This window comes from Cryptotermes secundus, unplaced genomic scaffold (genome assembly GCF_002891405.2).
Source record: "Cryptotermes secundus unplaced genomic scaffold, Csec_1.0 scaffold463, whole genome shotgun sequence".
Classification (NCBI taxonomy): Eukaryota; Metazoa; Arthropoda; class Insecta; order Blattodea; family Kalotermitidae; genus Cryptotermes; species Cryptotermes secundus.
Genome location: NW_019735561.1, coordinates 630,771 through 774,949, shown reverse-complemented (window position 1 = coordinate 774,949; position 144,179 = coordinate 630,771). Strand labels below are relative to the sequence as shown.

General features: G+C 40.6%; 2 protein-coding genes across 3 annotated transcripts; one reads left to right on the top strand and one right to left on the bottom strand.

Annotated features, from left to right (window-relative positions):
* Positions 1-23,652: 23,652 nt before the first annotated feature.
* LOC111869558 (myb-related protein A) lies at positions 23,653-122,967 on the bottom strand. 2 transcript variants are annotated; one of them, XM_023861180.2, is made up of 15 exons: positions 122,744-122,967; positions 74,439-74,571; positions 67,413-67,562; positions 60,240-60,472; positions 57,460-57,739; positions 55,626-55,858; positions 54,297-54,466; positions 53,822-54,054; positions 49,301-49,408; positions 47,261-47,581; positions 44,328-44,441; positions 43,060-43,236; positions 41,342-41,476; positions 35,998-36,078; positions 23,653-31,339 (listed from the first exon to the last, which is right to left on the bottom strand). In XM_023861180.2, exons 1-15 carry the CDS (start codon positions 122,746-122,748, stop codon positions 31,217-31,219), a joined length of 2,496 nt encoding a protein of 831 aa, XP_023716948.1. In that variant the 5' UTR covers positions 122,749-122,967; the 3' UTR covers positions 23,653-31,216. The 2 variants fall into 2 exon arrangements, with proteins under 2 accessions (XP_023716948.1, XP_023716949.1); XM_023861181.2 differs by lacking the exon at positions 35,998-36,078.
* Positions 122,968-124,387: 1,420 nt separating this feature from the next.
* On the top strand, positions 124,388-130,240 carry LOC111869557 (CDK-activating kinase assembly factor MAT1). Its single transcript, XM_023861179.2, has 3 exons — positions 124,388-124,650; positions 124,748-124,872; positions 128,652-130,240. The coding sequence occupies exons 2-3, from the start codon at positions 124,749-124,751 to the stop codon at positions 129,482-129,484; spliced, it is 957 nt and encodes a 318-aa protein (XP_023716947.1). The 5' UTR covers positions 124,388-124,650; position 124,748; the 3' UTR covers positions 129,485-130,240.
* Positions 130,241-144,179: the final 13,939 nt, after the last annotated feature.

The window sequence follows — 144,179 nt, the reverse complement described above, 5'->3', positions numbered from 1 at the left end:
GGTTTTTCCGAGCCAGCAAAACACATGTAACTTCAGCCAGTAGTTGCACAAATTATGCGACAGTACAATATGGTAATGAGTCCCGCGGGACTCGGAACCAAGAATGACTGTGCTGGCGAAGGCCAGCAGCAATTTACGCGGAACCTGAAAATGTTTGCCCATCTCTGATCTAGACCAAGAACCGTGTATAGGACAATGCAATGTTATGAACACCGGTACTTACCACCAGCTGCCCGACGCCGCCGTCGTGTTGAGCACCAGAGCAAGCGGAAGTGCGCGGAGTAGCAGCGGTGCGCCGCGACGCCAGGCCATTCCGGCACTCGCTCACTCACCACAAGACACTCCACTGCTGGAATATCCAGACACCCTACTAGGCATGACAGCTGCAACTAGACTAGCAGTCCAGACCGGTCCCGTCGACTACCAGCAGACACGCATGTTTTCAGAGAGTGGGGAGTGCACTTTTGGGGGCGGAGCGGGTCCTTCTGACCAGCGATTGGTTGCTTCTTGATCAATCGCCCGAACCTCTTCCTTTCTCCACGTGCTCTGGGCCACATGTTCACAGAAACAGCAAACTCACGGCCCGGCAACACTAATTAATTAGTAACACTTTCAGTTTGCTTTTATTCCAACAATAGAGCTCTCTTCTAGCGTTCCGAAAGATTCATGACTGGTCTTTCTGTTGAGGAAAATATCTGGACCTAAAAGAGAAAAAGACGCAGAATTATGGATTATTTTACACAATAATCTACATTCTTCTAATACTGTTAATGCCATTAATCAAGAACAGGATGGGTGATACATGTAGCATACAAGAGAATACTGAGAAACACATACAGAATTTTGATCTGAAAACCTCGAGGCAAGAGCCCACCTGGGAAACCAAGGCATAGACTGAAGGATAACAGTAAGGTGGATCTTAGAAAAATTGGGTGCTTAAGTCTAGACGTGCTTACGAAAGGGTCAAAAGGTAGACATTTCACAACACCGCAATCAGAATATTTCTTGACAGCTGAGATACCGCCAACTTATTAAGAAAAATACTGCATTATGCAGTTAATTTGTTAACCAATCAGTTAGACTGTCAGATCAGATATGTCGACTGTACTGCGCTGGTCATTTGTGGTGTTAACAACATATTAACACATCGGCTCAGAAATTGATAATTGCTCAAGTTGTCAAGAAATTCCCCTCCTTTTACGGAACCCCAAATTTCAACGTCATGTTCAATACAACTTGTTACTGAACCCTAAACTGAACTAGTTAAATGAAGTTCAAATAGCCATATACTTATTTCTAGTCTAAGATATACCACGCCTGTCACAGTAGCCGACCGGTCTAGGGCATGTACTGTCTTCACTCGCTCGGAAGCCGGAATCATGGGTTTGAATCCCACAGAAGGCATGGATGTTTAGTGGGTGTGTGTGTGTGTTTGTGTACAGGTAGAGGCCTTGCGACGAGCTGATCACCCTCCCAAGGAGTCCTACCCGATGTCTAAAATCTAGTAAACCGAAGTGAAACGGAGAGTTTCATGGAGGTAGGCCAAGGCCCAAATTGGGGCTTTAGGGCCGAAGGAAGATACACAACATAGGCCTGCACTTGAGCCTCAGGATTAATCTCTTTCCCTAGCGTTCCCAAAGAAAATTGTCTACCTACGTACACCTCTTAAATAATTTGAAGTCACTCCGTGTGTTAAGACATAAGGATAAACAGCAATACACATTTACTGAACATAGTAACGCAAACTGACCTACGTACTAAATCGATTACAAAGGCCGCGCCATAGCTCAAGCGGTTAGTCGCTGGCTTCCCACCGCGGCGGCCCGGGTTCGATCCCAGGTCTAGTCAAGTGGGATGTGTGGTGGACAAAGTGGCGCTGGGGCAGCTTTTCTCCGAGTACTTCGGTTTCCCCTGCCAGTCTTCATTCCACCAAATGCTCCACAATCACCCTCACCTATCATCCGGGGCTGGTACAACAGGCCAGAAGAGGCCGCAGCACAAGGGGCTTAGTTCCACCCCACTAGCAATAAAGAAAAACGATTAGAGGCAGCATTACATGGTTCTCCTTGAGGAGTTAATTCTTACGCATCTGATCAAGGAGCTCTTCGGTGTGGAAATCGAAGGTTCACCAGCACCTTACTGGTGTTGAAGCTCTAAGGTAGGCCGCACACCGGCATGCGCCAAGACATTTAACAGTCAAGACACAATGTCTGAGACATGATGCAAAGAAAGGAGGACAATTGAAACGAATGAGATCATGAAAACCGCCGCACACCGGTCTGAGTCATGATGCTGACGTCAGCTTCATGCTGACGAATCACGAATGAAGCAAGACTGTGTCTTTTGTCCCATGGTTTGATGCTTGTCTTGAGGCAGTTGGTGTGCGGCCGCCCTTACTAAGCATCGCGGCAGGGGTCCCTATTCGGAGATCTGAAGACCGGCTATCCTGGCTGAGATTTCTGTATTTTCCTCAGCCCCTCCGGTTCAATAACGAGATAACACTTCAAATTAGGTCGCGAGCGTTTATTTCCGGATCCTGTCTACTTTCATATTCACTAATCACCCTATTATTTGATGCAATATAATCTGAACAGATGTTAGTGTCGCGAGGCAAGTAAATAAATCAAATTAATCGGTCCAGCACGGTCCAGCAGAAAGACACAACGTTTCGGAGACAATTCTGTTTCCGTCTTCATGTAAAACCTACTCAGTTGGGCCCAATCGATAGAGTAGCCCCTATCTCCGGGCACCTATGTCAGTTTCAAGAAGGAGAATATAAATCGAACACAGCACAAACCATCTGCGAGAGCTTAGAAAATATTAAATTATTGAAGCTCCATACATATGAGTCCTTAGATAAAGACTAGACGAGGGATGATGCCAAAAAACAAAATATTTGTACCATCGTCACAAACTTTTAGACCTTACCAGCAGAAAAGGCTAGATGATGCTCATCATGTGACAAGTTCCCGTACCTACGAACTGAATTGAGGGCCGGTTTATATCGCTCAGTACAAACGGCGAAGGGCGCGCGTTACAATCCCGCCAGTCAGTGTACCTTTCTATTTCACCGCCTCGTCTGTCTGAGATAAGGAATAGCCGCTCGTCTTCGTTCTGTGACTTCTTCCATTTCCGTCCCATGTCATCAGCTTACGTCTATCAAAGAATATCTCTTTCCGGATGCATTTTAAGGTTAATACAGCGTGTCCATTTCAGACCTGATCGCGAAGTGGTACGGGTCAGGACGATGAAAAAGAAGAAGTTAGAGAAAAAGGAAGCGGAAGGACGAGGAGGACAGGGAGAAGAAAAGAAGACGAAGCAGAAATACGAGAAAAAAAGAACAGAGGGAGGTAGAGATAAAGGTGAAGGAGAAAAAGAAAGAAAAGGAGAAAGAAGAAGAGAGGACAACAAGAAAATAAGAACAGTATAATTGCTATTCTAATCTTAATAGTATGCACCCTGTTGTGTGTCATAAACAAGGTACATAAAATATATACAAAAGTATGCAGTCTACACAACAATATACTGTATTTCAAACAAAGTAGACACTATCGTTATCAACATTTGTTTTTACTGACGCTACATGTTTCGATACTTATACTGGGTCATCATCAGGCGTACAATGATACCAGACTCAGTTGGTGAATTGCATCTAACAATTTGCATCTAATTTATTCAATAAGGATCCTTATTGTGCACCTGAATGTTTTTAAATGCATAAATTGAGTTTTTCAGTTAACATTTTAACATACTTAGATAATAAAATTTAAAATTTAGAGACTATTTTAATATCGTTTCAATACTCGTAAAACTGGTCACTCCATAAAAATGACCTCTTCGTGGCCTGAAAGAACACTCCATGAGTTTCTAAAGGCGAAATATATAAAGTTATCCCTTGTACTTATTTTTTTATTGCTAGTGGGATGGGACTAAGTCCCTTGTACTGCGGCCACTTCTGGCCTATTGTACCAGCCCCAGATGATAGGTGAGGGTGATTGTGGAGCAATTGATGGAATGAAGATTTGCAGGGGAAACTGAAGTACTCGGAGAAAATCTGCCCCAGCGCCACTTTGTCCACCACAAATCCCACTTGACCAAACCCGGGATTGAACCCGGGCCGCCGCTGTGGTAAGCCAGCGACTAACTGCTTGACTTATAGCGCGGCCATCCCTTGTACTTAAGTGTCTAATTAAGCATTATGCCATGAAGACGTATGGGGCAGTGGAGGTAAAGGTCCACAATCCTCGATCTCGGCAACAGATCGAGGTGAGTGGTCAGTTTTACACTCCTGCCGCTTTACCCCCGAGGACACAACTGGCGGTACCCATTGGATAGGAGGCTGTGCATGTCTCAGAACCGGTCTGGGCGCTATGGAGAAGAGACAAATCTCTTGCTTCAACCTGGAATCGAAGCCCTATTCCTCAGCCGTCCAGCCAGTAGCCAGTCGCCATACCGACTGAGCTGTCCCGGCTCCGGTATTGATATTGAACCATGAAGACTGAGTTGTAGACGAATGAGCGAGAACCTGTTCATGTAACGATGTCTCGTTTCAGATGCGCAGGCTACCTAGAGTTGAACTGGAGAATGAGTTAGAATGAAGAATTGCGAAGCATGTGTAAGGGAGTGGTCATTGCCTGTGTTAAGTCTTACTCCGCCTTTAGCCTGGTTAGACTCAGCATAGACGGCCTCCGGTCTGAGAATAAAATCTCAAACAATATCAAACTAAATTGAACTCCATGGCTTGATTCCGCAAGCGAAGTATAACACCGAGCGACGGCCGCGTGTCGGCAAAGTTAGTGCCAGCTTTAGCGGATAGAGGGTGTAGCGTAGTCAGCGCAACGAATCCCCAAGGCCGTTAATTTCGGTTTTCTAGACCGGAGCCGCTATTTCCTTGAAATAGCTCCTCAATTACCCTCACGGGGCCGAGTGGGCCCCGTTCCAGATCCACTACTTCTCAGAAAATCTGGTAGGGCTGGGAATCGAACCCGGATCTCTGGTTCTGTAGCCAGGAACTCTGACCACTAGACCACAGAGGTGGTCTCTCAAACAATATTTATTACAATAATTTTAAAATGTATATTGACTTATGAGACACCGTGTACAACCCATGACCTCCTGCATACGAAACCATAGTATTAACCACTATGTCGCGACGTTTGGTCAAGAGAAAGTCGTTGCAAAATTTACACTAAGAGTGCATCTGTTTTCCTTTACGTAGTGGTATGCTCTTTACCAAAACAATCTTCGGTACATTCCTGACGCCCACGGCGTTCTCGACGTTCACAACAAACTCACAGTCCAGCTTTCATCGCCGCTCTCAGCATCAAAATAAGCTAATTCAAACTCGAGGTAATAAGAATAACCTGCCTCTACATTTTAATGAAGTTCCTTTCCGACTTTTTAGTCATGATTCCCATCTTTCAACTATTCACTGCTTCATTATCACTTTAGCGAATATCTCTTCCATTTCGAACCTCGGCTGTCCTAAGAGAATGGCTTTCAGGCTTTGAAGAATATTGCCAGGATAGTTACAATTGATTCACGCTGATAGTGGATTGATCAAAAACCCATCTTAGATCGGCGGATCTCTGGTTATCTATCTGTCTGTCTATCTATCTATCTATCTATTTATCTATCTATCTATCTAGGACTCTACAGCCCTTGTGAACATTGACAGCTTTCTCAGTTTTTTAATCTATACACAGTCGGCAGGACTCCCTGAACGGGGGATCAGCCTGTCGCAAGGCCGCTACCTACACATAGAACAACATAACCCCAGAATAAACGCACACAGGCATCCATACCTCGAGTGGGATTCGAACTTATGATTGCAGTGTTCGAGCAAGCGAAGACAGTTCATGCCTTAGACCGTGCGGCCACCGTGACCGGCAGGTAGAAACACACATGTAGAAAAGAACGAGAAGAAATATCCCGCTTTCAGGATAACTTTTAAACCGAGGTTTCCAGTGTAAGTCTAGACAAGCCCATTGCAGTTTACAAAGCGATGACGCAGCCGGTGGTGTCCCGTCTCTGAGGTCGGCACGTTGATCCAGAAGGCATCTGTTTGTTGTTCTGGCCGTCGGAGCAGGCATTTCTATTAGCCGCCCCACAGTTAACATGCACTCGAAAAAGTCTTCTGAGCAGAGCAAATATTGAATCTGAACCTGGCAGTATTCAAAACTGTCCGACAGCCGAGTCACGTCTCTAACGGCCCGACGTTAAAAGGAAAATCTGGGAACTAAAAAGGGGTCGGCCGACTTTTCTTGACGAGAGTTTAGGAAGTACACCCGGGAGAAGAGCTTGGTCATCTAGCCGTGGGCCTACTTAGATGTACACGGTAGCTGAGTTCTTGTGAAACGTCGCATAAAGCTTCAACTGAATATTTTCTCTCTTTTTTTTTTCTTACACCCAGTGTGAAGAAGGAACTTTAGGTTTCTTAGGGAATATTTTTCAATACTGAATTTTATTAACGCAACTTTCCGTCAAGATTATTCAGAAATTAAATAACTTAGTAATAAAATTGAAAATGTATTTACACATACATGCATTTTTTTTCCCCACTCTCTCATTGGGTGGGACTGAGTCCACTTGGTACTGCGGCCACTGTCTGACGTATTGTACCAGTCCCAGAGAGTATATGACGATGATGATTGTGAAGCAATCGGTGGAATGCGAGTTGGCAGGGGAAACCGAAGTACTGGAGAAATCCTACCCCAGCGCCACTTTGTTCACCACAAAACCCACATGACCCGGGCTCGAACCCGGGCCGCAGCGGTGGGAAGCAGGCGACTAACCGCCTGAGCTATGGCACGACCTACATGGGTTAAGAAGACCGAATATCTTCGTACTAGTACATGATTTTTAATTCAAAATATGTGCAATAATAATTTCACCAATACTTCTGTCTTTTGGGACATAAGGCCGTGTAGTGCGTTGAAAGCCGAGAGACGTGTCGGAGGGATTTGTCGCTTTCATCTTCAGGGTCGAAGAATAAACCAAGCAAGAAACCCAAACGAATCAGGTAGCAAGCATACGCATGCTGGTTTCTTGCCTGGCTTATTCTTCGACCCTGAAGATGAAGGTGACATCTTCCTCCGAAACGTCAGCTGAGTTTGAACGGACTATACAGAGTTATATCCCAAAAGACAGAAATCGTCATAACCACCGTTGTGAGAACCTCAAATTCTAAATAATTTCACGAGCTATACTATTAGGCTTGTTCCGTCTAACGCAACTCAAAAAATGTATGCCATTCAATTTGTTTTATTAACATGTTTCGACTACTTTTGGTCATTATCAGGTGAATACAACTACTTAACAAATGCTCTTTTGAATTTCAAACCATCTTACTCATATGGGTCTATATTTATAGTGATTTCTGGTGGATGACAATATTGGCATTCGTCAATATTACATATTAATTTACAAAAATTGTAAAATATTAAAATACGGTATAGAGATATATAAATTGAATAATTCTGGAGTGAATCTTTGCGAGGTCCTATCTGACTCAAACAAGGATACAATTCTATATTTGCAGTTGTTAGGTGTTGAGTTGCGAAAATGGGCTATGCAACGCAAGAGTGAAAATCACAGCGTAGTCAGGCTAAAGATAAACCACAATCGGTCCATTTTCAAAGATCATACGTTGCCATATTCGCTTCAAGCCTAATAGAATAGTTTGCAAATACGCAACAATATGCATTCTATAAAAATAATTTCACCAGCTTCTGAGGAAGCTGTGTGATCCAGTGATTTCCCGGTAATTTAGCTTCTACGTACATGTACACAGCGCGATCTCTGACTTCAGATCTGGGCCAATGCGGGATGCGATATGTAAACACGTTAGGATTTTACACAAAGAGAAACTTCTTTTTTGCTCTCAGAGACAACCTAGTTTGCTTAGGACAATAAAATCTGAGAGAATACGAAGGGCTAAACATGCACCACGGATGGGGAGGCAATAAACAGATACAGAAATTTGGCGAGGTACTGCGACAGGCTAGGGTTTGAAGGCCGGGGTTCGATTCGCGGCAGGAACAAATGATCTTTCTCTCCACAGCGTCCAGAACGGCTCTGGAGCCCAGCCTCCTATCAAATTGGTAAAGACGGCTGTTTCCGTGGAGGTAAAACGGCCAATGCATAAAGCAAATCACTCACCTCCATTTAGTGTCGAGGTAAAGAAGGATAGAACTATACCTTCACTCCCCCATACGTCTTGATTGCGTGGTAAAACAAAAAGTTAGGTTGTTAATTAATTAAACATCACGCCACGAAGAGGTATGGGGGAGTGGAAGTATAGCTCCATCCTTCTTGATCTTGGCATTAGATCGAGGTGAGTGGTCAGCTTCACTTCCCTACTGCTTTATCCCTAGGGAGATAGATCTCGGTATCCATTATATACTATTTGGTGTGTTAGATGCTGTGGAGTAGAGAAAAGCCTCTTGTTCTTGCCGGGAATCGAACTCCGGCCGTCCAGCCCGTAGCCCGTCGCTATACAGACTGAGGTATCCCGACACCTACCTTCATGACGCGGTGCTTAATTAATTAATTAAGCACAAATAAAACTTTACCCTTTTCTTACCTGTTACAATGCATTTTAAGCAAATAAACTGTGAAGATGCGAGGTGTACGAAAGTAACTCAGGATCGCATCCGATAGAAAGACAGAAAGAAAAAAATATATTGGTATGAACTGAGTGGGCTATCATAGACCGTCAGTTTGGGGGGGGGGGAGGCCATCGGCCGCGCTTAACCCTGATGTTACAGTACCAGAATTATCGACTTCCTGACTATTATCTTTTTCCCAGGTGCATGAATAAGAAACTTTTCTTTTTATTGCTAGTGGGGTGGGACTAAGTCCCTTGTACTGCGGCCACTTCTGGCTTATTGTACCAGCCCCAGATGATAGATGAGGGTGATTGTGGAGCAATTGGTGGAATGAAGATTGGCAGGGGAAACCGAAGTATTCGGAGAACACCTGCCCCAGCGCCACTAAGAAACTTCTTAGTAATACCTTGAATATGAAATGTTCCGGCACTGACGAAGAAACAGCATCGTGTCTCCACTTTATAGCCTCCTTTAGACAACAGGGAACGGACCCTCACGAGACAGCTGCATAAAACAATGACTGTAAAGCAATCTGTATAAGCTACAAGAGCCCAGTTCGGTCCGGTCATGTTCTTAAAGTCTGCTTGTGTAGGGCGGAGTTACGCTCTGCTCTGTAATTTCCTACGGGTATCGACCCTCTAACATTAAATCAGACCAGGGGATGAATCAGCCCCTACCACTAAGACCTGAGGCAATAACTTTTTAGTGAACTGCTCCGGCTGGGGGAGAGGAAACCTGGGCGACCGAGTCGTATACATTTGATGACCTGGGAGACCGATAGGACCAAGATCACGCTGGCCGCATGGACTAAGAAGCGTGGCGTTATTGATTCATTCTTGGGTTATTTAACCACGCTATTTCAACTGACTTAAACAAAATTTGTGTGTTTTTTTTTATGAATACTGTAATAAGACTCCTTGATCCATAAGAGGAGAGGAATTTCTTGGGAAGTTGAGGGATTCTCAGTTTCTCAAAATGAAATGTGCTCCGTGAAGTTGGTTGCCTAGTTTGTTAGCTAGGCTCAATTGCTGAGAATGAGATCGAAAATGATCAATAATGACGAGTTGATAAGGATTTGGAAGGACGCGTTCGTTTCTGTTTCAAGACACTACGCCAGCAATATAATGAAGTGTCCCCTTCAGAATACCTGAGACACAAACATATGTGTGGGTCTATTTACGGTAGATTTTAAAAAAAGGAATGAGTATAAGGAAGCTAAACTGTTTTATTTTTATAATAAATATCAGAATTGTTTACGATCTTCTGAATACAAGCCCAGAAAACCAACGTCGAGCGACCTTCTCAGCCAGGTGTGTACCATCTCGGCCCGCTCTAACTTTGGGCTCGCGGGTTCATACTTCAACCGGAACGCAGATGTAAATCAGCATGTACGTGTGCTGTGTTGCTCTGGGCAGGTAAGGGCCCAAAAATGCACCGATGAACCGTTCAAGGGATCTTACTACAAGTCTAAAGCAGAGATGATCCTGGATATTCCCGCGGCCACCTTGGTGCCTTCAGAAGGTTTCTTGGGTCCCGGTGAGAAGGTGAAACTATTCATAATAATCCCTTAACTGTTCGTTAATCACCGTATAGCATATGATGATTTCCGCGCTATTAATAGAACCTTTGTTCAGTTTTGAAGAGTTCGAAATGTTTGGATTGTGCTCGGAAACTGTTCTGTAGATCTGTATATCAGGTAAAGCTATCCCTATAACAGGCTACGAAGGCCCATAGGTTTGTGAGACGTCGAGGCTCTCACATTTTCTCTAGCAAATCGGCTCACAGATGGCGGCGAGGTCAGCCTTACGCGCCAGCCGCACTTTGCACCTGGTACTCATTTCTGTTAGAGGCTAAGTCGACCCCGGGGCCATAGTGCGGCTGAAGGATTAGATCAATTGAAAAAATCCACCTCATCGGGACTCGAACAAGCGACCTTCCGGCTTGTAGAATAGTGTCTCAACCAAATACACCACCGCGTGCCCCCTGTAAGTCAGAAGGTACCAGAATTAAGTTCCGGGACTTTTCCTTCGTCTCAGTACTAGTACGCCGGGAGCAGAGAGCGAAATACGAGGGGCGTTCAAGTTCTAAGGTCTCCGATCTTTTTTCTCAGGACTGGGAGCAGATAGACATATGCGGTTTTGTTTAAAATACGTGTGCACTCTTTGTGAATGCGTGACAGAGATGGCAGCATTGTACGGCACACAGAACTCTAGTGGTGGCGATGAGAGTGAGGAGTGTTTTTGATACCTAAAATGGCGACGTTTTCGTTACAAGAACAGCGAGTAATCATTCGTTTTCTCCACTTGCGTGGTGCGATACCTATTGAAATTCATCGCAAGTTGAGTGAGACATGTGGTGATGGTGTCATGAATGTGAAAAATGTGCGTTCGTGTGTGCGACAGTTCAAAGAATGCCAAACGTCGTGTGACAACGAACCAAAACAATCTCGGCCTCACACCAGCCGGTCTGACAACATGGTCGAGCGATTTGAGAAAGTTGTTTTGGAGGATCGCCGGTTGAGTGTGGAAAACATCGCCTCCAAAGTTGGTATTTCCGTGGGATCCGTGCACACAATCCTGCATGGAAACCTGCGAATGCGGAAAGTGTCCTCCAGGTGGGTGCCACGAATTCTGGCAGACGACCACAAGGCTGCGCGCATGGCAATTTGCCAAGCGATGTTGACACGTGATGAAGGCATGAATGGGACTTTCTTTTCATCAATTGCGACAATGGATAAGACATGGATGCCGTTTTTCAATCCTGAAAAGAAGCGCCAGTCAGCTCAATGGAAGAACACAGACTCACCGCCACCAAAAAATTTTGGGTAAGCGCCAGTGCTGAAAAAATGATGGTGGCCATGTTTTGGGACATCGATGGCGTAATCCTTACTCATTGCGTTCCAAAGGGCACTAGGGTGACAGGTGCAGCCTACCAAGATGTCTTGAAGAACAAGCCCCTTCCAGCACTGCGAGAAAAACGGCCGGAAAAGGCTGCACATGTGCTCTTTCATCAGGACAATGCACCAGAGCATTGGGCGTATGCGACGCAGCAGTTTCTTCGTGAAAACAACCTTGAAGTGGTTCCTCATGATCCCTACTCACCTGACCTGGCTCCTAGCGATTTTTGGCTTTTCCCAACGATGAAAGATACTATCCATGGTCGCACATTCACCAGTCGTGCCGCTATTGCATCAGCAATTTTCCAGTGGTCAAAACAGACTCCTACAGAAGCGTTCGCAGCGGCCATGGAATCATGGCGTCGACGTTGTGAAAAATGTGTAGGCTGCAGGGAGATTACATTGAAAAGTGACAGAAGTTTCAAATTTGTTGTATGATTATTGTGTGAGAAAAAAATCGGAGACCTTAGAACTTGAACGCACAACATACTTTGTAGCTTGCAGCTGATCTTTGGTTTTTGTGGCATGGATTTTGTCTCGGTGAATGATAAGTAAAGTAAAAAAAAAGTAAAGCTATCCCTGTAACAGGCCGTGAAGGCCTATAGGGTTGTGAGACGTTGAGGGTCCCACATGATCTAGACAATCGGCTCAAAGAAGGTGGTAAAGTTGTCAGCCTTACACGCCTGTCGACAGTCCTTTAAACTCAGGAAAATTCCTGGCACTCATTTCTGTTAGAGGCTGAGTAAACCTCAGGGCCTATTGAAAAAATCCAAGGCCCTCATCGGGACTTGAACCCGCGACCTTCCGGCTTGTAGCATAACCCCTTAACCAACTACGCTACCGCGTGCCCCACTCAGTGAATGGTTACAAATGAATATGTTAAATAATACAGCACATCTGTATTTAGTGAATATGAGTGGGGCTATATGAAATTTGAAGTGAATATTATTGTCGTATAGAGTGTGACGATGTATAGTCTGTTAGATATTTAACGGAATTTCGGAGTAACGTGCTGCCACCATCTGCAAGGTAGAACTTCTACGCTAAGTATGGAGGCATGACGTTCCTCCGAAACGTCGGTAAATGTCATATCAAACTACACCACCTCACGTCTCAAGAGACAGCATTTTTTATGGGTAGCGCTGATGAAGATTCTTGAGTACTGAATAGGAAAAAGAAATTGTTTCTCACAATTTAGAGAACATTCCAAAACAAAAATACAATTTACCGTCATGTTTTAGAAGTAAATGTAACATTCTATCTCAGAAATATTTCAATGACCAAATAACATAAGGCTGAGATACATTTAACACAACATAAAGGCTTTGACAGACAAGCATACCTTCGTATCTGCAACGAGTGAGGAATGCGAAACATTTAAAAAACATATGTACACTTTTCCACTCTTGTTGAAGTAGAAGATTCCCAGAAACCGTGTCTCAGACTATGATTACGTGCATTCATTTTAACATTTTTGACATCGGTTTCAGATATATTCCAAATACCGTGAAATGCAAGTCTTCAAATCTGCGTTTAATTTATTATTTCAGGATGAACCTACAAATATCCTTCAGCGCGTCACGGTTAGACGCGTTGTGTATGAAATATTAAGGTAAACCCATCAGTATGCCAGTCAACTCTCATAATATAGACAAGCACTCTTGTCAGCGAGTGAACCGAAAAGCTAACTCTGATACGAAAGCCATAAGGTTCAACGCCACTGGACACGATCTTGAGCAATTCCATCCGCCTCTTATCCTCCAAATCTGTTTTGTCTTATACACCAACAGAATCCTCCAATCTCCTTCTCGTTCTTCGAAATGGTTTCCCCCAAATTCCATGATTCCACTATCGCAACAAAACTAAGTGACCTATATAACTCGTGACGTTCCTCGTTATGTAATATCCAAAAACTGTCCACTTAATCAGTCCCACTTCAATTCAATTCTTTTTCCGAAACCCCTCTTTTCAGATATACGTAATTCATGTGTCCCTCAGAGCAAGAAACCAATTGCACTATAAATAACACGCCTTTGCACAATTACCATGCGTATTTGTGCTTTTCCTCTAAAGGTGCCTGGAGTCCTAGACAATACACAGAACAATAAAAATAAAAATAAATAAAAACATAAATAATAAATAATAATAATAATAATAATAATAATAAATAATAATAATAAAAAAATAAATAAAAATAAAAATACAAATAAAAATGTAAATAAGGACAAAGATTTTGCTTCCAACATTAGTCACCGTGGCATAATATTGCTGTCAGCCTAACAGCTTAAATCCGTGGGTATCTATGTTGGTAAAACTGTGTGTTCATTTCGGCCACAAGAATTTAAACAGAGGACAGAAACAAACAAACAGAGCATGAAGAAAAAAGGCAAACAAAAGAAAGAGAAAGAAGAAATTAAGAGGCAGAATTACTGAGTGATTGAAAATAAGTGAAATGAAGAAAGAAGAGAACGAGAGAATGAAAGAAACAACAGCGAGGAAATAAACGTAAGATTAAAGCAACGAGCACATCAATTGTTATGAGATCTGCGATTTTGAAGGCGGTGGACATCAATCCTATGGTCTTCTAGATTATGACTCCGTGTAGTCTGATGGGTCGTTAGCATACCAGCGTTTCGGAGGAACATACTGCTTCCATCTTCACTTCTATCTAGATTATGACTCCGTGTAGTCTGATGGGTCGATAGCATACCAGCGTTTCGGAGGAACATACTGCTTCCATCTTCACTTCTATCTAGATTATGACTCCGTGTAGTCTGATGGGTCGATAGCATACCAGCGTTTCGGAGAAACATACTGCTTCCATCTTCACTTCTTTCTAGATTATGACTCCGTGTAGTCTGATGGGTCGATAGCAGACCAGCGTTTCGGAGGAATATACTGCTTCCATCTTCACTTCTACACTGAAAATGGAAGTATTATTTTCTTCCGAAACTTTGGTGTTTACAGTATTCCACAACAGGGAAGACTACAATATAAACAAAAAATTGCAATCTTACCAGATACAACGGTTACCATGGGTAGCGCCATGACTATTATACTTCCACGATTTGGCACCAGAGGCTCTGCGTGAATACCACGTAAGGGTGAGATTGCCGCCAATGAACGAGAGGTTTTATATTTCGTCCTATTTACTGAATACGATCTCCTTACAAGCAGGTAGTTTCCTTTCTGTGCCCAAATCACAGCAGCAATTTGATTTCCAAGCTTAGCTAAACTTTACACTCAGAAAATGTTGCACAGAAGAACTATAAACATTTACAGTGAAATTGACTAATTGGGCCTTAATTGGATTGATATAACTTTGTAACCCGTTCTCTTGCTGTTTAATTCGCTACTGGTAGGTAATGAGTGGTAATTGGAGATATGTTGAATTACAGTACGAACATCTGATATCACATAATTATCCTTCAGCCATCATCCCCGAGTGAAACACGATAGTCAGCTAATTACTTCTCTCAACCCCTCCTATACACAGAACATATCATGTTCGTCGCTGCGCGTTATTCAGCTGTTCTAATGTCGTTGTTATACTAGTTGCCAGATGGCATACCATGACATCTGCTCATTACCTAGGTGGGGAGTTTCAGATTAATGTCAACGTAGCGAAGAATCATAAGAATATACACATTTAATCACATTACATATTTACACTTGACAACTCAAAAAAGTTATGACCAATTGAATGTATAGAAATAAGTATGTATATCCGCGACTAACCATCTTGGAAAGAAGCCACATGGACAACCGAAAAAGAAAAGGAATATTATCAGAACGGAATGGCAAATAACCTGACTGTCACTTGTTTCAGACAGTTTTCCGTTAGCTTATATTAATAACGAAATATGAGGTTTATAATTTTCACAAACGCGAAAACTCATGTGAGATCTTCTGGATTGTAACACCTTGTAGTAGGAGAACACTAACATTTTGGAGGTATATCCTGCCTCCATCTTCCAGATACCTTGAAAATGACGGGAGTATGTTCTTCTGAGATGATGGTAATTCCTATCAGATTACATGTTATGAAGCAGAAAATAGTGTAAAGTGTTTAGTGAGAAGGCATGGGGTTTTGTTGGTAACTGGATATACTGAACACTTATATATTGTGACTGCAAGTAATTATAGCGCTCTCGCTAATTTACTCACTCTACACTTCACTACAGCACGAAACACAGTATGGAACAAAATTATGTAACAGGACACATACATTTAAAAATATATAATAAATTTTCCTTTTCACTGTAGGTCTATATTCTCAGGACATGAACATTTTTTTTCTGAAAAGGGCAGGTCTCCATTTAAGCTATTTTTCCCCCTTTCAAGGCTTTAAAAATGCATCACATGGAAAGGGGACTGTCAAAATGTAAAACTAAGTTGTCTAGTTGAGGTATGATTAAGGAGATCCTATAAACGCTGTTGAATATTCGGGTTTACTACCCATCTAGTTAGTTTGGTAGTCGCAAGAATGCAGGACAAAATCATAATCCGATAGATAATATGACCTGTATCTGCAGCAAAGACAAAGATTGTGGAAAAACAGCAACAAATGAAGCTTATACTTATCAAGTAATTAAGAGGTTAAATAGAGGCAGTGTTTGCTACCATCAGATCAGAAGCTTCTGTCTTCCCATTTCATACCTAAAAATGTATATACAAATACTAACTATAACTTTACCTTTTGTTTTGTATGGTGTGAAATTTGGACTTACCATAAGCAAAGCACAGGTTACAATAAGTAGACTGAAAGTAAGGATGTAAAATGAGACTAGAGAAAATTACAGTAATGAGCTTCATAATCTGTACTATTCACTGCATACTAGGGTGACCAAATCAAGGAAGGGAAGATGGGTGAGGCATTTGGTATGCATGAGATGTAAAATGCACATATTTTAGTCTGAAAACCTGAAAGCAAGGGACCACCTGACAAACGTACACAAATGTGGGAGGGTAATATGAAAATCAGAACTTAAAAGGGAGCAGACCAGATTTATTTTATCAGGCTAACGTGTAGTGGTAGGTTTTGTGAACCCTTCAATGAACATACAGGTTTCATAAAAGGCAGGGGACTTAACTAGCCAAGCTGCTATTAACTTCTCAAGGACCTGGTTAAATGTACACGTAGTTTGTTAGTTACACGTTATAAAACTCTGAATGACAGCAAATGTACTGGAAAGGGCATTAGAACAAATGGTCACAGGCTACTTTGAAGTCCTTTCACAGCAGATATTTAAATCAGAAACCCCTTAAATACAGTGCAGGAGTCCTAATCACTACACCATGAAGTTTGAGAGGAAGAATGTGTGAATATTGTTCTGGGTAGGAACATAATTCAGATATTATTGAAGCAACACAAGACATGCATTAAGTAATATATATTTCTTGTTATACAAAATATGAACATACACAGATACAAACAATTACAAAAATATCAGTAGCAAAATTAAAAATTATGTATTAGTTTGTGTACTAATTCTTCTAAAATTTTCAGTAATAATCATGACAAATATATATAAACAACATTGGTGTAAGTAGAGCAACTAATTGTCATACTCATGGTTGGGTTACTGTCAATGAAGCCACAGAAAGCTTCATGAAGAGATTCAAAAATGTCAGCCACAGATATATCACAAAATGTAATTACATTTCTACTAGCTCTGCAGAGTATAAAAAAAGAAATCACAATATGTGCTCATTCCATGGTCTCACAATTGACAAAGCATTATAGTCAATGTTGAGTGAACAAGTTGCATCAACAATAGGCCAAAGTAACTTACTGCATCCATATGGATTTCTCCCCACTTCAATAACCTCTTAAATTCCTACATGAATAATGAGCACAATTAACAGATAGGAAAAGAATGAGGCAGGACCAAGTACAACATCAATATAATTAACCCCATGCACAAGATGCCTTGCTTCATAGACACTTTGTTCACAACTCATCTTCTGTTAGAGAAGATCAATGAGAAAAAAAAAAGCAGTAATATCATTAGTTAAAGCTAGCTAGCTATAGGTTTTGAACCAATATATAACATTTGAGGTTTTCATGGTGGTTAATATTCATATTGTAGTCTTCTGGGCTTTGATACCATATAGTTAATTAGTTACATACAAAGGTCCTTTGGTACTTCCATATCCACCTCTCAGACTACATGTTGTAACAACCCATAAGAACACATTATGCACACATATTACATAGCAACATGGAAAGAGTACTAAAAGAATGTTTCTTTAGATAAAAACCAGCATGAAAACATTTAAACTCTGTATTCCCTCATATTATTGTACATAATGGGTAACAAGATATCCTGGACATGGGATGAGGATGCAGGCAGTACACAACAGAACTACAGATCACTGCATTAACTGGTTCTTTAAATAGAACCCTGTTTGTCTTCACAACCACATTTGCATGGAAGAAAGTTTCTACTGTTGCAGAGTTATTTATCTTTAAATCTTTTTGGTGCATATCAATAAATAAAATGCCACAGAAGAGCCCAAGGCCTGTTGGTGACAAGACAAAATACTAGCACAATCTTGAATAAAAACTTTAAATTGCCTCAGACACAGGGTATGGCTGCTTAAACAGAGTAGCTGACCATGTTTCTGAAACTATATTACTCATTAAGCCCCTGCAAGCAGTGTCTCCATAATCTGTATATGCTGCCTGCAAAAGATGTGTTCACAAAAGGGGAGTCTCAAATGTACATAGCCTTTTCAGCTACAAAGAATACAACCTTTGAATGAAGTCACTTCCTCAATTTCTTTGCTTATGGCTCACCTATACATTATTGTTCCTAAGTTTTTATTCCAAAAATTGATGTGGCTGCTTCTGTTATTCATTTTTCTATTCATTGTGAGTTATAGTCATGTGAGCCAAATGCACAGTAAGGTATACTGTGCACATCTTTTAGTTGCTGTTAAAGAGAAAGTAAGAACAAATTAAAGAAAGAAAGAAAAGATGAAGCTGAGAGTAGAGAGAAAGAAGCTATCACCACAAACACTATTTAAGTAGAATGGATTACCGGGTTTAAAGTGGACTCTGCAGCACCGGATTCTCATGACTGATTCTAATAAATACAGGCTGAGGCAAGCAAAATATATACCACAAAAATGTTAATATATTATTATGAATTTTACTTGTTCTTGCATGGTATAGGAATGGTAAAACAAAATAGTCAACCAGAAGATGGAGGGGAATCTAGATTTTAGTAAAACTGAAGATTTAGTATCCCTAGTTACACAAGTTTACAATTTTCTTTCACATCTACTACAGTTCACAATAAGATTCATGACAATTATCATCATCATTGCCTTATGGCATTTGGCATAACTATAAGCATATTCTGTTAATGTGACTGACAGGTCTTTCCTAATTTTTTTTTTACTACAAAACGTTTCTTGTTAGGTTATCTGGCCTGTGACCCTTTCAAATAACACCACCCACATTCTGTATAAAAATAACTGCCCACCCCTGCAATATCATCGGATACTACAATAGGCCAAATGATTAGTAGTCTTGATTAAATGCCAGCCAAGCACTTGCAAGCATTCATGCATCACATGTAGTACAAAATACTTGAGTTAAAATGGGCAACAGAGAGCACTAGATTCCAGTCTCAGCCATACCACTATACTCAGCAGTTATCAGACATACACTGTGGCAATACGCTGACTCCCCAAACACCTTCACACCATGCATGCAACACTACACACACACATGCACACATTACACATATGGAGATAAGTGATCAATTACCAAGACCATAACAATTCTTATCATAAAAAATTATTTGGCCTTTATGACTACTTTTCTTAAGACAGCCACAGACTGAGGACAAATTTGTCACCCTCTGCTAACTCAAAAACTGTTTTTGCCATAATCTGAGCAGAACAGGGCATCAGAGATGAAAGTAACCATGTAAGAAAAAATTAGGTCCCTCAACTACCATGTGAGGTGGTCAGACTATCTAGAACCTTCACAAGCACCTGCAACTAACTTTCACAAGATGAAATGTGGTAAGGTGGATTCATCTGCTCCATGGAAGTTCTGCGACCTCAACCACCAAGTCACAGACTCTAGCCCCTGATAAAATGTGAAAATCGGAGATTTTACAAAATAAAAAGTTTCACTGTAACATCCTCATATTACTTCTGAGAGGCAAGACTTGAGAGAAATTCAAAACTTTTCACTGTCTTTCTACAAAGACTGTGTGTAAGTGCATGCATTCATGCACACGTGCACTAGCCATCAATGTGCAACTTACCATCAAAATCCTTTTTAATCTACAGTTATTAATCCTCTCCAGACAGTGTTATTGGACATTTCATGTTACAGAGAAACATGAAATGTGAAAAGAATACAGTTTATCAAAGGGTCAATCTAACCAATACAGACTATTGCTCTAATTAACACTAGGTGAAGATGCAGTTTCTTTGTACAGTCAACCTACCAATTCTGGAAATATTGTTTACAGCAAACCACCAATTAAAATACAAAATTATGTTGCAGTGTCTACAACAGATATGAGTAGACTCTACTAGACTCTTAAAATAATCTTTTGAAATACACCGCAAAGTTTATGGTCAACTTGTAGGCCACCTTGACCTAAGCTAAACGTTCTGATTGTACTCGTGGATAGTTTACAAAAAAAAAAATGTAATTGTACATATTCAGTAAACGGATGAGGTATTCCTAGCTAGACTGAAGTAGTGATAATGTTCTTATGCTGTGAAAGCATTTCCACAATAAGGAATAAACAAAAATCTGACATGACTTCAAATTAAAATACTAACAAGCTCTGCATTACTTTTCACGATAAAAGACCCCGGTACAAGCTTCTTTCATTGCAGTTCATTTATAGAAATTTTTAAATAAACTTTCTAAAGCACACAATTGCCACAATGTTGTCTCCTTCGTGGTTCATTTCACAACACTTTCTCAATTCACAAGTTATATTCCATCACATGGGAAAGTTATCAGCAATGACAGAGGAAGGAAATGAAGTGATACTATCCTAATATTCTCCTGAAGGGACCAAGAAAGACCACAAAAGATCTTAATCAGAACAGCTGGTCTCCATGCTAAGATTCAATCTTGGGTCTCCCAGACATGAACCAGAAGTCAACCACTCAACCATAATATTATATACTAACATCCTGTTGCATTTTTCACTTGTGTTCATTAATTACAGTCTCATGTGCAACACTATGTTCTATAAAAATCTATTTACTTTAAAAGTTCAGAAGTCCATCACTAAACGTTTCAACCAATATGGTCATCATCCGCTGTTAAATTTTTTTGGTGAGGAAACTGCCATCTTTTGTTACTTATTTTGTTAAATATATAGTTCCTCTCAATGTGCATATATGTTTGAGTTGGTGGGTTGTTCTCTCTTGTTGTGTTTTGTACTGAATGTCTTGTTCTCATATGCAGCTCACAACCCACCAACTTAAATATATATGTGCACCAAGAGGACTTATACATTTAACAACTAAAGCAAGAACAGAAGGCAGCAGTTCCCTCACAAAAAAATTAATACCTGATGATGACCACACATGTCAAAACATATAGTGTTGCACATGAGACTCTAACTAATTGACACTTAACTCAACCATGATGTTCAGCACTTCCTTAATGTTAAATTACTGCAACAATTGCATCATGACAGAAGTAACTTTCAACAATGCAAGGAACATTGCATATGAATAAAGTACTTGTCATTTCAGTCTTTCTTGAATGCCTCATATTTTTATAACTGTTGTGAACATCTGCTCAAGCAACATACTTTCCTCTTCTCTGATATCCTTTTGTGACTGGCTTTCATACAGGGCTCCAGAAATAGGTTTTCACACTTCATATGGCAAGCTTACAAACAGGTGGAAAGAATAAAAAGTCTGTATTTGTATAAAGCACACAGTGAGACTACATGTAGGGTACGACTTTAAGCATCCAGAAGATTTAAGGTGTATTTCTGAAGCCTTACCTTATAATGTTTCTTGAGGCATAAAGTCAGCAATACTAATTATGACAAATTTGTGATGTCATGTTGAACAAAATCACAGCTAACAGATTCTGACTGAATTGTACCACCCAAAGTTATAACATGAATGATAATCATTGCTACCTATAACAGTCAGTTCACAGCTATAGTATTTCCCACTTATTCTGCTGCTACTAACAATGACCTCTTCTTCGAATATACATATATCTGTGGCAAGATCTCATAGCGAGTAAAGATCTATGGAATTATAAGAAAGATACTATCTACACTAGACAGAATAAATTAAGGTATGTGCAACAAGCAGATGCATATAAAATATCAATAAAAATAATATACAAGCATAAAAAAGATGCCAACAGCTTAAGAAACATGTGAGATTACACTTGGTGATGTGCGTAATGTTATGATGCTACATACTACCAAAACACCATTATAACATGCAAAATTAGGCATATCTTCTGTCTGAAAGACCTCATGCATAACTACAAAATTCCCGTGTCAGTAAGAGTACTTTAAAATATATCTATTTACATATATAAGGTGCTTGTTTATATTACAGTACAACTAATACTAATCATATCCATCATACAAGAGGAAGGACAAGATGAAAAGGTGGATATCAATTTCCATTTCACAGTCACCCTTTCCAGATAACATATCAAAGTTCCTGAGTTTAGTTTTCTGAAATATTTTTGGTTTTACAAGTAGATCAACATCTTTGGGCAGATATTAAGGTTCTCACAGCGACTAAATGTAACCGCTTTCTCAGACAATGAGGTCTGCTGGTTCCTAACAATGGAGGCAGTCTCCAAAACACTGGAGTTTCGTTCCACATTGACGTGGCTGGTCACTTCTGAAGAAATCACTAAACCTTAGTGAGAATTGATTTTACACATGAAAAGCAGATCATCTTTCTGATTATATCCTTTAAATTTAGTGACAAAACTAAAAATTCACAAAGTATTAGGATAATATTTGAGGGTTTTCTGAAAGAATACATTTTAAAAACTCAACACAGCACACACTGGGTTGACATAGTAAAGATTCCTTACCCAGCCAACAGAAGCAATCAGGAATGGCAGCAGTGAAAAGGGTTAAAAACATACAAAGTTTTATAATAAAATCACAAAGATGTTTTGGCTGTCTCCCATTCTGCACAATGTTTCATCTCTAATGATAATCAATATACAGGATAAAGTTTGTAAAAGTAAAAAAAGGTAAAGATATCCCTGTAACAGGCCGTGGAGGCCCATAGGGTTGTGAGATGTTGAGGCTCCCACATTTTCTCTAGACAATCGGCTCAAAGATGGCAGTAAGGTTGTCAGCCTTATGCGCCTGCCGCCCTTTACCCCCAAGAATATTCCTGGTACTCATTTCTGTTGGAAGCTGAGTCGACCCCAGGGCCACAGTGCAACTGGAAGGATTAGGTAAATTGAAAAAGTTCCAATGACCTCATTGGGGTATAAAGTTGTGTATATATGTAATATCAACCTTTTCTCCTTGTTCCCTTCAACTTTTCACATCACAGCTCAAGGTTCATGTTTTTAACATAAAGAGCATTATGACATTGTACTGTACAATCTGCATACAAACTGGAAAAAAACATACAAACTTCAGATCATGAAATGGGTCATTACAACAACTGGGCACAGCAGCGGCATTGGCATATTATAGCAATTCTTCAGTGCCACTTACTATGCTACAAAACACAAAAACAAATTCCTATTATGTACCAATGGCACAAAGTGCTTCTTCCTTGCATATAAATTCTGTTAAATTATGCAAAGAAAAAAAACACGATTTCTATTATAAGGTGAAATATTTGTAAATTAGCTACAAATAAACTATACAACTTCAATGAAAACTTAACAACAAATGAAGACATACAATCAAAAGGTCCTGTGACATTCCATAATTTCTTGAAAGGCAATCAACAAGTGGCTCAAAAGTTTTCTTACTAATACAAATACTAAATGGCCATACTAATAAACCCCCGAGTCACCATTTTTCATCTTAATTTGTGCTCAGATTTGCCAAAATTTACAACCCAAATTTCAAATTTGGATCCATTGCTTTGGTGTAAATGATTTTCTTTTCCACTTTCTTCTTTCTCAGTTTGAGATCAGCAAATGTATTTCCATAATTTTTATTGCCAACTTTCCTATTAGCTCCTACAGACAAAACCTGATCTCAGGTGGTCACACAGATGTAGTTATGATTTAGCTCTATCTAACAGACTCAACTGAGGGCCTCCTCAACCTTGCACAAATGAGGGTGGGGACAGATCTAGTTTTCAAAACATTCTGTTCTTTTAGAATGTTAGATGATGTGTAAAGTTCAGAAACTCAGCAATCCCAAGTGTAATACACTTCTGTCAGAATAATTTTGAACTGACCTTATTTGTACTGTTAGAATGGAATTCAGTTTGTGGTAAAAGTTAGCAATATAAAGCTGATTATTAATTTCAGCAGTGTCCAGTGTGCACAGTTCCACACACCTCCTTACTCATGAGGAGAACCCCATAAGAATCCATGATTTAGGAGTGTACCACATATCTGTGATGCTATGAAGTACCTGGATGTTCAAGTATGAAACAGTGACCAGACTTGTTTGCTGCTTCATGACAGCCTTGTTTCTGTTCATTTTATAGTTACTGGTTTTTTAAAACTAATAGTTCTGTACCAAACATCTGCCTGTATAGCTTCCATTAAATTTAGAAGTTGAAAGCAATGTTCAATCATACCCAGAAGGAGATCATAAAGATGCTGGATTTGCCTTGATAGTGACTTTTGCTTCACCTCATATTGCCACTTACCACTTGCCAGGGAGGTTTTATCTGCTATGGTGTGACCTACCCTTGGTAGTTCCTTTTTTCCAGCTGTGTAAACATAACCCTTGACACTTTACAATACAAAACCCTCAACTTGAATTTTTTATAATCATACTGTAAACAAGTAATACATTGTATGTGCAACACACTGCCAAGATTTTGAACTTAAAAAAGGAAAAGAAATGTAAAATGAATGAGAGAAAAAGAAACCTGATCTATACACACTTCACACTAGTCAATGCCATTTTACAAAACCCTGAACTTGCTGCCCAAGTGAATGCAATAGAGAAAAACTGGATAGATGGCTAGTATTATGCTGTTTCTCTTGCATAATGCTGGCATCCAGACAAGAAAATGCCACCTATTACTTTGGTAAAAGTTCCAGCCATCTACCTTGTCATACCAAGAGGTTATACACAACTAAAATCAGAGCGTGTAATGGTATGCCACACCCATTAAGTTATCACTGGTCAATGATGGAATATTGTCATACCCAGCAAAAGGGTTCAATACACTCTGAACACCATATTCTCCTTCATAAATTTGCTGTGAGCTCTCCTCAATGATTCTACTATCCTGCTCCCCAGTCCCTACTGCAACACACACACCGTGCACATCATTAGACAGAAATTGTGTGGAGACACATGCACAGTGGATGCTGGAACCTGAGACATGGTGAGTGGCAAGAAGCCTCAGCCAGCAAAGGCAGCCTCAGAATCAACTAAGTATAAATCATGTGAGGGCATGGAAAAAAAAAACTGGGGCAAGATATTATGTAACAACTTGGCCATAGCTATTCTTTCACAAAGCAGTTCATTATAATTCTTTATGAAAAGGCAGAACAATGTGCCCATGACAGTTTGTCATCTTCCTTCATAATTATCTCTCTCTGGTTTTGAACATTTCACTGCCAAGCACAGAATTTGAATGAAATACATGCAGTATAACATAACACCCTACTTGTCAGTCATAACAATTCACTTTTCACAGACAGGAAAACAAAGGCACTTCTTGAGACTGTTACAACTCTACTTCTAACATCTGTTTCTTACTGCAAAAATTTACTTTTATGCAAGTCACATAGCAATCAAATCTCTCCAGCTGTATCTGTCTTCCCAAACCTTCTCCACCTCCTCCTAAACATCCTCCAACATTCATCCAGCCTTACATGCTGACACCTTTCCTAACCTGCTGTTTCTATCTCGATTTAAGTCTTCTACATGAGCATCTTTCTTTTATTGTCATGTTCAAAACAATGTTTGGGATTCTCTATTCACAATTAAATGCATCCGGACCATCTTATTCCATTATTCATTAATTTAATTTTCTATGCATTTCTCTCCAAATGCTATTTATTTTTATTATTACTTTTTAGCCTCTCTCTTGGTTTTTCTTTCTATAACCCCTAAAATTTCATCTCAGCTGCTGTCAGTCTACACTACACCAACAGCACTAAAACTTATAACAGAATTTCATCATCAAAAGGCTCACAATTCAAAATTACTGTTAACAGTTCCAGTTAGTTATTCATTTGCTGTGTGGCAGGGTTACAATGACTGTCCTGAAAGCACTGAAAACACCACCAAATTTGTATTGGTATAATATTAATAAAAACACAGTTTTTATATAACTACATTCACATAAATAATAGCGTCACTGTGTAGAAGGTATCTGTGTTGCAGTACCTGTTAGCCAGGCACACATATATTGACTAAATTTCACATTGGAAAGTCTGTTTCCTAGAAACCTAGCTACCAGGACAGTCAATAACCACCACTAACTTACTTCAAGGTATGTTTAGAACTCAGTCAAGAAGTAAATAAGGATGAAAAACAAAGTAATAACTATGATCTCATCATTATGTTCAGAACGGCTCTAGAGAGAGAGATTTAGAGGTGGAACTGACTCACTACAGACTGTATTGATGGAAGGCTCCGGCTATCAAAATCAAGAAATGGTCTCGCTGATGACATGCCTAGATCCTTCCATTAGCAATAATATGAACCTGCCCGATATAATCTCATACATAAATTTTTACGTGAAGATTAAAGAGCATATGTTTTGTTTGCATTGCAAACTAACAAATATTTTCATTTCATTACAAAATTTTCAAAACTTACATTTATACCAATGTTGTTAAAATCACACAAACATAGTAAATGTTATAATTCTGACACCACACAGAAGTTTTAAATGTTCTAAACATTCACCTTGGCAGCCATATTTGCATTACTATTACAAAGTCATGGTGTTATGAAGCTCTTTAACATTTCTGGCTCTGAATGGGAAGTGCTTACTTCTTGAACAACTTAAAGACAGTCAAGTCTTCTAATTACACCCTTAACCACAACAGTTCTATTACTGGTTAATATATCTGTTTTGAAGAAAACAATTAAAATCTGGATATGATGGTTTAGTTTAGCAGATGAGTATCTGCAGGAATGTAATTACCAAGCCACTGTCTAGCAATGGCAGTCTCTTCTGATTCCCATTATTCCAGCTTTCAGGCATCATGTCATATGGCTCCCTCGTTAATGCTGCTCATCCAAAGTTGTTAGGGGGGAACACACAGACATATGGACAGCATTATCTCATAAGACTACATCTAATTTTTTTCAAATATAGAAAGTGGGCTAAAAACTTAAACCAGCAATATGTAATGTAGATGGCTATACTAAATATCAGATTAGGTTGGTGGATAACAGCAGCACCATAAAACTGTCATATTGCAAAAATGAAACAAATCAATTCTTCCTTATATATGTCCTCTCACAAGTGCATGAAGTTGATAGGTCACACTACTGAGACATGTGCTGTTTGACTTAACACAGTGAAATATATTATTAGTGATGGCATCTAGCTGGACTAAATACACTACATAATAAGACAGCAGTTATAACACATGTGCAAATGATCAATTCTGTAGCATTTTCTCCCCTTTGTTTAATTATCTTCAAAATCATAAGACAAACTTGTTCCTGTGCTTAACTGATTAAGCAACATGCCATGAAGACATCTGGGGAAATGGAGATACAGCTCAACCCATTCTTAACCATGGCACTAGATTAGGGTGATATGTCATCTTCATGACCTAACTGCACTACTTCCAGCAAAAAGGCCCCCAGTACCCACTGGACAGGAGGCCAAGCAGTCATACAGCTGATTTGGATGCCATGGTGAAGAGGTAGAGTCTCTTGCCTCTGCCAGGAATCAAACCCCATTCCAGCCATATAGCCCATAACCTACTGCTATACTGACTTATCCCAGCCCTCCAAAACTATAAGACTGGAAGAAAAGTAAACTGTGATTAAAACGTGTGCTTCATTTTTCTCTATAACTTTTGCCTGAAACGTTCTCTTCTCTGATAACTACTTAGCAAGTTAAGCTTGAGAAGCGCATACAAATGCATCTTCAAGTAAAGTGTCTGTTATTACTGCCAAATTCTAAATGAAACTGGAATTTGTTGATAAATATTAGTAAAATTTACAAACCTTAAATTCATGACATATTATTCCATATAGATTTTAAAGGGTTCTGTCGATGGAAGAATTCCAAAAACCCATTAATTCTGAATATTATTCCATGGTTCTCAAGTTATTAGACGTGGACAGATGGACAGACAAAGAAGTAGGGAACTTTTGACTTTGAATGCACCAAAAAAGGTTATTTAAATTAATAATATTGTAGTGTGTAGACCTGATACTACGTAATGATTGCAAACAAACAGGATCCTATGGCAATGAAAAAACAGAGAACAGAGGAACTGTTGTAAGTGGTGTTTCTGTGGCCTGTGCCATGACTGTTGCTATGCAACAGCATAGTAAACACTTTTCTGCAGCAACAAATCCCAACACAATAATGCAGGAACTGTTTGAGGTGTTTTCTGTGTGGTCGGTGCCAAGGTGTTATCAATGAGACAAGTTTAGAAGTTAACTGAGAGAACATTTTAAGAAAGGCAATAGTCAGTTGTAATGGAGTCTGTGAAGAGCAGACTTAGTTGGTGCAGTTGAGAGCCAGTGGGCAACAAACTGGGCCTAGAAGCTGAAGAATCTCCACTGTCAGAAGACTGTTATCAGAAAACTAGTGGAGACTGCAACAGGCTGAGAACACTAGTCTGTGTGCAATAGTGATTTGTGAAGTCTAGGAATGAGTTGTATAAGTGGTCAATAAATAGAGTCACCAATTCAAGTTACTCACACACGTGACAATATGATCAGCTGCCAAATATTCTTTGTATTAGAAAGTATGCATGACAAGTTCTAGGGAAAAAAATCTTACAATTATTTTCAGGGCAAGAATGCAACTGTTACTTTAAAATTAGTCTGTTTTCTTTCTAAGTAACTTTGGTTTTCAACATCAACAAAAAGAAATATGTCCTGCCATCTCCTGACACTTAGAGCTAACCATTTGTAATTCCTGCAGGCTTAGTTTCCAACAAAAATACAAGACAGAAGACCTCCCCAATGAAAGGCTCAGCATTAACAACTAGAAAAAAAACAATTCTGCACTGTGCTACATGTAACACCTGGAGAACTGAGTGGAGACTAGAAAAAATGACACTAAATAGAATTATTTCATTGAGAATATTAATCTTTCACATTCACAATTTATATATCATGAATCCAGCATCAAGATAACATGATTTATCCAAGATTAATGTAATTAAAATTCATAAAAATCATTAACAGAACCTACTTCTAACATCAGAAAATTTACACCTACCAAATCCTGATACCATTCGTGGCAAAAAAGAGAGAGAGAGAGAGAGAGAAATAAAGAAAGAAAAAAAGGTTCTTCAAATTCCTTGCATAAGAATCAAGGATATGTTCACTTTTGTAATAAACCTAATTTAAGATCTCAGATAAACACTGCTCATGAAGGTAGTAAATGCAATTAGTTCTGATTCTGATAAGGCAAAGAGTATTTTGTCCAGCTATATAGGGCCTATATTTAACAAATCTAGTGACTCATAATAATATATAAGAATTCAAGAATGAATGAATACAGAAACTTTACATTCTTAACTACTTCAGCTCCTTGAGACATAATCCTCTGATAAGTAAACACACATGATTTATACAAAAATGAAAGGACACATATACAGCACCATTCTCTATATTTGTTTCAGGTATTATGCATGGGCAGTTACGTCTGCTTGAACTTACAACATCAGTCATGTCCTGCTATTTACATTTACTCAGTGGAACCAATTCAAATTTGTATATTCTCTTTGCATTTTCAGTCATTTATGGGAGTCAGTCAGTAAACAGGTCATACCTGGAAGTAAAACATCTTTTTTTAACAGATATATTTGGTTTTCTGTATCACTAGGTAGCAGCACAGTCCAGATTCATAGTCTAGGTAGCACACACACATGTGCATGTTCAGAGACTGGTTTCAATAGTCAAAATGGTGAGTGTGCTCGAGGTGTACAATACTGAAGAGCAGCATTCTGTGGTGCATTTTCTGTGGGAAAAATGACTCAATGCAAAGGACATTCATGAAGAAATGCTTCCTATTTACGGTGGGAAGTGTCTGTCATGTAAAACAGTTCACAACTGGGTGGCAAATGTTTTGCTGATGATGAAGTGGTTGAAACAAAGGTGCAGAAGTGGCTGAGATGACAGTCAAAAGACTTCTGTGCTGCACGTTTTGACGCACTGATAAAGTGATGGGACGAGTGGATCAATGTTGATGGAGGACATGTCAAGAAATAAATGTTTTTTCCAGGTTTGACTATCATACATTTTACGTTTTATATCCATTTGTGATCTATTTACTGACTCTAGCTTGCATATCAGCCTTCTGGTAGCAGCCATGGTGATACAAATGAAATGCTAGCGACCACTGGAGGTTTGGTAAAATTCTCACTAATTTAGAAATGTATGATACAATGGCTACAATATATTAATTTTTCCTGAGACATTCTACATTCCTGCCAATTATAAAAACATGAATATTACATGAAGCCTATAAAATACCGGTATAACAAGGCACAAACCACAAAATCCTAAAAAGCAAGTTTAAATAACATGCAACATTCATGAGAAGCATATATAAAAATACCGTATTTACCTACACAGTTTTCTCTATCCAATTTTGCAAGAGAATTTATATTTTACCTCCTTTCACAATTACCAAAACAATCACCCCCCCTCAAATACAACACTAAAGAAATTACACTACTGCATTTCCTTCTACATATTGCTTTCCATTACATCCTAAGGATCTATTCTTTTTTCCAGCATGCTGTAATACCAATCGCTGCTTCACACCAAAGAATTTCCATTTCATGACAAAATCATGCAATTAAAAAAAATGACCTGACCTCTAACAACTGAATATTCAATCATTTTAACAGTATGTATGCTATCCATACAATCAAGTGTGATGCAAAAGACAACTGACATTTTGAAGTAATACTGGTTGTTTTACATATGTATTATATACATACACACATATGTAAGTCCTCAAAAGGTCAGACTACAGGGAAAATTACTCCTTAATCTTGCACTCTAAAAAGTCACAGACACATTATCTTGTACTTCTAATTCACAGCAGAAGAACTTTCAAAAAGTTCTAAAATCACGCAAGTATATACATTATATCAATGGGTTTCAGTACCACTGAAATAGCTGAAGTGGCACTCAGAAGGCGAAAAGTGAGGTTCAGGTCTCCACAGCTTACAGCTGATGAGGTCCATTTCTTTCTTGTATAGTTATGTGCCACCTGAAGGGCCAGAATCCAGCCTGCAGCCCATACGAACATGTCAGTAAAGAATCCACACAGAGTACCTAAGCCTTCACCTCTGTACTACTGCATGCGACATGAAGACCCCATCCCAATGTGCAGTTCTCTACAGGTTCAGCGAACGAGGTTTGAGAGTGGTGGTCATATTGAGAAGTTTGTGTGCTTGTTCTGTAAGTTCCAACTGATCCTGGGTCTTCCCACAAGCTACCATCTCCCATCTCACGTCGAGCTGAAAGAAAACACTACTTGTCAAGAAAGTGCCAGAATGCAACAAAGGTGAAAAATCTTTGAAACCCCAGCTATTGACATACCTGTGACTTTAGAGGGCGTTTACCAAGGATAAATACAAAAAGATCATTAGAAGAAAAATAGTTTGATACTGATGGAGTTTGGCTGCTCATGAAAAACTACTCTAATTCCTTGCAATCTGGCCCCAAGCTGTAAAACTGTGATACATGTTGACCTTACATCTGGTTGAAGGTTGCATACATAGACAATCAAGACTAGATAAAATTTAATTTCTTAGAAATGATGTACTGGACATAAAAAGTGTGAATATTAAATGTTTCCCTCAGTCACATCTAAATTCTTTCCTTGTTATGCATTATTTGTAAAAAGCATATAAATTGAACATAATGTACAAAGGGAAGGACATACAGGTTTCAATGTTCATCTCTGAAACTACTGAATCAATTCTGATCATACCTTGTACTTGCAAGGTCTATACTTAAGCTATTTGACGAATTTAATCTTGATTCATATCCGTCCAATATAACACCTATTTTACATGAAGTCCAGATCAAACTGCAATGATTTTTGTAAAAAAAAAATTTTCACAACAAATACCCAAACACAAAAATATACACAATTTCTATTTCAAACATGTTTCAGCATGGTAAATATTTAAAAAAAAAACAAAGAAAAATTATGACTAGGCAATGTAAGATGTAGTGTAATAAACCTTGTCACAATGTATTTGTATCTACAAGTAACCATTTCTACAACAGGATGGCTGTTCAGCTAATTTCAGCCATTCACAGGAAAAACATTAACCAAATTCACTGTGCAACATGAAGCCAAATATCTGCAGCTGCCTAACAGTGGCATGACTACATGCTAACATGCAACTATACAGAATGCTTCCTTTCTCTCTGAAAATAAAGCAGCAAGTCCTATCTACTATCCTTACAGCAAACCTCTACAAATAAAATCCACCAAAATAACATTCATGCTACAAATGTTGAAGTGTGGAAAAAATTTCATCATCAGTACTGGTATAATACAAGAAGTTCATCAGAAATACTTCTTATTCAAGAAAACAAGAGGCTGCTTTTCAAACAGGGTCAACTACATGACACTACACAGTATCCTGAAGTTTGGAGAAAAGGTGTATGTTCAACATACAAAAACACATTCTTTCACACGTGTGTGAAAATACCATTCCTCTACAATGTAAAAAGGTCCAAACAAACATCTCTGAATGACAAAAAATACTTAATCCATGAAATGAAAACAAACGACAATGCTTTCATGGCAGTTTGTAAACAATATTGTTTCTTATCTTAAGTGATGACTGTAGTTGGCTGGTTAATATTTAAATTAAATTGGCTGTCTGCATTTTCAAGAGAAATAACACAAACAGTGGCCTCATGCCAACACTTAATAGTTCTAGACAATGACATGGTGTGAGAATTCCATGATATGACTGGGTGAGGTTACAGAGGTCAATCTACACCACAACTTCAGAATGAACAATATTAGCAGCTTAGTCCAGGTAGGAAATGATGCTACAGACTGTTGCTATGAATGGGACACCATAAAAAGGCCTCATCAGTCTTATCTGTGAGTCTGTCCCATTAAGACAATTTAGAAAAGTGGCCTTGAAAAGGAACCTACACTCCCAGCCTCGCATCCACCAACTAAATGTCCACTGTCTTGTGGTTTAAAAGCATGAATATGGCAATATGCCACTGTTAGTCAAATTGCCTTGACAATGCAGGCACACCAGCCACAAATTAAAACTGAAAAGCACTTTAATATATTTTTCTGGCACACTGTGCATTTAATTCCACATTCAGCTGGAATGCCAATTCAAAAATGAAACAGTAAAACAAGCAAAAAGTAACTTAATACAGAATGATTATTTTGTTTTTCAACATTAAAGTCCACGTAATTCAAATACTGTTCTAGATGTATCTGTAACATTCAGGAAACAACTATACACCCTGCAAATGGTTTCACGCAGAGGCCACAGTGAGAGTTACATTCAATTCTACCAAACTTCAGGACAAATAAAACGTTCTTCTCATTCTATAACTTCAACACAAAACATTTTTTCAGTTACTGATTTCAAGCTTTCATGGTGGTTCATTATTGATGTTATTTCTGTTCTTGAGCTGTTACACCATTTGATTGTGAGAACAAATGCCAATGGGATTTCTGCACAACTTTCCTGGGCTACTGGCATTACTGGCCTGGATGAGACACCAATTCCACTCTATCACACAAACACCCACTAATAACAGGAATAATACTGATCCAAACAACAGCAACATGTATAATCAGAGGGGTAATACACTAAAGATTTGGATTCTAACACATCCTTTTCAGTCATCATCAGAGGTACATTTGTATTATTTATCTAAGGACTGGAATTAAATGAAATATTCTATAAACCAGTTGCTTTTTGAAACAGAGTGCTACATACAAACAGAAAATCACCTATCAACACATTTCGACCCTGAAGATGGAGGCAGCACACCTTTGATATGTCAGAGACGTCGTCCACAACCACACAGTGTACGAACCCAAGAACATAAATTTTTTCATTATATTGCAATCTCATGAAAGAACAAAGCAATATACTGCATATCAGCAGATTGTGAGACTGAAATTTCATTTCCCCCTACAATCCTCACCAACATCTTTAGGGACTTCTGAATTAAATGCAGCAGTCATAGATGTTACATAAATGAGGCCATTCCCATGCCTACCTTATATAGTTCTGAGCACAGAATAAAGACAGCCAGTAATGAATAAACACAATAGGAAAAATAGGTCATGAATAGTTTGCAGATACTGAGTTTTTCAACAATTGTAAAATGAACAAAACTAAACAGTGTTACTGTTGTGAACAAGAAGGCCTATGCTATGTGTACAGAATGCACCAATCCTACAATTCACCCACTAAACTTAGTTCACTTCAAGTACATCAACAAATTACTTTCATCAATATCACCAAAATTCATAAAAACATTTTGTAATAATTCTGTTGTGTCCCTTGCTCATGGCCTATCACGTCTGTGCGCTAGATGAGATGCCCAAAGACATGTTTAGTCAAATTTCTTGCATGTCCTTTATTGAGATATCCTTCTGCTTTAGCACTGCCACGATGCATAGGGAACTGGAGGCTAGAATCCACACATTCTTTAATCTTAGCACCAAATGAAGATGAGTTGATCAGGTTATCACTATAGGTGCTTCATCCTGAGGAGTCATTGGTACTCTATGGATTGGACGTTGAATGGTTCCAGGCCTGGTCTGGATGTGATGGCAAAGGGGAAAAACAACGCCCATACCAGGAATCAAACCCATCATCCAGCTCACCATCACTTCACAGAATCAGCTGTCCTAGCTCAGAGTGTAAAATATGGATGACATACAATATTGATTTTATGAAATTCTATAACCCATGCCTAAAACTTTCCATGATTAGTAAAAGACTGTTCCAAGTAAATTGACATGATCAAAACAGAATCATTAAATGTACATATTTTAGACTAAATCTGACATTTTGAAGTTTGAAAATGAATAGCTTAAGATCATACATCCTAACCTGCATTTTGGGGGAACTCCCACTTATCTTCAGGGTAGCACAGTAAGCTGGAAGGGAGGGAGTGATACAGGGAACTGAGACCAAGAACTGGGGCTAAGAGTGAAGGTGAAGGAGCACCATCCATTATGTGCCTCTTTCATCCAGGTAAGTCAACTACTGGTGAACAGGACACTCATTCTTTCCACCACATCCAGATACATGGACCATATCAGCAGACAGGCAACAGAGACTGAGCTCCAGCCTAACGTGAATAAGAAAGATACCCTCTGCTTGAGAAAGTTGTGGAAGCATCTAATCTACTCCCTGGAAATCATAGGATATCTACTTCTAAGGACACTGTGATTTGGGGTCTCTTTACCATGGCTTTTACCAGGGCCCATTACGAACTGTCCCCTTCAGGACCTTGGACAATAGACCATTTCAGGGCTTTCATCCTTTTTACTTCTGTCCCACCTACTGTTTCTTTCCACTTTCCTTCACTGAAACCTGCCATTTTAGTCTGACTTCTACATAACTTTATTTTCTTCTGTTTAATTTTATATCGTGTTCTCAGCTCCTGCCTCTTATTTTTAAAAGTATTTTTATTCTTTCTCATTATTTTTACTTCATTACATTAATTTCAGTTTAAGCTATATTACATATTGTCTCTTTATTTTATTCATCTTTACATTTTCTCTTAACCCCCTTTCCTGTCTGAACCTTTCAGTGCAACATACACGTATTCCTGATCACTTCACCAGTTCACTCCTACTCAACTCCTGTATCACAGACCATTCTTTTTGTGTGCAGCTTAATTTATCTTGAAGATAGAAGCAGAAGGTTCCTCCAAACTGTTGGCAAATATCCACTATACAGTATATCCCACAAAACAGTAATCTTTTTAACTTCAATAATAATCAGCAACTAGAAGACTGAATCTAATAATCAGGCCAATTAACAAACCAATTATAATGGTATTACTAAAAACCACACTTCAGTATAATATATAATAGAATTATAAAACCAAAACAATAAAAGAATAATGAAATAGGAGAAAACTACGAAGGACTCACCTTGGGCAGTTTCCGTTCATGTGTTACGTCTCCAAAGTGGATCCGCTTGACAGCAGAATGCCTCAGGTGAATACCAGGGTTCTGGACAGGGACAATACCAACAACTACATACAACCACCAACATATAAACATGATAAACCACACCACCACCACACCGTGACTGCATAACTACAAGTTTAGATTTCATGTCCTCTATACTATACCAGTCGTTCTGGAACTATTTTATCATCAGAAACCCTCTGTTCTAAAAACAATGACAACATATATAAAGATACAAAAGGCCAGTATGCACAAAAAAGTAACAAGCTTTTTAAGATTTTAAATCTTCGTCTGCAACACACCTTGAAGAAACGTTTTTCAATTTCTTACCAAAAATTTACTCTACATCTATTCTTAGGTTATTAATGGCACTGTTTCAACTACAAAGAAATGGAAGATGAGCTAATAATGCAGTAGCACAGTACTACAACTGCTGAGGCAGTGGGGGTGAAGGATTATAACACCTCAGAATCAAGGCACTTGAAATCTTCAGAAAAAAGTGTTGCAGGCAGATGAGTAAGTGATCCACTATGTCACTTAGGATTAATCACAGTGCTAAACATTAGTTGCTGTAAATGGAGAGAAGAATGGATGAGAGTTGATCAGCATGTTAGTCATAATCCAGTTATTTAGAAAATGTCTGAATTATGGGATCACGTCTCCTACTGCTTATCTACGTACATACACATATAATAATGTAAAAAGATCAACAGCAGTGCAATGAATTACTGAACATCCTACAGTTCCATGAGAATGGGTCATTAGTTACTACCACACAGTCATAACCTCACTTATAAATCCAAAGAGGAAGCGAAGTTATATTAATTTGAAATGTAACTCCTCTTACCCAATACTATCATTTGAAGAAGGCTGGACTGTGCGAATGGTGACTGCAGCACTACTGCAGGAGGTGGGTTTGACTAAGGGATGAGTAGGAGCTACGCTGCTTATGGAAAGGGTCAAAATCATCCTCCATTCAATTAATGTCACCTTCAGGTATGTGTGATTGTAGGACTAACCACCCTCACAGGTGGCGGGTCTGTGACCAGCTTAACTTAGCTGACCAAAGTATGACAACTGGTGACGGTGGCCAATTTGGGTGTACCCAAAGCACAGGACTACTAAAACCACTTACTCACGGAGCTGCCAATTCTGCAGCTACTCAAGAATTTCCCAGCATTTTATGGAACCTGAAGGTTCATTACTGTGTTCACAAAAGCCGCCACTGGTCCCTATCCTGAGCCAGATCAATCCAATTCATACCATCCCATCCTATCTCTCTAAGATCCATTTTAATATTGTTCACCCACCTACGCCTTGGTCTTCCCAGTGGTCTACTAAACCACTTACATCAAATTCTTGCTTCACAGTTTAGTGACAGAAGATTGTGTGTAGCCAACATTTTGTACACTTGTAATTTTAACAATTTTGTCACAGTGTGGACTTCCTGACATTCTACATTAGAGAGTCATGAGACATAATGACTTTCTGGCTTGATTGTAATTCAGCACCATCATTATCAAGATCTTCTGCAGTTAGTATATTTCTTGTTCATCTCTACTTTATAAATTATCATTTCTTTCACTATCAAGTAAAAGGAAAACTGATGATATCACGCATTCTACAAGGTCAGCATGGTGGCAGAATTCACCTTACCATCAATAATTATTGATGGTAAGGTGAATTCTGAAAAATTATAATTTTTCACCTGGTCCAACTGCTCTTATCAGACATCCAAGAAATGAGAAGGGCAACAAGAGGCAATGACTGTGCAGCAAAAATATATTTTATAATTCACAAAATTTCAAGAGGCCTGTCTACTCTTAAACTAGATTCCCTGAATATCAGAAATATGTGTGTAAATTAAGTGAAAATGAATTAACATTTTCAAAGAATGAAAAACCTTCATGCTTAAATTTGTGTGCATGATGAAAGTGATTTTTTGTCAATTCCTACAATATAAACTCATCTGAACCAATTTTTAGCCTACGTGCCTGATGTAGGCTTATGCAATCTCCACGCTGGCTGTGTGCCCATGTATTTCTCCCTATCAAATTTCAATGCCAGAACAAATCTTTATGGCATTTTGTATTTTTTATCATGCAACTGAGCCCTTCTCAACGGCATACTTCATAAATCCTTCCCATCAGTCTGTGTGTCTGTATGTGTCTCCCTCCTGCTGTTGTTAGGCAATGGCTTGGTCAAATATATTCCTCCTTTCAGTGCTAGGCAATGGCTTGGTAAAAATGTTCCCACGGCAACGAATATATGCAACAAGAGCATTGCTGGACACATTACTTTCAACACTGTCTGTGACTTATCAAAAAAAGAGTCTGTGGGTCTGTGTATATCCCCTCATGGTTGCTAGGTAACAGCTGGGTAAAGACGTTCCCATGGAAACAAAGAACTGTTGGAGACATTTTCTATGTGGTCCATGTTGTATCAAAGGAAAGTAGGTGCTTATTTCTTCCCAGAACTTCTTGTTACTTTCTGATGTCTGCAGCATATATGGGACAGTACTGTGTGAAAAAACTAATATGAAGATTTTTATGATTAACGACCCCATATGATATTTTTTGGGAATGTGTGTGTGTGTGTGTGTGAGTGAGTGAGTGAGTGAGTGTGCATGAACGCAATCCTCACAACTGCCTGAACAGTAGGGCGGATTTTATTCATTCTCAATATTTTAAGAATTTATCCATCATATGTCTGTGCCCAGTGAATATTAGGTCCAAAAACAGGGCCCCTTCAGTTATGCTGCAGAACATAAAAATGGCAATTTTGTCAAAAAACTGCTCATACAATTCTGATTATGTAAGATTTGAGGCTTTCACGGCAGTGACTATGAAGAAAGCAGTCTTCTGGGCTTTGGCGCCGTGTATATGTGGTGTTAACCGACGTTTCGGAGGAACGTATCGCCCCCATCTTCAGGGTTGAAGAAAAAGTATAGGTAAATCTGCAAGCGACAACACCGTGAGACACGGTAAAGCAGACCGTCTGCTTTACCGTGTCTCACGGTGTTGTCGCTTGCAGATTTACCTATACTTTTTCTTCAACCCTGAAGATGGGGGCGATACGTTCCTCCGAAACGTCGGTTAACACCACATATACACGGCGCCAAAGCCCAGAAGACTGCTTTCTTCAATTCTGATTATGTTTCAGGAATTTATGGAGAACATCTCCCTAAATAAAATTATATACATGATATCTTCACAAAAATAACAGTACGCACACTGAGTATATAACTGTAAAACAGTGATGTTAAAACCAACAAACTGTTCTTATGGGTTTCTCTGCCCATTGGCATTCAGTAACCAAGAACAGTTTATTCAGCAAATCAATTTTCTAGAATTCAAAGGAATTTTCTGCATACAGCAGACTAAGGGTAACAACATATCAATTTTCTTTGGAATTTCTTAACAACATACACATGCTTTAATCCAAAACTAAATATTACATGCAAAAGTACTAGCCAACGAACATGCACGCACATGCTATCTGGGTTAAACAAAGTTCTGTGTTTAGAAAACAGAAGATGTCTGAGATCTGAGGTACACAAAGCAGTAAAAATTATGGATCTTATGTAGTTACTATAGGATTCTGACGATGGTGTATAACACACAGAGATATTGGGTTTTTGGACTTTATCCATCGTCCTGGTTTTTTAAGATAACTAAGAAAAACACAACATTTTGGAAACTGGATCTGTTTCCGTCCTCAGGTGAGGGAAAAACACCTATTCTGTTGGGTCCCTTAGAAAGAGCTAGCCTCAATCACAGGATTGTGAGGACGGAAACAGATCCAGTTTCTGAAACATTGTGTTTTTCTTAGTTATCTTAAAAAAACCAGGACGATGGATAAAGCCCGAAAACCCAGTATCTCTATGGATCTTATGGGTTATGACACTGTAATTAAGCAGTAGATGAACAAAACCCAGAAGATATGTTGGTATGGTATATGGATCTTTCATTGCTTTGGTTCATTGATTCTCAGTGGATTTGCTCCTGGTTTATTTAGCCCTCTGATTGTCTGCCACAAATTGTTATTTCCCAATGATCACCAAAGAAGTGAAAATCTGACTTCTTCATATTACATGCAACATGTTTTATTCTCACAAGACCAACGCAAGCAACAGGAATGCATAATATTTCTTCCTCTTTCATGAAAACAAATGATAGCTTGACCACATGGTTAAAGTAATTCCATGTTTGCAACACACTGCACCTCCAACAAATAATTCACACAAACAACAAGATGGTAATGGTGAACGATAGATTTCTTCACAAAAACAATGAAAGTGTTAATGATACTATATCACGTGTTTACATTATATAGTGTCAAATGAGTAACACCACAATGATTATGAACAGTAATTTGGAACAGAGGTGGACCAATGCAGTAATGACCTACTATAACCTAGGTTTGCCTAGATAGAGAGAGAAGCACTATTAAAACTTCAGTAATCTCAGCTGCTCTCCCAGAATTACTACCACAGCCTTCAAGGCTTCATTTACAACAAAAATTCCAACCTACAAGTCTTGAAAAATGTATGATGCCTATTTTTCTCAAAAGCTTCAGCCTACATGATGAAGCAGCAAGAATTATACATTCATGTATCCATGATCTACTTCTAAATATAATTAACCGGCAGTTCAGATTCCAGCCATGTTACATAATCCTCATTGTAGCAGTGTTTTACATCACTGCCAATTTGCAACTTAACATAAAAAGGAAGGTTCCAAAGGGAGTCTGCAGATACATTTAAGCTCTATCTCCACACAGAACTTCACATGTATATCCAACATTCTGTTAGGTATCACCATCAAACCAAAAACTACACAGACAGTTTGTGCATTTGATGTGTTAATAACACCCTACAATAATAAATAAATAAATTAAAAAGCTAAAAAAAGGTAAAGCTATTGCTAAACAGGGCCACAGAGGCCCATAGAGCTGTGAGATGTTGAGGCTCCCACATTTTCTAGACAACTGGCTCACAGATGGCAGTGAGGTTGTCAGCCTTATGTGCCAGCCGCGCTTTACCCCAGGTAGACTCCTGGTACTCATTTCTGTCAGAGGCTGAGTCAACCCCAAGGCCACATTGCAGCTGGAAGGATTAAGTCAATTGAAAAATTCAATGACCTCAATAAAGTGGCTATATTTCAGTGACCCATTAGCACACAAAATTTTGGGATCCTATATAAAGTGGTGGGTGAGGTGTTGCTACTTCAGAAGTTCAGAAGTTCAGAAGTTTGTAATCTGTATGCTCAGTAGTTCAGTGCATTCACTAAGAAGTGATGCTCACCTTCGCGACTGAAGAGGACTGCTGCTGAAGCACAGGTGCCACTGCGGAGGTGAGGACTACTTCCTCTGATAGGACGTCTCGCACAATGGAGGGTGGTGAAAAGAGAACTGATGTATCCCCGCCAAGTGACTTGCTCTACAACAAATGAAACTGTAACTACAGAGTCTTCCTAAAACCAAATGATCTTGTCAGTAAATCTACACTTTTTACAGAACTGAGGTTTATAATCATGAGACTTGGAGTTTTCATGAAAGCCCATACTCACATAATCTTGGTGCAATTCTGGACACGAACATTTAGCAGTTTATTAACAAATGACATAATCTAGTTATGTTTATGATCAATATTTTATATACTGTTTTTGCAGTGAACAAGCTAGTTTCACTCAGCCAACAGAGCAAAGAGCTACAAGCTGGATAACCAGGTTTTCGTTTCTGGCAAAAACTTTTCCTGTCACCACAACCCTGGACTGTATTCAGTCTCCTATTCAACCAGTGGTCTAGAAAGGTGTTCTTTCACCTTAGCTAAGCAGGTTGAGATACAAAGCACACCACACACTACCATCTCATGGTGAGATCTAAAATGCATACAGCTTTACCACCATGCTACCAACATAACTTCTTGGCACAGGACTTAAACAGACTCATCTTTTGTAATAGCGATCTTTCAGTTCCTCTATGGAGGAAATGACATACAAAGTTCTGTAGGAAGTATCCTGATAGTACAGCAATGATTCAAAATATTGCAACAAAATTACATTCCATGGGATCAGTGCTGGAAAAAATTAAATCTCTAAAATGACATACTGACTTAAGAAGAAAAATGTGATGATATCAGTACTTGATTTGAAGCAAGCCCAAGTAAGTACATCTTTTAGCTCATCAGTGTGTGCAGGCAAAATTACATTTCACCTTGCTAAAAAGCAGCTAGAGCTACAAATTTAACAAATGATAAACTGTGGCCTTAATAAGATTACAGTTGTATAACCTTTTGCCTCCAAATTGTGAAACAAAAATTTTACACTGCAAATGGTTTAGTAACTGGCATTTAATGCACTTCTTGACTGAAACACATTTTATTTTGAAGAGATATGATTCACTTTAGGTGACTATGTAAACAGCCAACATAACAGACACTGGAGCACAGAAATCCTCATGCTGTTCATGAAATGTCACTGTACGATTTAAAAGTGGGGTTTGGTATGCAATTAGTGCAAGGAAGGTAACTGAGCTCCTGAGTTTTCATAAAACAATAAATTTCAATCAACTTTCTTTGATCAAATGACAAATGAAGAAAAATCATAAGACATTTTATGCCAAGTAATTCAATAGCACGTACTGCAAAAAATCTATGGATATATTAGATGGTTTTTCTGGCCTCCATGATCTCGTAATTCAAGTCTTTGTGACTTTTATTTGTGAGGCATGCTGAAAGAAAGAGTGTATTCAAGCAATCCCCATTCTTTGGAAGAACTTCAAGACAACATTATGCATGAAACTTTTGATATTCCCATACAGCAGCATCAGGGTGTGTATAAAAACACATTCTTGTAATGCAGGCATGCTTAGAAGAAGAGGGTTGGCACTTCAAGGCTGCTGTTAAACTACAGTGGAAAAGCAAGCCATGAATTATATTACTGTGTAAGAAGACAGCAATGTCAGCTATGGGAACCACTACGATAAACTGTGCACCCCAAATTCTGTAAAAGCAATCCCTACCGGTGTCTCCACTATGGAGGAAATGTCAGTGACTCCAGGTACATAAATATTTCCAGGGGTACTCCAAGAAGGTGCCAAAGCCTTTCTTATCCTCTTGTTGGGCTGAGTATTCTCTTTTCCAATGGGAAGCAACACCTTGCGCCTTGCTGTTATATAACCACTGTCCTGATGAACCTCCTGAAACAAGTATATAGGTATGATCTGAATACAGCACATCTAGTTCATGCTGAGACTCAGGATCATATATCCTCCAAAGGACATGGGTATAGCAATAATGAGTCAGGCCCACATTCAGGTGGTCCATGTTTCAAATACTGGCTAGGGCAGCCCATCCCAACTGAGGCATTTGCTGCTATTATCAGCTGGTGCAAATCATGTGACTAAAACTGTATGCTGCAAATTTTCAAACGGACCAAATGTCCTGTATCAGTTAGGATACTTACCTTAAAATAAACCAGAGCTCCAGATTCATGATTCACAATCTTCCCAATGAAATTACACTCTTACCCAAACATTAAAATCTATAAACAGCTAGGTGTACAAACGTCCATAAACTCTGGTTGACTATCAACTTCTGCTAATATTCTAAAGGGCATAACTGCCCTTGAACGACAGCTATTAAACTCCAACAAAAACATAAAATTCAAAACTTCAGAGTTGCAACTTCTAGCATCCCTCAGTTCATGAAATGTAAATTATTCAATGGTCACTCCTGGCATGATCACCAATCAGTTTCACGTCTGTAGAAGTCATCAGAAACTAAATCCAATCACCAATATCCAGAGTATATATCTGAAACTGCACAGAGTGCCATTTAAACCACTGTTAAAATATGATACTTTGTGACAGAGACAAAAGAAAGAAGTGGCAGAAATGAGAACCTTCAATGCATGGGAGACTAAGGGTTTAAAACAGAGTTGAAGAAATTACTACTTATTGAAAAATATGGAAAGACCATGTAGACAGCATGAGTGAAGGTAGGTGCGACAAGACCAGCATGGAATTATACAGAGACAAGGTGAGGAGTAAGGGGCAGATCTAGGAACTGCTTAAAAAATCATTTGTAGTCAGTAAAGGCATTAATCTGCCTATTCTGTAGACTGCAAAGAAAATAATACATAATATCAGCATGATTTGCCCATCTTTAAACTACAAGTTACACAGTACCTCAATGGCTAGAGAGGTTAAACTTCTCTGACACAGTGCTTGGCCTTCCTTTGTGGCCAAAAGATTGAACCATTATTAAAACACAAGAGTTCATTACTCACCTGCTGGTTTGAGTAAAGCAAACTGCTGTCTGTTTCATACTGAGAATCAGACATATCTTGTTCTTTCTTTATAATCTCCGTAAGGTCTTCAACTAGGCCAGTTGGGCTTTGTGGCTGGAAAGAAAAGGAAGAAACATCTTACTGTAGGCTTTCAGAGTCTTGAGGCAATTCCATTCTTGGGTTGTTACATAGCATGGTTGTGAGTACTGTGGCCAGTGTTTTGGACATACATGCTGACTCCACATTCAAGGTCAGAGGGGGGCACACACACCTGTGTGTGTGTGTGTGTGTGTGTGTGGGAGGGGGGTGCACTGCATTGAGTTATTTTGAAAAAGAATGATGAAAGTGGAGACAAAATGGGAATTGACACCATGTCTAGGAGAGCAGGAATGGCACAGCAATTCACTAAACCCACATTCAGCCCTGAAGATGGAGGTATCAGGCACCTCTGAAATATCAGTGACATCACACATGACCACATGCTTTAGCAACCAAAGAACAGAATTCACAACAATAATAAACAAATAATCTCCAACATAACATAAGGGCACAGCAGTCAATGCTTGCCACCTACTTTCATGCTCGTTTCTTGCTTGGCTTATTCTTCATCCCTAATGATGGAAGTAACATGTTCCTCCAAAATGACCACCAACTTAAAACAGACTACATGATGTCATATCCCAGAAAATATAACTCCTCATAACCACCTGTGTTAGAATGTCAAATCCTGCATAATTTGTGGTTTATGTAATGACTGTGCCAGTGGCTCAGACTACTGCATTGATTGACAAACAAAAAACAAACTCCATGCGTTGAGTCCACAAGTGAACTATACCAACCGAGCGACCGCCGCTTATCAGTGAAGTTAGTGCCAACTTTAGCGGATAGAGGATGTTGAGTGGTCAGTGCAATGGATCCCCACAGCCATTAATCTCAGTTTTATAGACCAGAGCAGCTATTTCCTTGAAAGAGCTCCTCAATTATCCTCACGAGGCTGAGAGGGTCCCAATCCAAACACCTACTACTTCTCAGAAAATCTGGTAGCACCAGGAATCAAAACTTGGACCTCTGGATCTGTAGTAAGGAACTCTGACCACTAGACCACAGAGGAGGTCCTGCACTGAATGACAGGAATATTAATAAATAATGCATTGGCAAGGATGCAGAAGGAAATAGTCAGGGCCTAATGTGAAGTCTCAACTTCACATTTGCCTGGAGGGACTAAGGAAAACCACAAAATCCTGTCAGGCTAACAAGTGCCCCAGCTGAGGTCTGAATTTGGCACCTCCCATATGCCAGTAAGCTGGGGAGGTCATGATTTATTATTAAGTACTATTTACGCATTCTCCTAGATATGACGAAGGAACCCACAAAAAAAATCAACTATACACTCAAACCACGTACCTCCAAATACAAGTTTGACAACTAACCACTTCATCAGTCATAAACAACCACAGCAGTTGAGTACACTTTAACCTATTAATCAACCATTCAACCAACCACTTCAATCAATCTGCTTGGACTGAGTTTCAGGACCTCAAAAACTGAGAATCATATTGTCATGCAGACCAACTACCACTTCATTAACACCTTGCCACACATTTAATACTTGCTGATGAAAGCGGAATGAATCTTTCTACAAGCATGTGTTATTATAGTTACAAAAAAATGCTCAGTTCTCAATGTGTTACCACAAATTAAAACACAAGCATTCAGAGAACTTCATTCTGTACTGAATATTTATTCATCAAAAGCACTCTCTAAAGCCTGAATATGTAGTAATCGCATATATCTTCCTGGTGATTTTGAAAGAGGGACTCCAAAGAATTGCTGACATACTCCACTCTTTATTAATTATGAGCCTATGATTGTAGGGAGACACCTGAAGCAAAAAGTATACAGAAATAACACATTTTAGAGGCATTGCAAATCAAGCAACTTATTACGTTAATGTGAGATGTGATGCTTAAGATCACTAACTCACTCATTCATGTTTATATCTTAGCCATCAGTCCATGAATGAAAATGTATATATTCTAATAACTGATCAGAATTTAGACTTCAACAATCCATTAGACAAAGTTTATATGCTAAATTCATTTGACCAATTTTATCCTAACAATCCATTAACAAAACAAAATCCACATCCTAATCGTTATTGAACCAGAATTTCATATTAACAATCAGTCAGTGGACCGAACACAGGCAAGTTATTCATGCAACCAATGAAGACATCTGATGCCATCCTGTTTCCTTCCTACAACAGGATTTCTAGAGTTCACTGCTAGAATCAGAGTGCTAGCAGCTTCTCCTGTCCGAGCCCCCAAAATTCAACATCATGAAAATTCTATTCACTCAAGAATCCTAAAATCGGCAAATTCCTCCTGTCATGCAAAAGCGAGTCTTGGCTCTGTGTCGCCGGATGCCTAAGGAATATGCTACGTCTAAAGGTGATCTCAACTCTGGTTTCTGGCTGGCCAACCTGTGGTTCACATAACATATTTCAATTTACATGACTTATAATCATATCCACTGATAACCTATGGCACAACACCATGCCCAACCCCCAAGCCGGAGGACCAACCCTTGTTGGCTGTCCACGACTGCTTATTCAATATATTCCCAGCTACCCTTCACACCTGGGAGGTGGTGTCTCCTCCAACCACAACCTGAGGAAGTGCCATGCCTACTTGACAAGGGACCCACATAACATGGGCTTAACATAGTCATCAAATATTCTGAACAAAAACATATTCTCACTTAGTACACAGCAGACTCTGGAATTCTGGTAACAATAATGTCAAACAGCCATGAATGGTTCACTACAATGCAATATTTCTGAGATAGGGCCTTTGCTTAGAGACTTGTATGGCCCCAGTCTGCAGAAGCAAATACGGACATGTTCAAATTAAAAGAACAAAGCTTCACTCTACCATGTACTTCACAATGCCTCCATTCTTTTCCAGCTCTGCCAAGGCATTCTTGAAAGGTGTTGGTGTTCTTGGTGTAGGATCAGCAAGACACCGTCTCACTTTGCTCGGGGTGAAATGGTCACGATCACTATTCCTGCTTATCTGGTTTTGCTTCACTGGCTGCATTGGAAAAGAATTTGGCGTGATCAGAAGGTCCGGGCTGTTCTCCTTCTCTTGCTCTACATTTTGCTGGAAAGGTGTAGACTGTGCAGTGACAGTACATCGTCGAAGGGGTGTTGCTGATAAATCCACATTGAAGGATAGGTTCGGACTGTTTAAAAACTGTGAACAGAATACAGCACAACGCCCATTTAATGTTCCTCAATTTAACACTTTCACTCATTTAACATTCAATTTCAATGACCCCTTGTCAGTAATCTCAGTGTTTTTCCCCGATTAAGAATTTCCTCAGTTTAGCCAAATAGTGCGCTCCCCAAAGAACCTTAAATGAGGGTTTCACTGTAACAGCAATAGCACATTATGTCAGCAGCACTTTCCTATTGAGCAGATATAAATATATAGGAGTGTAACCTATATGAAACGTCTGAAAACATTTTTAAAAACACACATCATGTCTAAACTTACTTTCCCTTTGGGGTACAATTTCAGGTACTTAACTCCTAGGATCAGCTACACAAATGGCATATGAGTAACCTCTTTCTCAGAGAAAACAGATATTCAAGGACAAAAGCTCAACAGTCACTACTTTTGTAAAGAATCTTAGCTGCTCACTGGGCTGGGCAGCTACTTTCTCAAGACCTAAGATGAGTGCATAACTCACAAAGAATTTACAGCTGCATCTGTAGTAGTCTCACCTGTACAAAAATCAAGAGTTGCCACTTCAGAGTTATTAATATTCTTTATTCAGTCCTCATTTTGCACAATCCACAAGCACCAAACTATCATGTAATGACATAATTTGTAAGTTCAGGTGAAGCATAAAAAATTATAACATGAGAATCAAAATTTTCAGAATATATGTCTGCACGTCCCTGTGAATTGTGATGTGTTATTAACCTTTAAGAGCCAAAAGACACCATATGGGGACCTTTAAATTATAGCCGAGTGGCCATGCGATACCGTATGGGTACGCGCAGTCCAAGCATGTTCACAGTGTTTTAAAATCTAATTTTAAGATAGAAATTCTTGTTCTACTTACATTATTTTCGGGCACGCACTTTATAAGTATACAGTCTTCCCTCCTGCGTCATCTAACTGAATGCAGATTCCGACGTCGCAATTCATGCACTTTGTCCGTATGTAACTCTGTTTTCCACGCAAAGACACACACGCTACACCAGTCTCGTATTAGCAGGAAGTCAGCCAGTGTTGCCGATTTGCCTTCTCTAATCATAACGCTTATAAAACATCGCAATTTCAACTATCCCCCATGGCCCCATTTCGTATGGAAGCAGCCGAAGTTGATAGGCAGCTGATAAATGTCACCGATTTAGAATGCAGCAAATAAGACTGAAAGTATGTAGAAGCAAGGGCCATTCTAAGAAGCTTAACAGTACTTCTTGTGTGGCAGATACGTGTATACACAGATAGAGTTTCTGAGGGACTGACCTCACTCCTGTATACAGGAAGGTTCTGAGTGCTATAAAGGCATAAAAATTTCCTCCCCTTTGGCCAGATAAGGCAGTAAGAGTATGAATGATGTCAGCAGCAGACATTTATACTGCAGAAATGTTTTGTGCAGAAACTGACTGCATATTTGTGGACAGACGCTTAAAATTTGGAAAAAAACATTTTTGGAATCAGTGTAACAATTTTTACATATTCTAAATTCTGTAAATTACAATATCTGATTCTATATTCTTTCTAGATAAAAGCACCATTTATTGCGTTCGTTTATCACAAAAATTGTAGAAATCACAGCATTTTAAGTAACATGATTACAATTTTTATTACTCTACAATGGTAGGCATTTAAATTAACTCTGGCCCGCCGCCATTACGGGAATTTAAATGGCCTGTCACTTAATCGTTAAATACTCACTTGTGATGGGCTGAACTCCAATGGCTTTATAGGTGATGCTTTTACTGGTGTCTTAAGTGAATCTATGTTAGTGACTGAGAGATATGATGAAAAGATCCCTGTATCATCCTGGAGAAACAAATAGGGAAACAGTAAGCCACTAAGAACCTGTCCAAAACATCAACCTTGAATAAAATGTTTCACATTTTACTGGTACACTAAGAAAAGGAATTTTGATATGGACTGCAAAATGCATAAACAAACAGCTTAGCAGGAGTGTGACGAAATTTCTACAGTATGTACAAAAAGCAATAAAATCTGAAACATGACATTATGTAAATAAGATCTGAAATTAGAAACATTACAAAGACTGCTTTCTTCATAGTCACCGATATGAAAACCTCAAATCTTACATTATAAAGACTCTACAGATCTGAGACAACTGTTACTTCAATATACTACAATTATATTGGACACTAGCAACTGTTCGATGTATATTTGACACACAAAGTTATGGAAGTCGGTTCTACTTCCATTTCCAGGTAACTGGTTGTCATAGTGACTTCATTCATAGGTATCTAGTTTAGAGATTAGGATTTAACCCAGAAACTTCTAAACATGAAACATACATGCAAGCCAAAATAGCTGCCAGGATCAAAGTTCAATGCTCAACAGATCCTGTGTTCAGTCCTAACAGTTTATACTGGTCTTGATAATGATGTCATCAGAAACAAAAAAGGCTGTTATTAAAATGATAATCACTCTTCATGACAGAAACAGAAAACTGATAACTCCTGATATCAAGTATTATTCGGGCAATTCACGTCCAACACAACTGTTAGCATATTTCAACATCCCATTGAGCAGTGATGCATAAACTGTGCCTCACCCCCCTCCTCTCTCGTGCATGCACACTAGTCTTAAATTTCCAACATTCATTTTCTGACTCAATGCCCAAGAGACTGAAAAGTGGTCTAGATCAGGGGTCTCCAAACTTTTCGAACCGCGGGCCACATTAGATAATTCAGCACTTTCAATGGGCCGGATAAAATGAGAAATAATAACTCTAGGTATATGAGTTTTATTGAAAGCACAGAATTTCATAAACTAAATACAAAGTACGTGAGAATAAATTATCGTATATTAATGACAACAGACAGTAGCAGCAATGCCCATATTCTCATCACAAATTATAATAAAACAATTAATGTGAATGATGGAACTCTTTATGCATTCTTAAAATCTGATTAAATTGAGGTTCAAATTTTGAAACGCTAATCACAAGTAGTGACTTTAAATGTTCATCGGATAAATTTGCCGTGTATTTCGACTTCATGTACTTCATCTGGGAAAAAGTTTGTTCACACAGATATGTCGTCCGAAAAATGGAGATAAATTTACAAGCAAATTTCTTTAAATTTGGAAACTGCTCAGAGTTCAGAAATTCCTTCCTTGTATTTGGCTTTAAAATGATAATTTTCCTGAAGTTCAATAATTTCCATTTGAATTTGACTTGGGGCATCTGCAGCATCACAGTCAAACGAATTTTGAAACAATCTAATTTCCTGAGCACTGGCATCCAAATCAGCAAATCGCTTCCGAAATTGTTCTTTCAAATCTGAAATGACTAAATTTGCAAACGATGAAGGAAATTCTGCTTCACTCTTTCTATGCAGCTCTGCACAGTATAGCATATGAATAAAGTTACAATTTTTCACTTGGCTTTCCAGAAGTATCAACTCTGCTCTGAGCAAAACTTGGCATAAGTTGCCTTTAATACAAAAATGGTAATAAGTATGACACCGGCGGTGATGATCTGTTACAATTACAGTGCACCGCCGCAAGAAGTTTTGTGCACAAGACGGCTAGCAACGAACTGCTCGCGCTACCTACATTGACAGGAAGTGACACTGCTGATCGAGGCCGAACAGGTACGAAGAAATGCCACGCAGTATACGGTCCAGAATTAGTAAAATTGTGAATATTAATATTAACATAATGTGACATGTTGACCCCTACCTCCCCAGCAGCACGTGGCGCTCGCGTAATAGGCGAGTCATCACCCCGCCACTCTCCCTGCGGTGACGTCACAAGTGGAGCCAAAGTTAGCCGAGCCCCCGCAACCTGGTAGCTATGCAACGCGAGTCAACAACGGTGACATAACAGGATGACGTGGCACTCATTACGGAACAGGCAAGCACTGCGGCTATATAAGTGAGCTGCACAGCAGCTGCGAGTTAGTTGTAATGTGGGCAGTCGCCGAGTTGTAATGTAACAGTCGCCGAGTAGAGTTGAAAGATGGACATCGCCGAGTTCAGTAGTAGTCGAGCGTGTGTGTTATCAACAGTTCTCCAGTCAGCCGAATATAGTTGGAGTATAGCAGCCGTCGCGGAAAGAAGAACCGGATGTGTGTGTAATTGTGTAATTGGGAGTGTGTGATACAGTGATACATAGCTCCCCTACTGTAAACGTGTAGACTACTGAAGAGAGAGTGAGCTGATTTGCACATAGGGTTATAAATCGTGAAACCCCGCAACAGTGGTAACAGATTAATGCGATTAGGGTTATAAAGTGTGAAACCCCGCATCTGTGTGATAAGTAACTGTAGCCGTTACTTGTAGATTATTCAATAAACAAATTAACGATCTCTACGGCATCTTCAGTAACCAGAAACATGTTACAATAATATGGAATATCAGTATATTTTAAACACAATTTGAATTTGAAATCTATGAACAAGTATTTTTCTTACCAGTACTCATTGGAAAATTAGTTCAATTTCCACATTTCTGCACAATTCTTTTGCGGGGTGGATGAAATCACATCGTGGGCCGCATGTGGCCCATGGGCCATAGTTTGGAGACCCTTGGTCTAGATCATATGGCCCCCCAGTGGGCCAAGCCGTATTTCTGTGGGGCCGCAGACAAAATTTGGAAAAATGGAGGCCCATAGAAACTGTTAAGTGGGCCACAAAATTTTCACTTCTAAAATAAAATTATTAATAATGTAAAAAGAAATAAAAATGCCAAATGGTCAGTACATATAATAACACAATAACTCAATATCCTTGTTTTTGTGTGCCTTACTTGGAAGGGACAGAACCTATTGTACTTAAACCACAACCTTAGATCTGGGAATTCCAAGTACAGGTAAACAGGTACACGCCTTCTCAGAGCAGGTAGAGCCCTAACGAATTATCCTTTATTTTCCTAAATATCTCCCCCTCCTCTCATGAGTTTTACTGCCACCATTTCAGTAAATTTCAGGTGTTCTTCAGTTCAGTATTCGAAGTGTTTGGAAGAAGACATTTTTCTGCGCAAGTTGTATTATTGTGGCAGTTCCCTACTTTGTGGGTAAGTTACAAACTCCAGCTACTATTTTTTGACAAATAAGCATTACATTTCATAATAACTTGAACTTTCATTACAAATAAATTATTAGCTTTCAATAGAATTTGAATGCCTTCCCTCTACAAGAAAAATGTTGTGAATTGATTACAGCAGTTTTGTATTTATTTGAAGTAGAATGGCTTTCAAAGTAATTTTTATGAATACTGGCTTCTAAAATTTTCCACATCTTCAAAAAATTCTCATTGAACTGCAAAGTGATGTAACAGCCCAAGCTAGATTCAAAATGACAAACAAGATTTCTGGATAAGCATTGAAATTGCCAATAAATTTCGACAGCTTTGGGAGAAGGCGAAATTGTTTTTTTATTGGATTTCCTACTTCATATCTAGTTGAATCTGGATTTAGTCGAGTTCTTCATCTGCTATCAAAGGCTCGTAAGTGTCCTGATATTGTGAAGAGAGGTGATCTTCAATTATCTCTAACAACGCTGCTACCAGATATACAAAAACCTGCTTCTTCTCGTCAGCTGCAAGGATCTCACTAAACCTAAGGGACACTAATATTATTGTAATATTTTTTGTCAGGGGCATAATTATATACTGTAAATAAACAGAACATTATATAAGTAAAAATTATATTATAAATAAAGGTTTTTGTTAATAAACCCATTTCTTATTATCAATATTCCTTATGCTATAAACAAATAATTGTTATAAATAAAAGTACAGTTGATAAAGTACACATTTATAATCAATATTACATTTATTACAATTAAACAATATGAGGGGTGAGGGGAGGGTGCCACAGAACTGAATGAAAGTCAGAAATGGGCCACGAGCAAAAAAAGGTTGAGAACCACTGGTCTAGATAAACAATCATCTAACTATGCAAGTGTCTCCTTCATAATCAAGCTATTATCTTTTCAAGAGAGACTCAGTTTCAAGCAGTTAACATAGATGTTGGAAATCTTGATACACAAATGACAACTTAAATTCAAAACAAAAAAATTTAGTCTGGGTGGAGTTTGCAAAATTAATTTGAACCAAACTACCAACTACAATACATCACAAAAACGTTTGAAAATATATGAGATTTAACCTGTTTCAGTCTCAAAAGCCTCTTTTCTAGTATTGGAAGTATGAATGTTAAGAATTCAGTATTATTTATTATTTCACATCTTGCCTACACTCACCATATGCTTAGATGCAGGATGTTCATCAGGCAAAATGAAATCAGATGAATTGTTCGGATCATCTGACGTCTTGCTTCTTCGCCGCTTGTAGCGAAAACCTCGCCTTAATATAGATGGTGGAGATAATTTTGTGCCCACATATGATGGAGTGACTTGGATTAAACATCCATTTGTCACTTCAGATGATGTCGTATCATTATTCATATTGTTGATGGTCTGACCACATATATAACCTGCGCAAAATAAGAAAAATATATAATTAATACCAAAATCTAACAAATTCAAAATTTTTAATATTTTGGGTAACCTTAAAGCATATTGGTTAACTATCCAATTCCATGGAGAATTGCTGAGAAGACAACAGCTGCTCACAAAGTCAATATTAAAACACATGGTGGTAAAACAGTATAAATATAATGGAGAAATATTTACCATCGAACAATGAAGCAAAGGGAAATTTGGAATATACACACACCTATGTTCAACTGCCTTCTTGCAGCAATGTCCTTCTGTGGTGAAAAGGTGGAGGTAATATATTCACTACTAGGTACCAAATCCATCACATTTAAATCTGCAAATCCTTCATCAGGTGATGACACCAGCTTTATCGGACTATTTGTATTCAGAATCTCAAAATCGAACACCCTGTTAACCAAAGGAACAAAAATGCATGAGAAAATTAAATTTACACCTGAAAACCAGATATACACGGTGTGTCCAGGATCCGTTAGGACTCATTTTTTCTTAATTCTGCCCTGCAATGCCATCTGTTGGCGAGTTGTGGCGTTAAGATTCTTGAAGTTTCAGCTGTGGCTGTTTATAATTTCGAAGCTCAAGCATTGCTGCATCATGTGTTCTGATCTTGAATGTAACAGTACTGTTCTGACGCTCGTCCGAAAATGGTGGTGGAACAGAGAGTCAACATCAAATTTTGTTTGAATTTAGGCAAAACCCCCGGAGAAGCGTACAAAATAATGAAAAGTGTGTACGGTAGTGAATATTTGAGTTGCTCAAAATTTTTTGATGGTATGCTGTATTTCGTGATGGCAGGGAGGACATTGAAGACGCTCCACTCCACATACATCAAAACCAAGAACAAGTCGCACTGAAGAAAATGTGAAAAAAGTGACCGAAATCCTTGCATCAGACAGATGTGTTTCTGCAAGACTCATCAAGGAGCTTTTAGGAATATCAGAAAGTATTGTGCATCAAATTTTGACCAAGGATTTGGGCAAATGGAAGGTCTGTGTGTGGTTTGTACCGCACGTGATGTCAGGCGATGAAAAACATGCCAGAGTGGAACACTGCAAAGATATGTTACAAGAATTCTTCGAATTCAACCTGAATATTGAGAGCAAGGTTCCGGATCACTCCTCCACAACAATGCCCCACCCCACAAATCGAAGATCATGAGCGATTTTTTGGCCAGAAAAGGGATCAAAGTCCTTGATCATTCTCCGTATTTGCCAGATTTCTGGTTGTTCCCAAAAGTTAAGTTGATGATGAAAGGAGAACATCATGACACCATCCAGGACATCCAAAGGGAATCTACGGCAGTTTTAAATGCGATTTCACAAAAGGAGTACAGTGACTGTTTTCGAAAACTTTTCAATCGATTCCAGCTATGTAATAATTCAGAAGGAGACTATTTTGAATAAAGAGTGAAATTTTGAAAATAATTTATGTCTTGTATTTTTAATGAACACAGTCCTAACAGAACCTGGACACACTGTGTATACTCAGTATCACTGCTAGTTAACCAACTGTGCCAGTAAGATAGGTCCTGAAGAAGGAAAACACTCACCCTAGTGGTGAAAATGATTGCGATGAATTCTGTGGTGGGGTCGCATGTTGAGGGGACTGTTGCTTATATTCCTGTTCATAATTAGGTGGAATATTCGTGTCAGCCAGTCTCACAGCCTGTGACACTTGGCACACGGCAGGACTTGCTGCTGGTCCTGGACTTGGGCCAGTCTGAGAGAATCCAGTACTTGACTGACTCAATGGCTCATAATATTCTGGAGACCAATCAGTACCCTACAAAAATAAACATAAAAATTAGGTATAATCACAGTAAAAAATTTCCAGCAGTCCCGTTTACTGCGAATGTCTTAACCCACAGCCGTTAATCTCGGTTTTCTAGACCGGAGCCGCTATTCCCTTGAAATAGCTCCTCAATTATCATCATGAGGCTGAGTGGACCCCGTTCGAGACCCACTACTTCTCAGAAAAAATCTGGTAGCACCGGGAATCAAACCCGGACCTCTGGATCTGTAGCCAGGAACACTGACCACTAGACCACAGAGGCAGTCCAGTATATCCACATAGTTTATATTAAAGCTGAACACAACATTCAAGCATACGTGCCATTTCTTGAACACAGTCACCTTAAATGTACTCGTACCTTGGAACAAAACCACTTTTCCTATCTGGAGACGGTGTTCAATGGCACAACAAGGTACAACTGTTGAGTTTGTTTTCTAAACCAATTTTCTGAGAAGCAAAACTGGGAAAAAGAGGGGACCTTTTTTCCCCAGTTTTACTGTTTATTCTGAGGCACTTACCAGCAATAGAAGCTGAGGATGCCCCTCCACACACAAGGCTTTCCATTCGAGAAGCATGCAAAGTGTATAGAGTTTTATTAGTTACCTTATCCACACACTTAAAAAAGCTTTCAACCAGCCTGAGGATGAACATCTTCTATATTCTGTGAACTATGATGTGAACAGAATATTCATCAGTGGGGCGGAATGAAATCTTGTATAATACTGTAACGTGTTTACGTTACTGAATACGCCGTAGAGATGGTTAATTGGTTTATTTAACAATCTACAAACAACGGCTATAATTAATGATCACAATATTACGGGTTTCCACACTTTACAAACCCTACAACAAAATCTCTTAACACAATCTTCACTTGTCTTCACGTACTGATAACGCGGGAGCTATACAAGTCTCCCTTAAATACACACTCCGGGTATAACCGTACTACAGCACTCTCTATGTCTGGAAAGCACACAATAAGTCTTCCGCTCGCTGACTTCTTAGTTGTCGCACACTCGCAGGCTGCTATGTTTCAACTGATGATCACACTGCTGTGGGTCCGCTTATATAGCCTTGCGCTGTTGCTAGTGTGACGTGGCGGATAGCATAGGACGCTGTTGCTAGCGTGACGTCACCGCTGTTGATTAGCATTGCGTAGTTGCCAGGTTACGGGGCTCGGCTATCTTCGGCTCCGCTCGGCTCTCTTCGGCTCCGCTCGTGACGTCACCGCGCGTTGCGCATTGCGGGGTGATTACTCGCCTATTACCGCGAGCGTTACGTTACCGCTGAGGGGTGGGAGGGGAGCGCTGACTTACCCACCGCGTCACTGCTGGTATGGGGGGGGGCTCAGATTTCGCAACATGTCACAATACATATAGACTGCTGCAAGAATGTAGTAGGGTCAAATGAGGAAAGGTGTTCATGAGCTTGCATTCAAGTACACTGCGGAGCAATGTGCTGCACAGGAATGTCAACAAGCTTAAATTAAAACTAATACTAATGACTCCTTCTCAGTAATCTTGAAGCCATACATACACACCTCAGACCTATGCCACATGAACCGGTATATTCAAATTCATAATATGATTTACCTCATACACATCCACACTAACAGCTGCATGTGCTTGATATTCTCCAACAAGGGCTGTCTGTACGGTGGGTTGCTGTGAGCCTTCCGAGAAATTAGATCCACTGGTCTGGTACTGTACACTGTTCATCGGCTCAATACCATTGTACTGGTCTGGGGTACAAGCCTGGGCCCTTGCCTTACTCTTGACACGTTTTCCTTCTAAGGATATTGATAGCTTCTCCTCTGACTCATATTTTCGACGCATTGTAGAGTTCCAGTGATTTTTAATTGCATTATCAGTCCTTGAATCAAAATAATATATTTACATTCAAAATACACGTTACACTGAAGCTTCAGACACAGTTTTAAACCTCTGACCAAGAAGATATCATGACCTGATACTACTCCACAGAAGGGCTTACAGCACGCTCCCATGGACGGGAGACTAGAATAACCACAGCAGTTTCTACATAATGAAAAAGGGAAAAAATCATGATCCCTGCCAGAAATCAAACAGCAGCCATACATTCCATGATGCATAACTTTACTGATAGGGGCATCTTATAACAATTATGCACATAAAACACGAAATGCATCTACAACGTCGGATTTGAGGTTCTCATGACAGTGAAAATGTAGTTGTGGTCCTCTGGGTTGACACCATGAAATCTGGTACACAGTTACCAGTATTTTGGAGGAATCTCATTTTCATTTAACGAGATAACTAGCACAACGTAATCAAAATTGTATGATTCTGAGGTAACCACAATTTTGTGTCTGAGGGCTACTACTTTAAGAGCTGGAATGTTCATATTCACCAGGCACAATCTATGGTCAATAAACCAATATATTAACATAAGTAATACGCACGCACATATACTGTACGTAGCATTTCAAAAGCTACTTTTTTGTATTCAAGGATGCTGAAAATATGCATATCCATCAGAATCTTATGACTAGTTGTGACCGTTCCACTGCTACGCAACTTATTTTAATGTAATCAACTTTATTAATTTTGAAAGCTTAATTGTTCAAAATGAAATGCAGTGAACAAGGGTAGTGAGACATAGGTCAATTCTTGTATGTAAGAGTTAGCGTCTTCCCACGCTTACAACAAGAAACAGGAAGACATCCATCAAAGGTTTATTAGAGGAAAGTTACGTTAAAGAATAGCTAAAGAATTCTTTACTTGGCAGTTTGTGCATGCCATAACTTAAAAAGAGTGAAGTTTTTAGGGCCCAAGCGACGCTTAAGCATTTGTGAAATTGTGACAGAAATATGTTGGAGTAAAAAATCCTTAAACCATTGTAAGCTTTAAACGGAGTGGAGGAATATCTAATTAAAATACTCCTATTTTTCAAATATAACCAATCACTAAAATTTAAGGGTGTGACAGGGTAGAGACACTGAGGAAACAAGGACTTGAAGGTCCAAGTAGAAATCAGTTGTCAAAGTCAGTCACACACTGGGACTCGTTAGAATTAGACGCAAAAAGTCACACACCGGGACTCGTAAGAATCAGATGCAAAAAGTCAGACACTGGGCTCCGAAGCAATTAGACTTAAAAAGTTACACACCAGGCTCCAAAGCAATTAGACGTAAAAGTCACACACCGGGACTCGTTAGGGCTAGACATAAAAGTTACTGATTCGAAGTTGTATCAAGAAGTGGCTAAACAAGTGTTCAATAATATAATTCGTCTAAACTTGATATGTGCTTTTGTAGTTGGTGTTCATTTATTCCTTCTCAGAGTTGTGGCCCGTTCAACGCTCTGAGATAAAGAGACCCTCAGCTTTACCGAATCAACAAACCTCACCTCCTTATAAATTAAATAACCCTGAGATAAAATTTAGTACAAGAAAGAAGTACCTACAAGTGCGACCAACGTGTGTGGGAGAGTGAAGATAATAATTGAGTTTAACAAACGATAAGGTGAGAGAATGACTGTTAAAAAGGTGACTTCAAGAAGAAGAAGAAGAAGGGAAGGAGGTAAGGGATGGCGGTAATATAGTTTTTCCCACAATCACAGTACTTTTCACACTACATATGCAGGAAAATGAAGGCTATTCATATAATTTAAGTACATTCACACATAAAGGCTCATTACTGCACAATGAAGAATCTAATCAAAATGCTGTGTGCTCACTGAAAAGAAATTACATGAAATACATACTACACTAGAATATTCCCCTCAAAAATTCCTTAAACACGTTGCATATGAGACTGGGATTTAAGGTTTCGGGTTTCAAGTTTGGTCTATTTCTGAAAAGGAACTTCAATGCATGAAAGTGAACATTTTTTAGGAAGTGCATAGAATGCATGCATCACAAAAGGGACATTTCTGGCATCTTCTGAGATCTGGATAAGTTTTCTTTGTGATTAGTGTGCCTATGGGCTTATCAACTGCGCTGCAGGTCCAAACACATACGGAAAGAGTTGGTGCTGGTAGTGTGTGTCCCTCCTGCTGGACAGGCTGGCTCTTGGCACACCTACAGTTCTCTTACCTTTTCCATTAGCCAATAACATTATCTATTATTCACACATCACAGGTTACAGAGCATTTAAATGTGATTTAAACAGAACTTTTTAATAATTCTTAAATTATATACTTAAAAAAATCCCTTTTTTTCATACAATAAACTGTTATGCCCCAAGTAAAAACCTAGCTGCCAACTCTACGGCACTGTGAAATTAAAAATCCCCTATTCCCAGATGATACAAATTAAAAATGTCTGAATATAAATTAGCTCTCCTGTACTCGAATCCAAATCTGTTTCCTTAGCAGCCTGAAATGATCCACACCTGCCAGGAAGGAGCTTAGCAATCTTGGCCCACTGGTTACCCCACTGACAGTGGGCTTCATAGATGACCCTGTCTTCATCTTCTGTCCAAGCTGTCTTCTTGATGGCAGGATTCAGATGGTTATGCCAACGTTCGCGACACTGCTTCCCAATCCGTCCCTTCAGATGACGGGCAATCACTGTCCACTTCTTCGGCCCATATCGCTTCACCAATTCAACGACCTTTTCATCCTCCTATCAGAAAAATAAAACAAATACACATGAAAAATGTCCTCTTAAAAAGAAAATGAACCAACTTGTGAATAAACGTCTGTTTTTTCTGGGTTACATATGTAACAGTTTAGGACAGAAAAGGAAAGTACAAGGAGGCTATTTGGCAAACTACACTGGGGTGGCTTTACATACAGTTACTGTGTGGTTGCCACCTCTCCTACCCAGTCTGCTTCAGTGATAACACCATAAAATCAAATACATGGATCTTCTGCACTCCGGTATCCATTGCTGTGTGTCCGCATGTCCAGTCAAATAAAACCAAAAGTCATCTGAACAAAAAGTGAAGTTGGAATCAAAGCTTATCATCATGAAATGACTAGAGATTCCTGTTGAAGAAATTAATGATTCTCATTGGGTGCATCCTGTTGTGCTTATTATATAAAATTCAATGGGATCTGTCATAACACAACAACAAAATGCTGACCTAGACCATTTCGTTGCTGTGTTACAACGGATCCCAATAAAGAATTCTTTACAGAAATTAATGATGTTGCAGGCGCAAAGAGTGAACAACTGTTTTTAAAGGTAATAGTTTCAATTAATTTGTTCCAAGTCTTGTGGTCTTTTTTGATGCTAATTTTTGGTAAATACGTGGAGCAATCCAAAAGTTCCCGAAATATATTATAAAAACTATTACATCTTACCTAGAGCTTATTCTGCACCATCACCTTCAAAGTAGTACCCTTGGGAGCGCATACACCGATCCCAGCCTTTCTGCCACATTTCAAATGCATCCTGAAGTCTTTCTTTGTTAGGGTGTTTAGTACCGTCTGCGTTTCCGCTTGAATTTCCTCAACAGTATCAAATCTTCGCCCCTTCAACTTGATTTTCATCTTAGGGAAGAGAAAGAAGTCGCATGGAGCTAAGTCTGGCGAGTATGGTGGGTGGGGAACAACTGCCATCTTGTTTTTAGCCAAAAATTCCTGCACAATGTAAGCCGTATGCGGTCGTGCGTTGTCATGGTGGAGTACCCAGTCATTCATGCGCCACTTCTCTGGACGTTTTCCCCTCATGTTCTCCCTCAAACGCCTTAGAACATCATGATAGAACTCTTTATTGACTGTCTGACCAGGAGGGACGAACTCCTTATGAACAATCCCGTCAACATAAAAAAAAAACAGATCAACATGGACTTAATGTTGCTCTTGACTTGTCGAGCTTTTTTTGGCCGAGGTGAAGAAGGGCTCTTCCATTGCGACAATCGCTGCTTGCTTTCAGGGTCGTAGCCATAAACCCAACTTTCATCACCAGTGACAACCTTCGAAAGAAAGTTTGGATCCTCTTGAAGCTGTTGCTGAAGTTCCCTGCAGACTTCCAAGCGATGCTGCTTCTGTTCATTTTGCAGCAGTCGTGGCACAAACTTCGTCGCAATCCTCATGTTCAGTTCCTCTGACAAAATTCGTTGACATGTACCATAACTTAGTCCCAAGATGTTACAGAGGTCTTGGATGGTCAGTCTATGATCTTGCAGGATCGGATCCCTAACTTTTGCGACATTTTCTGGTGTTTTGCCCATTGACGGCCGTCCTGAACGATCGTCATCATCAGTCAATGTTCGGCCATTTTGAAAAGGCTTATACCAGTTGTAAGTTTGTGTCTGCCCTAAACTGTTTTCACCAAAAGCTTGCTTCAACATTTTGTGCGTTTCTGCAGCGGTTTTCCCAAGTTTGAAACAAAACTTTATACAGACACGCTGCTCTCTCAGGTCAGCCATCGCAAAACCGCAAACTCACGGAAACACAACAATGGAAATACGTTCACCAACAATAAACCCAACCACTCAACTCGACGCCGCTTGCCACACTGATTCAAGAAGGATGTGTGAGGAGACACCTAGCGGTATTTTGATGTACTCATAACCATTCACGCGCAAAATTCAAATTTCGGAAACTTTTGGATTGCCCCATGTATTATTCATTATCAGCCTTCCCATTACTAAACTACATACACCTGAGTAGAGCTTTATTAAAACAAAAAACTGTAACTGATATAACTGCCTACATAAATAGTCACACCTACTGTCTGCTCACAATGGCAGTTTAACTACATTTACGAGTACTTCAATTTCAGTCAAGTCTCAGATAAAGTTCTACATAATGACTTAACTGAATAAGTTCAACAAAATGATGTTTTGCATTTATAGTGTTACCATGAAGTCGATGAAATTTCACCAGCAGTGCTGGTAAATCTGTTGGCCACGACTTTCTCAAAAATCTTTAATTGCTTCCCAGCCTCTGGCTTCTGGCAAAAGCAGATGTGCAGAGGGGGTTGCATGGATGGTTCAAATTAATGTAAGCTCTAGTTCTTCAACTAGGGAGCCTCCACAAATCCTATGGCCCATGGGCAAGAGATACATAGGCTTCTCACGGTATCTTGTGGTTTAGTCAACAGGCCACCAAATCACAAACAACACACAGCAGATGCCAGAAACAGTTCCAGCTGAACATGGGCATTCCTTCCATTTCTATAAAATGTTCACATTCATGCATTATGTTCCTTCTCAGAAACAGAACAAACTTGAAACTTTAAACATGAAACTTCAAACGCTCATCTCCTCCACATGGGGCCTCATTCATTCATCAGTAATCTGTCAAGACGACATGTCCACAGTCTCTTCCAAAACAGTTCCCCCACTTGATGCGCTCTAGTGCTTTCTCCTTCAAATGAAAATATCATCTTTTGTCCCCAAGGTCATCCAGCATCTTCTTACGTCTTTTTTCCTCGTCTTCTGGTCACTTCTATCCGCCCCTCTATCTTTCCTTCAATAACTTCTTTTAGAAGGCAGTTACCGCGTAAGGTATGACCAATCCAATTAGCCTTCTGTTTTCTTATTTCATGTAGGATATTCCTCTGCTCACTGACTCTAAATAACACTTCTTAATTTCTCACATAATCGGTCCAACTGATCTTCTCCATCCTTCTCCAACACATTTCAAAGCTTTCCAGGTGTTTCTGATCTACTGCCCTAAGTGTCCAAGTTTCAGCTATGCGATTTTAAATAATACTGTTCAAGCCTACATGTGATTTCATTCAATCTCTCTTCATTGAGCACTCAGCATTCTGCTCTCTCTCTCTCTCTGGTCCAGTAACAACCTTGTCCATGAATGTTAGGACTGTGTGAACAGATATTATTATTATTATTTGAAATTGTAACATCCCAAAATTTGCATCGGAATCATTACCTCACTTTTCACGTGGGTACTGTACATCGGCCGTGTCAAACATGCGGCCCCCAAAGCCACAAAGTGCAGCCCCTCAACTTTTAGAGATAATTGATATTAAAACCAATATTAAAATTTTAGTAGAAATATTTTTTTCCTGATTATTGCAGAAGGGTTTGTCCAACTAACGGTTTGTAAAGTTTGTGAAGGACAAACTACTGTATTTCAGAAGGTTAATGCACTAAAACCCGCACAGCCTCACCACCCCAAGTATTTCCAAGAATCCCTTTTGGAGGCGTAGTAAGAATGCAAGGAGAGTGGCAACTGACAGACAAGTGCAAAGGATTTCTACCTTAAAAACTAACTTGCAACCCCCAGCCATTGTCTAATGGGCTGCTAGCAAACTTTCACTTTTATGACCATTGAGACAAGATACACTTTCCTCCTAGTCCAGTAGTCTCTTGTACATTGTCATTCAGTTCATTTCTACACAGCGACTGGTGCTGATGTTACATTGTGATGAACATATAAAGTTTATAATTAAACATTAAATTATCAACTACGAGTTTTCTTGTATATGTACAGTAACTTTTAAAGGGCAGTGTTGTTTTCAAAAAATTCAAGTAGCAAAAAGACAACTACTGAAAGTGAGCGCCATTTTTTTTTCAAGAAAAATGGGAAATCTCTTATTTCTGTTGTGAAATAGAAGGTAAAATTACATGTTTGATTTGTGGGCAAAAAAAGTGTTCCACTTTAGGTAATTATATTGAAATTATTCCTAAATAATAAATAGAATTAAATTTCCTTGTATCAAAATCTAATGTATAATTATATTTTGAAGTGCGGCCCTGGACTACTATTTATAAGGCCAAGGTGGCCCTCTGTACAAGTTGAGTTTGACATGCCTGCTGTACTTGTTTCAATACATAACTTCATGGCATTTCGACACAAGATGTAAAGTGACCCACCGAATGTTTAATACAATATTTGGGGCTTGGAATTATATTCAACATGCACATAATACATAAACTTTTTCCTCAGCAGATGATCAAAAATTTACTGGGGGTAAAACTGGAGACAATGTAATGTGTTTAGGCTATTTTATTTGCCTGTCCACAATGTCATGAGTGTAAATATGTGTAGTGCAAGATGATGCAAGTGGTCTGCGCCCTTCTTTCCCTGCTGCCAAAGGATTTTCTGGACGCTCTCAAATGATCTCCTGTACAATCCTGGCTACTTCGCTATATTATCACTGTTATTGTTGTTGTTGTTGTTCTTGTTGTTGGTTATTACTGCCATCATCACCTATTATTATTACTCAACCATATAGTTCAATCCTAAACTCTGTAGGCCTACTAATGGAAAAGAGGAACTGGGATAGCTTAGTCGGTATAGCAACTGGCCACGGGCTGGACGACCGAGGGGTCGGAGTTCGAGTCCCGGTAAGGTCAAGAATTTTCACTTTTCCACGTCATCCAGACCAGCTCTAGAGTCCACCCAACCTCCTATCCAATGGGTACCAGGGGCTCTTTCCCAGGGGGTAAGGCGGACGGGGCGTGAAGCTGACCACTCACCTCCAGCTAGTGCTGAGGTTAAGAAAATGTGGATCTATACATCCACTCCCCCATACGCCTTCATGGCGTAGTGCTCAATTAGTTAAGCACAGGGCCATCTTCACCTCTACTCATGGAAGATAACCATTTACAACGAAATGATAGTTCACTACACACTGCATGACTTGAAACCGCTGCAAGCAGATGACACCCCACAATGAGCCCCCTCATGCCAAGGTCCAACACGTGGGAATGCGAGTCACTTTCTTCTTGCTTCACGGCAGATGAGTCACGCCCTCTTTCAATATGGCAAACTGTGCAAATTAGCTCAACCCGTAACTGTCTTTATGTAAATATCAAAGCCCATTTAGAAGCTTAAGAATGATACGAAAACATGGCTGGATCATGCATCAGAGTTCTAATAATCAGTGGGTACCTAATGCTCAACAACGGCCATGCCATAGCGCAAGCGGTTAGTCGCTGGCTTCCCATCGCGGCGGCCTGGATTCGATCCCGGGTCTGGTCAAGTGGGATTTGTGGTGGACAAAGTGGCGCTGGGGCAGGTTTTCTCCGAGTACTTCGGTTTCCCTTGCCAATCTTCATTCCATCAATTGCTCCACAATCACCCTCACCTATCATCTGGAGCTGGTACAATAGGCCAGAAGTGGCCGCAGTACAAGGGACTTAGTCCCACCCCACTAGCAATACAAAAAATAATGCTCAACACAACTTCAATTTCAAAATGAAATGAGAGTGAAAATGTGTAACTTAGAATACGCGTTCTTTGCAATTTTCCACATACCACTGGAATGGCCGACAATTTCCTGCACGCACAGGTAACTGTTGTAAAACTGATCACATCTGTCATAAATATTTGTTCTTTTCCTGTACATATATGCACCACACTACGGAGGCTCGTGTAGCGGTAACGCTCTACACTCGTATCTGGGAGGTGGTCGATTCGAATCTTGATCGGAACAGCGGCTATCCTGCCTGCGGCTTTTCGTGGGTTTCCTCAGTCCCTCCAGACGTGCCGTGTTAGTAGTCCGATTCGACCATGGCCGATTCCTTGGAAATCCTTTCCAATTTATCATTCATCCTACCATGCAACCCTACATAACCTTAATTAGGGAATGGCAAGCCATGGCCCACAGGCTGGATCCAGGCCGGGACAGCTTTTCATCCGGCTCTCGGAGACATTGCCAAAACGTACTTTACGATTCACCGCTGCACACGCATTAGGGTTCTCAGTCTTCACTAGTCGCATCCTGGCAACGGATTTATCAGCCTTACTGACGCTTCAAATCACATGTGAAGTCTTCTTTTCTCAACCCAACTCCTTTCTTGACATTATTCTGCAGCTGCCAATTTCGAAAACGCGACTAAATTCCATTCCTCTGTTCCCAAGCTCATATCCCGGCAGGCTGGCGTCCCAAAACTCGACTACTATTCTCTACTCGACCAAAGTCAAAGTCAAAGTCAAAGGCGTATTGCGACTGACGGTCGGTCGGTCGGTCGGTCAGTCAGTCAGTAAGTAAGTCTTGCTGTCGACCCCCTTTTGAGGCTCATGACCAGATATTTATTACTCTTTGACAGTTACGGTTTTTGTGGGGCGTCCTCTCGTCAGAGAGGATGGTTCTGTATATGCTGCTGGCCCTTGCCAGCGCAGTCTTTCTCGGGTCCGAGTCCCTTGGGACTCGTGACCACATTTTACTGTCTCAGATTTGAGACTTCCCTTTTTTGTCGTCTCCTACGACCCTCTTGTTGACGAGGAGTGTTTACCGCGCCGCTGTCTAGCAACAGACGTCCTACTGTCGATCGCGTTGGCTCCCGCGGTAATATGTTTATGGAGTCGTTGCCTAGCAATGGGCATATACGTCAGAATATATAAAGAGTTTAACTTTGTTGACCAGTTCACCATTCATTATATCAAACCAGCAAGCGAACGTACCGAACAGGTTGAGTGAGATTCGATGAGTACTACTAGGCAGTGTGGAGGAACGCAGTAGATGCGGTTGAAGGAGAATGTAGAAGAGTTTCTTGTCTTGTTCTAATCATTTGCCTTGGGAACTACAAGTTTGTGTCACATGAAATTAGTGGACAGTCCCTCCAAGTAAAGGCCATTTGAGAACAGATGATGGGACTTATTAATTGGTGTCCGGAGTTTCGATAACTTTCAGGACTCACCTCTTTGGTCCAAGGTCCTTTCACTAACTCTGGATTGACGACCTTCTGCCAGCGCTGCTGACACTGGATATCGGAACGGTCGGGGAAGTGAAGCGAGATGACGTCCCATCTCTCATTGTAATCCTCCACCAGCTGTTTCAACCGTCCATCCTGCAACACAATCTCCATTTGCTGTTATGTCCCTAAAAATCAATATCAGTTATGCGAAGTCTCCCACCTTTCGGGGCTATGGCAACAGACTGACAGCCCACTTGGGACCAAGATCTCACAATGCCGGCAGCCGGAGAAAAACAAGCAGTGGGTCACACGGGGCCCGAGGGACAATTTCAATGAAAAAAAGAATTTTAAAATGTTCATATTTGATCACTGCTAGGGTACTGCACCCGGGAGACTACAGTGAAATGCAATAAGTCAGGAAGGGGCAGATAAAGAGAATTTTGATAGGGAAACCCCGTAGAAGTCATATTGAAGACCATGAGATGGAGGACGGATGGAACCAGCCCCGGTTATTTCTTATTATCGGTGGAAACCTTCGGGTTCTGCTGCCAGTATCAGAATGCGTCTGATGATCGCTTAGTACTTTCGCTTCTATGTGAGTGGCTCACGTTTCGATTCGGCCGAGAGACGCCATATCCTGAGGTCATGGCTTTACTCAGTTCCTCCGTTCAAATTCAAGGATATCATCAAAAATATACTATGACCGCTTCTTTTCACATCTATTTCCAAGTCACCATCCCACCATCTGACACAACGTGACCAACGCAGTTAAATCGTTCTGAAATTGTCCTCCGTGACCTGTAGTCCTCAAGCGAACTATATTGACCGAGCGACCGCCGCTTGCCGGCGAAGTCAGTGCCAATTTCAGCGGATTGAGGTGTCGCGTGCTCAGCGCAACGGATCCCCACGGCCATTAATCTCGGTTCTATACACCGGAGCCGCTATTTTCTTGAAACACTCCTCAATTATCCTCACGAGGTTGAGTGGACCCCGTTCCAGACCCAATACTTCTCAGAAAATCTGGTAGCGCCGGGAATCGAACCCGGGACATCTGGATCTGTCGCCAGGAACTCCGACCAATAGACCACAGAGGCGGTCACATCTTAAATCCGTACTGTATTCTGAAATATCCCACGAATTAATAATAATCTACGTCTTTTATTGAATGGTTTTTACGTTATTTAAAGATGTTCCAACTTCGAGAGTTAAGTAATTTAACTTGGCAGATGAACGCGAACGGTGAGCAGATGACTTATTCTTTTCGGTTGCATATATTATGTACAGCATACTTTATGTAGAGCGTCTAATGGTACGGATGAGTTACTGATGAACTCGAAAAAGGACCTGAAATGAATCTGCCACGACATGCATGTCAGGAGGGTCTGAAGAAAGTCAGGAACAGATCCGGATAGGCAATATACTAATGCGGTATTCATGAAATACGAAGTAGGAGTGGCAACTACGACGCTGTGACGCTTATTTTAAAGTATGGGTTACACGGGTTCGATACTGATTACTAAACTCGCCCAACGACGTGTAGTGTACACATTTAATTACAGCTTTCGCCAAAATTCCATGAACAGTTTCAGCCGATGGAACACGCAGACATTATCTAAGCATATGAAGTATTGCAGGCCGGACAAGCATGGCTAACTATCACTCTCCAATGCTTCTTCGTATAGTAGTCGCATATTTTTTTATCTTCTGCTGTGAGTATCGGCAGGGGTAACACGCAACCCGGGAAACGATCCTATAATTCTGAAAGGAATATGTGACCGAGCCGGTTTGTCCACTTGCACCATGACACCCTGCAAGAGTGCAACCCCCTCGCCCCCCTTTAGCCATTGTACTCCACATACCCGAACACGCAGTTCTCACGAGAGGGAAGGTCCAGCATCTAAACCTTACGTTACAATGTGCAGCGACGGAAAACCAAACAGGGCCACAGCTGATGTCTCGATCATATGGACCGGTTTCCTGCACCTACAAGGAAAGATTTCAAGATCTTGCCGTATCTTCTGACCGAAACACAATCGTTCCCCCAACATTTTGGTACTGCGGCCATTTTCTTCTGCAGCAGCAAATGGCCGTTCTGAAAGTCTGCGGGTAAAATATTTTTAGCACGGTTCCTTACTTCATAAGGCAGGACAAAGGCTATGGAATCGTGCCAGTGTCAGCCCGTGTGCCTGGCCTTCTCCCGTTACTTTTGAAAACAACTGTCGGATTTTCATCAAACTTCGTATGGTCATCACGCCACTTGAGGTCATTCATTTAGTTTTTGTACTTTCTGATTTCCTGCCACCAACCAACACAGAAGCCTTGGGGACTTTCCGGCACAACAGCCACTTAATACGAGTCCTTGATAATCCGAATTGCAACACATCTTCAAAAACAGGAGTTCCGCAAATAACTCATTAGAGCCTACTTTCTAGCTGCACAGATTTCTAGTTCGGCAGACCTATTACCATCACTCCTGTCGGGCCTGCACAAATTTTCCCGTAAGTCCAGAGACCACCTCCAAAAACTAAGCGCCAGAATAGAAGACAAAATACTTGGGTAAGACATCCGTTAGTTTTTATTAACAAAAGGACAACCAAAACATCTACACATGAAGAACCACTTCACACTCGGAACACCTATCGAGACACTGCTGCACACGCAGAAAATCTGTACTATGTTCTGCTACTTTAGAATACGGGATCCGAATAACGATGGGCTGGACAAGTAAAATGGAAGGGCTTACTACTAAAGTACAGATTCTCTGTATTAAATGTGTCGGACACAACCTCAAGCTTCGCGCTGTCATCGTATTGGTAAACAATAATCTCCCTCCCTCGTGGAACTTCAGATTAACCTCATGGATAACTGTGACGGCACAGAACGACATTTTTGGTGCCAATCCTGGGCTTCACATATCACTGAAAAAATGTATAAAGATATGGGTGTTCAACGTAAAATGGGCATAAACGCGCTACATGAAATTTCCACCATGAACGAATGGGAACGTCCACGGCAAGCATTTGAACATAAGAGGAAAACCGAGTTCAGACAATAATTTGAGCTACAGCCACAGAAAAAGAGAAACGTCCTGCCCCTGTCCGGAATCCAACCCCGGCCGTCTATCCCGTACACCGTCGTTATACTGACTGAGGCATCCAAGCTTCGATACCCGTACATATCGATTATTTAAAGTCCCACTTGCAAGAGCTTTTTCAAGGGAATTAAAACGTTTCGGAGTTTCCACAGAGTTTCCACTTCACAGAAGTTTCGGTGAGCGCCCAGCGATGAGCCGCGGGATAGACATGTGTGTCCTATTTCGGAGTGAAAAGGAGCGAGAAGCCCACACGGGCCCGGACGTAACTAAATTATTTAATATGAATAGTTTCGGCGGTAGGTGGTTACTAGGTCGGCTACAACAAGGAATACCGGGCAGATTTCATGTATTTTTTTTGTATCCCGTTATGTGCCATGCATTAAAGGTCTGTGAGCCGTCAACGCCTAATTTAACTTCTAGCACGTTTGACTATTAAAACATTACAACACTGAATTCGAGGTATGTTCCACATTAAAAACTTAAAATTAAAATTTAGATTATGGTATTGTCTGTAAATCTTAAGAAAATGGTCCATTTTGATAACTCGATGTCATATGTATTCGTTGATCAAGTCAAGGAGGATGGGGTGGGTAGGGCATATAGCACGAATGGGTGATACGAGGAATGCATATAGGATATTGGTGGAAAAGCTAGAAGGAAAGAGACCACTGGGAAGACCAAGGCGTAGGTGGGTGGACAATATTAAAATGGATCTTCGAGAGATTGGATGGGATGGTATGGATTGAATTGATCTAGTTCAGGGTAGGGACCGGTGGAGGGCTCTTGTGAACACGGTAATGAACCTTCGGGTTCCATAAAATGCTGGGGAATTCATATGTATTCGTAAACAACCTCATGATTTCTGCAGGTTGAAACATATAATGGGATGGATATATTAAGACATTTTAACATACGTATAGGTTTATAATCAAGTGTTGACTCCCATTATACCTTTAACAGATCTCACACAGCCCATTTTCCTACCGAACATCATTCCACTCCTACAAATTTGGTGTGGGGGGCACGAGGTAGCGTAGTTTGTTGAGGCACTATGCTACAAGCCGGAAGGTCGCAGGTTCGATTCCCGATGTCATTGGATTTTTTTTTTCAAATTACCTAATCCTTCCATCCGCACTATGGCCGGGTCGACTCAGCCTCTAACAGAAATGAGTACCAGGAATCTTTACGGGAGGTAAAGGGAGGCCGGGGCGTAGTGCTGACGACCTTACCGTCATCTGTGAGCCGACTGTCTAGTAGATGTTGGGAGCCTCGACGTTTCACAACCCTATGGGCATTCAAGGCTTGTTACAGGTACAGCTTTTCTCTTTTTACAATCTCGTGTTTTTGTCATATTGAGGTAATGTAATTCCATGATCGTTTAGAGACGGGCAATTTGATCCACGTGAAGTGCTAAATTCTTACGCGTATGGTCATATGATAGTGAGTCAGATTTTGTTTACTGCATGTATGTAAATGCCGCGTGTTCACATTATCATCACTTTCATCCTTATCATTAAGCGAGGGCTTGAAATGACAGGGCGGTCCGCAAACACTTCTATTTGCCGTGTTCAGACATATGTCTACACCGGGAACAGCCAAGAGAAGATGGTGTGTCCCGAAAGGTTGCGCGTCTTACTCAGAACAACGAATCACTCAAGTGCTGAGCCTGAGTCTGTCTCAGTGATGTTTCCATTAATGATTTAGTTGCGATCCTAACTGAAATCGTACTCAAATTATGGGAGTAAGTTGGTCAACTGTGAAAGGATAACCAGATTCTTGTTACGAAAAATTATAAGGCTTTAATAGCTGACAGTTCCAGTAGTTCAACTCCACATTAGTCAATGACACGATCTGACTGCGTCAGCAGTTCCCAAGAACGAAGCGGTAGTTACATAAGACATTCTATCGGCTGATTTTGTTTCACGTCCTTCGGCTTCAGCTATCTTCGCTAACTCTTATGGGTTGCAGCCCATGTTCGCGAAGAGAAATGAGGCTGGGAAGGCAATTCCCAACACACCTGTTAGGAAGGGCTCCTCACCTCCCCCGTTGTTATAAACAGAGCTAAAATGAAACTCCCTTTCTGTTTCCCGGTTTGGCCTTGATGTTTCTATCACAGACATTTCAAATTCTTTATGAGAGCAATTATAATTAACTTCCTGCGATCCTTCTCACTTATGTCAGTGAGGACTTGTCCTTGGCAATACAAGAATACGGTCCAAGAACTAACTGCTCCATTTAATGAGCTGCTAATTTCACTCGCAACTGGTGCGCCAGCATCGTCTACAAGCATAGAAAAAAAAGGGTCCTATGGTAATGCGAGATCTGAGGTTCTCACGACAGTTAACTAGGAAGATCACACTTGGATGTGACGAGGTGTTGTAGCACGGTAGATATTTAATGTTCTTCTTCAGGAGAGACTCTTAATACCTTAAAGATGAATGTGAAAGACTTCTCTACAAGCTAGCAAATAGCGGCGCGGTTAACGAAGGAAGTTCGTGTCCCTGTGGCTGCTCCGGCAGCACAAACGTGTATAATCCAGTTATTTCCTTATACGTTTCGGCCAAGCTGGCAACAGTCAGGCGAAATCTACTTTCGTTATCCAGTAACTGATATCATACGTATTGGCCAATGTTTACTTACTCATGGAGCCGAGTCCTTCTTGAGAAGCAGCCAACTGTGTAGCTACCCACAACTTCCCAGCATTTTACGGAACACGAAGGTTCATTACCGTTTTCACAACAGCCTCTCCGCTGGTCCCTATCCTGAGCCAGATCAATCCAATCTTATCTTTCTAAGATCCACTTTAATATTGTCCACCCACCTAGGCCTTGGTCTTCCCAGTGGTCCCTTTCCTTCTGGCTTTCCCACCAATGTCCTATACGCATTCCTGCTCTCCCCCATTCGTGCTGCATGCCCTGTCAATCTAATCCTCCTTGACTTCAACATTCTACTTACACTTGGTGAAGAGTATAAGTTATGAAGCTCCTCGTTATGTAGTTATCTCCGACCTCCTATCACTTCATCTCTCTTCGGTTCAAATATTTTCCTTAACAACCTGTTCTCAAACACCCTCAGTCTATGTTCCTCCCTTAATGTCAGAGACCAAGTTTCACACCCATACAGAACCACAAGCAAATTTATAGTTTTGTATATTCTAATTTTTAATGTTTCTGGACAGCAGATGAGAAGATAAAAGGGTCTGCACTGAATGGTAGCAAGCATTACCCAAGTTCAGTTTCCTCTTAATTTCTTCCGGAATCAGGTTTTGATTTGTTATAGTTGTTCCCAAATATCTGAACTGTGCCACATTTTCAAAACATCTGTTTCCTATTTTTATGTCATGATTTTGCCCTGCATTCTGGCGACGAGACAGCAACATACACTTAGCTTTCTCTGTGTTTACTTCTAGACTTCTAGACAAACCTCCTTACCAGCTTCAATTAAAGTTCTGTATTTTTCTTTACGGTATTTATATTATCCAGAAGATTCACATCATCTGCAAAGACCAACAGCTGATGTGTCCCATTTAAGTCCAGTATCACCTGGTTTTGCTGGAATTTCCAAATGGCATATTATAAAGCAAAGTTGAAAAGCATTGGCGATAAAGCGTCTCCTTGTTTCAGACAAAAGGGAGGGCACAGACACAGTATAGTGATCTCACACGCCCAATTTCTCCATAAGGGAAGGACGACAGGCCAAAATATGTCCCCACCAAACTTGTACTTGGAAGACTTCTATGGAAAATTTAAACGCAGCACATTTGTGCGACTCCAGCGTGTGCTTGGAATCTGATGAAAAGGCTCGTGTGAACAGGGTCTATTGTATTCCCAGATGAAAGGGACAGCATGCGTACTCTGATCCCTACTGTACTACATAAAACACGTTTGAACATGCAAGTACAGAGCACAGGTTTTTAAAAGTATGTTTATACTTACTTCATCTTTGCTCCAGCGGCCTTTATTGATGGATTTGCGTCCCCCACTCCGAGCTGTTGGAGGCGTCTCGTCGACAGCGGATTCATCAGACATGTCCTCCTCGCTTGAGCCGCTATCATAGCCGGAGCGGGACCTAAAAACACATACATACACAATCTAAGTACTTGCAGACTGTCAACGAACTAAATATTATCAGCAGGCGCAATGGGCTGAACCTTGTTTGAGAGAAGTATCTTGAGGATTATCTTTGGGGCTGTGCAGTACAGAAGGCAGTGGAGAAGGTGCATTTTGAATTTAGGGCGGTCGAGATGACTGGCACACCTTTTTAGAATGTAGGAGCAGAACTCTTGCAGGAAGTTAGGTCTACATAAAACAGAGAGTAACCGACGAGTAGGCAGACCTACTATCAGGTGGCTGGATTCAGCTGAAGAAGATTTTACGGCAATGGGCGTTAAGAACTGGAGACGAAAGTGAAAGGATTGGCACCAATGGCGAACAATCGTAAAAGAAGCCAAGGTTCATCATAGTCTGTAGCACCCGCAGAAGAAGATTATGAGCCAGGTCTGACTAAATATATTAAAATTAAGAGGATGAAGAGGGCAGGGCATGTCATTTGAAAGGATAATAGTGTGACACCCGGCCAGAAGCAAAAGAAGAAATTGTAAGACATAAAATGAGATGGGACAACAGTGTGGACCAGGATATCACACTTCCAGGAGAGAGGAACTGGATGATCCTGGCATTAAGTAGGGAAGAATGGAAGAAGTTTCTGAAGAAGGCCGGGGTCCACATAGGGTCGTCAAGCTGCTGCTGCTGCTGATGATGATGCTACAATGGGCTGAACAACAGAGGTTCTATTCCCAGCAAGTGCTGGGACTTTCCGTCACTCCGTCCAGACCGGCTCAGAGTTCGAGAAGGTTCCTACCCAACAGATAGCGCACCCCCTTTAGAAGTAGGGCGGCCGAAGCGTGCATATGAACACTCATCACGTAGATACGGTGTTTGAATAAGTGGAGCTTTATCCCATTTTCCATACATAATTATAATGTGCTGAAGCACCGAAACAGTATCACCACTATGGGCACGTAACGACTACATGCACATTACAATATGGGTATTTACAAAGCCGCTTTACCAAACTACATGGATTACAAGTTTAAGAAAAACATCAGTTACAGATGATTTTTTAGAACCTTCATAACGATGTATGTTTAAAAAAATGCGTTCTTCTGAAGCTGATGACTGCTTCGTTGCGATGCCTAAAGTATATCACGTGTTTCAGTGAGTTGTTTAGGCAACAATCCGTCTGTTTAAAGAATTAGTGGCATAATCTTCCTTCCCCTGAAATGTCACTTTTTGAAATCGAACTAACAAGACCTGTACATAATTCCTGTGTTATCTTACATTATGTTTTCTTCTGAAATAAGCAGACATACATTATTTTCGATTTATTTTTACTTTTTATTTATAATCTGTATGTAGGGTTTGTTTTTTGGAATTATTTTATCGCGTCCTAAGAGAGTTTATATTTTATAGTCTACAGTAAGGTACATTTGTAGTGTTGCTATCAGTCTTAAGTTTTATTTATTAATACAAAAGATCGTTCAAATTCAACGGGTATCATTTCTCTCATATCCTTGTCTTTCACTCCCTCTTCTCCTTTCCTTTATCCCTTTCACATCTCTCTCTGTTCAGACTGTGAAATTATATTTTTATCCTTGAAATGACAGTTTCGAACACTGAGTTACACTGTGTTTAAGCACATGAAAACTACTTACTGTTGTTTTCAATAACAAATGCTGAGTTCCCACAGAAGTATACAAACAAAACAGATGATTAATATCTATTATCTACAAAAACTACCTTGAAACAATGTCGTACCGTCTTCTTGAACAATCGATCGACAATCGACTAGTCGAGAAATTCCGTACTTCTATGGTATCTAATGTTCAAAACTATGTTAAGAACGCCCGCTACTGGAACTCGTCCCGAGCCTGTTAAATCCAGTCCCCATAATAGTTCTCTAATCTACGTCCAGAGCTCCCAAGTTGTCTGACCAGAAGTTTCTTGGCACTGCTACATGCCAATGAATTACTGAACTAAAATAATTAGAGTGCCGTAACATTGAATACACAAGCATCTGGATACAATGTACTTATAAGAACACAATCCATTTCTACAGTGTATCACACAGTGACCCGTATCTTTTAGACAAATAATTACATAGCCTGCTGTAATAGGCATTCTGGGATGAGGTAAACAAGAAATATGTTGCGAGTTTTATGGCAGAGATTATGACAGTTACAAAGTTCGCCTGACAGACTCCCAAAATGGTTGTAAACACAGATTAACATAAACAGCCGTCGCTGGTTGCAAGACTATTGTCTCCATGCATGTGCAATGCATACAGTTCCTACAGATTTGTTGGAGTGTCACACCGTAAAGTGTAAACTATACAATTCCATTACTCATCCCTAATTTAAAGTTTCGCTAGTTCAAACGGACTCACTGTTCGGCTGAAAAGTAATTCGCTGATGTTCAATTACAACTAACAATCGATCAAAACTTGAGACAAATAAAGNAGGAACATCAAATGTAAATAGAAAATTCGGTTGCATCTGGAGATCTGAGGAAGATCTAAAAGTTCGTGACGTTGGTACATTAGTACAAATATTGTGTTTCTGGACATTATCCATCGTCCTGTCTTTACCTAAAAACCGTCCTGTTTATTTTGCAAAACACAACGTTTCGGAGACTGGATTCTGTCTCCGTCTTCAGCTAAAAACTGTTAGATCCGGTCCGGAGATAGGACTAACTCCATCGATTGGGCCCAACTGAGTAAGTTTTACTTGGAGACGGAGACAGAATCCAGTCTCCTAAACGTTGTTTTGAGAAATAAACAGGACGGTTTTTAGATAAATACAAAACGATGGATAATGTACAAAAACATAATATTTGTAATAACGGTTGGTCACTAGAAGCTTGTCTATGACACGGTGGGGCTCTCTTTTAAAGGAAATTGAGTCGATGAAAAGCAGAGATTATGTTTTGTCGCGCAATTTTCACTGTACACCTATGAATACAAATTGTCATTGAAATCCGTTTAGTTTCGGGGTTAGAGTGTACTGATGTACTGACTGCTTTCGTACATAAACATAAAATGTAACTTCTGTGTAAAAATACTCTTTTCCACATCCACGACAATAAAACTAAACGCAGAATATTCACAGTAACACGTTACGAATCTGAAGCACGACTTCGGGTTCCAGGAATACGCCGCGTAGAATGCTACAGGTTCTTCCACATTTCGGCAAACATTTCTGTTGTCATCTTCATGGTTACCCCCAAAAGCCGAATACATTAATTCCAGCGGTGAAAATCTAATAACTAAACACTTATAATTTCTGATGTCGTACAATATATGAACTTAGAAGAATGCACCTTAGCTGTATTTATCCCGTAAACAATTATTCGACTTCTATGGACAGCTCAAAATTCCGAAACTGGCCAATTTTTTGTAGCACATGGCATGTGATGCAAACATGTGACGATCCCACCGGAAGTACTCTACCACCGTAACACACACATAACCGCAAGTGTCCATGCTTAGTGGGATACGATTCTCTAGCAAGAGGATATCGTCGGCATATGGGCAGCAACAGATCTGGCTTCGGATCCACACCTGTTCACTCAAACTGCGTTATCTGTTCAGCGGGTTCCAAAACTCTTGAGCTGTTGCAATGCTGCGTTACTTTGTGACGCTGTGCAAACTGACGGTGTAATTTAGCATCTCTGATCTTGTCAAGTTCCCAAATGAACTGAGCAACAAACATTAAATAGCATCTTCCACTGGCAGAATGCATTACTTTCCGAAGGCTTACACACAATGCATAATGCATAAAATTGTTCAAAAGCATGTTTCTGTTACTCTCACATTTTCTTTAAAACATCATTAGAAGGTTCATGCTTGTTGAAGTGTATATCGCCATACACTTCGGAGCTAACGGCCCACTGGCGCTACATAGTGTTGCCAGGGATATCCTGAGAAACGTTGATGCCGATTTTCACGAAAATTTATCAAATTGTTCTCATACTTACTTGCTTACTTCCTTCGGGAGCTGAGCCCTTCTTGAGGAGCCGCCAATTCTGCAGCTACTCAAGAATTTTACAGCATTTTATGGAATCCAAAGGTTCATTACCGTGTTCACAAGAGTCCTCCACTGGTCCCTATCCTGAGCCAAATCAATCAATTCATACCATCCCATCCTATCTCTCTAAGATCCATTTTAATATTGTCCACCTACTTACGCCTTGGTCTTCCCAGTGGTCTCTTTCCTTCTGGCTTTCCCACCAACATCTAATATGCATTCGTCTTCTCCCCATTCGTGCTACATGCCCTGCCCACCTCATCCCCCTTGACTTGATCATTCTAATTACACTTGGAGAAGAGCACAAGTTATCAAATTGTGCTCTACAATTTTTATATTAATATTTCAGTCAAGGGCCACACTGACAGAAAGAAACACAACTCAGACACAAGTAGCTTTGAGAAGACATTAATCTTCAAGAAAACATGGGGTTACAAAGTATTTACTTCAGAAAATAATGCACATTTAATTCTGCTCTGGTGTCTTTTTTAATGTGTTACTTCTTGTGCAGACCTTCAAAGCTTTCTCTTCACCTCAGAGAACACTGTGCCCCAATTTCGCTTCCTGTTTATTTTCATCTTGCGACTGTACCATGCACCATCCCCCTCCGAATCAAAGGAGAGGAAACCCGTTAAGGCATACGATAACACCGGCGAATGAATCACAGCTGAAGCTCTTCCCACGCCCACCGACTGAGACACCGGAACACACGCATTGAAACGAAGATCCTGTGCATTGTGCACAGCACAGGAAAGACAACCCACCAAACCATACATGCACCTATCCCCATGGAAATCACAGTTCTTCAAGAAAGGTACACACCGTAACACATTTTGTCCTAGTGCACAATTACTACATAATTTTCTCGCAGTAGAACTCGAAGGTCAAAAACACCAGTAATGAGAAAGCTCGCCATTGGACATAATTCTGAACACGTTCATCATCCCCCCACAAACCACCTCTCTACGATTAATCTTAATATTATACTTCAATCTGCTTACGTGTTCAAGTTATAGCTTTCCAGGATGTTTCCCATCAAAATTCGACGTCATTATTTCCTTCCTCACCAAAGCTACAAGCCCAGACCATTGGTATAATTTACTTTTTTATTATGGAGCTGAGCCCTTCTGGAGGAGCCGCCAATTCTGCAGCTACTCAAGAATTTCCCAGCATTTTATGGAACCCGAAGGTTCATATTACCGTGTTCACAAGAGCCCTCCACTGGTCCACATCCTGAGCCAGATCAATCCAATCCATACCATCCCATCCTATCTCTCTAAGGTCCATTTTAATACTGTCCACCCACCTACGCCTTGGTCTTCCCAGTTGTCTCCTTCCTTCTGGCCTTCCCACCAATATCCTGTATGCATTCCTCGTATCCCCCATTCGTGTTATATACCCTGCCCACCTCATCGTCCTTGACTTGATCATTCTAATTATAACTTGGAGAAGAGTACAAGTTATGAAGCTCCTCATTATGCAGTTTCCTCCAACTTCCTGTCCAAATATTCTCAACACCCTGTTTTCAAACACCCTCATTGCTATAATTAATGTTAAAAATTATATGCAGAAAAGGCTGTTATGAACTTAGTGTTGGTATACAGAAATACGAAAATTATTTCTCTACTAAGTTACATCGATGTTTCCTGAACTTTTTTCGTGTGTGGAATTATCGCACCGGATACAAAAAAAAACAAAAACAAAGGAAAGAAAGAACAAATAAATTAACCACAAACGTGAAACTTGCAGAAACGTGGTGAGGCAAGGATGGTATAAGAACAACTCGACAGAGCTGAAAAGATTTTAGACATTTTTCCCTTTCTCGCCCTAAATGTACACTATACATTCATACATTTAGGGTGTCAATGCAATGCCCCATTTCTGATTCATTCATGGGCATTTTCTCGTACACAATTATGATACTGAACTACCTGGTCTCAAGAAACAAATACATATCGCGATGGTACACCCTATACACACCCTACAGTACATTCATACGCCAATATGTACGAGTACTTCGCCGAAGACAATCCACCCCGAAACACAGATGATTCACGATCTGTGAGGACGCCCTGTTGGCGTCATATCTGCATATACGTACGTCAAAACTCAGCATGAGTGCACATCCGCTAAGAATTTCCGGAGGAGACACGGAAGGAAAGACACACTAAGTACGGGCCCCTAATGCTTATTCACTTCAGTATGCAAGCAGTGTTAATTCAAAGTGGAGGGCTCCGTCCGGTCGTTCACTACTCGTGAAAATCATATTAAAACGAGTGCAGAGAAAAGGCCATATTAAACTAAGAATTTGTTTGATGGTGAAAAAAGTCCCGTAAATGGATAAAGTTAATTCAGTTAAATAACAAGAGGGGAACAGAGATGAAGTGACAGGAGGCTGGAGAAAAGTGCATAATGAGGAGCTTCATAACTTGTACTCTTCTCCAAGTATAATTAGAATGATAAAGTCAAGCAGGATGAACTGGGCAGGGTATGTAGCACGAATAGGGAAGAAAAGGAATACATATAGGATATTGGTGGGAAAGCCAGAAGGAAAGAGACTACTGGGAAGACCAAAGCGTAGGTGGGTAGACAATATGAAAATCGATCTTAAGAGTGATAGGATGGAATGGTACGGATTGGATTGTCTGGCTAAGGATAGGAACCAGTGGAGGGCTCTTGCAAACACGATAAAGAACCTTCGGATTCCATAATGTGCTGGGAAATTCTTGAGTAGCTGCAGATTTGGCGGCTCCTCAAGAAGGGCTCAGCTCCATACGTAAGTTAATAACAAGAGGTTTGGGGTACACAACTTTCCGCACGTATGATACACGGTTCTGCGTCTCTCGCATGTGAGTCTGGACGGTATCAGCAGCAAACTCATAACACTGTATGTACACAATCTGCAGGAGAAGCTCTCAGCGTTTGTTCTGAACATTACAAACATTAGCACGGACACCAGTCTTCTTAACGTAAAGTTTTCCCTGTGCTTAACTAATCAAGAACCACGCCATGAAGGCGTATGGAGGAGTGGATGTATAGATCCACATTTTCTTGACCTCGGCACTAGTTGGAGGTGGTCAGCATCACGCCCTGGCATCTTTACCCCCGGTACCCACTGGATTGGAGACTGGGTGGGCCCCAGAGCAGGTCTTGAGGACGTAGTGAAGAGAAAAGTTTTGACCCCACCGGGACTCGAACTCCGACCGCTCGGTCGTCCAGCCCGCAGCCAGTCTCTATACCTACTGAGCTATCCCGGCTCCTCTTTTTTAACACACAATGTCCAAAATGAGAACCAAAGCTACTGATGACCCCAAAAGGAAATTTCGATCCGCCAGATCTAAGCAGCTCATGAGGTGAACGATACATCCGCCCCAGGATTAGGCACCGTCATAAAGACGTAACGTGTGAAGACACGGATCCATCCATTCTTAACTTCATCAGGAGGAGATATGTGGGGTGTTTCATCCTCCGGCCGCTTCACGTTTGGGGAAGTGGCCCTCAGCAGCTGGGTGGGACGGTCAGGAAGCGGTAGCAAAGAAAAAAATTTTCTACACCCCCGGGAATCAAACGCCGGTCTCCCAGCCCATACCCTGATCACTATACTGGCTGAGCTATCCCGGCACCTAGAGTGCTCATCATATACAGTATTTACATCAACAACGCTTGTGGCATGTAATTAGTGGGATTATAAAGAATGTGCTGACTTGTATTACGATTAGACTGACATGAACCGGCTCGCCGTGTTCTGTTACGCGAACACGATATGAGAAAAGGGGCAGTCGCACTACTCATCAGCTCGCCTCCTGCGCACTGTATGTATTCACGACATACCAATGTCAGCACCCCCCAGATGAGAGAACAAACCAGCACTAGATCCCACGCCGCAACCAAATTACATGCACTGGAAAACCATACATCTAGTTTCTCAGGGTAGATTTACAGCTTCCTATTCGAGCAGTACCAGGTTCAAATCTCCGCTCTCAAGTAGGTTATCCTTCGGTTTTCGTGCTTTCCCTCGGTTCATCTAGATCAATATCGGAATAGTGCTTCAAATTAGGCCGCTTACCACTTCCTTACTCACTTACCATTATATCAATTACTTCGTTCTGTTATTTTCTCCACATTACGTTCAACTATTATTCGAGAAATGACAGCCAAATAGTAGCAAAGGTAAACAACGTGCAAGTCTATTGCTGGCAAACTAGTCACGGAAAAAAACACACACAAACAAAAGTGTTCCGTTTCGTATCGTGCGACGATTGTTTGCACAATGAGAGTGAAGATGACCACTCTGTTCAGTGTCGAGGTTTACAATGTGTGGCGCTACAACTTAATTTTCGTACGTGTTCCATGAGTGTTCTTAGTTAAGTACAGGGATAAGCGGCCTCCGTAGTCTAGAGGTAACGTTCCCACCTCATGATTCGTGGTACGCGGGTTAAAATACCCGGCGGAGGTCGTCGAATTTTTAAGGGCGGAAAAATTCAGGGAACAAGTCCTCCGGGAGGGACTTTAAGCTGTGTGTTCCGTGTCGTAACTTTACGGCACGTAAAAGAACCTCATATCCCCAAAGGGAATCACTGAGCCAAATTCCAGGACGTTTCCCGCCCAACAATAGTCTCTAAGACCTCTGATAGATGGGGGAAGCATTATAGACACCGCTAAGCAAGTGGCCGAACTCGCTTGCTCGGCGGGACTGATGGTACGCACCATTTATCGGTAGGGTACAGAGACTGGTAGAATATCATAGAGGGAAGCACAATAGATCAAACTGGTCGCGGTGCATGGGGAAACCCACCCTCTCTAAATAACTAACTAAGTACAGGGATAACTCAATCTTTCCTGTTGCTCCCACTTTGGAGCATACAGCATCCGTGAAACGCTTTGTTTCACTCCAGTTTGTTGATCCTAAGATAGTCGGTAGGGCCTTCACATTTTGTACTCCTCACCGAAGATTACTGGTGTGAAGAATCAATGAGTATGGAACCGACGGGGAATACAGCAAGCACTGGCGAGAATATGAGATAAGTGGATACAAAATTTTAATTAAAAAAAACTTCAGATGCGTAAATGGTAAGGATATTATTAAAACACATTTTATATACAGCATGACTTGTCAACTGGAAGAAATTTGCGCGGGACATCATCCAGTGATCGGTTTGTTCCCAGCAGGATAAAAGACGCGGAATTTCTTGTTCAGCTGAGGACTGGTAGCTCTTCAAGCCCGTTGCTCCATGGAGTTCGCTAATTGGGCAAACATGTCTCCAATTTTACGTGAAGCATCAAATTTTGTTTTCTTCTCTCAAAAATCGTTGCTCGACGTAAACAAAACAGTATCACGACATGAACTATAAGTACATTTACTGACTTTTTAACATTATCCGCCGTCTGCTTTTTTTAACGTAGACCTCATTATAATATACAAGGTCTATTTCAAACCGTTTTCGATACAGTGTACAATTAAATAAATGTAATTTCTGGTTGTGGTGTCTTATATGGGATTCGTTTCAGAGAAATACTCGTATGCTACATTTTCATCTGCAATAAATGAAAATCAAAGTCAATTAGATAGAAAAATCTAAAACATTTAGTTTACAAAATGTTTATGCATACTGAAAAGGACTTGATCAACGCGTTGCCAGGCAAAAGCTCTATAAACACGGTCCAACACGCAACAACAGAGGAAGCTGTTTTCCGAGTCCGCGGAGACGTCACAACAGTGGAGAGTGATCACGTGACATGTTTTCTGTACATCCGACCGACGTGCCAAAGGCTGGCTGGATAGCGATCACGTGATATGTGTTTACTGCAAGTCCATGTCCATTCTGCGACTATATAACGGCAGTCGTGAGCTTTACGTTCAGAGAGAACTGGGACTAGGAGTATAGAAGAATTAGAAGTCGACCTGTGAAGACTTAACGTGTGATTAGAATATTTTATGTGTAATATCTGGAATGTGTAATTCAGTGAAAATGTTACAGTTCCTGTGTAATAAAACAGTGAGGACTAGTGCAAACAGACTGAAGAGATCAATGTGGACTGATTGTAAATTGTGTAAAGCAGCAAAAGTGTAATAATTAATTGTAGTTATGATCTATAAGTTGTCAACAATTTCAATTACCAATCTGAACCCCACCTTTAATCACTGTGACACGTGACAATATTTTCACCCTTGTTTCAACTGTATTTACGACTATTCCAGAAATTATTTCAAATAAATCCATGTTTTCTCTATGTTCAGGAAACGACACTTTCAAATACTTCCCGAACTAATTGAAACAGCATATGGCAATTAGAATGGCCTTAGTTTACAATGACTGTTGTGACTATTACAAGTTCCTTTGATAGCCAAATTGGACTCGCATGGCTGATTTACTAGACGCATCGATTGCCGCCAACTCAGCTTAGATTATATACAAAGAAGTGTATGGAGAAGGGAAGGGTGTTTCAACCTTTCCGCACCACCAAGAAATGTCTAGCCACAAAACGAAAACGGCATGGCGTACGTCCGTCGGCGCGTGCTGTCATATGCAGGACGGAAAACATGCCATCCTTGGTTAAGCTAAGAAGTCAGTGAAGCTTATCATAAAACCCACAACCGTTGAAGACAAAACGCGGGAGATACAGCTTATGGTGAAGGGATGTTCTGAAACATAAACCTTCTGGCCTTAATTACTCTGCATTATGAAACAAGTCATGGGGTGAGTACTGTGTCTTCAGGGAGTGCCGCGAAGTGGAACGGCCCGTGCTGGTCCGTGGGTCCGAACCGGACGGCGTCAACATGTCGAGGATCTAAGACATACTGATCACTGCAGCGTGACATGCGATAGCCAGATGGAGTACTGCTCTTGGAAAAGGTAACACTTGCTTCTCCAACAAACCCCTATTAGAAACGAAGGGGAGCTTTATCGTCTCCAGCAGATGTTCATGTCGCATGGCACGAGCCAAAATAACTGTGCCACGTCTAAAAGAAGTGCCAATCTGTACTACAATTAGGACTGCAGAATTTACACGTAAGTTTTCCTCATCAATTAGTCCTGATGTACGCTAACTGCTGATATAAATTTATGTTCCGAATAGGTACTATACAATATACTGAGAATTTGGACACCCAGAAAACAAATTAAAACAAAATACGTCTCAACGAAACCTGGAGCACAATTCGTGAAGACAACATCTAATACATTTTCTATTCATAACGTCAGAGAAAATGAGGGTACTTCACAGCTGCTGCTTTCCAAGTGAACTTTAAAACATTAGAAAATAAAAATAAAATGGGAGGGAATAAATTAAATACATAAAATACTGCTTCGTATTTGCTGATTATTTGGCGAAAACATTCTATATATATATATAATCACAAACAAATAACAGTTGACGCTAATAGCTCCCAGTACGTTGGCCTACAAATGTAAAAGGCAAAGTGCTCCATCAACTTAATTAATTAAGCACCGCGCCAAGAAAACGCGTGGAAAAATGGAAGTACAGCTCCATCATTCTTGACGTCGGCACTAGATGGGGTGGCCAGCTTCACGCCCCTGCTGCTTTACCCCGGGGAAAGAGCCCCCGGCACCCATTGCACAGATGACTGGGTGGGCCCCTAGGCCGTTTTGGAGAAAATCTTATCCCTGCCGGGAATCGAACACACGCTCTCCAGCCCGTAGTTATATCGACTGAGCTATCCCGGCTCCAGTACTCGTATGTTGGTCTCATCATCAGTAATCTGACAAGACGACAGGTCCACAGTCTCTTCCAAAACAATTCCTCCACTTAATGCGATCTAGAGCTTTCTCCTTCAAATGACAGTATCCTCTTCTGTCCCCAAGGTCATCCAGCATCATCTTCCTCGTCTTCTTGTCACTTCTATCCGCCCATCTATCTTTCCTTCGATAGCTTCTTTTAGAAGGCAGTTTCTGCGTAAAACATGACCAATCCAATTAGCCTTCCGTTTTCTTATTTCATGTAGGATATTCCTCTGCTCACTGACTCTAATTAACACTTCTTCATTTCTCACATAATCGGTCCAACTGATCTTCTCCATTCTTCTCCAACACCACATTTCGAAACTTTCCAGATGTTTCTGATCTACTGCCCTAAGTATGTTGGTCTATAACTAAATAAATAAACGCATGTGTTCAAGTACCGCCATCAAAATTCTGGCCAAGATCATACAGAACGAACATGGCAAAGTTACAGAAGGCCCACCTGAAACGACAGTAACATAAGGTTACATTTACGATAAAATGAAGTTACGTTAAGTTCTGGAAACATCTGCTACCATTCACATCCGAATATTTAATCTTCCCGTGCCTAAATATATCGCATTAAAACCTACAACTCCAACGTTACATGTTTTACACGTGAATGAAACTTGGTCTCTTATTCTGAATAAAAAAATGACACTGCCTGAGAACAAAATGCACGGGCAAATGTAACATAAAAACGGTTTAGAAAACTGCATACCTATCTTTATACTCTGTACTGTTCATCTATGGGAAGATCATGTAGCACGCATAATACGAAATTCATAAGAATGTTTTCTTCTGACCCTCCAAGGAGGGGAGAATAATATGAAATGGATCAACTGCTAACTGTTCAAGAATACTCCGTACTAACAAGTTGTATAAAAGATTTAATTCTGGCACAGCTGGTCGAAAACAGGCCTACCTCACTTCAGAGAAATACACTCTGATTGTGAAGTTAACCAATAGTAGTGATACTTCAACTTTATCATAGTCGGATGCTGGACCAGAGGTGAATAACCTTACTCAAGTTCATCCATGCATTCAACACGGGAGAACACGAAAACATTTTTATTTTGCCGCCAGATGAGTGCCAAATAGACATGCGCTCTAAAAGGCAAGACGGGATTTCAAAGGAGGGATCACAGGTCTCTAGACCTGAGAGCCTCAAGCAAAAAATTTCGGTGGCCGAATTTAAAATTTGGAAACGCTGTTAGACATATAATTTAACACGTGTTAACTTTTTAAGTGTAGAATAAGTCCTCTAAAGAGACCGGTCATTAATTTACAGCGTAAAGCGAAGTACGAGGAAAAGGCGATTAGCTTAATTTACAGCAGCTTGCGCTGACCACGCGACACCCTCTATCCGCAAAAGTTGGCACTAAACTTCGCCGACAAGCGGCGGTCGCTCGGTCGGTATAGTTCACTTCCGGACTAAAATCACGGAGTTTTCTTTTATGACGGATGGACTTTCTTCTACAGCTAACCTATTCGTCCGTCAATTTGTTGCGGTACTTTCTGGGGGGGAAAAGAAAGTTCAAAGTTGAAACCAGGTAATATAAACCCACAGCACCCGTAAAATAGTCAAAGAATTTACAGAAGAAAATTCGCGTCGCACTCCAGAATCACTGGTTTGCATTATCTAAACACTCGTTGCCTACCAAAAAAAGAATGAGGTACTTGGGGCCCAGCACGGGGTCGGATAATATACATGGCATTTTGCTGGCATCTGATATTCCGAAGGTAAAGATGTCCCTGTGCTTAACTAAATAAACACTACGCCATGAAGGTGTATTGGAAGTGATGTACACATCCATATTTTCTTGACCACGGCACTAGTTGGAGGTGAGCGGTCAGCTTCGCGCCACGGCCGCTTCACCCCTGGAGAAAGAGCAACCGGTACCCACTGGATATGAGGTTGGGTGAAACCCAGAGCCCGTCTGAACGACATGGCGAAGCGAAAATTCTTGATCCCACCGGGACTCAAAACTCCGACCCTCGGTCGTCCAGCCAGTAGCCAGTCGTTATACCGACTGCGCTATCCTGGCTCATAATACAAAACAGTTCTGAAATATATTTGTATTCTTGCATTTTCACGTTAGTAGAATTTTCCGTCGGATGATCGCTGAAATGGGAGGGATTTCGATGCAAGCGGTCGAGACCTAATCCATGTATTAGCCCAGCATTTGCCTGAAGGGTCTGAGAAATATCACGGAAACAGTCGGGGTAGATGTCCCGGTCGAGATTCGATCGAGCACATTTCGAATACAAGTCAAGAGCGTTACCGCTAAGTCAACCCGCTCAGTTTGAAACAAGTGTCAAGAAAAATAACGTTATCACCTGATCAAATAATGGACATTTATCCTGAATTTCTCGTAGTTTATCTCGCATACAAGACTTTATCTATACGCTTTCAAAGACTTCATTCACACGAACTCTCAAGGTCTTTTCGTGCTTGTTTGCCAATGAGAACATCAAGGATACGGTTTGGAAGAGGCGATCCTAAATAACGTTAAGCAATAATTACAGTTCAAGGTTTATAATCGAAGTTACTCGGTTATCGGTGATTCTGAGAATTCCCATTATTTTCAACGCGAATATGGGTAACGTACTTTCAAATATGAGTGTACTGCGCCCGCCTCCATCCAGATCTTGGCAAACCATTCACAACATTCACACGTCGTTCGAAGCTACACAAACGCACGAAACATGCATCATTAAAAAGTGTGAGAATCAATAATACTTCCATATTTGCCCCAACACACCAGGAAGGTTTGCCAGAAAACTGACATACATAAAAAGTAAAGGTAACCCTGTAACAGGCCGTGGAGGCCCATAGGGTTGTGAGATGCTGAGGTTCCCACATTTTTTAAACAATCAGCTCATAGATGGCGGGAAGGTTGTCAGCCCTACGCGCCGGCCGCCCTTTAACCCCCAAAACATTCCAAGAAGATTCCTGGTACTCGATTCTGTTAGAGGCTGAGTCGACCCCAGGGCCATAGTGCGGCTTTGTAGCATAGTGCCTCAACCAACTACGCTACCGCGTGCCCCAGAGTATAAGGTTCAAATTCCGGCAGAAGAAAACATCATGACCGCTTTATTAAACAATGGGAAGAGGGATACATGGCATCACGAAAAATTCGCTCCAATTAAATACGCACACGAGAACTCCCTACTCCACACTGTAAGTACCCTTGTTCATAAGCCAACTCCGCATTAGAATCCCTTCAAAAGATGTAATAGAACAGACACAATCCGACTGCTGGACTCCCACTAGACCCCTTAACCTGCAGTTGGTGCGTTCCGCTCTGACAGGGCACCCATGTGACACGTCGCAGCTGCCGCACCCCACACCCACATGGCACGTGCCCCATAACACACACCCTCATCACAAACGAGGGTCCCTGAAGAGGCGCTCTACTGTTCTCCCCCACAATGATCAGAGCAGAAAATTACATCCTGAGAAGCGGGTGTTATCTATAGGATTCGAAATCCATGTCATGAAGGACAGCGCCCTGTTTTCTCTAATACACCATTATGAGGCCTTATACGGAACTAGTTCGCAAACATACGTGCAAATCTGGTATGAAGAATTTTACACTTAAAAACCTGAAGATCGAAATGCATGAAAATATATTTCCACTCTGATATGAGTGTGCCGCTTGTCTCGTATTCTAAAGTGTTTCAGAATGAAATGTCAGAAAACTTGAGGGGAACCGATCACCAAACAAACGTAGGTGTAGAGAGGATAATGTCTATATGGTCAAGATAACCCTGTAGCAGGCCGTGGAGGCCCATAGGGTTCTGAGAGGTCGAGGCTCCCACATTTTCTAGACAATCGACTCACAGATGGCGGTGAGGTTGTCAGCATTACGCGCCGGCCGCCCTTTACCCCCAAGAATATTCCTGGTACTCATTTCTGTTAGAGGATGAGTCGACCCCAGGGCCACACTGCGGCTGGAAAGATTAGGTAAATTAAAAAAAAATCCACATCATCGGGATTCGATCCCGTGACCTTCAGGCTTGTAGCATAGTGTATCAACCAACTACGCTACCGCGTGCCCCCCATGTTTATATGGACTTCAAGAAAACAGGGTGAAAGTATAGGCTGAATTCAACTGGCTTAGGACAGGACCCGCGTGTTCTTGTGAACAAGAGTGAACTTTAGGGTTCCGTTAAAGCGAGGAGTTTCTTCGCAAGCTGAGAGAATATAAGCTTTTCAATGAGGAAACTCATCCATGGGGGTGTTATACGCTGAAACTGTCTTGGCAACTTGGGAATGTACGAGTATATTACACTAAATTAAAAACATATATGTTCAGCTGGCAAACTTCTGTAATATACAATTTCTGGCAGTCCCTCTTCAAAGGTAGAAGCATTCACAGGAGAAGAGGTTCGTAATTCTTTCTCACAGCCGCTTGTTCCTTTCATTAGAACAGGATGTTCTATACAACACAAAATGCAGCATTCACGACTCATCCCTGCTCGTTAATTCGTATCTGCCCTGAATATTGAAAGCAATCAATCCTGTTCTACGTGTTAACCTAGGGACTACGTGGGTACGAGTGGTCACCTTCACACTCCGGCCGCTCTGATCCGCGTATCTCGTCCTATGACGTGGCTCGGTCAATGTAATTTAGCTGTAATGTTATATGACGTAATGTCGGCAAACACAGAATTAAGGCAACAAGAGCTATGACCTCACACGCTTGTTGGGTCAGCGTTTAGAGAGGTCCAATTAATGGCGATGCAAATACATACATACATATTATATACATTTATTAACATGATGAGAATGAAAAATGTAAATATCTTTTACATTATTACGACTTACTACTACAGAAAATGACTCTTCCTCTCGTCAGGAAGGGCGCCCCACAGAAACAAGACCGGAACTGTCAAACAGTAATAAATATCTGGTCATGATCAGCAGACGGGGCTCGACACCGAGCCTGACTGACTCACAGTCAGTCAGTTGCAATGTGACTTTGACTTGACCAAGACAGTGACAGTGACACACTTCTGAGATCTCGGTGGATGATGGCCACGGAAAGTTCGCCGTCTGAAGACTGGCATGATTAGAAGATTGTATTCATGTGTAATACTTGGAATATGTGATTCAGTGAGACTGTTATAGTTGTACCAGGAGAGGACTTGTGTGTAGCAGTAAATTATATAGCGTAGAAATAGTGAGAGCGCTAATTGCGTGTAATTACTGGTGGCGTGTATCAGGAGTAAATAAACCCGTTCATCCAATCCAGCACCGGCGTTATTAGTCACTAAAACACGTAACAATATTTTTCCGGAACTACTGATAGGGCGTATTATCGGAATAACATGAAAATACTTTCAGTGAGGAGAAAGGGAGGACTCAGAAGGTTAACACAAAATAAGAACGTTTCTTATTGTTGATTTGCCAGTCTACCCACCTATTATTTCCTGTAACTTTATATCTACTTCCCCTACGTGCCTTCAAGGAGTAGAGTTTAGGCACAAGAGTAACTCTGGCGCTTTTTTCCAACGGCTTTTCCAGCCCATTCAGGGCCCTGGCCTCTTATTCAGTTCTGTTATCATTTTTCACAGACAATACGACTCCTTGTACGGGGAATCAGGCCGACGCAAGGGCCTACATACACATAGAACACAAACACAGAATATACGTAGACATACATCCACGCCTTGAGTGGAATTCGAACCCACGATCCCACCGTCCGTGCGAGCGAAGACAGTTCATACCTTAGACCGCGCGGCTACTGTGACCGGCTTACCTTTGCCGTTAGTACTAATAACATCTTAACAGAGTAGCAAAGAAGTCTGGCCCTAGTGCTTACGCAAACCTTTGCCTGGAGTAAAACTGAACTCCTGAGTTGGGGAGAATAAAAGCGATAGGCCTCGTAACATTTCATTTTGGGGGCATTCTTATCAATGATCATATCAAGAAGGACGAGACGTTCAAGACATGACTGGATTCAACTGCTTGGATGTATGGTCCAAATTACGGTCTTTCACGAACACGATTATGGACCATCGGGTTCCAACAACGACGATGTGATCTGTTAAGTAACTACCAGTAATTTGCTTCATGCAGGTAAGTTTTCCTGAAAGTAAGGCAAGTGTAGGCCAAGACGTAAATAAGAATATAATACTAAGATGGAACTTACAGAGACAAAGTAGAATGTGAAGGTGTGGACTGGTATAACATATGGTCAAATGACGGACTTTCATGAATATGGTGATGGAACTTCAGGTTCCATAAAGTGGAACACTTTTTTGACATGCTAAACAATTCATTGCCAGTCACGGTAGCAGAGCGGTGTTAGGCATGTACTGTCTTCGCTCGCTTGGAAACCGGGATCGTGGGTTCGAATCCCACTCAGGGAATGGTTTAGTTTGTGTGTGTGCGTTTTTCTGTGTCTGTGTATAGGTAAGGCCTTGCGACGAGCTGATCACCCGCCCAAGGAGTCCTACCGAATGTGTAAAATCTAGTGAAACCGAAGTGAACGGAGAAGTTCATGGAGGTAGGCCTAGCTAGGCCCACTGGGGCTGTAGTGCCAAGGGGGAAAAAACAACAAAAAACATTCATTTGCTACATTAAAACCCTGTTATCATTATGATATTTAAGAAATATAAAAAAGAAATTCGGCACCGTCCTTACGCGGAAGTCGACTGATATGGACAAGAATGAAATTCCCCGGTTTCTATTATACCGAAGTCAGAGTAAGAAAAACCCTACGTGGCTGATGAATGGAAAATGCGGAAGGATAAACATTACGCTTTCACTTTATACCGAACGCAAAGAATACATAAAATATTAAAGGATAAGGGCAGGAAATGTCAGACGCCACGATCAAGTCACCCCATACTCTTAATTCGCAGACATGTGATGCGAATATCGAAACAATGAATCCAGGCCTCTGCCCCACAGACAAAGGCTGCAGTGTCCTTGCCATCTGCTGTCAGCAAGCTCACACCTGCAGAGTACCCCCAGCAAAACGTCACAAATTTCTGTGGGGCAAGTTCGTTACTTCAGACGTAGATTTGGGGACGTCATACTCATCTAATCGTCCAGCTGTAAATCAAGAACATGTAGCACACATTCGGAAACAAGAACTGAAAACGTCAAGAGAGACCACCTGGAAGACCTATGCGGACAAAGGGATCTCAGGAGTGTGCAGGTTTAGACTTGATTCAAATGGTTCACCACAGGTTCTAACCCAATTCTTTTAACGCTGTAATGAACATTCGGGTTCTACTGAAACGGCCAATGTCATCACTACCCGATTAATTATCAATTTTTCATGAACGACCCTGAATCATGAACTTGGTGAGCAGCGCACTTAGAATTCCATTGCTGGAAATTGTTGAAACATCATATTGACGTCTGCATTTTATTACTTGGAGTGTTAACTATAAATATTGTGCCCGTAAAAAGGCAGGAAGGCGCAGAGGGGAAGAGGATGTAAGGCTTCATATACTAACATCAATCCTACAGAGGTGCGTGGTCAGATCTATACACAGGTCGCTTTACAGCCGGGGACAGAGCACCCCCAGTGGAAATTTGTTGCTTTAAAAGCCCCTGCCTCAAGGGGCAGTGACAGCTCAACTAGTACAGTGACTGGGCCATGCGATGAACAACCAACGTTCGACACCTAGGTCTGAGAGCCACCACGCCTATCCAATGGGTATCGGAAGGGCTCCTTTGAGTTAAAATGACCGGGGTGTGAAACTGACCATTCACTTCCATCTAAGGGCAAGATTACGAGTGCGCAGAACTATACATACGTGTTCATGGCATGATTCATTCGCTACGTACATGGAAACTTTAACCCGCATTCTGAACATTATGGTTTAAAAAGCAAAACGGAAGAAGTATTCATACCGTTCACAGCCAGCATTGGGTAAAGTAAGAATTCCGAGCATAATTCATGAGGCTACTTTCCTATTCCAATCATTTTATTATTATTATTATTGATTCTAACATATCCATTATTATTATTATTATTATCATCACCATCATCATCATCATCGCCTCATTTCATTATTATTTTAAGAACCGATTTTTTAAATATAGATTCTGCCTACGTTAAATTTGTCGAGCATAGGTCGAGCTGGAGCACCGATGGCATGTTTCTAATTATTGCCTGTTTAACAACAGTAAAAAAGGTAAAGCTGTCCCTGTGCTTAACTAATTAAGCACTACGCCATGAAGATGTATGAGGGAGTGGACGTATGGATCCACATTTTTTTCACCTCGGCACTAGTTGCTTAACAACTGTAAAGTAAGTAAAAGTAAGTAAAGCTGCCCCTGTAACAGGCCGTGGAGGCCCATAGGGTTGTGAGATGTTGAGGTTCCCACATTTTCTAGACAATCGGCTCACAGGTGGAGGTGAGATTAGTCTTACGCGCCGGCCGCCCTTTACCCCCAAGAATATTCCTGGTACTCATTTCTGTTACGAGGCTGAGCCGACCCCAGGGCCATAGTGCGGCTGGAAGGATTAGGTAAATTGAAAAAATCCACCTCATCGGGATTCGATCGCGCGACCTTACGCTTGTAGCACAGTGCCTCAACCAACTACGCTACCGCGTGTTCCACTTAACAAGAGTTCTTACATAAATGTGTTGGTACGTCTTCAACCTACCTCTGTACCAAATTTCGCGTTCCTTCCAACAATAATTCATTAATTCATTAGGTCTCACCAGCAAACCAATGGTTAAGACAATTACTGCAGGTTAACAAACTATTTTACAATCTACAGACAAAATTCAATATCCCTAACAAATGCTACATGTATTTCCACGCACGCACTACTGCCTACTTCATTTCACGATCCTAAACTAAATGGCGCTAGTGTAGCTCCGAGATCACAAATCCCAAGTTAGTCACTGTTACCACCGACTGCAGGAAACTGGGATGAACTTCCTTAGGGCGATCTCCAACGACTCACGTTCATATGACTGTCACGAAAAGTATCAACTAGAGACCACGAACCACACAAAAACAAACGTGAACTTGCATCCAGGTCCTGAGTAGATTCAAACTTGCAATGTCACTGCTCATTTTCTTTTGCTTACTGTTTACCTCACCGCGCCCTAACTATAGCACATATCCTCGAACTGTAGAATGGTTAATAATTAATTGGAAAGGGTGTGGAAGGGAGCCGCCGCCTCTGCGGTCTAGTGGTCAGACTTCCTGTTTACAGATCCAGAGGTCCTGGGTTCGATTCCCGGCGCTACCAGATTTTCTGAGAAGTAGTGGCTCTGGAACGAAGTCCATTCAGCCTCGTGAGGATAACTGAGGAGCTGTTTCAAGGAAATAGCGGCTCCGGTCTAGAAAACCGAGATTAAAGGCCGTGGGGATCCCTTGCGCTGACCACGTGACACCCTCTATCCGCAAAAGTTGGCACTAACTTCGCCGACAAGGGTGGTCGCTCGGTCGGTATAGTTCGCTTGCGGACTACAGGCCACGGAGTTCGTGGAAGGAAGCAGTCGTGGCCTAATCTGAGGTACTAACCCGGCATTCGTGTGGAAGGTCTGGGGGGGGGGAACTGTCCCTGTAACAAGCCATGAAGGCCCATAGGGGTGTGAGAGGTCGAGGCTCCCACATCTAGCTAAACAATCGGCTCGAAGATGGCGGTAAGGTTGTCTGTCAGCCTTAGCACCTGCCGCCCTTTATTCCCAGGAAGATTCGTGGTACTCATTTCTGTTAGGGGCTGAGTCGACCCCAAGGCCATACTGCGGCTGCAAGGATTAGGTAAAATAAAAAAAAAATCGATGACCCCATTGGGACTCGAACCCGTGATCTTCCGGATTGTAGCATAGTGCCTCAACAATTAAGCTACCGTGTGCTACTAGGAAGGACTGAGAAAAACCAAGAAAAATGAGGACAGGCAGTGTCCCAGCCGAAATTCGAACCGAGCACGTCTTGAATACAAGTCGGAAGCTTTACCACTTGTGCAAACTTGCTCGATGTCACTGTTCTCGAAATGATAGGTATATAGTAGGTCCTAACTCAGGAAACGAAGACTGTCCAAAAATTACGATGTAGTATCATGAACATAATGAAATTCATAATCTAACCATATGGCATTTCATCTCCTGCGAGTGTAAAATACGGAAGTTCAGATACAGGGACTGGACGGAGTTCGATCCCGGACAGAGGCAGACTTCTCCCTCTGCCAACTGTCTAGAGCAGGCATGTCCAACTTCAGACAGGCTGTGATCGACTTTTTAGTGTCAACACTGCCAGTGATGTACCACCCCCTCCTATCGTCGTACCTCACTTTAAGCAAAAATATTGGTAAAAATAACATGACACATGATGTCTGTTGTAGAAGCAACATATATTGAAAGTACAGACTACTTTAATACGCACTTTCCCTTCAAAATCTGAATATAATTATATTATATTACAAATGAATTTACATGCTTTCCACATATAATTTCCTTATAGGCCTATGAGATCGATCAAAAATCGTCCCTCGATGGACGAGTTGGACATGCTGGTCTAGCGAAAACGTGGGAACCTCGACGTCTCACAAGCCTATGGGCCTCCACGGCCTGTTACAGGGATAGCTTTAGCTAAGGAGTGTGAGGCTGGAAGGTGGGCAGAACGAACTCATGGTCAATACGTTAAAGGACACGAAAATATAGGCCTTCAGTGACGTGCTCCTTAAAATCATCCAAAATATGCTAACACTACACGGGATCGATGGGTTTCTCAATGGCGGGTTTTCGTGTTGGCGGTGCTGAACTTTCTAGTTTGTTTTACTGTTACTACTACTACTACTACTACTACTACTACCACCAGCACCACCACCACCATAATCACCACTACCAATTATTACTTTACTATCTGGGTGCATGCAGTGGCGCAGTAGGTTGAGGCACTATGCTACAAGCCGAAACGTCGCGGGTTAGAGTCCCAATGAGGTCACTGGATTTTTTCATTTCACCTAATCCTTGCAGCCGTAGTATGGCCCTGGGGTCGACTCAACCTCTAACAGAAATGAGTAACAGGAATCTTCCTAGGGGTAAAGGGGGCTGGAGCGTAAAGCTCACCTCACCTCCATATGTGAGCCAATTGTCTAGAAAATGTAGGAGCCTCGACGTCTCACAGCCTTATGGGCCTCCACGGCCTGTTACAGGGATAGCTAGCTTTATTAATATTATTTGTGTCTAATCACATTCATCAAATACGCACATGGCTCAAAATTGCATAAGCCTATCGGTACATATATTAAGGCCCTAAGTATCAGTAATTCGTGTCATGAACTCACATAACTAGCTCCCCTCTCTCGCACAGTCACACTTTATCGAAGCTTGATGCTGCAGCTTTTGAAAGCCGCGGATTCTCACGCGGGACCCGGCCGGACCGGCAGCTTCCCACGATACGAGGACCGTCCCATTCACAAAACGCAGTCAGCAGAGGATGTGGGGCTGAGGGTCTGCAGACATTCTCTGGGCTCCAGGCTTAGATTACCTTCCACAGCGTTTCGGTCCTGCGCGAGACTTCCCAATCCTGATTCTCCCTTGCCTCACCCCGTCCAATAATACAATGATGTTATCATACCCCGAGCAATAAGGGTGGAAGGTTTCCAAATGCGTTTACTGCTCACTGCCCAGTGTTCTTCAGATGGTTTTCTAAGGTCACTACACATCTATAAATTACTGTCCTTTTTATTTCGTCAAACAACGCCATGTCCAAAGATGCATCAAGCGAAAATTACACATCTTCCTGACATCTATATTTTGTCACTGTCTTTTTAAGGTGGGTGGGAAGCTACTTGATGATAATAATAATATCATTATTATTATTATTAAGGTTCCACCTTCCTGACCGCCTCTGTGGTCTAGTGGTCAGAGTTCCTGCCTACAGATCCAGAGATCTTGGGTCCGATTCCCGGCGCTACCGGATTTTCTGAGTAGTGGGTCTGGAACGGGGTCCACTCAGCCTCGTGAGGATAATCGAGGAGGTATTTCAAGGAAATAGCGGCTCTGGTCTAGAAACCGAGTTTAACGGCCGTGGGGATCCGTTGCGCTGACCACGCGACACCCTCTATCCGCAAAAGTTGACACTAAATTCGCCGACAAGCAGCGGTCTCTCGGTCGGTATAGTTCGTTTGCGGATTACAGGCCACGGAGTTTTTGTATTTAGATTGCACTCTCCTGACATACTGTCAAGATCAGAAATCTGTCAGCATGATGATGACTCACCACCTGAAAACGGAAGCACCTTCCTGATAAGCTGTCAAGGTCTAAAGCTGTCAGCATAATGATAAGCCACCACATGAAACCGAGATCAGAGTCACCTCCCAAAGTTATGTAAGTATGTGAAACATACTTAAGATGATAACGTCCAACATAACATCGGGGTATATAAAGACCATTCGTATATAGAGCATAAGAATATATAAGAAACGTTGATGAGGTTAATGGTACTTCGGTGCTGACAGTGGTGGACCTTGGCGGGTAGCGCAACTTGGGCATGGCAGCTGCCTCGGAAACAGATGGTGAGGGGAACACATCCGCCACAGTCCGGAAATGTACTTAAATTAACACACACACATATACTAGTATATACATATAAAGATAAAGTTGTCCCTGTGCTTAGGTAATTAAGCACTGCGCCATAAAGGTGTATGGAGGAGTGGATGTATAGATCCACATTTTCTTGACCTCGGCACTAATTGGAGGTGAGTGGTCGGCTTCAAGCACCGACCGCCTTAGGCCCGTGGAATAACCCCGGTACCTACTAAATAGGAGGCTAGGTGGGTCCCAGAACGGGTCTGAACGATGTGGAGAAAATTCTTGAAACTACCGGGACTCGAAGTTCAACCCCTCGCCCCCCCCCCACAGCCTGTAGCTACACTGACTGCTCTATCCCGGCTCCATATCACATCAATGGATGGTGTCTTTGCGAAATTGGCTGGGGAAAAGAAAAATCTATCTGCTGGATACTTCGCTGTAAAGTAGTTTATGTCAAAAAAAATGCCAGTGTCTTGGTTCTACCAAATGAATGAACTCTGGAGAGGCGCAGGTTCCTAAAATTGTTCCAGAAATACCTACTACAGCCTTTAGGCACCGGTATTTAAAATTCAATAATTCAAACCTCGATCTGAACATAATAAATACGACTCAAATAAAATCATGTCTCATTAAGTCCTCCGTACCAACATGCTCTGTATGACCATTCTTGCAGAACAATATAGCTCTAAGTACCTGCAACATGATTTTCTTCCTATGGCTCTACAGCCTTTGACCTTGGCCGCTTTTCAGTTTCTTAAGCCTACACACAGTCGGTAATTCCTTGGATAGGGGAACAGCTCGTCGCAAAGCAGCTACCCACACACAGAACAATACAAGCACTGAAGAAACGCAGACATTCATGCCTAGCGTGGGATTCGAATCCACGATTCCAGTGTTCGAGCGGCCGAGAATGGTTCATGCCTTAGACGGCGCAGCCACTGTGACCAGTGACCGGCCTTGTGAAATGATACGTATATGTAATTAGACGATAAAATCAACGATTGTATAGAAAAGAGTGTGGTAGCGTAGTTGGTTGAGGCACTATACTACAAGCCGGAAGGTCGCGGGTTCGAGTCCCGATGAGGTGGATTCTTTCAGTTTACCTAATCCTTCTAGCCGCAGTATGGCCCTGGAGTCGACTCAGCCTCTAACAGAAATGAGTACCAGGAATCTTCATGGGGATAAAGGGCGGCCGGCGCGTAAGGCTGACCTCACCGCCATCTGTGGGGCGAGTGTCTAGAGAATATGTGGGAATCTCGACGTCTCACAATCCTATGGGCCTTCATGGCATGTTACAGGGATAGCTTAAGTAGGTATATGAAATGCAGTTCAATGCATTCACGTAGGAAAGGAGACGAAGGATTTGCAGTTAACAATAATCGCGGGCAGTGATGAAACTTGATGGCATTCAGATTTCTGAAGGAATAAAGTTCAGGTAAGCAAGTAAATCTCTATTTCAATCGATTACTCACACTCGCTGAAAACATATCAAATGTTCAAAGATTTGATATAACTATTTAGTCTGAACACTACAATACAGACACCATCCCGTTCCCAAATTCCACCAAAACCACGCTAACAGACTTCCCCTCTGCAGTCACTTCGCGTAGAGCACTCATAATAATCGTCCCAAACTGTCGAGTAATTGGACAAGAATCCTACACAGAGCAATCGAACAGTCTGATAGCCCGCAAGTTAGTCTGCAGTTTAAGCTAAAGGAAAACGCTGACCCTATGCCTAATTAAATACCATGCCATGAAGGGGTGTGGGGAATCAAGGTATAGCTCCATGAATTTTAATTTCGGCACTGTACGGACATGACGCGCTTCTCGCTCCGACCGCTTTAACCTCGGTAATCACCGGATAAGAAGTTGGGTGGCTCTGAGCCGGTCTGAATGCTGTGGAAGAGAAAACAGTTTTCTTGCCCCTGCTGGAAATCGAACCCGAGTTCCTCAGTCGTTCATACCGTTGCCTTGTCGCTATACCGACTGAGCTTTCCCGGCTCTGTGGTTTATAACAAAAATAACAAATCTAAGTCATTGTTACATGGACATAAGAGATTTGACAGTTCTCTATAATTTTTATCTAAAAAAATATATTTATAAACTTCAACTATTTCGACCAAATGTGTCGGTGAGATGCATGTTCCATTGGCTGGCCCTAGCACTGTAGCTAATCAAAATGGCTAACAGAATGACTGTGTATTTTATAGCACAAAGGCAACGGAAATGGTAGCACCAGGAAAGTCTTTGAATCGAAGTCTATTAACAACCCTACTTCAACGTTATATATTTTTGGCTTCAGTTAAAATTCCCAATTAATTTCGGGTCTCATAACCGGTGTTTCGCAACTCTTCTTTCGATGTCTTTCTACGCATTTAACGATAGGTACCCTCCACATTCGCAATTTAGTTTATTCGTTGTCGAGCTCCCAATATATTACAACGAATATTATTTTACTAGCACAAAGCCTGTTGATATTTCAACGGGGAGCTATAAAAGAAAAACTTCATCAAATATACCTAACCTCAGTAACTTGAAAAGTTTTGGAAAGTCAGCTGCTGTTAAACTAACAATAAAAAATGGTCGAATCTAGATAAAATTTTGTCAACAGAGCTTTCATATAAAAAGCTAATTTTATCAAAAATATCTAACCTCTCCTTTCCTTCAACCTGCAACAAAACCCTCAAAGCAGCAGTTGTCTAGTTATGAACTAATCAACAAAGATGCATGTCTAATCATTCCCAACTTGATCGACTATAAGTGTGTTGTTCAGTGACCTAGCTTTCAGAATCAAAATAAATGCTGACAAATACAAAAAACACTATTTCCACACTACCACCATGTATTCCATTTTATCCAACGTACATTTCGTAATGTTCCTTTGCATTAATATGCAGACCCACAGAAGTCAGAACGATGCCAAATCCGCCTAAATGGAGAAAGCCTTCCCAGTTGCTACACACACTATACAGATTTTTCCTTAATATTGTGCACTGACCTCCATCCTTCAGTGGTAGGCCTACACCAAGGCTTCGTATCTCTATCCCCAGATAACCCCTCCATTGAACCCAGTCTCCACACACATCACGATTTTACTGAATATACTACGTTATCAATAATGGAAATTCGTTTCCGCTGATTCGCTGCCGGATGGCGCTCAATTACGTAAATCTGGGTGGATCCCATAGCCGGGATCGACACTATGGAAAAGGTGAACATCTTGCGCCTGACGGGAATCAAACCCGACCGTACAACCCGTAGCTATAGCGACTGAGCTATCTCTATTTATATACAGTATAGTATTTCAGTGCCGGTCACGGTAGCCGAGCGGTCTAAGGCATGCACTGTCTTCGCTCGCTCGGAAGCCGGGATCGTGGGTTCGAATCCCACTCAGGGCATGGATGTTTGTGTGCGTTTTTCTGTGTTTGTCTACAGGTAGAGGCCTTGCGACGAGCTGATCACTCGCCCAAGGAGTCCTACCGTATGTGTAAGATCTAGTGAACCGAAGTGAAATGGAGAGTTTCATGGAGGTAGGCCTAGGCCCAAATGAGGGCTGTAGCGCCAATGGAAAAAAAAATTCAATAATTTGTGGTGACCATCATCCTAAATAAAAATGAATTCCATTCTTTTCAATAAAAATTCAGTATGTAAACGGGGTGCGAACGCGAAATGTCGATTCTGCCGAATCCGACTTTGTTAGACGGAAGAACCTCACTGAGCGGTATGTAACAACCTACAATGCTCTACCGGGCAACACTCGATTTCGTTTCCAAGGTAACGCCATAAAGATCAACCTGTATGAGTAAGTACATGGAATGTCTTTGCAACGAGTTTTTCTTTTGTGTTTTCGCACACTCATGCCTCCCCCATTCCTAAAGATATGTTACGTGAAGTTGGCCGTGCAAAGGTCGTGATGAGGTACAATTATAACAAACAGGCTTTATCGTTAAAAGAATACAAAAGCCTATCTATATTTACTCGCGATAATATCAAGAGGATCTCCTGAGACTAGGGAGGTATGAACGTAGAGATACAATTCCAGCCCTAATGAGAACAGGACTGCAATTTGCACCGCGCCAACTTAACAGGCGCCTTCGGCTGTAGGGATTAAAAACGTAAAGCTATCCTTGCAACATGCCGTGAAGGCCCATAGGGCTGAGACATCCAGGCTCCCACAGTTTCTAGACAATCGGCTGACTCATGGAGGTGAGGTTGTTAAAGTTATGCGCCAGCCGCCCTTTACCTCTTGGAAGAATCCTGGTACTCATTTCTGTTAGAGGTTCAGTCGACCCCAGGGCCATACAGTACAACTGGAATGATTACATCAATGGAAAAATGAAATAACCTCACAGAAAACTGAACCCGCGACTTTCCGTCTTGTAGCATAGTGCAACTAACTGCGCTAACGGATGCCCCGGCCGTAGGAATTACAAAAGAAATACTTGGAGACTACGATGAATCCTTTGTTTATAATAAATATCAAATTCAGGTGAACTATTCACTGCTAAATAATCATATCTAAATTCTCCATAAGTCACAACTATATACTGAATGAATACAAAATCAGTATTAAAATCTAAAAGTTTGAGACGATGGTACATTTGTACAAATATAATGTATATTTCAAAACACAACGGTTCGGAGACTGCATTCAGTGTCCGTCTTCAGGTAAACCCTGCTCAGTTTGGCCCAAGCGATAGGTCCGGAGATAGGGTCTACTCTATCGATTTGGCCCAAATGAGTAGGTTTTACCTGAACACGGTGGCAGAATCCAGTTTCCGAAAAGCTGTATTTTTAAATATAAAAAGGACGATATTAAAATAAAAACAGGAAGACGCATAATGTCCTGAAACATAAACTTTTTAATCAGTATTAAGGCTTCAATATTATACACATTAAGGTAAAGGTAAAGTTACCCCTGTAACAGGCCGTGGAGACTCAGAGGGTTGTAAAGATGTTGAGGCTCGCACATTTTCTAGACAATCGGCTCACAGATGACGGTAAGGCTGTCAGCCTTATGCGCCGGCCGCACTTTACCCCCAAGAATATTCCTGGTACTCATTTCTGTTAGAGGCTGAGTCGACCCCAGGGCCATAGTGCGGCTGAAAGGATTAGGTAAATTGAAAAAGTCAAATGACCTCATCGGGACTTGAACCCGCGACCTTCCGGCTTGTAACATAGTGTCTCAACCAACTACGCTAAGGCGTACCCCCATTACACACATTAAACAAAAACCAAAGTCGAGATGTAAAAAAAAAAAAGTAAAGCTATCCCTGTACCAGGCCGTGAAGGCCCATAGGGTTGTGAGACCTTGAGGGTCCCACATTATCTAGACATTCGGCTCATAGATGGCGGTGAGGTCAGTCTTACACGCCGGCCGCCCTTTCACCCCAAGAATATTCCTGGTACTCATTTCTGTTAGAGCCCAAGTCGACCCCAGGGCCACAGTGCGGCTGGAAGGATTAGGTCAATTGAAAAAATCCAATGACCTCATCGGGACTTGAACCCGCGACCTTCCGGCTTGTAGCATAGCCCCTCAACCAACTAAGCTACCGCGTGTCAGAGAGTATATTACAAATAAATGTAACATAGTCTGAACTCAATAGAGACTTTTTGTTGCCTTGTTTTGCTCCTTCTTCTTACCCATGATTGTGTTCCGGGGGCCATGAATCACGGCTGAGTATCAAAGTTCGAAAATGCACTCACACAACATCCCTTCTGTTAAGTTATCCCGAAAACTGTACGAATTACGTAAAGTGTATTGGTCAAAAATGTATAAGTCATTTTTCTCTACAACGTATGTTCGTAAAATGTCCCTTCATCTAAATACAGGTTGCCCGGATGAAAGGTATCCAAAATAAAATTATATCTCAGAAATAATTTATATGTACACATTAATGGTTACACCATTACAAAAGGAAATTGTCGAAGTTTTTTTCTGCGTATTTAACTTTCTCAATAAATTTGAATGTGGGCTCCCTTGGTGGCACGACAAATATCCAGACTTGAAGCATGTCAGGTGTTACCGTAGCCACAACGTCCTTTGTGCGGGCTTTCAAATGTTGAAGGTCGTTGATCTTAACCTGATAGACAATGTTCTTCACATAACGCCGCAAGAAAATGTCCACTGGGGTTAAATATGGCGACCAAGGAGGCCAAGCAATTGGTTCACCTCTGCCAATTCATATCCCAGCCATCTCTCTGTCCAGGTGATTCCTAACGTGGTGGCAAAAATGTGGCGGCGTATGCTCGTATGCCGGGCATGATAGAAAATTCTTACAGGGTTTTCCTTGCTGATGACATAAACCGGATACGTGTATGATAATTACTTTCCGAGATATACATTTTTTATTTTGCATACCTTTCATCCGGACACCCTATATATAGCGAGATACGTGCAGAAATACACGCAGGTTGTCACGTAAAGTAGTCGTTAAACATATCCTATTCAAATGAAAACTGATAATTCCTCGACAGTGTTTTCGTGGGGGAGGGGGGGGAGATGCACGAAATTAATGGGGGTTCTGCAGGAATGGGAACGCACCCAAAAACAGCTTAGTTAAAATAAATATAATTCAAATTAACTATAACTTATTCACAGACCAAACATAATTTACAGAGCTACCAGGAGACAGATACGGCAGTAATAGCACTAAAATCATATATGGCATCTTAAACTGTAATTGATTACAAGGTATACATTAAGCTGAATTCATTATTCAGCTATCTCGCAACTAGTTGCAGGCATAGAAAATGAACACAGTAAATGTGTGTAGCCTCTAGAGATCATACACTTGCACCTCTGAACATTTCTCTATTTCTATTTATTCATCGTGTCATTCGTTCGCTTATTTATTTATTTATTTATTTATATATTCCTTTGTCAAGGAGATGCTTTATCGCCATTACGTTTCAACTTTACTTCAAAATATGCCATAAAGAAAAACACAGAAACTTTAATTGAAGCTAGAAAGAGGGTGTTCGAGAAATAAACTCAGAGAAAACTGAGTATATGTTGCTGTCTCCTCACCAAAATGCAGGGCAAAATCATAACATAAAGATAGCTAACATCCTTGGAAAATGTGACACAGTTGAAATGTTTACGAAAGACAGTAACAAATCAAAACTGGTTTCAGGAAGAAATTAAAATGAGTCTGAATTCGGGTAATGCTTGCTACCATTTAATCCAAAACCTTTTGGCCTTCACGCCTGCTGTTTAAAAACATAAAATCAAAATATACAAAACTATAATTCTGCCTGTGCTTCTGTATGGGTGTGAAACTTGGTCTCTGGCATTAATGGAGGAATAAAGACGGAGGGTGTTTGAGAACAGGGTATTGAGAATATCTGAACAGATGAGATATGAACTGACGGGAAGTTGGAGAAAACCGCATAATGACAAGCGTCATAACTTGTACTCTTCGCCAAACATAATTAGAATGGTAACGTCAAGGAGGGTTGGATGGGCAGGGCATGTAGCACGAAGAGGAATGCATATAGGAAACTCGCGGGAAAGCCTGAAGGAAAGAGACCGCTGGGAAAAACAAAATGTAGGTGGATGGATAATATTAAAATGGATCTTAGAGAGATAGGATGGGGTGGTAGTGACTGGATCAATCTGGCTCAGTATAGGGACCAGTGGAGGTATCTTGTGAATACGGTAATGAACCTTCGGTTTTCATACATTGCTGGGAAGTTCTTGAGTACCTACATAATTGGAGGCGTCTCAAGAAGAGATCAGCTCCCTGAAGTTAGTACAGGCACTACACACGGTCGATTATCGGATAATTAACGAATATGGAGCAGTTTGTGGAATGAAACTGACAGAGGAAGTCGAAGTATTCGGAAAACACACGCCCCAGTGCCACTTTGTCCACCACACCCCCCCACGACCTGATCTAGGATCGAACCCGGGCCGCCGCGACTAACCGTCCCAGCTGCTAAACTCTGCGTATTAATGTCTGGATAACGACCCAGTCCGGACTGATGTTTATCGTGAGCTGTCTGCCCACCCCTTCCCTGACAGGTACCTACTTTGAATATTTTTAGGATTGTGACTTCAAGTTTTCCGTGCTATCTGCCGTCTGGGCTTTGTAGAGCTGAAGGATATGTAATAATGGCAGATACATTCCCACGATAATGGCGCCAAGGTAAAATTCTGCCGTGTCAAATCCCCAAAGAGCATGCGTCTCATAGTCAGTAATGATCGACTTAAAGAGACATATGGAAACAACAGCAAATAGAACCATGTTCGGACCGAAACCGACAGAAAAACATATTCTGAAAATGTCTGCTGTTAATAAAATCAAAATACCGTCAGCACGGTAGACCGCTTCTGTGGTCTAGTGGTCAGAGGTCCGGGTTCGATTCCCGGCGCTACCAGATTTTCTGAAAAGTAGTAGGTCGGGAACGGGGTCCATTCAGCCTCGTGAGGATAACTGAGTAGCTATTTCAAGGAAATATAGGCTCCGGTCTAGAAAACCGAGATTAACGGCCGTGGGGATCCGTTGCGCTGACCATGCGACACCCTCTATCCGCTGAAGTTGGCAATGACTTCGCCGATAAGCGGCGGTCGCTCGGTCGCTATAGTTCGTTTGCGGACTACAGGCCACACAGTCTGTCAGTACGGTTGCTTTCCAAAGCACTGGAGACCAAGATACCTACCTATGTACTGGTCTGTTTACCGGAAGAACAAATTTTGTCACGTTTGAAAACAAAGTACTGAAGAAAATATTTGGCCTTCACAAAACTGCAGCGGTTGATCACAGCTACAACGCAATAAGGAACTTCGAGTTACTAGGTATTACTAAGACAGTGAAGTCAAGTAGGCTTGGATGCGCTGAATATGATCAGGAAGACAAGAAATGTAATAAGAATTCTGGAGGCAAAACCTTTTGGTTAACGGTCTCTTTGGAGACCAGATAAGAGAATAACATTCCCATTAATCTTAGGGAAGTGTGACAATGGGAGGCTGATGATATTCGTATCAACGACGGGCTATGGTACGGCTATTATGCCTGTAGGTGCTGAACCTTTGGATTATACCAGAGTTGGTTTCAATTAATAAATAATGCTTGCAGACAAGCAGGCAAAATAATAAGTGAAATGGTACAACCTCTACACCAGGCATGTCAAACTCAACTTGTACAGAGGGCCACATCAGCCCTATAAATAATAGTCCAGGGCCGCACTTCAAAGTATAAATATACATCAGATTTTGATACAAGGAAATTTAATTATATTTATTATTTAGGAATAATTTCAATATAATTACCTAAAGTCACATATCTTACAGTTTTAAAAAGCAAGAGAATGCCATTTTTAACAAGTATCAAACAGCTTTTCAATATGGAAACAGAGAGATTATGCAAGAAATTATGTTAGAAATAGCAAAACACCGAATTTCCTGCAGCCTGCTAATTTATGTCTGCGTGAGACTTCTTGTCTTCTGGTCTGTTGGAAAACTGTCTTTACAAAAAGTATTTCTACTAAAATTTTAATATTGATTTTAATATCAACTAGCTCTAAAGTTGAGGGGCCGCACTTTGTGGCTATGGGGGCCGCATGTTTGACACGGCTGCTCTAGAACATCAATGCCCACTGTAAACACATAACGGAACAAGTGAACCTCGAATCCGGGTCCTCTAGGTGGAATGTTTCGGCTGCAGTGACTAACAGATTAAGAGAAAACCTGCTGTTAACTTTCCACCACAACGTACGATCAAACTATACTTACGCCTCATTGTTCTCTGCATGTACGGTCGCATAGCAGCCGCCATAACCAGCCAGGTCTGTGGTTCCAACAGTTTCCATGGTGCAGTAACCACAGAGCACCACAGCACTACACTATTAACAGATATGCAACCAGAATTTCGAGGAGCAGTTCCCTTCGCAATGCCTGTTCAGAAACTACTGAGCAAGGAATGGTCGGAGAGGAAGGAACTTGGAATAGAGGCGGTAGGGGGAACACAATACATATAATGTAATGGCTGGGGAGAGCAGCCAGGTGTGTCTACTGATACACATAGGGGTAGCCCCCAATAAGACGGGCAGGAAAGTACCCACGCTGCAAGCTGTGTGCACACACGCACTGTTACACATTGCGTGCCGATAGCAAAATGCAACACCAATATTATTTAATTTTACCTCTGAAACTCAATAAGCAATACTCTATACTCCACTAACATTGACGTAATTACGAAAATATTAAGAAGCAACAATACTGTGTGCATTTTATGTTCGAGTAATGAAGTTTAAAAGTGCTACATGGCACTGTTTATGGTCAGTACTGTTGTGGTGTTCGAGGCGTGCCCGTAACACAACTAGAACAGGTCCTCAATCGCTCGACCTTAATTTCAAATTCAGCATTTCACTGCAGGTCTACACAAACCAACCTACCTCTCAGATTTGCATCTGGCCAGACACTGCTCCAATTCAATGTGATCTAAGAAAGACTTGGCATCAATATGGATAATAATGGGACGCCGTACTCCAGTGGAGAACACATATTTTCAAATGTGCATACCTCAATGGCCTTGATGTTAAAGCACTGCAGAAATATAATCCGTCTCTGTAAGCTAACCTCCCTGAAAATAGTTTCTTGCATATAGTCACGTGCGGAGCCGGAATATCACAGTCGGTATAGCGACTGGCTACGGGCTGGTCGACCGAGGGGTCGGGGTTCCGAGTCCCGGTAGGGGCAAGAATTTTCTCTCCTCCAAGTCGTCCAGACCGGCTCTGGTGTCCACCCGACCTCCTATCCAATGGGTAATGGGGGCTCTTACCCCGGGGGGAAAGAGGCAGAGGCGTGAAGCTGACCACTCACCTACAACTAGTGTCGAGGTCAAGAAAATGTGGATCTATACTCCCCCATACGCCTTCATTGCGTAACCTTTTTTATAGTCACGTGCAATAAAGTTACACTCATTCTTACAAACTGTGGTAAATAGCTCACCGGTTGATACCAAAACTAAATTCAGATTGTGGCTGTCCGGATTATGATGTCAGGTAGTCTGCTACCAACGTTTCGGATGAATACGATGTCTCCATTTTCTGCGTGGAAGTTAAGTATAAAGAAGGAGGCAGCAGGTTCCTCCGAAACGCTGGAAACCACCTACCAGAGTACAATATGTCATAACCTAGAAACCCACAATTTAATTTTTCACTGCAAAAAAAAATCCTAAATGTATACAATTAAATTCTCCCAATAACATTTTGGGTAGACAACTCAATACCGATATTATATTCATTGCCGTTGTATTGTTATTCAGTATCTCTAAGTACCACCGAAATAAAACATTCATCATAATGATAACACTTTTAAGTACCCCTACATGTTCCAGCCACAATCCATCAAAAATCTCTCTCCCACATGTACATGTAAGCTATCAAAGCTTTATATGCACGGTGTGTCCAGGATCCATTAGGACTCTTTTTTTTCTTTCTTTCTTTCTTTCTTTCTTTCTTTTTTGCCCTGCAATGCCATCTGTTGGCGTGTTGTGGCATTAAGATTCTTGAAATTTCAGCTGCGGCTGTCTATAATTTCAAAGCTCAAGCATTGCTGCATCATGTGTTCTGACCATGAATGTAACAGTACTGTTCTGACACTCGTCGGAAAATGGCGGTTGAACAGAGAGCCAACATCAAATTTTGTTTGAAGTTAGGCAAAACACCCGGAGAAGCGTACGAAATTATGAAAAGTGTGTACGGTCGTGAATATATGAGTCGCTCGAACATTTTTTNTTCTTTTTTGCCCTGCAATGCCATCTGTTGGCGTGTTGTGGCATTAAGATTCTTGAAATTTCAGCTGCGGCTGTCTATAATTTCAAAGCTCAAGCATTGCTGCATCATGTGTTCTGACCATGAATGTAACAGTACTGTTCTGACACTCGTCGGAAAATGGCGGTTGAACAGAGAGCCAACATCAAATTTTGTTTGAAGTTAGGCAAAACACCCGGAGAAGCGTACGAAATTATGAAAAGTGTGTACGGTCGTGAATATATGAGTCGCTCGAACATTTTTTGATAGTATGCTGTATTTCGTGACGGCAGGGAGGACACTGAAGACGCTCCGCTCCACGTGCATCAAAGCCGAGAACAAGTCACACTGAAGAAAATGTGAAAAAAGTGACCGAAATCCTTGCATCAGACAGATGTGTTTCTGCAAGACTCATCTAGGAGCTTTTGGGAATACCAAAAAGTACTGTGCATCAAATTTTGACCAAGGATTTGGGCAAACGAAAGGTGTGTGCGCGGTTTGTACCGCACATGCTGTCAGGCGATGAAAAACATGCCAGAGTGGAACACTGCAAAGACATCTTACGGTGGCCTAAAGTGATATAAAATTTACAAAATCGATTGTTACTAGTGACGAGACATGGTGTTTTCAATATGAGCCTCTCAAAAGCGCCAGAGTGCAGCGTGGTTGAGCCCTAAGAAGCCGAAACCAAAGAAAGTGCGCATGCAAAAGAGTCGAGTAAAGACACTGCTAAGCGTTTTCTTCGATTCCAAAGGAATCATTCACAAGGAATTTCTGCCAAAAGGTCAAACAGTAAATTCTGATTATTTTCTAGGAGTCCTCAATCGTTTGTGGGCGAGAATTCTCCGAATTCGACCTGAATATCGAGAGCAAGGTTCCTGGTTGCTATTCCACGACAATGCTCCACCCCACAAATCGAAAATCATGTGCGATTTTTTGGCCAGAAAAGGGATCAAAGTCCTTGATCATTCTTCGTATTCGCCAGATTTAGCTCCAGCAGATTTCTGGTTGTTCCCAAAAGTTAAGTTGGCAATGAAAGGAGACCGTCACGTCATCCAGGACATCCAAAGGGAATCTACTGCAGTTTTAAATGCGAGTCCACAAAATGAGTACAGTGACTATTTTCGAAAACTTTTCGATCGATTCCAGCTATGTATTGGGTCATAATGAGACTATTTTGAATAAAAAGAGTGAAATTTTGAAAATAATTCACGTCTTGTAATTTCAATGAACACAGTCCTAACAGAACCTGGACACACTTGTGTATTTTTATTTACGGTATAAGGAATTTAAAATGCGTTTAGCCCTGTAAAGGCAAGACCGTCTCGATAATCTCGGTAAAATAAAGATTTAAAAACAAATTTTAAACCCCTTCAGATTTTGTGTGAATAACTTTTATATCTAAATGGTTTTATAATTTTAATAATTCGTTTTTTCAACATGGCTGAGATAGCTATGTATTTACACAACAAACACGCTGCATATTTATTATAATGTGAATATATAAACCTCAGTAGCTCAAGTATATACAACATATGAGACCGCTAGGAGCCGAAACGTGTAGGGTTCTTTTTTAAATGAAAGATTGGTCATAATCAATGTCGTGTTTTGATGGTTCTTGCATATATACTCATAGGTACCCCAATATAAAATTCAATCGTGGTATTCAGAGAGAAAACATGTGGACAGAAACCATCGCCTAATTATGCGTTCACTATATGCAATCTATGCAAATAACGAATAGGGTCTAATACAGACGTTACAGGCGACAATACTTGTCATAAAAATACGTTCTACGTATAATTAATGCCAGCGTCACCCTCATTTGATTAAATCCATGAATCCCAATCCCAATGCATCGCCGTTTCTTCCGCTCATCCTGATCGTAATTAAGTTTCAATCGCCATTTCACCAACTGGTACTGAATCTTAATCCAATTTAAATCACCGTTGCATCAGTTGATCCTGCATCTTACTTCATTTATAAGCACCTCCCATCAACAGATTCTAAATCTTAAACCAAATCAAACACCGCTCCTGCAAGTGGTTCTGAATCTTAATCCAACTGCAGTGTTCCACCAACCGATCCCTAATCTTAAATCAATTGCAACCACAATCCCTGCAATTGGCCTTGAATCTTAATCCGCTTCCATCACGTGATCCAGAACGTTAATTCAATTTCATTCGTTGTTCCACCAACTAAACCAGAATTTCAATCCAGTTAAACAATTACGCTTCTGAAAACTGATCCTAAATTTTAGTTCAAATGCGCGATCAAGAAAATACCATCAAATGTTTGCAACAATAACGTGAATGCAAAAGAATGTTTTTACCCGCTTTTATCTTTCTCTACCCTTGCCCAACCCCTCATCCCGAACAGGTTAATTTAACGGCAACTCTACTGACTTTTTTTCGAAGATTCCCGGATCTATTATCTGTCTGGTCACTGGCCACCTCGCGACTTTCCATGGTTAACCCCAGTCTACCCAGGCGAATGTCACGGTAGTACTCTCAGATGGAACGCAACTTTCTCCCACATGATCACGTAACCACCATACATGATCATTTTCCCATCTCATTCCATGTTATACGAGTATAACCCCTGCAGCCGGAAGAGCGTTATTAAATAATTGAATGCTAGAACAGATCTTTCCCTTCTCTCAACCTAATCAAAACGACCCTACGATATCTGTAGTTCACTATCTTTCGAGTTCCCCTTTACACTTAGAGACATAAGCTGGATAATTATGTAACTCAATCTTAAAATAGAAGCAATGGTCAGCATTTTCTAAAAGGTCTGGATTCTGATGAAATGGTCTAAAACAGTGATATGAATTAGTATGACAGGTCCATCCTCTCTCAACCAGCATGTTGGTCTACTTTGCTGAGGCCATGTTCAACATTACATTACGACCCAGCTATGGCGATTAATGCAAGGTGAACACACCTATAATTTCCTGTCAGTGTTGCTCTAAGCCCAGAGAAACACTGGCTGCCTCTTGTACGCCATTATCCAGACACCGCAACTTTTGTTACGAGCCAGAGCAGGTGTACTTCAGGAAGAAGCCGATGTCACTGCGCAGCTGTACGGCTTACTGTCACCTTTACGCTTTAGGCATAAATTAGCGTGATCTATCAAATCTCGTTACAGCTCTGGAAATTTTTCGCACATATACCTGTCTTGCGCAGAAATGAGAGACACCATTTGCGATTAGTATTCTTTGGCAACACTGGAGAATTGCTATTCCTAAAGACTCAATGGCAACATATGGTCATTCTGCGCTCAACAAGAAGGGGAAGCATATGCGCAAAATAATGTTGTGAAATAATCAGCTACACTACACAGAGCAGCAGTTTATACCTTAGAATATTTTCCTTAAATGTACATGTTACTTCTGTCTCGAATATAAAAACAGGATTGGGGAGGGTGTATTCCGTAATGTCGTTCTGTGAAACTTGTTAAGCTTACACAGAGATAGCGATAATGAAGAGAAAACTACTGAAAATTATTCCATATCGAATGTAACAAAATTTGTGGGTCTATGAGTATGTGGAAATTTTAATTTACATCTTCAGGCAAACTAAACTTTAATATGAATCAATGACTGGAAATCAGAATTGCCAGACGAAACTGGTGGAAGTTCTCCATAACGAATTCTAAACATGTGAGACGGTTTATGAGGCAAACAGAAAACCCATTTATTACCTTATGTACACCGGGCTTTACTGTGGATCAATATGGTTGAAAAACGGAATTGCCCGGCAACTCTTAGTATAAGTCTTCCATGTCGATTTTCAACATTTGCGAAATGGTTTATGGGATATAAATGTTCGAGTATGACCTTATGTAAATAGGGCTTCAGTGAAGATCAAAACGGTTGGAAACCGGAATTTCTAACTACTTTCAGTATCTTCCGTATCAATTTTTAACAATAACTTCGAAATGGTTTATGGTATACGCGAATAAGTCCATTTATGAACACATGTAAACCAGGATTTATTTTCGATCAATATCTTTGAGAAACTAAACAGTCCGACAAACTTTAATAAAAGTTTCCCACGTCAAATTTTAATCAAACCGTTCCAAAGTTTGGTCGCTAATACAGGTCAGAGACATAACCTTCACATAAATGGTTCTCCAGCCCCCCTTAAGAAAGCCCAACAAACTGACGCTGGAATGCGGCGAGGAAAACATTAAATTAAATCTTCTGGGGCAGAGTTGAGAGAGATAACGGCAAAGTGGCCCAAGATTGCTTTCGGTGACAGTCTGGTATTCGTGGCGTTAAGCACAGAAATTCTACTACAAGATGGGTTGGTAAAAATCACGTTTTCGATCTGGCTTCTGGTATGGGGATTCAGTAACCGGGTCAGTTCCGGAGATACTTAACCCTCAGAAACAATACTGAAGAATGAAGAGATTCTGCAGAACTGTCCTGAGAAACTTGTAGCAGGTATTGCAGATGAGCAACAAGACCATTACACTTACTGTCATGCTCACAAGCTAAATTTAGGGATACAGCAAATGGTTAGATGCCAGAAGCATAACTAACCTTTACATACTCAACTGCATTTTCATTGTGAATTCTTCACTGCTCAGGTCGTTCTGAAGAATCCAAGTCCAACGCCCTGTGCTAATTTTTTGTGACGAGTTGTTAGCCCAGTGTTCAACCCTCAAGAGTACCACCCTCTGTTGGCTGTTGGCTGTCCGCGACTGCTTAATCAGTACATTCGCAGCTACCCTTCATATCTAAAGGCCATCTACTCCAACGACAACCCAACCCGTGGTTACAGCATCTCAGGGTGACAGGGGATTCGCTTACGATAAATTGGATTTAGTATTGAATACAGGTCAGACGGAACAGAACTGGCGCAGAACCAGCAAGAGACTGCACACTTTTCTAGAGAAACATGAATGAGAATAACGAATCAGGGAAATTTTTCTGATGTAAAGGAGTCATATCAGCAATTAACAGAGTGGAGTGTGATACTGATATGATGTCCTATACAGAGTGTTTCACGACTTTAGGGCATAACTGCAGGAGGTGATTTCCTAGGTCTTTGTGATCAAAAAAGTTCATATAAACATGTGTCCGATTTTGGACACCATGTAGGGCTGACTGGACGGGACATATAGCTTCCGTTTTATGCTGATGATAATTTACTGGGAGATAACAAATATACCATAAAGAAAAACAGAGAAGCTCTAACAGATGCTTCTAAAGGGGATGGTCAAAAAGCAAACACAGAAGAGTGAGTACATGTTGATGCACTGTAATCAGAGTGCAAAACACAATTATAACATGAAGACAATTAACTGGGCCTTTGAGAACGTTGCAAAGCTAAAATATTTTGGAACAACATTCACAAATAAAAATCTGACTCACAAGGATGACAAGATTCAAATTCAGCATATGTTTATTGTCATTCAGTTCAGAATCTTGTCTTTTTGGGTACTATTTAAAAACATAGAGATTAAATCACACAAAACTGTAATTTTAAATGGATGTGAAAACTGGTCTCTCATGCAATCAAAAAACACAGGCTGACAGCATTTCAGAGCATTTGACAGAATATTTGGATCTAAGAGGGATTAAATAATAGAAAGTTGAAGAAAACTGCATAACGTGGAGCTTCATAATTTGCATATGCCACCAAATATTATTAGAATGATCACGTCAAGGAGGAGATAGGAAGGATATGTAGCATGCATGGGCAGAGATGCATGAAGGGTTTTGGTTGGAAAACTTGAAAGAAAAAGACTATTAGGAAGTTGTAGATGTAGATGGAAGGATATTGATATGTATCTTAGTTAAACATGAAAAGGGGTGTGGACTGGATTCATCTGGCTCAGGATACGCACCAGTGGCAGGTTCTTGTGAAGACAGTTATAAACCTTCTGGCTGCATAAAATATTGGGAATCTGGGTGTTTGAGCAACGCCTGGCTTCTCAAGAATGTCACAGATACATGGAGTTAGACAGTTTTCTCCTAACAATCTCTGTGAACGGCTGTTATGGATTAGCCGTCTCTAGAGAGATTTTCCTGAATTTCTGCACAAAATTTAACGTCAACAGCAGGCTTGTTTGTACAATTAACCCCCACAAAAAAATACATGCGGTGCGTAAGGAAATATTTATGAGTGGAAAATTTTATTGTGAATGAGAAGATTGGGCCTAACAAACCATCTGATAATCTCATGTTCCCACTGGGTCAGTTTTATAAAATAACACATACTGATGCTCTACATCAGGCATGTTAAACTCAACTTGTACAGAGGGCCACCTCAGCCCTATAAATAGCAGTTCAGGGCCGCACTTCAAAATAGAAATATACATTAGATTTTGATACAAGGAAATGTAATTATATTTATTAGTTAAGGAATAATTTCAATATAATTACCTGAAGTTACATATCTTACAGTTTTAAAATGCAAGAGAATGCCATTTTTGACAAGTATCAAACAACTTTTCAGTACGTAGAAAGAGAGATTACACAAGAAATTATGTTAGAAATAGCAAAACATCGAATTTCTTGCAGCCTGCTACTTTATGTCTGCGTGAGACTTCTTGTCTTCTGGTCTGTTGAAAAACTGTCTTTACAAAAAATATTTCTACTAAAATGTTAATATTGATTTTAATATCAATTAGCTCTAAAAGTTGTGGGGCCGCACTTTGTCGCTATGGGGGCCGCATGTTTGACACAGCTGCTCTACATAATCAAATTCTGAAGCACTGCACAGATCCAACAGAAATTGCAGATAAATATCACTGTCTTTGTAAATGTTACAAAGAATTGCAGGCAGAATGTTTTATGTAAAAACAGATGCTGCTGTGACAGCTAACTACATAAAATGATGCCATCTGTCTCTTAACAGACAGACTATCTACTCCTGCAAAAGAAGTGTGTGACTTTATTAATTCATGCCACCGCTTGTCAGTGAAGTTAGTGCCAACTTTTGCGGATAGAGACTGTCACGTGGACAGCACAAGGGATCCCCACGGCAGTTAATTTTGGTTTTCTGGACAGGTGACGCTATTTCCTTGAAACCGCTCCTCAATTATCCTCATGAGGCTGAGTGGACCCCATTCCAGATCCACTACTTCTCAGAAAATCTGGTAGCCCTGGGAATTGAGCCCGGGACTTCGGGATCTGTAGCCAGGAACTCTGACCACTAGACAACAGAGGCGGTCAACGTTCATCCTATAACAATAATTTCATGGCTTCAAAACTGTTGTACTTGGAAAAGTACAGAATGTATTCACAGGAATTTCTGAAAACAGAGGTGTATAGGGGATGTGGAAGTAAAGCCCCACGCATTCTAGACCTTGAAACGCGATGGAGATGAGTAGTCATGTCCATGTTCCGGCAACTTGACCTAATGGAGTGAATGACAGATGACCATTTTCCATTAGAAAAAATTATTTACTTATAAATATTAACAAAAGGAAAATTGGAAGGATATGACATCTTCACAGTATGCTACTTTCAGCCAATCACAGATTCAAATATTATTTATCTTGATGTGTAATGATATTACACTACAAACCTACCAATTTGCTATAATTTATTTTTATTTGTGGGTTATTTAGTAACACTAGTCTAGGGTTAACGTCCCCACCTCATGACTCAAGGTACGCGGGTTCAAACCCGGCGGAGGTCGTGGAATTTTTAAGGGCGGAAAAATTCAGGGAACAAGTCCTCCGGGAGGGACTTTAAGCCGTGGGTCCCGTGTCGTAGATTTACGGCACGTAAAAGATCCTCTGAGCAAAATTAGGCAACAATTTCCCGCCCAAGTAGTTTCCAATGCCTCTGGTAGATGGGGGAAATATCAGGTACCGACGGCCAACCTCGTTGGCTGAATGGGGCTGATAGCACGCACCAGTACTGGTAGGGTATGGCGACAGTAGAAATTAAAGGGGGACGCACAATGGACCAATAACTGGTCTAAGTGCATGGGGAAACCCACCCCCTCTAATAATAATAATAATAATAATAATAATAACACTAGACTATACAGTGTTTTGGGAAGGAGGAGGAAATTAAGAGGAAACTAAATTCGGGTAATGCTTGTTACCATTCAGTCCAGAACATTTTGTCTTCTCGTCTGCTGTCTTAAAACATTAAAATTAGAATATACAAAACAATAATTTTGCCAGTGGTTCTGTATAGGTGTGCAATCTGGTCTCTGATATTAAGGGAGGAACACAGACTGAGGATGTTTCAGAACAGGGTGCTGACAAGAGCATTCGGGTTGAAGAAAGATGAAGTGATGAGAGGTTGGAGAAGACTACATAATGAGGAGCTTCATAACTTGCAGTTTTCACCAAGCATAATTAGAATGATCAAGTCAAGGAGGATGATGTGGGAAGGGCATGTAGTACGAATGGGTGAGAAGAGGAACGCATATAGGATATTGGTGGGAAACCCAGAAGTAAAGAGACCACTAGGAAGACCAAGACATAGATGGGTGGACAACATTAAAATGGATCTTAGAGAGAAGGGATGGGGTAGTATGGATTGGATTGATCTGGCACAGGATAGGGACCAGTGGAGGACTCTTGTGAACATGGTAATGAACCTTCAGGTTCCATATATTCCTGGGAAGTTCTTGAGTAGTTGAACAATTGGCGGCTTCTCAAGAAGGGCTCAGCTCCTGAATGATTGAGACTATATAGTGTTGAATGGATAAATGAATGATAATTTGGAAAGGATCTGGAAGGAAACAGCTATGGCTTAATCAAGGTTCTGTCCCAGCATTTGCCTGAAAAACTAATAAACATGTCAGTCATTGTAGCTGATGTCTTGGCTGAAATTCAAACTTAGAACTACCTGAATACAAGCCAGAGAGTTAGCACTATGTCAACCTGTTCAGATAGTTGCTGTCAAATGCAGTGATAAACTATACATGTTATGAAGTTAACAAGAATGGAAGAACATATTCCTACTTGAAACAAAGAGATACCTCAAATGTATTATTTGCAAATTGTACACCTAACTGATCCTGATGTTTATTCATCACAAATGCAAATTTATTGCTGCAAAGCTAATTGATATTACAGGGATTACACACATACAGTGATAAATTATTGTTCCTCACACCTCATTAACAATACTTACTTACTTACTCATGGAGCTGAGCCCTTCTGGAGGAGCTGCCAATTCAGTAGCTACTCAAGAATTTCCCAGCATTTTATGGAACCCGAAGGTTTCTTTACCATGTTCACAAGAGCCCTCCAATGGTCCCTATCCTGAGCCAGATCTATCCAATCCATACCATCCCATCTCTCTAAGATCCATTCTAATATTGTCCACCCACCTGTGGCTTGGTCTTCCCAGTGGTCTCCTTCCTTCTGGCTTTCTCACCAATATCCTGTACACATTACTCGTCTCCCGCATTCGTGCTACATGCCCTTCCCACATAATCCTCCTCGACTTGATCATTCTAATTATGCTTCGTGAAGACAACAAGTTATGAAGCTCCTCATTATGTAGTCTTCTCCAACCTCTCGTCACTTCGTCTTTCTTCAACCCAAATGCTCTTGTCAGCACCCTGTTCTGAAACATCCTCAGTCTGTGTTCCTCCTTTAATATCAGAGACCAGGTTGCACGTCTATACAGAACCACCAGCAAAATTATTGTTTTGTATATTCTAATTTTTATGTTTTAAGACAGCAGACGAGAAGACAAAATGTTCTGGACTGAATGGTAGCAAGCATTACCCTAATACACCAAACTGAAAAATATTTTAGCTAAAGTTGCAGATCTTAATGAAACATATATATTATGTTATATGCCATAATGCATACAATAATTTCTTGAAAAAACATTCTATATAATATCATGTAAAACAAGAGTTACATTCAACCATGATGACAATGATTCATAGCGTTGAGATCTTCTTGAGAAGTCGTCAGTTCTGCAGCTACTAAAGAACTTTCCAGCGTTTTATAGAACCCAAGGTTCATTACTGTGTTCATAAGAGCCCTCCACTGGTCCCTACTCTGGTCAAATCTATTCAGTCCATACCACGCTATCCTACCTCTGTAACATCTAATATTACCCACCCACCTACATATTGGTCTTCCTGGTGGTCTCTTTCCTTTTGGATTTCCCACCAATATCCTACATGCATTCCTCTACCATTACAGCCTAAAATTATAACTGTACCACAACACTTAGTCTACAAGTCCCTTTCAGAATCAAATTTCATGAAAATACTTTTAACAGTTTCAGAAATGATACATGCAGGTGAAAACAGTATCTCTATCACATGTTCATTCTATGCACTGTGTGCAAATAACACACAAAACTGGACTATGTTGAGTGGAGAAATTAAGTTAATGCAGAAAAAAACTGTATTGATGAATGTGTATGGTACCAGATTATGCAAAATTAAAAATTTGGATATACAGAATGAACCAGTAAATGGAAGAATAGATGGTCGCAGATAAAAAGGATTCTCCCATTCAGACAGAACGGACCAAACCATACTCTAAAACCTGCACTTTCGCACAAACTGAAGTATACAGATGTAGAAAGCCCATTCAGAGTATAGCTATGAGGCTGGAACCATCTGTGCAGCGGAAAGAAGTCATAAAAGTGGTAAGATGCTTTGTGATGCAACTATATTCAAATAAAAGACAAGGTATACAGGTAAATTGAAAGTTTTGGGATAATATATATCAGCCTGAAATTGTTCCATTCATTATTAACAACTTCCTTTTAAAAAGAGTATTAACATGATGGTCAAGTCAGAGGCAGAACTAGGGTGATGCAGACAGGACACCTACCCTACACGCAGATGAAGGGGGCTGAAATGTTCAAACAATGAAAAAACACAGAAAAGTCACTGAATGCCAGTATTAAATTAAAAAAAAAAGGAGCATGGCTAACATTACATGCTTGTTTGGAAATATAAACATGGTAACAGTTTTGCTGATGTGGGCACAGGAAGAAGATTCAAATGCTTCTCCTGAAGTCAGGTGCATCCATAATAGATGAGTTCACGTCATGGTTGGGCTGTTTAGAAAACCCACTATACAAATGCCATAAATGCTACCACCATAATTCCCTTTTTGATTCTACAACCCGAAGAAACAAGACAACAGATATCTGAACTGCCTCACTGTATGAAATTGGTTAAATCCACTGTCAGTCAAAACAGTGAATTGGTAAATAGTACATTTATAAGCAAACTATCTGGCCATATTGCTCTGTTTCAGCACCATGCATCATCATAACATGCTGCCCACAAATGGTATAAAAGCTAAGGTACAGGTATGATCTTATCAACTATGAAAGAACCAACAGGATTTCAGGTATTTCTGGTAGAATGCAGAATAATATCCCAACCCTCTTTAAGCACTGGCAAATATTATTCATCTGCTTATAATACATATGTGGAGTATGTAAATAAAAGATTAAACAGTATTTCACATAAGACATTTCTTTAAAAATCTGACAGGAAGAAATAATGAAACACACTTTCCTTTAAATTCTTCCATCTGAACAAATGCCTAGAGAACTTCTGAATGACTACACAGTTAAATTACAATACTTGTGAAAATTTTCCAGTACGTGCAAATAGTTGAATAAGATTCCAAACTATCACACTGCTATCACGTTTGTACTATTCTGTAGATAAAAATGGCTCAAAAAATTTGCTGGCACAATTATTGCCATCACATACTTGCTAATTAACAAAACTACAGGTAATACTGGCATTTGTACTAGATTACAATGACATCTGTATAAAACAAAACGCTCTATCAAATTTCAACCACCTTTCTGCCCTTGACATGAACTTTAAAAGATTCCTATGCCAGTCTTGCTATCGGAATTATTTTCACTCATTCAGACTTGAAAAGGCAATACTGAGAACTACTCGTAAACATCACCGGCCACCGAAAACACGCGATCCTCTCCATCCACAAAAAAAAAAAAAATCCTTATCTCTGAACATATAACACATAGACAAGCCATAGCTAAGAGCAGTTATTTAAACTTCTTTCAACGAAACCGGTACTACACTTCAGTTTTAAATACATTATCAAAAATTACGGCATTACAAGGTCAAGACATTCAATACATAACACAAAGACACTATGATCAACTCACAAATAATGTACAGACTTACCACATGTTTTGTACAGACAGCTTACTCAGACGATCACCATTTTTCAGAGTTTATGGATGCTGACCAACTGTTGGAGCACAAATTAAACCAAGCATACAATACAACATATAACAACATAAAACGCAAAGACGACCGCACACTCCCTACCGACAACGAGCAAAATGGCGATATTCTTAGCGCCGTTATTATGACAGCTTTCAGAACCACTACGCACGCTCCGCACACCACATTGGCCAGTTATAATTCGTGCAGGAACATATACTCAGCTGCTATTGGTTGACGGAATACAGGTATCACCTGTTCACTGCCTTCTTATAGTTGGACCCACAAATATTCCTGTCACATAATAAAAATACCTCAAGGGAATTTCTGATGTGACACCGTATAGACTGGTAGATCATTGCCCATGTCTCAAAGGCAGTGTGCCACCATCTTCGCGATAGTAGCACTTCCTCTGAAACGCTGATAACAATTCACCACACCACATGGTACCATAACGCAGTCGCCATCATGAGAATTTCAAATATCCCCAAAATATCTCAGTTTTGAGAACTGCGTGAATGTACGAAATATAAAAAGAAGGTAAAGTAATTCCTGTAACAAGCAATGGAGGCTCACAGGGTTGTGAGACGTCGAGGCTCCCACATTATCCAGCCAATAGGCTTACAGATGGTGGTAAGGCTGCCACTGGTGCCTTCCGTTATAATACATACTCCAAATCAAGTAAATACAATTTTTAAGAAATTGTGTAAATTACTGACCACTTAAACAGGGCTCAGTGTAAGGAGCAATTATTGCACAACTTTGAACAAAAACAAAAACTAAAATAAATATCCATTGTGAAATTTACTGAATTTCTGTCTCATATATAACAAATCATTATTGCACTTGCCAATTCAAAAAGCAATTACAGGCTTAAGTAACACAATTTAACTTTATTAAAATTGTGCTGAAAACTTCTCGGACGACAAGGGTCAGCATCGACACTTCTGATGGAGACCGGGGAGATCTCTGAAACGTTGGTACTTTTGTTCAACATTTACAAGGCTAAACGCCCAAGATGATTTTAGCACGTTTATTCGCTGTGACAGTTTCAAATATTGCATAAAAATTACCACGCATTGGGAACTCTGCGAACTTTAGTTCATACGTAATATAAATACAGATATGTTTCCTTGTCACTTCTTGTGAAATTTACAATGATGCCAACATATTTCGCCACTCTGCTCATGACCTAAGAAAATGAAACATTTAAGCAAAATCGGTTCAGCGGATGTCGAATTATGAAACAACAGAGTATAAAACATTCCTTTGATTAATTATCTCAAAATCCTTAACACTGGCCTTGTAAAAGTAATGATCACAGAATGTTCAGCAGTTTTCGAATTATGAAACAACAGAGAAAAAATATTCCTTTGATTAATTATCTCAAAAACCGTAATACTGGTCTAGTAAAGGTATTGATCACAGAATGTGTATTTCGTTGCCATCTACAACTACTGTTTAAAACAGTCCTCCCTTTTATAAATGCCGAAAGAGAGTTATGCTCCTATTACGCTCGAGATTCGCGCAGAAACACATGCAGATCTATACGCGGTGTAATAATTCTTCGATTCGACACCACAGTCGGGACGGTCGGGACGGTCGGGACAATAGCTAGTTGGCATAATACACTAGCGCTACCAACTACGTACGCTGTGTATCTGTGTACCATTCATTTGCAGTAGGTTTGAGCTGGGATTGCTCAGTCGGTATAACGGTGATCGTGTTATTTTGTAGATTTTTATACATAATATTACACATCAAATTAGTTCTAGTTATCTTGTTAAATGTACGTCTTCGGGGTGAATTTTATAATCTTAATGTAAACTTCCAGGCGAGGAATATATTTTACTCCAAAATAACAGGTACACATGGTTTCTTTGAGGTTATAATGTATTGTGTGGTTCTCGCCCTAAATTGTCGACAACACCCCAATTAAATCTGCTTACTTTATTATTTCAGAATGGATGAACAAGCGTGTCCTCGGTGTAAGACTACAAAATACAGAAACCCTTCACTGAAGCTTATGGTGAACATTTGTGGCCATGCTTTATGTGAAAGCTGTGTGGATCTACTTTTCCTTAAGGGTATGTGCTTGGATTCGAGATTTTTAAAAACATCACACTAAAAGACATTCTTTTCAACCCTTCTTGTTCTCGCAGGCGACAAAAATGTAAAGACCTTATATAGTTTACTGTTTATGTTACACAGAATGTAATGAACCATATTCTAGGATACACGTTCAAGGGATAGAACTCATTAACCAAAATATTGTTAAAGGTTTTGTAAAAATGTTTTAATTAATGCTTAAGTATAATTTGCGATTATAATTTATTTTGGCATACCAAAGCCCTGTAACAAGGCATTGAGTTCTGACTTCTTTTAGTTATTAGACAAAACACAGATGAATCCAACTTAACTTAGGTAATTGGTTGTGGTATTGTAGGGTAATATTAGAATGCTCTTGTGAGAGTGTGAAGCAAATCAGCTTGAGTCAGACTGGTGTCCTCTCTTGCTGCACTTTGCTGGTGACAGTTTCTGAATTTCATAACATTAGAATTGTATATAACAACTGAACTCCTATCCACTGCTGAACAAATAACTCTACCAAAAAGTATAGTTATTTAAATACCTTAATATTTTTATATTAATCAGCTTCAAAATGTGCATAGAAGGTCTTCATCTTTCATAAGTCATTTAAATATATATATATATGTGTGTGTGTGTGTGTATGGGAGTTTTGTTAATTGATGCCACCACTGTCTTCCATATCTCTGCTTTGTTCTGTTCTCCTGACATTCATTCTTAAGTTTTATTGTTTCCAATCCATATCCTATACAGTTACCTATCTTTTTCTACTTTTGGTACATTTTGGCCCTTCTGAAATCATCCAGTTTCTTATTTGACAATCTTTGTCCAAATTGTTGTCAAAGATAGCCACCCAGCATAGGCCTTTTTTCAGTTGCATCGACTATAATATCTCCCTCTACTTGTATGATCTGTTGAATAGTATGATAAAAAAGAATTCATTTGAACTTTACTGATGCATTTGTAATCTCTGAAAGAAGACTTGGATGATATTGAAGTCCACCTTAAGTATTTGTCTCTTAAATATATTAAGCATCTTGCACAAGAAACAGGAATATCAAAAGAGACTACAACAAAATTGTTGGCACTGCAACTATACCGAACCAGGGATACAGAGATATTGGGTTTTCGGACTTTATCCATCGTCCTGGTTTTAAGATAACTAAGAAAAACATGACATTTCAGAAACTGGATCTGTTTCCATTCTGATGTGAGGGAAAACACCTATTCTGTTGAGGCTAGCTCTCTCTAAGGGACCTAACAGAATAGGTGTTTTCCCTCACCTGAGGATGGAAACAGATCCAGTTTCTGAAACGTCGTGTTTTTCTTAGTTATCTTAAAACCAGGACGATGGATAAAGTCTGAAAACCCAGTATCTCTATGTGTTATGCACCATCGTCAGAATCCTATAGTAACTACGAACCAGGGATGTTCACTGTCTGCATTCACATGACATGGTGATTTCTAATTGGTGTCTTCACTCAGTTTATGATAGCAAATTGATCCCAAATTGACATTTTATCAGATGAGGCATGGTTTTGTTGGAGTGGACACATTGGCACAAATGAATACTGGAGCACAGAAAATTCACAATTTATATAGGAAGTTTCACTGCACAATGTGGATGTTGGCATGCTGTGAGAGTAGGAGAGATTGTGAGTTCTGTGTGTCATCCAGATAGGATTAATTCTGGGAGATATGTGCTGTATGATTACTGATGTACGAGGGGGTACCCAAAAGAAACCGAACTTATTTTTTTTAAACTTATTTATTCAAATTTTAAGCACAAACCTTCAATCCCCTTCAAAGTACTCTCCGCTTACACTGACACACTTGTCTACTCTTTTATTCCATTTTTCAAAACATTGTCTAAATTCATCTTTTGAGATGCATGACAGCGCCTCCATCGTTTTTTCCTTTCATGTCTCTTTTCATTTGAGGAAACAAAAAAAAAGTCGCACGGGGCAAGGTCGGGTGAGTATGGAGGGTGAGGAACAGGGGTCATACCATTTTTGGTCAAGAATTGTCGTACAGACAGGGCTGTGTGAGCAGGGGCATTGTCATGATGGAAAAACCAGTCACCCGACTGCCACAAATCTGGCCGCTGAGCTCCAAGTCACTCCCGACAGCTCCACAATTTCTTCAATGGTCCATCGTCGATCTTCCTTGATGATTTCACGAATTTTTTCAACATTTTCATGTGTTCGGGCCGTGGAAGGACGACCAGAACGAGGTTTGTCATCAATTGACATTTCACCATTTTTGAAACGGGAAAACCACTCAAACACTTGAGTTTTCCCCATAGCATCGTCCTTGTATGCCGTTTTTAACATTTCAAGAGTTTCTGTTCCACTTTTCCCGAGCAAAAAGCAGAATTTCACCGCCGCACGCTGTTCACGAAAATCAGCCATTGCAAAAACGACGATCACACAAAACAGTTGTCACTATAAACTCTGCCGAAACTAGTCCTTACCTTCTGAAGCAACGGTAGTCGGCTTATTGACTCAGGAATGTTAGCTCTATGCGCTCATAGCGGCAAAACGCGGTACTACAAAAGCTCCGCCCACAAAAAAATTAGTTCGGTTTCTTTTGGGTACCCCATCATAAAATCCAAAGTTGAATAAAACCTGTAACTTCGTTTGAAGTGTTTTTTATATATGTATTTAATAAACTAATTCCATTATAGACCTGAAGGGATTCTGACGATGGTGTATGCTGTACAGAACTATTAGGCTTATTTTGGACTTTATCCATTTTCTGGTATATAAAAGCAAAAAACCACAATGTTTCGGATACTGGATCTGTCTCCATCTTCAGGTGGATGGGACAGGATAGACCTACTCATTTGAGCCCGTTAGAAAGAGCTAGTCTTAAGCACTGGACATTGAGACGAGCTCTTTCTAACGGTCCCAACTGAGTAGGTCATTCCTGCCCCATCCACCTGAGGATGGAGACAGATCCAGTCTCTGAAACATTGTGGTTTTTTGTCTTATATTTACCAGACAGTGGATAAAGTCCAAAGTAAGTCTCATAGTTAGTGGCCTCCATAGTCTGGAGGTAACGTTCCCACCTCATGACTCGTAGTACGCGGGTTCAAACCCAGCGGAGGTCGTGGAATTTTTAAGGGTGGAAAAATTCAGGGAACAAGTCCTCCGGGAGGGACTTTAAGCTGTGTGTTCCGTGTCGTAACTTTACAGCACGTAAAAGAACCTCATATCTCCTAAGGAGGTCACCGAGCCAAATTCAAGGACATTTCCCGCCCAACAGTAGTCTCTAACGCCTCTGATAAATGGGGGAAGCATTATAGATACCGCCAAGCCAGTAGAGGCCGAACTCGCTGGCTTGGTTGGGACTGATGCTAAGCACCAGTATTGGTAGGGTATAGAGACTGGTAGAATATCATAGAGGGAAGCACAATAGATCAAACTGGTCGCGGTGCATGGGGGAACCCATCCTCTCTAAATAACTAACTAACTAAGCCTCATAGTTCTGTAATTCCATTATGCACAGTCCTTAATTAAATTTCTCACAATTGGCTCACTGTCTGGAATATGAGTATTGAATCAAATAGACTCCCATATACTGAATTTCACCAAAATCTGTTTTAGTAATTTTGGAGGTGAAACATGCTGACAGTCAGATACAGTCCCTCAATTGTATACTCATTTCTTGCAGATAACAACTAACAGAAATTACATTACTCATATCATACATATTTTACAGTTGAATTAATTAAGACATTTGTTCTAATTTTGTGTGTTCCTTGTTCTCTGCTCAGGATCTGGTTCTTGCCCTGAATGTAATGTACCATTGCGGCGCAGCAATTTTCGAGTTCAGCTCTTCGAAGACTCCATGGTTGAAAAAGAAGTTGACATAAGAAAAAGGGTTTTAAGAGATTTTAACAAGAAAGAAGAAGATTTCAGTACCTTACGAGAATATAATGACTACTTGGAAGAAGTAGAAACTATTGTATATAATTTAACTAATAATGTAGATGTTATTGCAACCAATAAAACAATAGAGCAATACAAGAAAGAAAATAAAGACTTGATTTTGAAAAATAAGTCTAAAATAGGGAGAGAAGAGATGGAATTGGAAGAACTCCTTGAGGAAGAAAAACAGCAAGATGAAATCAGAAAGAGAGAATTAGTGAGATTTGAACAAGAAGAGAAGAAGAAGAAGGTAAGGGTTAAAGAGGCTCTTATTGACGAATTAATGTTTTCTAATGCTGATGCAAAAAATATTTTGGAAACATTTGCAAATAGTGTACAGACAACAAAGGAAGAAGTGAAGGTAGTTCCTGCCATTAGAGCAACTCAGTTCTCTACAGGTATCAAGTTTGGACGCCAAAGGCAACAGAATTTCTTACCAGTGCCCAAAATTGAGGAAGGACCTTTGTATGTGTATGAAGCTCCAAGACAACCAACTGATGGCCCTTTACCACCTACCTGGGAAGATCTTGAAGTAAAGGGCTACATAAACCACATGGAGAGTGAAAAGGATGAACATCGAGCTGGTGGATACAGATCCAATATTTCTTGCCTTCGAGCCCTGCAAGAAGCTTTAGCAGGTTTATATCACGTATCAGATAGAACAGAGCTTGTTAGTTGATAGGTTTGTTAGCAAACAGAGCAATGTTATCATATTTGTTTCATTATTTTGGTTCACATGTATGTAAGGTATGGACTAAAGAATTTGATGTGTTTTTGTTGTCCCTCACAATGAATGTTGAATTTATTGTGTATGTGTAATAGAGAATTTTATGTTCTGGATATTTGGAATATAGTAAATCAGGCATTAGTATGCTTAATTTAGATCATTAGTACCCAAAGTGGGGTGTACCACCCACTGAGGGGTGGTGGAATTACGAAGGGGGTTGCTGGACATGGGCCCATCCGAGCACATTGTTTGCTTATTTATGATTGAAGTGACTTCTGATGAAAGACCAGACAGTTGGAAACTGGCACCAGTTCATCATCCCATACCTCACATTAAGAATGTATTGACAGTGAAGTTACTAAATGTGAATCTTATGTTATTGTTAATACTTGCCCTACTGGTTGTGCAAACTGCTGTTTTGAAGAATGCTTTTTATGAGGTAGGGCAGGGGAACGGGGGATGAGTATATGGAACCAAGGGGGTGGTGGTCAGAAGCATTTTTGGAACCACTGGTTAATCACAGAGACAACATTACCTTTACTTGTTGATGATAGGACCTAAGGCTGGAGTTCTGCTGAAAATAGATTAGAAGTCTATATTACTCTTGTGAACATTGTGGTAATGAACCTTCAGCTGTCATGAAGGATGGGGAATTTGTTGACTTCATGTGCAAATATTAGCTTCTCAATAAAGATTCTGTTCAAGTGGGTTAGTTATTTATTTATAGATTACTAATTACATGGGTGTTTGATAATCTTCGCTTTACTTGATATCTAAATGAATCTCATTAGGTGTAAACCAGAATAGCTCAGTCAACAAAATATCTAGCTATGAACTGGATAAGTAGAGTCAATTCCCAGCTGGGAGTTTTCTCTTTGCTACCATGCCTAGACTGGTTTGAAGACCTCCAATCCAGGGAATGCCTCTGGACCTTTATCGTGGTGTAAAATGGCCCAAGAATGAAAATTCCAGTTTCTTTCCAACTGAATGTAGGGTCTAAAATTCGTGGAGCATTTTCCTCTCAACCCTTGTACACTGTCATAGCATGAAGCTCTTTGACCCTCTGCATGTTACACAAGTGATCTCATTTAAAACCTCTAATCAAATAGGTTGGAATAGCAATAATGCTTTAAACTCGTATTTCGGAAGTAGTTCAAATCTCAGGCAGGACACAGGCTATTTTGACTGATGCTTTCCTAAGTGCCTCCAGATAAATGCAGGGAGAGTACCTTGATCAGGCCTCGACTGCTTCTTTCAACATCCTTTCCAATAAATTTGTCATCCTACCATTGGCATGGTTACACTTTAAAAGTACCATGAAACCCGAAGACAGTACTATGACAATGCAGGTGTGCACCACCATTAAATTAGTACTGCCAGCAGCATGCAAACATAGTCCAAAGTCAAGATGTTAAGTCACTGAAGGGAATAAACCCATGCCTATACTGTAAGTTTTATGAGTCCTTGAGCAGTGAGAAAGATGGAAAATATCTGCTTTACTTTTCAAATAGATAAAAACGGAATGTATGTTTGTATATGTGGAACTGGACCTATCACTTGCCAGCAATCGCAGAGGTGCACCGCAAGGTGCAATGCTGTATCCCAACTTGTTTCTGATTGCTGTAGCCATTCATATGTGTATTGGTTTCATCATTCCAGCCTAGAAGATGCAGTCAGACATTTTGAGTTTCACAAGAGAATATTATGTTGTTTCATGGTTGATTTCTATTCTCAGTATTTCAAGACCACTGACATTGTGAGGCCCTGAACTGTACCTTATGTAGCTTGTCTGTAAATACGGCACTGCATAAACCTTGCAAGAAGGTTCTGGCCCACAAAGTAGAGGATAACTGAAGTCCAGTAAGCTCTCACATCATATTAAATTATTCAACAGTTTTAAACAAGTGCTAACAGGACAGATACTGTGACAGATGACTGAATGAGAAATTGGGACAAGAGGCATGGTACTATAAAAGTTGCTAGAATTCATACCTATGATGCTCAAACTATGATAGATACAGAAGCTGAACTAGGGAAAATTTCATTGGACAAAGAAACTAATATCAGTCTCAACAGGAATAGCAAAGAAGTAGGAGGAATTATGGGCCTAGAATATTATGAATATTATGGTGGGTTATTTCAGAAGATGAGTAGTTGGCTATATTGTTAAATGGAAGAGGAGACTGAGTACATTCATATACATGGATAAATGAAATAAATATGACAGATGCAAGATGGATTGGGACTTCTTACAGTAACTGCTGCATGTGCGCCCAAAGAAGGCAGGGAGAACAGAAAAGGCAAGTTATACAAAATGCTACGGAATGTAATTAATAATTTAAGTAATGTTCTGGTAATAGTAAATGACTTCATTGCAGGAATTGAATTGAAAATAATGATGACAGAAATTTTAATGAAAATGAACGTGTATTCCCTAACCAATTACCCAGTGGAGCTGAGGCTATCTTGAGAAGCCACCAGTCATTCATCTACTAACAAATTTTCCAACATTTTGTGGATCCCTTCATTACTGTGTTCACAAGAACCTACCACGTGTCCCTATCCTGAGCCAGACCAATCCAGTCCATACTACCCCATCCTGTCTCTCCAAGATACTTACTCATGGAGCTGAGCCCTTCTGAAGGGGCCGCCAATTCTGCAGCTACTCAAGAATTTCCCAGCATTTTATGGAACCCAAAGGTTCATTACCGTGCTCACAAGAGCCCTCCACTGGTCCCTATCCTGAGCCAGATCTATCCAATGCATACCATCCCATCATATCTTTCTAAGATCCACTCTAATATTGTCCACCCACCTACGCCTTGGTCTTCCCTGTGGTCTCCTTGAGATACATTTTAATATTATTCACGCATCTGTGCCTTGGTTTTCCTAGTGGTCTCCTTCCTTGTATTTTAATATTTACATTTTTACACAGCAGATGAGAAGACAAAAGGTTCTGAACTGAATGGTAGCAAGCATTACCAAAGTTTAGTCATTTAATCTGTTCTTAATGTCCTCATGAATGAAATCTTGATCTGTTATTGTCATTCCTAAATATCTGAAATTTTGCCACATTTTCAAAGGGGCAGTTAAGTGTCTTCATGTCATGATTTTATTTTTCATTGTACCAAGTTTTTATATCTCTTCTTAACACTAGTTAATAATTCCAAAACTATATCTTAGCTCTTGTATGCCACTATTCAGTTCCTTCCATTTTATTTGTGTTAAAATCAATCTTTGTCTTCTCACATATTCCCTTTTCAACTTTTCTCTCACATTTTTGTGTTCTACATTCTGGTTCTCTTCTACACCCAAAAACTTATATCCATCCACCGAGTCTAATTCTTTAATTTCATTCTCCATTTTGTTCACTGTGTGTTTTATCCTATAAACTGACACTTTTCAAAGAAATTATGGCACATTTTTTCTAGTCCAAACTCCATTCTTATGATTCTGCTAATTGTTTTCATAATTTTGATTTAATTTCTTATTAATCTTCATTTCCCCTATCAGCTGCAAATCATGACTTGTTTTCCATTCAGTTCTGAGTACTTTGTATCCACATTCTGATCTATTTAATTAATGAGTTAAGGGAATAAGCACTATTTTAAAAGGAAGTGGTGTCAGTGAGTCACCCTGATGTAACCCTTTATTTGTCTTGATGAGTTTTGACTGCATTAATTCAAGATTTAATTTCGCTAAAGTATTGTGCTTCGTTTCTCCTTTAATAATTCGTAAAAATTAGTTTTGTTGTTTACTCATACCAGTTATATTGACTTTTGTAACCATCTTTGAGGAACACTGTCAAATGCTTAATATTGAGATTATCATTGTCTTCTTATCATCATCATCCACTGTGATTGTGTTCAAGAGGCCGTTGTAGGTTGAATATCAAGCGTAAAAACCCCAGAGTTTCTAGCCCAGCTTGTCTCGTCTGCTTTTGGTCAAGATTGCAGTCATGTGCTTGCCTAGTTGATAGCACAGCGTGGCCTGGCCAATTGGAAGAGTCCTATTCTTCAAACAACGGAACTATGACGTGGCATTCATTTATCTTCCTTTAAAGTGAAGATACAAACGAAATTGTTTCTAGATGTTAACAAAAAGTTTTTAAACAATATTTTGTAAATACACTAATCATAATAATTTATAAATGTTTTAACATATTCATGCACATCATAGTAATTGTTGATATAATTTTATATCTATGGCATTGTAATAATAGTAGATGTAAATATTGATAATGACCAATGATATTGTAATAGTAGTTTCCATATGTATTGATAATGTCCTTCTGAAGATGGTTGCTATGATTGAAACATGTAGAGGATGAAAGATTAAAAAAAAACAATATTTATCAATCACAGTGGATGGTGTTAATAATCTTTTATACTATTGCTAGTGTGATGGACCAAGATGAACCAAGTCAAACCCAAACGTTCATCACTGTGCTAACAAAAGGTATTGTGTCCCATGCTGAACTGGTATAATACAGTCAATACCTTCATGACCAATTTATCCAAGAAGAACTTTAATATTCTGCCATGTACGAGTATGCAGGCCTATAAAAATAGTCTCTTCCCTTGAACTCTTCAACCAAACTTCGGTATGAATTTTTCATATTGTAAATGTACACGTTAATCCTACACAGTTTCTTTGTGATGATTTAGCCAAAAACATTCTAATAGCATAATGTATAGGTTCAACGCCGCATTATGATCCCACTGGATTAATAGTGAAAAATTACATTATCTTTTAAAAATGCATTTCTTTTGAATATTTAAGGGCGTGCAATAAAAATAGTTTTAAAAGGTGTAAGCACAATTTTTCTGGCTCCCCATAAAGAAATCTTGGTTCCTATGGTATGAGGCCTACAGCCCCTAAACTGGGCGACGCAGTTTTTGGGAGCTCGTCTGTTATGGCCCTTTTTCGAAAATTGTTGCCCCCTCCCTAGGGTCGCTCAGCCCAACCCAACTGCTGCTCAGAAGATACCATGGCTTGCGCACTTGCAGACGCGATTGAAACCCTGTTCGAAATTCGATTTCAGACTTCCTGGATGTGAAACAGTTGTGACAGTAGCGGGGTTCCCGTAGTAAACATCCGATGATTCATCGAAACGTGAGAAGGACACTGTCCTCCTCCTTTGCAGCATCTGGATCTTCCCCCGACACTTGGGCAAGCAGTAGCCCGATCGATGAATGGTTACTCACCCGCGCCACACAACGTAATAGTGACTCATCGGCTTGGAATTTGTGCAAGCTTCTCTCCCCCAAGGCACAAGATCTGCAACGCTTACTTTCATTCCAATCTTACGAGTGGACCCACATGTAGTGATGCTAACAGACACTAAATTAGTGTAATTTCAAGTGGTACAGATCGCAGCCATTCTATATATCTATCTGTAGCTCTACAGCCGTTTTGTTGGACCTTGGCCGCTTTTTCAGTTTCTTAATCCTGTACACAATCGGTTATGACTCCTTGTACGGGGATCAGCTCGTCGCAAGGCCGTTACCTACACACAGACATCCATGCTTTGAGTGGGATTCGAACCCGCGAGCCCCCCGTTCGGAGCGAGAGAAGACAGTTCATGCTTTAGAGCGTGAGGCCACTGTGATCGGCTACAAGTATTCTACGTTTTCAATATACAATTTTAATGTTCAGCAACATCTCCATGCTTGTGACGTCTTACATAAAGAAATACGTCAGATCTATCATCAAAATATCTCATACGCCTACCTCGATTCACGAAGTCTACGACCGTCCAGCTTATCTTTGGTCGTACGATGCATCCTTTTCTATTTCGGTTTAGATAATCCTTTTTTCTTTGGTGTACTTCATTGCACTTTAGCTCCGTGGCCTGTAGTCGGCAAGCGAACTATACCGACCGAGTGACCGCCATTTGTCGGGGAAGTTAGTGCTAACTTTAGCGGGTAGAGGGTGTCGCGTGGCCAGCGCAACGGATCCCCACGGCCATTAATCTCGGTTTTCTTGATCGGAGTCGCTATTTCCATGAAATAGCTCCTCAATTATCCTCACGAGTCTGAGTGGACCCCGTTCCAGAATCACCACTTCTCAGAAAAATCTGGTAGCCCCGGGAATCGAACCCAGTACCTCTGGATCTGTGGCCAGGAATTCTGACCACTAGACCACAAAGAAGGTCTTTGCACTGGCGGTCTAAAATCTGGATATCCATAAAAATTATTCAGACATATTTTCTACACATGTTGTAGCCACTTTTTCTTAAAGGACTTCAAAGATTTCCTCTACAAAGAATATGCCAAAGAAAATACCGAATTTCAGACTTACAGCTGACTTCCTCAATACACGCTTGAAAATCAAATGTTACAGTCTTCTTCAGAATTTCTATACCTTATGACCTATCAAGGTGGTGTATCAATAAGAGCATCTCTCTCGTTCCAGCGAAGTGTACAGCACAAAGAAGGTAAGAGAGAATAGTTTTCTAGTTTGTGCGTTCTTTCCACAAAGTAAAACTGAAAACATAATAAGGAAAGAGACATTGATGTACAACTGGCCGCCAGTTTATGAAGTCCGAAAGTATTTGATGGACTTGATTAAATTTGGTATTAAGAGATAAGAGGTAAAAAGGTAAAAGGTAAGATAAAGCTATCCCTGTAAGAGACCATGGAGGTCCATAGGTTTGTGAGACGTCGAGGTTCCCACATTTTCTAGACAATAGGCTCACAGATGGCGGTAAGGTTGTCAGACTTACGCGCCGGCCGCCCTTTACCCCCAGCAAGATTCCTGGTACTCATTTCTGTTAGAGGCTGAGTCAATCCCAGGGCCACAGTGCGGCTGGAAGGATTAGGTCACTTGACAAAAAACACCTCATCGGGACTTGAACCCGTACCTTCTGGTAGTATTAAGAGTCTATAATATAATTGTCAGGCGATGTAATTATTATTCACGTCGGTCTAATATAACCTTTGTTTTACATAAAGCTGAAATCCAACTTTATCGCGACATAAAATGCTGGACAAAATGGCGCCGGGTTAAATTTTTCTGTGAGTACTGCAGTTTCCTCTGACAGTTTTCACACCACCAACTGCTCCTATTCACCAGTCAAGGCATGGGTATTTGGTGTGTGTATCCATTTATTCTGTGTTTGTGTTGTCCTGTGTTTAGGTAGTGGCCTTACGACCAGCTCATCACCCGTCCAAGGAGTCCTACCGTCTGTAAAATTGATCAATGAAACTGAAAAAAAAAATCAGCCCTATGCTCCAAAGTGGGAGCAAGAAGAGAGAAAAAAAATATTACCTTTGCAACGAGAGATTCTCATATGCAATGAATTAATATTTATTTATGTTTATAAGAGATTTTACTCAGCCTCTAACAGAAATGAGTACCAGGAATTCATTAAATAATTTTCCTGGGGAGTAAAGCGCGGCCGGCGCGTAAGCCTGACAACCTTACCGCCATCTTTGAGCCGATTGTCTAGATAATGTGAGACCCTCAACGTCTCACAACCCTATGGGCCTTCACGGCCTGGTACAGGGATAGCTTTACTTTTTACTTTTACTTTTTATATAGGAGACCAGTGGAGGGCTCTTTTGAACATGGTAATGAACCTTCGTATTCCATAAAATGTTGAGAAGTTCTTGAGTAGCTGCACAATTGGCGGCTTCTCAAGAAGGACTCAGCTTCATGAGTGAGTGTGTGAGTGATGAGGTATACAAAGTCGTAAATAAGTGAGCTGGAACATATGCGCACTCCATATAATTCAATTGCACCTTTACAGTCGTTGTTTGGATACAGTCATTCAATCCATGGCAGAATCGCTTAATGTATCCATATTCGCCACACACTCATTCACACCGAAAGTTATATTACAGTCTCTAGAGTGACAATTACGCTGTAGTATTATCAGTTTTTTAAATATGAACCCGATTAGGTTTTCCCTGTTACAGTTTACTTGTAGACATTTGCTAATGACGTGAAATGTAAACACGATAACAACCATTACATTATTTCTTATCAACTGTTATCAACTACACAGTGTATACTTCATACGTCCAGACACACTGATCTAACGATCAGGTGAAAAACGATACTGGTCATATTAAATTTTTGTGTAAGGTGGATAAAATGAACGTATAACGGGAGGGTTGTATCTGTTCGAATGTGTATAAAGGGGAAAAAAGTAAAGCTATCTCTGTAACAGGACGTGAAGACCCAGAGTGTTGTGAGACGTCGAGGTTCTCACATCTTCTAGACAATCGGCTCACAGATGGGGCTGATGTTTTCAGCCTTATGTGTCGGCCGCCCTTTACCCCACAGGAAGATTCGGTACTCATTTCTGTTAGAGGCTGAGTCGACACCGGGGCCATAGTACGGCTGGAAGGTTAGGTCAATTGAAAATTCCAATGACCTCATCGGGAATCGAACCCGCGACCTTCCGGCTTGTAGCATAATGCCTTAACCAACTACGCTACCGCGTGCTCCTGAGTATTTAACAGAGGGTAGCGACTTCAACTTGAATCATATTGGTGCTGTATATCGGCTCATTTAGCTGCAACTTAGCTCGAAGTTCTCAGGAACAGATCTCTGTAAACATCTGGTAGGCCCTACGTAACGTAAATATAGACTATTATATTTCAGCGTCATATTGTGCGCGAACTGTGTTATTGACTTTGTCCATTGTCCGGTATTCTAGAGACTAGAAAAAGGAACGTTTCGGAAACTGGATCTGTTTCCGTTCTCAGGTGAGTGGGGAAGACACCTACTTAGTTGGGTCTCTTAAAAGGAGCTAACCTCAATCACTGGAGGTTAGCGGCTCGGGCGCTCAAACACTGGGGTCGTGGGTTCGAACCCCATTCGAGACATGGATGTTTGTGTGCGTTTATTCTTTGTTTGTGTTATCCTGTGTGTAGGTAACGACCTTGCAATGGGCTGATTCCCCATCCATGGAGTCCTACCGATTGTGTACAGGATTAAGAAACTGAAAAATTTGCCAAGATCCAAAGGGCTGGAGAGCCATAGACAAATACGAGTATTATATAATTTTGGGTGCAGTGTGGTAGTTTGGGAACTTCTCCCTCCAACAGGTCAGTGGGATTTCTTCTTGTCTGTGGTCAAGCAGGTAAAAGGGGTGGTCGTTAAACTCTGATGTTTGAACAAAATAATCTCAAGGTTGGAGAAAAGCAGAAACATACAGCCTACCGGTATTCATAGCTGACAATGGAACATACCCTGCGTAGCTTCACACTATAGGAAGAAATGTTGCAGTGCAACCGCGTACTGTAACTAAAATAAAATATTAAACGTAACCGTAGTGGGAGTTGGGATCCCAGAATAGGGGCCTACTGTAATTACATTCTTCCGCATACCTCCCACGAAAATTTGTTCAGAATTTTTGGAAATGAACAATGCGAATGGACGTGACATCCCTAAAACGCTATCTTACTTACATACTTACTTACTTACTTACTTACTTACTTACTCATGGAGCTGAGCCCTTCTGGAAGAGCCGCCAATTCTGCAGCTACTCAAGAATTTCCCAGCATTTTATGGAACCGAAAGGTTCATTACCGTGTTCACAAGAGCCCTCCGCTGGTCCCTATCCTGAGCTAGATCTATCCATTCCATACCATCCCATCCTATCTCTCTAATATTCTAATATTGTCCACCCACCTACACCTTGGTCTTCCCTGTGGTCTCTTTCCTTACCAGTTTAGTATTTATTTTTGTGCAAATGATTAACAATGACCCCTATAAAATAAGACATAAAAAAAACCTCCATGGTTTTAGTCCACAAGCGAACTATACCAACCGAGCGACCGCCGCCTGTCGGCGAATTTAGTGCCAACTTTAGTGGATAGAGGGTGTCGCGTGGTCAGCGCAACGAATCCCCATGATCATTAATTTCGGTTTTCTATATCGGAGACGCTATTTCCTTGAGTGGACCCCGTTCCAGACCCACTACTTCTCAGAAAATCTGGTAGAGCCGTGAATCGAACCAGGGACCTCTGAGTCTATAGCCAGGAACTCTGACCACTAGACGTCAGAGTCGGTAAAAAGGTAAATTTGCCCTTGTGCTTAACTAATTAAGCACTACGCCATGAAGACGTATGGGAAGGTGGATGTACAGATCCACATTTTCTTGACCTCGGCACTAGTTGGAGGTGAGTGGTCAGCTTCACGCCCCGGCCGCTTTACCTCCGGGGAAAGATCTCCCGGTACCCATTGGATTCGAGGTTGGGTGGACGCCCAAAGTCAGTCTGGACGACGTCGAGAAATTATTGATTCTACCGGGACTCGAATTCTGACCCCTTAGTCGTCCAGTCCGTAGCCAGTCTCTATACCGACTACGCTATCCCGGCTCCTACATATACGAGTACATACATACAGTACGTAAGGAGTGGGTCTAACTGCTGGTCCTTGCACCACGACCTTTACTGATCTATTGTGTTTACTCCTCTATTTTAAGCCCTTGAACAGTCCTACACTTCGAATGAATAATATGTTGATGGTACAACCACAGATATCGGCACCAGCCGAGGCTGTAACTATGACTTTCATATTCGTGTACCAAATAAGATGGACGGTTCGTTAAGAAACGCTTCATAATTGTATGCGAAAGTGGGAGTTGTGTACGCGATGCGCGAGATCCACTTGGATAAAAATAACTTTATTGATTCTATCGCGTTTATTGGCATTCTATTTTTATCCTGACCTGTATGTACCGGTTGGCATAATTACCTTCAAAATAAAGAACGAAAACTTCATTCCGTTTATTCGATAAGGTGTCCGTAGCGAACAAATATGCTCTGTCAATGAAGGTGCTTCTCACATGTGAAATAATCATGGAAAGCATAAATATCCACTGGCTTTTCCGTTCCAGTCTTCAAAGTTCCGGGGTGCAAAATATGCCAGGTGTAATCTCAATTTGATAATATCGACATAAAGGTCGCCATATTGTAATTTTTTTCTATATACACGTAACATTTATATTAAATTCAAACACTGCTGAGTAAATATTGGCCTCTGTCACCACGGTACGAATGCCCGTACTAAGAATCCAAATTGATGCTGTCAGTTTAGGCATCTTTTTGTCTACAATCTGCCTGAAGTTGCCAGTCCAAAATATACTTTTTTTGAACATGTAATGTGTTTGCAACACACCTAGGCACTTCTGGATAAGTGAGTAAAATGACTAACTTACCTCATGCAGCAGAATCTCATAGTTGTTCAGTTGATCAAGAAGTTATCTGCCTCTTAATGGAACGCGACGATTCATTTCCATACTCGTAAACAAGAGACCTGGAGCCTGCCCAGAACCAGATCAATCTCGGGCAATTTGTGACATTTCTAGTAACATTCTCTCTTTTTTATTTTTACGATGAAGGTTATTCCGGTCTAGAAAACCGAGATTAACGGCCGTGGGGATCCGTTGCACTGACCACCCGACACCCTCTATACGCTAAAGTTGGCATTAAGTGCGCAGACAAGCGATGGTCGCTCCGTCGGTATAGTTAGCTTGAAGACTACAGGCCACGAAGTTTTTCTTTTTTTCGATGAAGGTTATTAGGCCTTTGCTCAACGCCCAAGCTGGAAGACCACCCCCTGACTGCTGTCCGCGGCCTCATATTGAACATAACCGCAGATACTGCAATAGCATGTAAACATGTGTTGCCATGATTTCGGCTATAGTACATTGTACGTCATAAGGAACAGATATGAAGATAAAGAAACTAGATATAACACGAGTGGATTGATGTATTCCAATCTTTGTGATTCTGTATTGTTCATTTAATGGAGATGCAAATCTGTTGTTGGCAGAAATAATTACCTACAAAGAGTTCAATTTGCTAGCAAAATGGAACCCGAACTGCAACCTCATATCAAGTTTACCGTTGATATCAATATATCATAACAGATTCATTATTTGTTAGTCTGTATTGTCTATTTGTGGGAACTTATATAACAGCTTTACGGAATAAACTGGAAATATCCACCGCCTACTTTAAAACAAGCTTTCACCCGTGCGACATTGCGAAATGTTCGTGCGTCAGTGCTGCCAACAATCTTTTCAGTAATGTGTTTTAGTTCCTCTCGGTTCAGTGGGCTTTTCGAATAGACACTTCCTTTGAGAAATCCCCGCAGTAAGAAGTCGGGTGGTGTGAAGTCTGGAAATCGGGAAGGCCAAAGGTCACGCCCAACACTGCAGTCACCAAACAAAACAAAAAAACTTTTAAAAAAATGAGTTGTGTTTGCAGTGCGGAACAGTCAGGGTACGCATTACTATATTCGCGTAATATTCCAGACGTACCACTCGTGACTGCAGTTTCAGCAATTGTTCGAAGCTCCTACGCAGCTGACCAGAGCAGCGACATATGGCAGCAGCCTAGTGAAAGGGGAACAGCTAGTTCCGTTTCTGTAACGCAGTCTGTGACTCCTGTTCAGGTTACATTTTAAATGGTACATTCCCTAATCATTGCGCTGTCTAAGGCATAAATAATATCTCCTTCTATTTCGCTAATTATCCACATTCAAACGCGCTTAAAATAAAAGCTGTAGTCCTTAATGAGGTTTATTTTCATGCATGTGCCATTCTTTTGTACAATAGTTGTATTTTTAAAGAATATTGTAGTTCAACTTCATTTTCAAGTAAAATAAGTATTGTAGTACAGATCCAAATCAATATGGACTTTCATATTGATATCGATGACGTTTAATAAGGAACTTCTTAACTTGTACTCTTCTCCACGTATAATTAGAATGATCAAGTCAAGGAGGATGAGGTGAGCAGGGCATTTAGCACGAATGGGGGAGAAGAGGAACGCATGTAGGATATTGGTGGGAAAGCCAGAATGTAAGAGACCACTGGGAAGACCAAGAATTAGGTGGGTGGACAATATTAAAATGAATCTTAGAGAGATAGTGTGGGATTGTATGGATTGGATTGATTTGGCTCAGGATACGGTCCAGTGGAGGGCTCTTGTCAGTACGGTAATGAACCTTCGGATTCCATAAAATGTTTAGAAATTCTTGAGTAGCTGCAGAATTGGCGGCTCCTCAAGAAGGGTTCAGCTCCATGAGTAAGTAACTAATCGGTGACGTTTATTTCAATATCACATAATGTCTTCGGTTCTGAGCTTTTAAATTGTACGAGTTCATGAATAAATTCAGTCTTAAACATTATCATTCGATGTACTTGTACTATAACAAATGATCGTTCTGAACTATAATTTCAGTGCAAACTTGTATTGCTGCTTGAAAGTTTTTAAAATTATTAAACACCGTAACACTGTACATAGAATCAAGGATTGTACATTAAATGCTATTTTTAGTTGCATTTCGCAGTGTCATGGCTATTCGTACAGTTTCAGCTTCCTAATAACCATCCAAAACGTCTTAAATTTTCCGCAATAGACGTAGTTCCGATTTCTCAGCACTTTTCAATAAATTAAAGTCATTTACTGCTTCGAAGCCGTTACACTGAATTCATATCGATATCGTATAATTTCTACTGATATATCGCATCGACTTACCGATACCAACTGGCATCCTTAGGTTACGATGTACCGATGCCAATTGAAGAGAGATTCACTCACCGGAGCTGAGCCATGTTCATAGGGGGGGAAAACGGATTTGTTTTTCCAAACCTTGCCTGAAAAATTCGATACGACACTAAAAAATGCACGTAAATAACAGACACCTTATGCAGCAGACTGCTTCTTCAGAACTGGTAGTAAAAAATGCCCCACCTTCCCTGGCACCCAAAAATCCATTAACACGTTTACAATAGTCAACCATTGGACTCTATCCTAACCCAACTGAATCCACGCCAAGTCTTCACAACCCATTTCATGAAGACCATTTCCATCAATATATTGTCCTCCCATCTTCGCCCAAGTCTTTAAAGCCTCAGATTTTCCGGCAATTGCATACGCACCTCTCATCTGCCCATACTACATGTCACTCCTCTATCAAAAACAAAATAAATTCCGTGGTTTTATTCCGCAAGCGAACTATACTGACAGAGCGAACGCCACCTGTCGGCGAAGTTAGTGCCAGCTTTAGCCGATAGAGGGTATCGCGTGGTCAGTGCAACGAATCCCCACGGCCGTTAATTTCGATTTTCTAGACCGGAGCCGTTATTTCCTTGAAATAGCTCCTCAATTATCCTCACAAGGCTGAGTGTATCCCGTTCCAGACCCACTACTTCTCAGAAAATCTTGTAGCGCCATGAATCGAACCCGTACCTCTGGATCGATAGCCAGGAACTCTGACCAGTAGGCCAAAGAGGTGGTCTTCCCTCCTACATCAACCTTTTTAAAATAAGAACACACATACCACGGAAAATTTCGCTTACGTCGTGCTTGTCGAGTTGCATGTGCCAACAGCGTAACGACCTTGTGAGAATCGACTCTGCTAGCCGGCTGACCCAGTTACGAGTACAAGGAAAAGTGAACCTGAAACGACTCAGTGACGGGAAAAAGCAGAGCCCGTGCAGCTGTTGATGGAATTCCCCTCGGACAGCACGGGGTCAGGAACCGAAAGAATCCAGTCCGATAATTTAGCCTAGGCCGCTGTTTTCACTTCAGGGGAAATACTCAAGGGGGTCTGAAGTCTGATTCTCGACTCCTAGACCGATCATCGCCAGTGACCGCTGCGGGATTTTAAGTCCCTC

Excerpts from the sequence above, each read along its gene's own strand:
- LOC111869558 (XM_023861180.2), bottom strand. Across the intron at positions 49,409-53,821 it reads ATCCTGCATCTAAGCATATG|GATGATACAGGGATCTTTTC; the intron begins GTGAGTGTAGGC and ends TTGTTTCTCCAG. Across the intron at positions 44,442-47,260 it reads GAGGCATTGTGAAGTACATG|CCACAAAGCCCAACTGGCCT; the intron begins GTAGAGTGAAGC and ends TTTTCTTTCCAG.
- LOC111869557 (XM_023861179.2), top strand. The coding sequence starts at position 124,749 with ATGGATGAACAAGCGTGTCCTCGGTGTAAGACTACAAAATACAGAAAC. Across the intron at positions 124,873-128,651 it reads GGATCTACTTTTCCTTAAGG|GATCTGGTTCTTGCCCTGAA; the intron begins GTATGTGCTTGG and ends TTCTCTGCTCAG.